At 41.0% G+C, this 114,081-nt stretch overlaps 1 protein-coding gene across 1 annotated transcript; it reads left to right on the top strand.

Annotated features, from left to right (window-relative positions):
- Positions 1–38,811: 38,811 nt before the first annotated feature.
- slc38a4 (solute carrier family 38 member 4) lies at positions 38,812–95,414 on the top strand. The gene is made up of 16 exons (XM_079552460.1): positions 38,812–38,946; positions 65,764–65,972; positions 68,881–68,980; positions 69,493–69,608; positions 72,339–72,412; positions 72,493–72,585; positions 72,819–72,900; positions 72,982–73,064; positions 74,707–74,765; positions 74,886–75,122; positions 79,412–79,491; positions 81,412–81,512; positions 81,613–81,737; positions 93,041–93,185; positions 94,137–94,234; positions 94,705–95,414. Exons 2-16 carry the CDS (start codon positions 65,851–65,853, stop codon positions 94,807–94,809), a joined length of 1,620 nt encoding a protein of 539 aa, XP_079408586.1. The 5' UTR covers positions 38,812–38,946; positions 65,764–65,850; the 3' UTR covers positions 94,810–95,414.
- Positions 95,415–114,081: the final 18,667 nt, after the last annotated feature.

Here is a 114,081-nt window from a genome sequence, read left to right as displayed (position 1 = left end):
TTTGTTTCTTAGTTAATGTGACTTTTAGGGAAAATAGCCTTTCTACTATATTTATTTGATATTTCTCACAAATATATAATAATGGATGAAAGTACAAAAAAGTACAAAACTGCATTTAAATTAAGTAGATATGTCTTCAAAGGAAATACAGTAATGAATGAACAGGCAAACAGACGTATTGCACACACATGTTACATTTAGCCTGAATAACCTGCATCTCAATATGTTGGCTTTTTCCTCTCCTCAATAACACTATTCCCCGCGTTTTAGGCATTTTCTGTTTTGGCAGAATATTTATAAGATGCTAAGCTTCCCAAGAGGTTTACATATAATCTTCAGCCTTTTTCCAGAATTACCGGAATCCGTGTGTAATGTGGGAATTTGTGACCGAACTGTTTCCCTTATGCTCTCATGTGAAATGTTTACGGTAGCAAGTGGGTCTGAAAGCGTGCCGTCTTCAAAGTCTTTCTCCTAATCACTTTGTCAAGGTCTAACTGTCTGAGCTCTGGAGGCTGTGGCTTTGGCCTGGTTTAGGCTTAAGGATATAAACAGCATGCATGCACAAAGAGGAAAAATCCAATCCATTACAAAGAAGACAAGATGTTTCCAAATAATCACTGTTGGTGCCTTTTCAATCGGTAAAGTATTGTGTCACAGTATGAGAAAATGAAGATAGTAGAGTGCCTCTCGAGAGTACTAATACACCTTAAACGTTTGCACAACCATAAACATAAAGATTTTATTTTGATTTTTTTAGTGGGCCGTGCACAAGTATTCATACAGCATTAAATTGCCTTTATAACATTCCTAATGACTGTAGAATATGACTGCCCTAACCAGAAATAGAGGCCAACAGTGCGTAACCTACTCTCAGTATAATTACAGCTGTTTTGTGAGGGCCTCAGAGCTATGGTCACTAAACAACATCATGAAGGCCAAGGAGCACAACCAGAGAGGTCAGGGATAAAGTTGTGGATAAGTTTGAAGCAGCGTTAAGTTATACAAAGATTTCCCAAGATTTAAACATCTCACGGAGCAACTGTTCAATCCATCATTTGGAAATGGAGTAAAGCACCACTGCCAACTTAACAAGGCACGGCCGTCCACCTCAAATATGTGGACGAACAAGGAGAACACTGGTGAGAAATGCAACCAAGTGCCCCATGATAACTCTGGAGGAGCTGTGAAGTCCTGCCGCTGAGCTGGGGGAATCTGTACATGGGACAACTATAAGTCGTATCTACACAAATCTGGCCTTCATGAACGAGTGGAAGAAGAAAGCCATTATTGTAAGGAGGCCATAAGAAATCCCGTTTGAAGTTTGCTAGAAGTCATATGGAGGACACAGCTCCATGTGGATGAAGGAGCTTTGGTCAGATGAGACAAAAATTGAACTTTTTGGCCCAAATGCAAAACGTCTTGAGTGCACCATCCCCAGTGTCAAATATACGGGGGGAGCATCATCCTGTGGGGCTGCTTTTCCTCAGCGGGGACTGGGGAGATTGTAAGAATAGTTGGGAAGATGGATGGAGCCAAATACGGGGACATTTTGGAGGAAAATCTGCTGGGGTCACAAGAGAACTGAGGCTGGGGCGGAGATTCACCTTCAGCAGGACAATGACCCTAAACACAAAGATAAATCTACAATGGAATGGTTTAAAAAATAACATATTAATGTGTTAGAATGGCCCAGTCAACGTCCAGACCTAAATCCTATTGAAAATCTGTGGAAAGATCTGAAAACTGCTGTTCACAAACGCTCTCCTTCTAATTTGACAGAGCTTGAGTTGTTTTGTAAAGAGGAATGGGCTAAAATGTCAGTCTCTACATGTGCAAATCGGTTTTCTGAAAAATAACAGAATCATGTATCATTTTGCTTTCACTTCACAGTTGTATGATACTTGTGTGTGAACTTTCAGTAAAAAAATCTACATAAAATCTTTATGTTTATGGTTGTAAACATGACAAAATGTGCAAAAGTTCAAGGTGTATTAGTACTTCCGAGAAACACTGTACATCACGCTCATTCCGATCATTTATGGGTGCTCAAATTGCCTCCACCAAACCAGGTCTTGCTTTGATTTCACCTACTTCACCCCTATCTCTGCGATGTTCATGGCATTTGTTGGAAATATCACTAGATTTCTCTTTCCCCACGCCATCTATGATTTGTGTCACGATAAAACTTGTCAATTTTCCCGTTTCCCCCTCGTCCAGTCTTGTTCAGTCTTGTCTGATCCACAGCTCACTCAGAGGATCAAAAAAGGCAGATAATTCATTATTTTAAAGGGGAGTCTGAATGAGGTGTGTGGCTGTAATCCTCACTTTATCCCATAACAAATACCCTGGTAGTGACAGGTTTCCCACTCGGGACGCCCCGGGGGGATCAGGCCGTTTCCATGGAGTTGCACCGGAGAACAGGCCCAGAGGGGATTGTCATCGGCGCAAACCACATCCACATTTCAGCTTTATTCATGTCACACTCATTACACAAATAGGACTACAGGTGCATCAAAACCCTCTGATACCAAAGGGATTCTCGTTTTTATAATCCCAAAAGGAAAATGGCAAAAAAAACAATTGAGCCTCTGCATTTGGCCCAGTTGTCAACCACCGTCTCTGTGGGATCTTTCAGCAGGAGATCGTGGCTCATTGACATCTCTCTTTCAAAGCTCAGGTCCAGATCTTTTGGTTGCTTATACTGAATTAGATTAGCTTCCTAAATAGTTTCTTTATTGATCCACAGACTATTGATGAAAAGGGCACCTGCCTGTGTCTGTGTAGGTTCCTCCTATTACTAAACATATATTGAATAGGTTCCCCTTTGAGGCCAGGACTTTTCTGTAAAAGAGATAAATCCCACTTCCTGGTTATTTAGGTTTTGCTTTTGTTCTTTAAAGGAACAGGCCACAGTTTTTGCACACTGGGATATGTTCTTGCCTGAGCTTAGACGAGTTGATGCGTGCCTGTCTGGTCTTTACGCGTGCGCTCAGTCACGCAAAAAGACCAAAGATGTTGTTAGCATTAGCCTCTCCTCCTCTCCTCTATGGGGGTAAACAGGCTCTTCCACGTATTGCCTATTTAAATACGGATACATGACTAGTTACACGATCCAAGTATAGCTACACAAAATTAAACATGTTGATTTTACAAGCAGATAAAAAGGGGAACTATATTGTAACGCGTAATAATACCTTAGGAGCGCTTTACTTTACTGCTTTACGTTGAGGTGCCCCTAAGGTGTTACTACGCCTTACAATATAGTTGTAAGGCAGGTAAGAGCTTGGTCGCTTCTAACTTCACCCCTGTTTGGCCCCATAGAGGAGAGGAGGAGAGGCTAAATGCTAACAACATTTTCTGCGTGACTGAGCAATGGTGTAAAGACAGTTACGCATCAACTCGTCTAAGCTCAGGTAAGAACATATCTCGAAAATACGAAATATCCGAAAATATATATAATATCCCCCAGATTATTAGAATTTTTTTTGCAATTGTTGAAAATAAAATCTTTGAAACTTGAATCTTTAAATTAGCATGAAGTTTTAACATTAGGTTTTCCTCCCCCTACATGTTCCAGTAATAATGTGTAGAATGAGCTCAGACCTGTTCACCACAACTGCCTCTAAAATCCTGCACTGTCACTCAAAAAGGTGTCAATTCAGTCCGAAGTGCCGTTATGCACAAGCTTAATATAGAAGGTGCAGTTTCACGTATGACCTGAGGTGGCAGTAGTGAGTGTATAAAATGGCCAACTTGCATCTAGTCCCTTTAAGCCTTTTTTTATTGCACATTCACACATAAATATTTCTTCAATGCCATTTGACTAAACAAACTTCAAGCTTCATTTTCTTCGACTTCCATGACTTCCATGAATCTATATGGAGTTGATATTTATTGACTAGGTTCAGGAGCAGGACCAACATCAACCAACCACTCTCGCATTCACCTAACCACGCCTCGAATTACCCATGAGCCATATACATATACTTTCAAAACAACTAATACATCTTGAACATTTGCACATTTTGTCATGTTTACAACCATAAACATAAAGATTTTTTTTTTTTTTTTTTTTTTTACTGAAAGTTCACACACAAGTAAGTGAAAAAAGGAAAATGTTTAATAATAGATACTGTATAGTTTTTTTTGTATCTGTTGCCTTGGATGGTACAGGAATAGGTGTGGAAACCATATGTCATATCTACAGGGTCTTTTATGGAAAGTGAGTGCACTTGTACAGCAGTTACTTATGGTTAAAGCTATGGCGTAACATTGTTCTGCCTCAGCATCGTGGGCTGACTCCCTGGTTTTGACAAACTGAATCTGAATGTCTCTTCCTGCTCTTCACTTCCTTCGTTTCATACTGTGCTTTTGAATAAAGCCTACAGGCATACGCATCTTTACCATAAACCATTACTTGGAACACATATACAGTATATATATATATATATGCTCCATTGCTTGTGTATTAATGCATTTGACAACACACGCATAATGTTCGAGCCTCTGCAGGAGCACGAATCCATAGAACCACATTATTCTGTGTCACTGTGGGTTTTTCAAATGTCTCCAGCTCTAAATAATACAGGATGTTTACACTGGAGGGTACTTATTTCTCTTCAACCTAAGGATACATTGCTAAAGGAATTGCATGTGTATGAGAGTCATATTCAACTGATGAAAACAAGTAAATATGTAGCTACATGCACTTTACATCCCTGTGCTTTGATTATATCCTTATTATTTTGTTTCTAACAGTTCATTAAGGCACAGTGGCTTATGACTCTACTCTCGCTGCAAGAATGTTGTGAGTTCTGGCCTTAGACATTTATAGTTTTCATATTCTCCTCATCAGACTCTTTATGAGTGGACAAACTGTATATAATGATAAATGAAACGCCCAAATAGACTTCCTGCTTCTGAATATGTGAATTAACAAACCATATTGATGATCTACTGCCGCTTGTTGTGACGGGGGGAGCGTGTCCTTTCTTTACCTTGGCTAAACATTAACGCTGAGTGCTGATAAAATAGCACAGTAACGCAGCAACAACTCACTGCTGTCATGTGACCTGTGACGTCATCAAGGCAACGGTGACGCAGCGGTTTGTGCTCCACGGTCCCAGGTTCAACCTCCAGGCCAGACCAGGCGTTGCATGTTTTTAGTGGCTGTGGAAACCGGAGGGTGGGTCAAATGCAGAGGACAAATTTAACCGAGCGCAGTTTTCCTAGTTCAGCTTTACCCAAATCTATAAGGTCACAGCCTATAGGCCAGGGTAGCGCCTCATTTGAAAGGTATGACCTACACAACTGATCTAAATGGATCTTTTTCCTTGCGTTGTCATCACTTTTTGGAAAAAAGAATTCCCATCACTTTTTTGTTGGGTTTTCATCACATCTTTTCTGTTGCTCTTTTGTTGCATTTTCATCCTTGTTGAAAATGCAACAAAGATGCATTTTGTTGCATCTTTGTTGCATTTCTTGTGAGTATTTCATGTAACAAAATAGTGACAAGAAATAGTGACATTATTTTCAAGAAGCTTCTAGATTTGGGTAAAGCCAAATTTTGCTATAGATTGTACCCAGTTTTCTCTAGTTTTTTTCGGATGTTTCTAGTTTCACTTCCTTATTGGACACCGACAGGAAGTGACATAGATGAAGGCAAACAATTTCAAATGTTAAGTCAATAGATCACCCATATATGGTAAGGTTTGAAAATAGTTAAGGGGGAAAACAATTTGGAGAAAAATCTAGACTTTCTCTAATTATTCAAAAACTACTTTAACAAGTGGTTTTCTACTAAATAAAGATACAAAGACATGGAAAGGGGCAAAGTGGTTCAACAGCCCATAAATACATTAATAACGGAGAATGCTAACATGATGCTTCAAGTTAGCCTCGTGATAATGTTAACGCTAGCAAGTCTGCTGTGAATAAATATCCAGTTAAATAAGCTTGTATTTTGCCAGAAAATTGTTAAAAAGAGTGAAAAATTGTGTTTCCCAAAGATTCTGTTCCCCCCCCCCCATGACGTGATGCCATCTTTATCTATGGGAAATGAGTCAAACTGCTATTAACTTTACCTCTACCTATGTCACTTCCTGTCAGCAAATTCAAATACAATGCACTTGTTAACCGCTAACATTGGTTATTGTTAGAGTTCTTTTCTCCAATTATGCATATCCAAATCTCAAAGCGAATTATCTGGAGAGCTTACAACCATATGCCAGTGTGATGCCTCATTTGAAAGCCAAGATCCTCTGGTTTCTAAAGATATGTCTTTGACTATAAAGCTTCTGTGTGGAAATAGTTTTGTCCTGGATCAGTTCATGTTTGGATCTAGACATATTTTAGCCTTTTTTTAGTCTAACAATACGGCTATTTCAGAGAGAAAATATTGTTTTCTTTAGTCAAACTGTATCGAAAAACATAGTGCAATTTTGAAGGTAAGTGCGATGCCATTTCACACACACAATAGGCCTACAGTGCTGTGATATAAAGCTACGGAATATATTTAAAAAACGCTTTGATCTATTTGGTAGTTTCCTAAAATAATCTACAGAATGACCCTTTTTTAAGCTCCTTCTGTTCAGTTAGACGCTTTATTCCATTGTATGATTCAAATTAATCATTCATTGCTTCAAATAATGTAAAAATATGGAGGCTCACTCAATTTTGCACAGCATTGTATACGCTAAAACGACTGTCACGCTTTCCATGACGGCGAGAGCGTCGGTGACTAAGCAACTGAAGTTATGCAATGTTTTTACCGGGTGTGTGGGTTGAAGGATTTCCTACCATTTGTTTTGCCTCAAGATAATAGCATTAACTGTGCTGCGTGAAGCCGAGTGTAGGGGCCCCTGACGCCGACGGAGTTTGCGCTTAAACTGGTGAAGTGGCGCCCTCTAGAGGACACATGAAAGAATACTAGTCTATGTCGCTGGAATTTTTTTTTTTTTTTTTCTTCTTTTTTCTTTTTGTTCATAAAGGCCACTCAGTGTATGTGCTCATGCTGTTTCATAGTATTGTTGCCTCAACTGCAGCTCAACCAGGGCTGGCTTAAAGCTTTGGGTTTGTACCTCGACCTAGTATTCACAATTCTGAAAGACTGGAGGACAGTACTGCGAGGTTGGATGTGAGAGAGGGTCCTTTTATATTGATTACGAATCTATTTTAATCTGATTTAATCTGTGGGGCTCATTCTCCTTTCTCAAGAACAAAACACTAAATGGTTGGAAATTTGAAACAACCACGAGATAGTCATCCAATCAAAATGAGAGAGTTGAATCCAATGGTGACCCCAAACTGGCAGAAGAGCCCGCCTTATTTATTTTTGCCCCTTTTGTTTCATCTCTTCATCATTTGCCTAATGTAGCCATTTCCAACTAAACTAAAATCTTATGCAACATTATTTCTCCTCCTCCCTGACAGCTCCCTTTTGACCTAATTGCCAGGACAGTTGGAAAAGTACTCATTCTCAGGTGAAAGCTGAGGACCGAAGGCCGGGTCTGGTCGGTTTACTTGAAGGTGCTGAAAGCTTTTAGGCGCCCGAGGTGTGACTTGGACTGATGACGGATGAGGGGGACGCGGCTGAGCCATGACATGTTCAGAATGTACTAAAAGAGGCACAATGACCCGTTAACCTGCCGGAGGTAACTTACACTCGCCCTGGCTTTGAAGTAACTGCAGACGCTCATATTTGGACTGTAAGTTCAGTCCTGTGTCTTTGATTGTAGGTTTAAACTAACTAAACGTTTCAAAACCATTTTATGATTTATGTTGAGGAATAAAGCAGATATATCTCTGTATTTGTACTTTTCTTATGGCTTTTTGTTAGAATAAAAAAAACATGCCTGTCTTTGTGCTTTTATGGATCAACTTTATTAATATTTTAGTAACACAAATAATAGTGAAATTGTCAATAACTGATTATCACCACCTTAAAGGGAAATTTTAGGATTTTTAAGATAGGGCCTCATTTCCTAGTTATCCAGAGTGTGGAGATATTATTTTAATGTAATTCATGCAGTCCTTATATTTGAAGAGTTTCTTGGCGCTATAGGCTAGTGCAAGGCTAGCATGTCTATGGTATCAGCTAGCCTGCATTAAAAACAGTCTGACCCGCTCCACAGAGCACCTGAGGCAAATCACTTATAACACCAGACTAACCATATAAATGTCTGTGTCGATAGAATCATTTTTGGAATATAACTGACCTTGCATCACATGAATGATTGCATTTTGAGGGACTATTTTCTAGCAGATCACTCCGCCGCTGCGTAGCTTATACAACCACAATGCTGCTCAAATATAAGTTATTTTAAATGCAAATGGTTAAAATTACTCTATCGACACAGACATTTATATGGTTAGTGGCGTTTTAAGTGATTTGCCTCAGGCTGTTTTTAATGCAGGCTGGCTGATACCATAGAAATGCGCTAGCCTTGCACTAGCCTAGCACCACTCGACTCTTCAAATATAAGAATGCATTAATTACACACAAAAAACATCTCCAGAAATCAGCAACACTCTGGATAACTAGGAAATGAGGCCCTATGTCAAAAATCCTGAAATATCCCTTTAAGTCTTAATTATTTCAACAAAGTGAGCCCCACACTTTAGCTCTTTTAAAATATTCACTGTACTATTTTTTCCTCATTACAAATTGAGTGTGGAGTCAGTTGTCCAGTAGGTGAAAGGTTAGTGTTTCCCTCAGACTATGAGCCTGACACTGTTGTATGAATGACTGAGCGTTTATCTGTGACTGAAGCTTTAGTCCCAATGTCAAAATGGTAAATGGTCTCAACTAATAAAGCGCTTTTCTACCTTTGTTTGGCCCAAAGCGCTTTAGAGCAGGAACTAGTCACCCATTCACACTTTCAGTCATACACCGATGTATCGCAGACACTGGAGGCAAAGCGGGTCAAGTGTTTTGCCCAAGGTTATTTATTTACTTGAGAGATAAAGGGGAAACAATGCAAAAAATAATGAACATTTAACAAACGTAAATACGCCAGATTATAGCCTTGGACTAATTTCCATCCGCAGACCCCTTGGCAGGTTGATGTAACTTCCAGAAAACACAAACTTTACAAAGACACTACACAGACTGGACATGCACAAAGACAGCAAGGGTAAAGGTGCATTATGCAACTTTTTGTGCGAGAAAACAACAGCTGATATTTGCGTGTTTTTGACCTTAGAGTGTGACCTGTATGGTGCCTTTACTTTCAATCACAGACTTCTCTGCGACGCTCCAGCATCCATTTTTATCAGTGGGTTTTCTGGTGAGAGGGTCCGTCTGCAGTGAAAACCTTCCAAAGGTTTTTCAATTGATCCTGGAGTGTCCTAGAGACCACTGTGATGGAAAGTAACAGCACCATGTTGACCACTCATACAGCTGCTGGGTCACTACAAGGTCAAATACGAACAAATATCAACTTTTTTCCACATAAAAAGTTAGGTTAGGTACTTTAAGGTGTACTTTAGTGTCCCCATAGGGAAATTTGTCCCCTATATTTGACCCATCGTTCGATGGGACAACGCAGATGTGGAGCAGGCTGATGGTCAGAATCATCTGGCTGGAGGATTTACATGTTTTTGTGATGGGGAAGCCGGAAATGAACTGAATCTGAATCCTGCCTGTGGTCACACTCTTCCCCACACTGAAGTTGTTCTACCAAAAAATCCAAAGCAAAGAGGTATAAAGTCCCCTGAATATGGCATGATAGGATTTCTTTTTAACATAATACAACTTCAAATGTTTCATCAATGTGCCTCTTGTCTTGTATTTGTGTAGCTGTATGTTTTGGGCGCCTGCGTGTGGCCCTTTCTGATCTGCTATTGATTCACATGGTGCTTGTTCTGACAACTGTGCGGGTTCAAAGGTCGGCCCAGGTCATGCGTCATGCTTTCATCACTGGATGGATGTAAGGCATGCCCCCTGACTGCCTGACTCATATGTACGGCCGATATTACCCACGATGCAACAGGAGAGCCGTGTATGCCATGGCAGAGGTGAGCGGGTTTAGCACACAGGTCCATGTCCTTGGATTTGAACGTTTCAGCAGTTTTAGACAAGACCTGCTTTCAGCCATCTCTGCACATGTAGACACAGTTTTTCTGTTCTACTCGATTCTATTTTATTCTATTCAGCTGAAAAGCTGCACAATAGTGTAATCCTCCGGCCTGGTGATTCTGACCATTAGCCTGGCTTGATATCTGCCCACTGCTCCTGACGATGCCCCAGCGGAGGATGGGTCAAATGCAGAGGACTAATTCCCCTACGATGACAAAACACAGTATACCTTAACCAAACCTTTACCTACTCTATTCCAAACAGTTTAAACACTGGCAAGAAGCTAGAAATGTAAGATGGATGAGGGAAGAGTGTGTGTTTATTCGAGAGACTGGTCATGTGATTGGTTGAGCAAAAGTATCAGACTGGCTCACATACAGATAACAGAAGACGTGAACTAGATAGACAATATAATGTTCCCATCCAGGATGCAGAATGTGGCTGTTAAAACCTGCTTTTGTGCACCTCAGCATTCTTAAAGGCACACTAAAAAACATTTTGGACTATACCATTGAAAATATAGAACATGCTTCTAATGATCAGCTCTACACAAACAGCTATTTCAGCCATGGGTAATCAAAGAGTTGATTTGGATGGGCCAAACTTATTTAAATGGGACATTTGTAGTTATTCAACATCTTCATGGGGGCGAGCTGGAGACGTCCCCGCTGCAGGTAAAGTTGCAATCAGGTCTCAGGAGAGGTGAGCCACACATGTTTATTTTTGTTAAAGCAGTGCTACGTAACTTGTTTACATTAATAAATGTTACATTAATCTTTTCCGTAGTCCCTCTGGGGGTAATATAAGTGTTAATGCTTCATTTCCCCCTGGTGTCTCTGGCCACAATTGAAACTTCGCTGACTCCAGGTCATAGTCACCAATACACACTAATCAAGAATCACAAAGAAGAAGCTAACTGTGCGTTAACGCCACTTAAAGGACTATAGCTATAGTTACGAGTTTAAAAGCATTAAAATTTTGTATTTTCCTCCCCTACATGTTCCCATGTCCTAATGTGCAGAACGAGCCCTGACCTGTTCACCACAACTGCCTCTAAAATCCTGCACTTTCGCTCAAAAAGGTGTGAATTCGGGTCCGAAGTGCCGTCATGCACGAGCTTAATATAGAAGGTGCAGTTACACGTATGACCTGAGGTGGCAGTAGTGAGTATAAAATGGCTAACTTGAATCTAGCCCCTTTAAACAGTATTTACAGGCAAGTTTGAGTGAAAAAAAATATTTCTATTGTGTAATTGGATGTACAAAATCCCTCTCTCCCTTTGCCTTTTCTGTCAGTGTAATATTTACTCTCACGGACAATTAATGAGTAAAAAAACGTAGCATGCTAGGACACCTGCAGTGGTGCTTATGGCCTCTAGGGGCATGGGTTACTTAGTACTGCTTTAATTCTGCAATAAAATAAAATTTTGTGGTTTAATTATTCAGTGAAATAGTATGTGTGGCTTTAAATATATGCATGTGTGGAAAGGACACTTCATCACCAAGGACTATCTTGGTTTTTGTCTCATTGTTTAGTCCTAGTGCCCTAAGTAGGCACTGGGACTAGGATTGTCTGGCTTGAATGGAAAATACTGATTTTAATTTTTTGCAAACAGCATGCTAACAAACCGATGCCGCTGTAATAAACACTGATTGAGGGCAATGCTGCACAGAATGGATGGTTTTTGCAACATCCGTGGTAGAAGAAGAAACAACCTAGTTACACAGGATTGCTCAAACCTGCGTGAATTAAGCAAAAATATTGTTTCTGATCACATATTTAAAAGAAAAGTTGATTTTGCATTGTTCATTCGTCCCCACTAAAGGGTTTAACAAACACCAGCCACTCTGGGAACCACCAGGCGCTGAATGTTTTGCCACTAATATTATTTCAACCAAATGTCCTGCTCAATGAAGCACATCTCCTGCACTTGACCTATAGGCTTAAAGGGTTAGGGGTTGAATCCAAAAATACAGCCCTGCCATGGAGACACAAGAGCCTGGGGTCCTATGGGTGGGCCACGGTCGGCGGCGGGAACTTGGCGCGAGAGGCGGCCCCCGCGAGAGAAGCGTGTCATGTGCTGTCTGCCAAACAATGGCATTCCTCCCTTTGTGCAGCTTCCTCCTGAAAACACCGGACAAAAGAAATAACGGCTATGAAACAAACAGATTTTTTTTTTTTTCATTTCAAAAAGCTGAAACTGATCAAAGATTTTTCCTTGCGTCGTCACTTTTCGTCGTCACTTTTTCGTTGTATTTCTGTCGTGTTTTTGTTGCTTTCTAGTAAACGCTTTATTGCTTTTTCATCACTTTTTTGGGCCTGTTTTGTTGTGTTTTTGCTCCTGTATTGATGCTTTTTCTTTGCTGTGTTTTCATCCTCGTTTTTATCTCATTTTGTCGCTATTTTGACGCTTTTTCAAGAAGCTTTTAGATCTGATTTTAAGATTTTGTAAGTTTTTTTTCATAAGTTTATTAACCATATGCAGTACAAATGGTGACAGGGGCTCAAAGTGCACTGTCACCACATAAAAGGACACAACACAAATACAAACAAATGCCACATAAAAAGCTTAAGGTAAAATACTATACAATAAAAGTCCATACAAAAATGAAAGTGCCATCACAGCTTGAGGAAAGAATAAATTGCGATCAGTAGAACATTGGACAAAGCGATACCTTTGCCCAGAGGGAAGCATCTCAAAAAATGTCCTTGCAGGATGGCCTGAGGCATCATTAGCAAGTTGTAAAGCTTGATTTAAAGGAATAGTTGACAGTTTTTCCATACTGTGATATATACCTGAGCTTAGACGAGTTGATACACACCTGTCTGGTCTTTGTGCTCGTGGAAGAGCGTGGTCGCTTCTAACTTCACCCCCGTTTGGAGCTATAGGAATACATTGGGAGAGGCCGAATGCGAACAACTTCTTTGGTCTTTTTGCGTGACTCAGCGCACGCACAAAGACCAGACACGTACACATCAACTCGTCTAAGCTCAGGTAAGAACATATCTCAGCATGGAAAAACGGTGAACTATTCCTTTAAGAGTCGAGCTTTATATGTGGCACCAGAAGAGGCAAAGAGCAGCCAATGGTCCTGCTGAGGAGTGAACCACTATGTTCAAAGTCTTCTTTTCTATCAGAGTGAGATCCACCAAACCACACTGTAATACAACTGGTTAGGACACTCTCAATTACACAATAGTAAAAGTTCAAAAGAATCTTAGCATTTTGAGTAGTAGAAGAGGCGCTGTCTTGTTTTCTTAGCAATATTACAAGTATTAGAGCGGCAATTGAAGTCATGAGAAAGCGACTCGCCCAAGAATTTACTATTTGTAATCTGCAAAATCAGAAGACGTTTTGTAAAGTATGCACATTTTTGGATCACAGAGTCTTCCCAGTCTCATGACGTGCATCACGCCAATACCAAACATTTCAATACCTGTGAATGTGTACGCGGAGGAAACATGGCGGAGTGCGAAGATGCTCTGGTGGTTTCTTGACCAAATCCGAAGAGCGAGTTGACAAAACGTCACCGTAAAAGGTGAGTTTGGTCTAGTATTTACTTTGACATTAAAACTAAGATGTTCTAGCCCAGGGGTGTCGAAGACGTTTGGGTCGGGGGCCGAAATTCAGCCCCCACGGCGGGTCGCGGGCCACATATAGTGTAAAGGACTGTGGCCTCATAAATAACAACATCTTACAGTTATTGTGCTTCATCAGCCTCTGTTACATGTTTCTCAAAGTGCTACATGAAGTCATTATTCATTCACTCCGCAATCGATGGCAGTAAGTTACAATTGTAGCCACAGCCGCCCTGGGGCAGAATGACCATTTACCATCCATCCATCCATCCATCCATCCATCCATCCATTTTCTTCCGCTTTATCTGGGGCCGGGTCGCAGGGGCAGCAGTCTCAGAAGAGATGCCCAAACTTCCCGATCCACACACACCTCCTCCAGCTGTTCTGGGGGGACCCCGAGGCGACACCAGGCCAGCTCGGAGACATAGTCCCACCACCGTGTCCTGGGTCTTCCACGAGGCCTTGTCCCACTAGGACATGCCTGGAACACCTCCCGCGGGAGGCGACCAGGAGGCATCCGGAACAGATGCCCGAGCCACCTCAGCTGGCTCCTTTTGACGTGAAGGAGCAGCGACTCTACTCCGAGCTCTTCCCGGGTAACTGAGCTCCTCATCCGATCTCGAAGGGTGCGCCCAGACACCCTGCGAAGGAAACTCATTTCGGCCGCTTGTATCCGTGATCTTGTCCTTTTGGTCATTACCAAAATCTCATGACCATAGGTGAGAGTTGGAACATAGATCGATCGGTAAATTGAGAGCTTTGCCCCGACTCAGCTCCCTCTTCACCACGACAGACCGATACAGCGCCCGCATCACTGCTGACGCCGCACTGATCCGTCTGTCGATCTCACGCTCCATCTGTCCCTCACTCGTGAACAAGACCCCGAGATACTTGAACTCCTCCACTTGAGGTAAGGACTCCCCACCGACTTGAAGAGGGGAAACCACCTTTTTCCTGTGGAGAACCATGGCCTCAGATTCACCACATGGTCATAATATGCTGTTTATATCCTGATCTCTTATTATGTCAGTGCCCTCTGCTGGACACGTGTGGAATTCTTTCCCTTTTTAAAAAAAATTTAAGCTGCCCCCTAGTGGCTGGTGTGAGCAAACAGGTTATTTCTTTAAAACTCCATAACTCCGCACAGGAATGGGCCAGAGACTTTTTTCAGGAATTCATGCTCCTCAAAGGGCCACATTAAATCATCTCGCGGGCCTTGACCTTGACACATGTGTTCGAGCCAATTCGTTAGTCCTCGAGCCAGGCGGAGGGTGGTTCAAATGCAGAGAACAAATTTCAACAGGGAAATACAGTACACCATATAAAGCTGACCACTGTGTAAGAAAGTCTATTTCACCTGTGTACTGCTACTGTGTTTTTTTTTTTTTTTGCACAGTAGCAGTATTAATAATAGCCTTCGTAGTTTTTAGAGTGCGTGAAAACTGCATTGAGCCTCTTGTACAGCCCCAGCCCTGCTCCCTCTGAAGTGTGCAGACAAAAGCTCTGTCTGAAAGACCCTGGTCTCCTTTGATAAGACACGGTCGTTCAGTAACTCACAGAGGCCTCTCCATTAATTCTGCTGCCAGTGGAAAAGTACAGACAGACGCAGACGCCACCCACATGCTCTCGGTCGCTCATATGAGTGCAGCGTGGCATCTCCAGCAGCTCACGGCCCAATCAACTCAATTTGATTTGTGCAAACAGGTTGTGCATGACTTTTTTTTCCCTTTTTTTTTTTTTTTAACGACTATATGGATGGAAACAAGAACTCCGGGCAGCTTGTTGTGAGGAGACAGGGCTGTTTGGGAAAAACAGGGGCAGCCGTCCAGAAGGCACTGTGTTCATGTGACTCTTAAACATTACCTCAAAATGTGTCACTGTAGAAGTAAATAAGAGCAAACACGTATGTTCCTTCATAACAAATGCAGGAAAACAGCAACTTTTAATGTTAATCTGAAGTTAGAAAAATCTTTATAAAGTTTCTCTGTTGATCCAGACCCAGGAGGCAAAGTCAACAACTGGACTAGCTTGTCTCTCTTTTCAGAAGCTTTTTCTCCTCTCACCCAGGGACGGACTGGCGCCGATCCCGTGGGTGCTGCGGGGCTGGAGCACCCACTCAAATCTTTGGGCACCCAGGCGAATTTGCCCTGATTACTTAATTATTCAATAAATAATGCCTAATCTGTAAAGCTGCTGCTCAGTTTTCTCCAAATAAGTGCGGGGCGGTTCATAAAATTGATATACATGCGTTGGCGGCCTTTAGTTCCTTTGGTTTAGCTCCATAGGTAGAGCGCCGGGGTCCCAACCACGAAACTGCTAGTTCGACCCCAACCATTCCTTTTTCTTTTTTTTTGACTGGGCACCCACTGGGGAGAACCTAAATCGACCCTATGGCCATATTCTGGAAGAGCACAGCAGGGCCACTGGCTCTAGGGCCACCTCTCAATTTTCTCCTTAACCTCTTACCCCTGTCTTAACCGAGCTTTACCTAAATCTAAAAGCTTAAAAGAAAAGTGATCAGTGAGTGATCAGCACGAACACAAATCCTCATATCTCGCTCAAAACTTCACAGATTTACAGAAGGGCTGGTTTCATACAAACGTTATTAACGTGGCTATACAAGTACAATGAATGATGATGATTTTTTTTGTTTATGGTTTGACATTTTTGTGCTTGATGTTTATTATTTTATGTACATTTTACTCAAATTAATTTGACCTGATCCTTATTGAGCAAACTCAGGGATGAAACTGTGATTATGTTTGACGTGACAGACACAAAATTGGGCTGTGGTCCAACGCGCGGCTCTTGTGTCAGTGATTGAATTACAAAGTCTGAGTTTGTCTCTACTTATTAATAGATGATACATTTTAGTTGTTGGCCTCTCATGATGATGTTTCATCAATAAAAATAGTTAGGCTGGGAAGAAAACTAAGTCGTGGAAATATACTGGTGTGTTATGATAAAATGAGAGTGTTTGAATAGAATATTGTTTGTTCATGTGGTTTTTGATATTGTTTTAAATTACAGACTACATAGTTACAAATAATGACCAAGTCCATCCCTTTTACCACATCATAACTGAAGTGTGACCTAAAGCAGTGGTTCCCAACCAGGAGTACGGGGACCCCAGGGGGCACTCGAGGACAAAGGTGGGATGGCACATTATTTTGAAAGGAAAAGCTATATTTTTGCAGTGAAATAGTATACATTAACATTCTCTTTTTACTTACAAATAGTCCTTTTAAGTGACTGCTGTCTAAATAAACTCTTAACAACTCTTAATGGTGGGGCTTTGCAAAGCACCACTGAAGGGTCCAAGTGGTCCACAAGACGAAATAGGTTGGGAACCACTGACCTAAAGTACAATGGACCGTGTTTTCTTGCAGTTTCTGAGTGGGTGTTTGATTGATTGTATGGTGGCCTGTACAGTACAAAAGCAGTGTCCCATTGAGTCGCACAGTTGCACTACATGACGCTAACGTGTTTTGAAAGACTCCGCAGCTGCAGCAAAGGGAAGAGACAAAATAAAGCTGAGACCACATTCATCACAGTGGCTCAAGTTCAACTATCACAAAATCCATAAGACCACCGGGACGAGGCTATAGCACAAGGCTAACGCTGTGTGACGCATGCTAACGGTATATTAGTGCTAAAAATGCTAACAATTTTATATGTGTCCAAACTGTTTTCATTGAGAGCTGCATATTTTTTTTTTTTTTAAAGGAATAGGCCATCGTTTTTCCATACTGCAATATGTTCTACCTGTGCTTAGACGAGTTGATACGTACCTGGCTGGTCTTTTTGAGTGCGCTCAGTCATGCATAAAGACCAAAGATGTTGTTAGCCTCTCCTCCTCTCCTCAATGAGGTCAAATGGGGTGAAGTTAGAAGTGACCAAGCTCTTCCACATTTTCCCTATTTTAATAGAGTAACGTGAGTAGTCACACGATCCAAGTGTAGTTACACAAAGTTAAACATGACGATTTTCTGAGAGGATAAAAAGGGGTAATGTATTGTAAGATACTGTGCATCCACGCAGTAATAACTTCACTCTTAAAGAATTCTGAATATAATATAATCTAAGATTAATGAAGTTGGGAACTACACGTCAAAACATCATAGCCAAACTGTTATACTCAGCGATACTTAACCGAAATCGATGAAAACTTCTTTCAGATGATGAGTTTTGAAGGATTTTTTTTTCTTTACGTACTTTCTTGTATACTACAAAACAAGGCTAAAAGACTGATATCCATCTATTCATTTTCTTCCACTTTATCCGGGCCGGGTCGCGGGGGCAGCACTCTCAGCAGAGATGCCCAAACTTCCCGATCCACGCACACCTCCTCCAGCGTGTCCTGGGTCTTCCACAAGGCCTTGTCCCACTAGGACATGCCTGAAACACCTCCCGAGGGAGGCAACCAGGAGGAATCCGAAACAGATGCCGAGCCACCTCAGCGGCTCCTTTCGATGTGAAGGAGCAGCGACTCTAGTCCGAGCTCCTCCCGGGTAACTGAGCTCCTCACCCGATCTCGAAAGCCAGCCACCCTGTGAAGGAAGCTCATTTCGGCCGCTTGTATCTGGGATCTTGTTCTTTCGGTCATTACCCAAACCTCATGCCCATAGGTGAGGAACGTAGAGTGACCAGTATATCGAAAGCTGTGAAATCCCCCTGGTTGAGAAACACTGCCATAGAGGGTATGCAGATGATGTCACAGCATGGCAACAGAAGCCAAATAAAGACATCACACCTTGCCACTGCCAGAGTGTGTGTGTGTGTGTGTGTGTGTGTGTGTGTGTGTGTGTGTGTGTGTGTGTGTGTGTGTGTGTGTGTGTGTGTGTGTGTGTGTGTCTGTGTGTGTGTGTGTGTGTGCGTGCGTGCGTGCGTGCGTGCGTGCGTGCGTGCGTGCGTGCGTGCGTGCGTGCGTGCGTGCGTGCGTGTGTGCGTGTGTGTGTTTTGTACCGACCCACAAAGTGAAGACAGTGTTCTTGTAATTACGACATTGTGAGGACCAGTTTGAGTTTTTAACCAACAGTGTGAGGACATTTTTGGAAAGTGAGGACATTCTTTGAAGGACTGTTTGAGGGTCAAGGTTTTAGGGTTAGGGTTAGGATTAAGGTTAGGTTTAGGGGCTCAGGGTTCATGGTTAGGGTCTGGGTATTACATTATGTCTATGAGTGTCCTCATTAATATAGCAGCACAAGATTGTGTGTTTGTGTGTGAGTGATAGGTGGTGGTCAATATTTCTTTCAAGCCAAATGGCAGCCTCACCTCTGTCAGGCAGCGTTTGGCAGCTGTGGCTAATTGAAGAAAGTGAATACACAATACTTAGCGCCTATAGCACAATAAAAATCGAAGCATTGTGGCCAGTATTAGTAATACATCAACATCTCACAAGCGCATTACGGTGGGGGCTCAGCGAGTCCATTTGTCACAGCAGATGCCCCACACTCTGTCGCTTTGTTCACTCCAAATAAAACCACTTATGGACTTGTCATAAACAATTAGCACCGAGCTGCGCGCTAACGGACAAAGCCGTGTTGTTGATGATGAAGTCACGTGCGCTCAGTCTTGTTTTGCTGCTGGTCTGCGGAAACATGTGCGGCTCGTCCACACGGTGGGATACGGGGGTGTCCGGAAAGGGGCCTCAGGGGACGTGTCAAAAGCAGCCACCTCCAGGCAGCTCCCTCGAACTCAATTATGAGCAAATGTCCCCAAAAAGAGATTGCATAACGCATTACATAAGGAATTAATTTAGTAGCTGAGGTGAAGAGGAGGAAGGAAGGGGGAAATTACAGTGCGGCCTCTGCTATTGTCGTGGGGCAAAAGAGAGGGATCAGAGAAGGTACGAGGAAAAAACTGAGCACTTGGCAATGAACAACATCCATCAATTTCAGTGACAAATTGCTGCAGTCTTTCAACTTCCTACTGCAGCTCTGTTTAACAACACAGAGCTAATACTAAACAGGCCCATGTATTTGATCCCGTTGTTACCAAACAAAACTTCATATGTACGGAATGACCCACATTTTATGAAAGGAACACTGTGTCGCTTTAACTTGTGTGTTTTCACTGAACTCTTCACCTAAAACAAGTTCCTTTGTTGTAGATATAGTCCGGGCATATTCTACGCCTATATCTACAACAAAGGAATGCTCTGTCATGGAACTGTATGTACTTGCTGTATACTCAGGTATGCAAACTGGAGACTGAAGATAAGTTGTGCAACCTATAGGTTATGTACACTGGCAAACCTTCTGTATGTTACTGAAAACTATGTTACTGTTACTACATGACATCACATATTTTCACTCTTCAGCTCAGTGGGTTGCATAAGTATCGACCCACTTAAAACTTTTCGATGTTTTGCCACGTTTTGGACCATAAACATAAATATATTCAATTGAAATTTGATGTGGAAGACACTGCTTCCATAAAGGCCATATTTGTGCAGTGTACGACTAATAGTTGTTCTGTGGACAGTTTCCCTCACCTGAGCTGTGTCTCTCTGCAGTTCATCCCGGGTCACCATAGGCTTCTTGGTAACATCTCTGCTCAGTGCTGTCCATGTTCGGCCAGTAAGTTGAGGAGGACGGCCGGGTCTTGGTAGGTTTGCCGTGATGCCAGACTCTTTCCATTCCTGGATGGTGTATTTAACTTTGAGAGATGTTCAAAGCTTTGGAAATATTTTTATAACCTAACCCAGCTTTATACTTCTCAGTGACTTTATCCAGGACCTGTCTGGTGTGTTCTTGGACTTCATGAGGCTGTCTGCCAAATTTTATAAAATGTGCAAAATCGACCACCTAGTTTTGCATTTTGATGTAAAGTAAGTATCAACATATTATATTGTTTTTTGTAAAGTCCCTCCTTCCTGGATCATAGCAACTAGTCTAGTATCCTCCTGCGTTGACCAATGAGACGAGCTTTTCCTGTGAACCGGCCTGTCAGGTCAAATCAGGGGGAGGAGCTTGTCTCAACTTTTGAAAATTCTGATCCTGCTTGCCTCATTTTGCAAATTAAGAAGGGCTGTCCTGTGAAAGAGGCCAAGAATTTGATTGTGTATTTTCAAATTTCTGCCTATTTCTCCTCACTTACAGACAAACTTGCAGACTATCACTTTAAAGGAATAGTTCACCGTTTTTTCCATACTGAGATATGTTCTTGCCTGAGCTTAGACGAGTTGATACGTACCTGTCTGGTCTTTGTGCGTGACCGTGGAAGAGCGTGGTAACCAACTTCACCCCCGTTTGGAGGTATAGGAAGGAGGCCAAATGCTAAAATCATCTTGGGTCTTTTTGCGAGACTGAGTCCAGACAGTAACTTTATCTCGGCCCTGATGATGCTTCTGCTCCACAATAGTCTCTAACAGACCTCTGAGACCATCACAGAGCAGCTGTATTTGAACTGACTTTAGATTACACACAGGTAGACTCTATTTAGTCATTGGGTCATTTAGACAAAACATGTGATTCATTCAGAAATCATCAGGCGACTTCTGAAGGCAATTGGTTACACTAGAAGGAAAGGGGGGGGCGGTACTTATGCACATCACACTTTTAAGTTTTTGAAATCATGTATAAATTTCACTTCACAATTGTGTTTATGGTCCATGGTGTGGCATAAACACAATTGTGAAGTTAAAGGTGGGCCCATACTTATGCAATCCACTGTAACAGATTAGACATGTGTAATGTAGGTCATACCTGTAGGTAAATGAGGCACTTTTTCTCGCTCTTTTGTTACGTTTTTGTTGTGTTTTTGCTGCTTTTTTATTGTGTTATTGTTGCTTTTCCAGCATGTTTTTTGTTGCGTTTTCATTTCTGTTTTCGTCTCTATTTCTGCGCCTTTTTCTCAAGAAGCTTTTAGATTTGGGTAATGCCAAACTGGAGAAACTGTGCCCAGTCCAGATGGAGGCGATGAGCGGTTTAAAAAAACATTTATAAATAAACTTTTTCAGACGCTTTGCAACAAACGCAGTCTCAGGACGATGCTGTGTCGAAAGTCATGTCCGAATTCATGGATCCAGAAAGTTTGCCTCGTCTTCCTCCTGTTTTGACACTTCCTAATACATTATTTTTTTCTGGTGTGAACATCTGCATGCAAATATGTGACAAACAGGCCGCATGTTTTGATCGGTCCTCAGTTGTGGTGCGAGCTGAAGCTGAGAACACAGACCCTTCACCTTCTCCTCTCTCTGTTTGTGCAGATGTACTGTACGTCTGACCACAACAGCAAAAACAGACTAACTATAGCCTCTGCCTTTGAAACAATGGCAAACTGGAGGATAATGCGGAGGAAATACTTACCAAAATCTGTTATTCTTGTACTGTAAAATGTAGATTCTAACTTTGTGGGAAAAGACCCCTGTGCACAGTTCATCTAATCATACAGTCATTTTCTTGATGATGATTGCAGGCTAGAGGGTTGTTGCTTACATTACTGTGGTGAGGCGAGCGGTATTGGACTGATATTAGTGGCGGGATTTATGGCTCTTTAATGGGAGCAGAGTTTTTGTTGTTTATCGAAAATAAACAGTTTTATTTACACAATGTTTTGCTCAAAAGTTTCCCGTTGAGAACAATTTGCTTTAAAAAACAACAACAACAACAAAAAAACGTTTCCATTATATCATTCCTCTGTTTACTGGAACTTATAAATGCAAAGACACTGCTGCCTGTAGTTGTGGTCAAAGGTTTACATACATTTCCACTCATAGTTAGTGGTTGTGTGAAGCAACTGAGTTTGCTATTTTTAAATCATAATGAAAAATGAAAGTACCAAAATGACCCTGATCAAAAGTTTACATACCCCAGTCTTTAACACTGTGTATTCCCCCTTTAACATCGAATGAAGCTTAGACGTTAATTCAACCTGGTAGACTAATTTCAGCATCCCGTACCTCCAGCCAATGGTCGCTTCCGAGAGGGCCACACCTCCACCTTGGCCCATCAGAGTAAAAGCTGCACCTCCGTAGCGGCCAATCATCGGTCACGCTTTTAAGCCCCAGCAATCATGGTCCGTTCGCTTCCCAGCTGTGCTGCGACCCGCCTCACCCAGCCCCATCTCCGCCTCTTCATCCACGGCTTCTCCCTGCTGCATCTTCACGGGTCTTCCATACCATACCAATCTTCCATACCACCACCAGTGTCCAGGCTCCGGGGAAGACATCCCTAACTCAAAGCTGTCCATCCATACTGACTTTCATACATACATCGATGTCTCGCCGGGGTCTGACCGGCAAAACTAATTTACATGTCAATAAATCTTCCTAATTGCTGCTTTTGTCTGTTTGAGTCTATCCACGTTGAATGACAGTTTAGAGTCTTTTGTGGTAGTTGTGGTTGAGGTTCTGTATTTTTCCTGATGGTAAAGCGGCCAGTTCTTCTTGACAAAAAAGCCTCCAGTTCCTGTAAATTCCCGGTCTGTCTTGCATGAACAGTGCGATCTCCCCACAGTGGTTCAATGATATTGAGAACAGGAGACTGAGATGGCACTAACGGGACCTTCCCTTTATTCTGCTGGAGCCACTGGCATCAGCGAAACACCTCCATGTGTCACAGTATGGTGCACTTTTCATCATAGGCCTTGGTGAGAACAAAAAAGTGCTAGGTATCTTTAGTGATGGAAAATTACAACTTTACATTAGTAAGTGTACTGCGACAACACCACTGGAAAAATGACCATAAATAAAGTACAACTATTAAAGGAACAGGCCACCATTTTTCCATACTGAGATATGTTCTTACCTGAGCTTAGATGAGTTGATACGTACCTGTCTGGTCTTTGGCCCGTGGAAGAGCTTGGTAGCTTCCAACTTCACCCCTGTTTGGAGCTATAGGAATACACTGGGAGAGGCCAAATGCTAACAACATCTTGGTCTTTTTGCGTGACTGAGGGCACACACAAAGACCAGACAGGTACGCACCAACTCATCTAAGCTCAGGCAAGAACATATCTCAGTATGGAAAAAACGGCGGCCTGTTCCTTTAAGGTCACACAGGTTCATTCGACACAAGTGAAAATATAATAAGTACATTTATTTCTAAAGTTAAGTGAATTAATTTACCAGCCAATGAGATTCACATTCCCAGTTTTAGTCCAAATTGAGTTAAATATTGGTAAAGCCAGGCCGCACAAGAAGCTGTCTGGAACAGTCCAGTAAACAAGGCAAGGCAACTTTATTTACACCACAGAGTTAAACAGAGTAACAGTTGGTACGCAGTGTCTCCGGGCTCCAAGCGGCACACAACAGTTCCTTTGGTCTGCTAACCCCTTTAAGCAGCCGCCTCAATCAAACCTGCTGACAATGCGTTGAAAACATGTCAGTTACATAAGATCTGTGTGTGTTTGAGGGGAGCAGCCGCGTAACAGGTATGTCCCAGCACTATGTTTATTTAACCCAAAGGAGAGAGGCCTAAGAAAGGGAACTCCTGTGGGTGGTTATGTAGGTGCGAAACGGTAATGGTGACAAAGTTCAACCTCGTTCTTGCAGGAGCCTTCAGATACATCAAATATCTATGAATTATTGCATTTGGACATTGTTGACATTACACTGCTCAGTCTTGGCATTATCTGTAGCTTATAGAAGGAATGGAGGGAAGACAAAATAACATGTATTTAACCGCTTAACCCGTGCCTTACCTGAGTGCATTTCCTCCAGTGTAGTAGTAGTAGTAGTAGTAGTAGTAGTAGTAGTAGTTTATTCGGTCAGTTCCTTCCTTTAAACGTAAAAACATTTCCAATTCTTTGTGTACAACATGACCGAAAGGGTTTAGGCTGAAGTGAAAACTTCAGCCTAAACCCAGACTTCCATGAGAGGAAAAAAACAAAACAAAAACATTAATAATGAACAATATCAAGTGTCAAACAGAAGAGAAATAAGCATCTGGAGTTAGTAACATAGATTTCAATGTTCCAACAAATATGTATACATACATTTGTTTTATGTTAATTTAGTTGGAACTAAATCATGTCATCATTATTAGTTTTTATTTCTTTCTTACTATATTCATCCTAAGCTTATATATTCTTGAATTTTAGTAGCTTTAAACAACTTTTTGAAAGCTTTGACTGTTTGGGACTGTTTTAACTGATCTTCCAGGTCGTTCCACAGATTAACTCCTCTTACAGAAATACATCGACTCTTTTTATTCTTTTTAGCTTTTGCTTTTTTGAAAATAGCAGTTCCTCGGAGGTTATGCTGACTTTTCCTGTGTTCAAAAAGCTCCTGGATGGGAGGAGGGAGAAGATTATTATGCTTTGTACACAATTACTAATGTATTTAGATCAACAAGATCATGGATTTTCAGTAGGCTTAGCTCTACAAACATAGGGTTCGTCGGTGCATAGAAATCTGCTTTAGTGATAATTCTTATTGCCTTTTTTTGGAGTAGGAAAATAGGATGAGTATTGGATTTATAATTTAAAGGAATAGTTCACCGTTTTTCCATACTGAGATATGTTCTTTCCTGAGCTTAGACGAGTTGATGCGTACCTGTCTGGTCTTTATGCGTGACCGTGGAAGAGTGTGGTAGCTTCCAACTTCACCCCCGTTTGGAGCTATAGGAATATACTGGGAGAGGCCAAAAGCTGACAACATCTTTGATCGTTTTTGTGTGACTGAGCGCACGCACAAAGACCGGACAGGTATGCATCAACTCGTCTTAGCTCAGGTAAGAACATATCTTGGTATGGAAAAAATGTGGCCTGTCCCTTTAAAACTAAAAATGTGGCAAAAAATACAACAAAAAGGAATAAAAACATGATAAAAACAAAAACAAGGAAGAAGCTTAGAACAGTTCGAGACTTTGCTGAATGTCTCTCCCTTCTCTACCGCCCTTAAAGGAATAGGCCACCGTTTTTACATACCAAAATATGTTCTTACCTCACTTTAGTCGAGTTAATATATCCCCGTCTGGTCTTTGTCCGTGCGCTCTGCCAGGCAAACGGAGCACATACGCAGCCTCTCCCACATGTCACATAGCTCCGAAAAAGCTCACGATAGAAGCTACCAAGCTCTTCCACGTGTTCCCTATTTAAATAAAGTTACGTGAAGTGTTTTCATGCGAAGTATATTTACACAGAAATGTAACATGTCGATTTTATAAGCAAATAAAAAGGGGGACTATATTGTGAGGCGTAATGATACGAGGAGCAAAACGTCCGCGCAGTAACTCCTAAAGGTTATTGACGGAAGTGAGCGGGGGAAGTCTTTAGGAGTTACTACGCGGACGCTGTGCTCCTCGTATCATTACGCCTCACAATATAGTCCCCCTTTTTATTTGCTTATAAAATCCACATGTTACATTTCTGTGTAAATATACTTCGCATGAAAACACTTCACGTAACTTTATTTAAATAGGGAACACGTGGAAGAGCTTGGTAGCTTCTATCGTGAGCTTTTTCGGAGCTATATGACATGTGGGAGAGGCTGCGTATGTGCTCCGTTTGCGTGACAGAGCGCGCGGACAAAGACCAGACGGGGATATATTAACTCGACTAAAGTGAGGTAAGAACATATTTTGGTATGTAAAAACGGTGGCCTATTCCTTTAACCCTGTGCTGTACAGTCCAATAAAGACTACAAGCCAAACAAAAAGTGTACATGCACACATGACAGAGGCTATCGGCTTTATGCTAACCACAAACCACAGTGTAAATCTTCTTTATTGAAATAGATGGCCAAAAACCTACAGCAAAAGCCTTTAATACCTTTGCGGTTTATTTAGTCCCCTCCTCGAACCGCCACCTCTACTACAGTAGTTACTTCCCTCACCTTTCTCCTACTTTCTGCTCCTGACTTCTGCTCACTTACTCAAAGACCGCATTGAAGAAAATGGGTCACTTGGCTTTGGGGGGGGCCTCTTTTACATGGTTTTCACTGGCTCGCTCCTGTACATGCAGCTGCCACTTAGAATCGCTCTGCAAAACATTGGACTTTCCCTTGCAAGTGTCATCTTACAACCGACCGAAGAGAACAGAAGAGGACGAAAAGGAAACAGCTTCTGAATCACAGTTTTATGACCTCTCTGTTTGCTGTACATTTTATTCCATCAAGGAAAGGCCACATAAGAATAATGAGGTATTGAAATAACAAACTTTGCTCAGCCCTCTGCAGGTAGAGGGGTCAGTGATGTAACGAAGGGGAATATGTCTCTACGGGAGCTTGACATCGGAGGCCGTTGAGAGGAGGTGAGGGATTCGGTCGGACGATGGAGGGGAGAGTGTGTTTATTGGGAATGCTTAATATGTTCGAGAGCTCTCTGTGGTTGACTTACTGTATGTGACAAGACGCTGGGCCAAGACGGTTATGCAATATTCTGTTCAAATGTATGTGTCAGACTGGATTGATTGAGTTGATGAAGCCCTCACAGTCTGTGGGTGCCGTATATAGTTCTTTTTAAGAGTTCAAAGGGTGTAAAGAGTCAAAGAACGAGGACGAGTGTGACTATCCCTGATGTCACTGGGCTAAGGGCAAAACTGGAGTATTTAAAGAGGGGGTATTCTGCTTTTTTCAATCACATAGCACCAGTCTACATCACACTACAATGATGACGAAACCTTCTGTTGGTCTGTAAATGCAGTAAATTAGAATAACTGCCTTGTATAAAATTGCTCTCTCAAAATGGCTGTAGTGAATGTCTTGAAATAGGCCTCTGTCTCTTTAAGAACCTCTGACCCTTTCCGACACGCCCCCTCCACACGCTGTCTGTGGCATCAGTGGGGAGTGGTTTCTGCTGAGGAGCAGTGGTTGGTTACTCGGCTGGTGACGAAAGCTCGGAGGCGTCTCCGGGAGGTGGGGGGCGTTCCTAGGAGGACTCAGGCAAACCTATCCCTAAAATGGCCGCCATCAGAGTTTTTACATATTACTCAAAAATACGTGAATGTGCCAAGGCAACACTTCAGGCATGTTTTTAATGAGGGAATGACATAATGACATGATGTAAAGCTTGAAAAAGTCGATTTGGATAATACCCCCTCTTTAAGGCAGCACAGAATCCCATCTTATTTCAACCCAAATAACATCTTGAGACACATTCAAATGACAAAACCCCGATCACAAACAGAGCAATGTAGTGTAGGGGAGACCGGAGCCATTTGTCACATTACTTTTTATAGCCACATTAGAGGGCGATGCGCTGGTAATGATATATAACATGTGTATTGGTATTCGTCTTCTCTTCCAATAATGATTTTCTCATTGGAACTGAAGACATGAGGACATGAGGACGTTTGAATTGTTTTTATGTCTTTTCCCAAACGTTATTTCTGTAATGAGAGCTTTCCTTTAGTTAGTGCCTTAAACAAAAGATCTGAAAGTAGATGTTAGCTTCAATTTGAGCCGTTTTAGAGCTAACATGCTAAAGCTTACATTGTTGGTAAAGTGGACACTCTGGGTTATTTGTCACAAAAACTGAGGGGTTATTTGTATGACATGGGGGTATGACATGGTAGGATTTTTTTTTTTTCCTTTTGTGTCTAATTAGTTTTTCTGATCACTTCATTTTAACATGAGCCCTTGTAGAGGCCGTATGTTTGGGTCGTTTTAGTGAATTTGTTCATTTTACACCTCACAGAGCATTTTGCAAAAAAAATCTACATTTACATGAGTGTCATGAACACTCCTGGCATTGTAACTGTTTTAAAATGTATTTTGTTTTTTTATCTCAAAGAGCAAGAGCGTTTATCAAATTTCAAGTTAACATTTAAAACCAATAGTGACAAGTAACCCCTTGCCCTGCGTGGCACATTGTCACAGTTGATTTTGTTGTGTTTGACAGTTAAAAACTATTTATCGCAATATAATAGAAGTAAGCGAGTGAGGTCTCCTTCAAGTCAAAGGTTCAAGCTTTCACTTAATGCAGGTCTGACTCTTGTGGGATTTTCTGTTCACGAGCAGCAAACTCTGGAAAAATAGCCCCGGTCTCCCCTATTCAATTCGATGTTAGGAAGAGTGCAGTGTAGAACTGCACTCTTCCTAACACTGCAGGTAGAAACAAAGAGAATGTCTCAGCAAAATAATTGTTGAATAGAGGTGTAAAGGAGAACCACTAAATTCACAAACCCACACTGAACTGAGGGGGCATCCTCAGATACAATCCGTCTCCTTTATATATTGAAATGCAGCGCAGTGTACATGGCCATGAAACGGTGGTACATATCGGAAGAACGTATCTTCCACTATAGCGCACATCATATTGCCTGGCACCTGGCATCACTGAACACTTCAGAGGAGGTAGATCTATGTCTCTGGGAGGCCTCAGGAGAGTGAAACTCACAATCTCATTATATTGAGGCATGAAGCTCTTCACATTTATCATGTGGTGGAATAATGATTTGTAAATCATTTGTAAGGACTTACTTTTACAAAGAAAGCACCATGACGTCCAAGGAGGTAGACACAGATAAACCCGTCTTCCTCTACTCACCGTGTGTAGAAAAGGGACAAACAAAGGTGTGCGTGTTGCACCTCATAATTTTCATATAAAAGCAGATCGAGAGAGGACATGACCACTGAGTTTCCTGGAGATTATTGCTGTGTAAACACCGCCTAAATGAGTATTAAGAGGGTAAGGCACGATTTCTCCTCAGTTCTGAGCAATGGCTATTCTAATTAGTCAAACTGAACACAGAGGTCAGTTGTAAAGGTTAACCATCCGGTATGTGGCTATTTTACAATGTCAGCAATTGGCTGATATTATACAGATAAAAGGCCAATATCTCCATAACCGAATGTCATAGAGACTTCTCACAACATCCTGGGCCTCAGGGGAGCTGACAAACATCGCAGTGCTCGGCTCGTATTTTATATATTTTATGTTGCAGCCTTTTGTTTATAATTTCGGAAGCATACGATATAGAAACTTCCCATTTGCCCATAATAAAGCAGACCCTGCTGTGGGGCTGCTCGATTATTGAAAAAACAATAATCACAATTATTTTTGTCATAATTGAAATCACAATTATTCAAACGATTATTTGTTGCCTGTAAAAAAAACGTCTTTATTTTATTTATATATTTATTAATAAAAAAAATTATGCTGAATATTTTCTGTTTTCTGAACAGTCATAAAAGTAAAAATGATTTCAAGTTTGCCTCGATTGAGGAGAGGTCTCTGTTTCACACCTGCCCCCTGCTGGCCAGCCCTCACACCTGCACAAGTAAACTGAGCAGCGCAGCCTGATGACATCATCACACAGCGCTGTTTGTTTTTATGTCAGGCAAAAGCACGAGCCATGACACGTGAAATGCGAAGGGAAAATAATCCCAGTGGCCTGAAATAATGCAAGAAAATTATAACAACAATCGTTTTTGTCGATTATGCTATTTTTGTAATCATTTAGTGTAATAATCAAAATTGTAATCGAATTTCGATTAATTGCACAGCCCTACCCTGCTGTCACATGTTGACACTGACACATTTTGCAGTTGAGACGCGGCTAAAGATATTGGCAGTGTATATCAGCATCAAAATCTTCAAAAATCGGGATCTGTCTTTGCCATATTGCACCACCACCAGGCTGAAGGTGGGGTAATGGCAGTCCAGAGTCTATTTAGACTCCGGCCACTCTGAAATTGGTCTAGATTGTGTTTTCCCAGCACATTTTGATTCTTCTGAAGCTAGAAGCGAAACATCCACAACTCAACCAACCCAGTCCAGTCAACAATATTTCATATCTTTACTTTACAGCAAGATCTCGTCTAAAATGTTAAAATAACAAGGTTCCAACCAAATTTTAGACCTTTCAAATGTCATAAATACTAACATTTAAGACCATACACATCTCAAGACACAGATTTCTGCAAGTCAAATTTTCATTTCTTAATAAAAAAAAATATACTTGGATGGATCAGTGTGCACTATGAAAATTATTTATTTTATTTATTTATTATTTATCTATTTTTACAGATAAATCAATGGTGCCCATTAAACTAGACCTATAATGGGCCTGAGCCGTGTCCTGAAATAGCCCGTTGAAAGACACATTAAAGTTAAATGGCTGTAATGGCTGTCAGCTGCAGCATGACTTCTCTCATGTGAGAAGCTTTACTCTCTTTTGGACGTGTCTGAGAACATGGGAACATTGCTGGTCTCACACGAAGCCCCCTACGAAGACTGGTGTCTTTACACGGGGTACATTCCCAGACCCCCGTCCCGGCTGCGGTCACTTCCTGCATGACCGGAGGACGAATGTGTTCTTGATGGTCAATACATTATGTCATCACTGTAATTAAGAAATAATTGAGTTGGGAGATAGTCAAGAGTGATGCTGGATGTTGGCAAATTCTGGATCTTTTGAACACACTTTTTACTCATGCGTGTAGTGTAAACGCATGAGTCTTCGCTCATGGCTATAATTTGCAAGCCGATTGATTTTGGGAACAGCTCAACTCCCGGGGGATTGAGTGCATCAGGTGACCTTTGCCTCACTTGTGTTATGTTAGTTTGTTTATAAATTTATAAATTATGAAACCATAATGTCACTTTGGAAGCCGGTGTAACGTTGAGATGCACTTCTTTGTCAAGCTGCACTGACAGTATCAACGCGCATGTGCACATGTCTTAGTCTCTCATTAAAAACGAGTTATTAACAGCTGGTAAACTTTGTCTTGCATAATATTACGTAATTAAAGAGCAGACGACTCTTTCCTCAGCAACTTTTATTACATTTAAACGGTCATGCTTTCTGATTATTGACAAAACTTGTATTTTTTTTGTTTTGAAAGCCAATATCTTCAACAGACAGATATTTAGAGGCAAATTGTTTTAGCAGCTACGTCATTTACTAATTACATGTAGAATAGATTGCCTAATTCGACAGTAAAATTTATTAAATCATGTTATTTGCTGAAAAAGCGGAACTCGATGGCTGAATGTAAAATGACTCGATAATTCTGCACTTGCGCAGGAACGAGAAGTAGTGCAACTCGACAAGCCGTCTGTTTCGATTGTACACCGGCAAGAACTCACCGACTCTTATCACTGTAAACACAGATCAGAATGTGCATAGCTCTAACGCGAAGGAGAAACTCCTCAGATGAGCTTTTTAAGATCACAACAGAGGACAGAAGCGCTCCTATGTTCAGGTGCGTCTATAATAGCACTAGTGCTACCAAACGAAAGAGTTAGTCTGGAGCCCTGGCTTTGGCAATCCTGTTCTCGTCAGACTCTTGGTTCATGTAGCTGCAGTGATTGTCTGCTGGTCTAAGGCCCTGTCCCAATACCCACACTGCGCCCTACACCCCTATACGAAGTGTGCACTTGTTTGTGCAAAAATTGCAGAATTGGGGCAATGCGGCTTATGTCATTTTTCAGACCTAAACTTAATAAAGTTGAAGGTAATTTCGCCCATCCCTGTGAAAAAAAAGTAGTAGTAGTTAATGAGTTGACTAGATATTAGTAATTTATTTGAGCTCACTGTTGAGTGGGTAACTAACTAGTTTTATGTTTTTAGACATCCTAAGTTTTGTCGAAGTGAAAAGGATTTATTTGAATGACAGCACAAAAAAAAGTATTGAAATTGTTGCATAATGTCCGTAAATACCGGTGCGCAAATCATCGTAGTGCTTCATCATATATTTATGCTTCTTTCCAAGTAACACAGCAAACCTTGATTTTTTCGGCGCACGATCGGCAGATGCAGCCATTTTTCTGTCTCTTTGGTCTGTACCGCAAAGAATTATGGGCAATATGCTTTGCCAAAGTCCGATTGGATGCGGGCTTCGGTGAAGTGTGGATCAGGGGCGCAAAGGGGGCGGGGCGAAAGACCCCTCGGGAGGATTGGGACACCCTACGCACTCGCACCCATCATCGGGAACGCGCATATGAGGGGCACGAGGGTGGAAGTGCGAGTATTGGGACAGGGCCTCGGTCTCCATTTGCCTTGTGCATCAATGGTCACTTAAAGTCAGATAAAAATTGTAATATAAAAATTGTAATATAAAAATTGTAATATATTCTATATTAGTGATTACAGCTCTAAAAATGAAATATGTTTTTATTACCGTATTTTCCAGACTGTAAGTCGTTCCAGAGTATAAGACGCACTAGCCATAAATGCCTAATGAAGAATAAAACAACAGGCTGAATACGCGTACGGTATGCTAACGTCACACACTGATGGCTAGCGACATGAAGCTAAACTAAATTAAAATGAAATGAATTTGACGTTTTTAACTAATTACACCACAACATACAAACTGTATGTACTCAGCAACTATGGCCAATGGAGGCGCAACACAGTCATTTATTAACTTTTTTATGCTCAACTATGTGTGGCAAGGCGAGGGTTAACTTTGGTATTTAGGCAATGGTCGATTTAACCTTTAGTTGTTAATAATGCCATAAAGAAAGAGGTACATTTAGGTTATTCAAATCAAATCACACAGAGCCCCCTCATGAGACCGACCAGAAGCCAAGTGAGTCCGACTGGGAGCAGACACACAAGGTTACAGTCCATGTACTTCATGGAAAATCATGGAAAATGAGCCATGAAACATTCAGAAGGTATTATAAGTTTCAACCCAGTGGCGCTCCTGCAAAATGTGAAATGTAAAATGTGCAAAAACAGATTGGTGTAAAATCGCTGCTGTAGAGAAAAGTGTATTGTAAGTTTTTCGAGCATGAAACGGCTATCCACTCTCACCAGAGATGTTATGGGACTCTTGTGTTGCTCCCTGAGTGGTTTCTTGTGATGATTATTAGGCTGGAAATAGATTTCATGAGGTCTTGCTGGGAAAAAAGAAAAAGATAAAAGCAGTCACAGCTGCTAAAATAGAAAAGTTTGTGTTTTCAATTTGTCCCAAGGTCGATGTCAGGGTATGAACTTCTCCAAACACCGAAGGTCAATCATATAAAACTAAATGGATCTGTTGAAACTGTATCTCCAGTGGCTCTGTCTGGGCTTTTTCCACTTGTTTATTTAACCATTGCCACTTTAGGAACACACTTCTCACTTCATACTTTATTATTTTTACGACTCAAATAATGAATATGGAAATGTTATCACCATATTGACCAAGAGCTGTTTCAACATTGGCCAAAAACCATTGTCTCTCCTCTCCTCTTGCCCCATTGTTAAAAGCAGGAAGTGCGGTTGCGGACAAGGCGACCCAGCATTTGTTTTTTCTGTCTGTCCTTGAAACTACCTGGTAATTTTCCTCGGCTACAGACGGACAGAGAGGAGCCAAAGAAGTCTCTCGAATTTGAGCTCAGATTCATAAAAATAGTCTACTCCGGCTGGGTGTAGCTTCCAATACTGGAAGGTGACTTGGCTGAGGTCTATGCACATACTGCCAGCTTATGCTCTGCAGCTGTCTATTTTCAAGTTCATAAAGTATTGAACACACACAGGAGAGAAACGCACGCCTGGATCTCAGACAGACTCGGTCAGACTTAAGGCACACAAAAAAGCTCCATATAACGTCGAACATTTTCGTTTACTTTTTAAATCTTTTTAAAATGTTTTGTTTTCCGAATGAAAGACATGCCTCATGCTGGGTTTTGTTTCATACGCAAATAGGATGTAGCCTTAAGTAAAATGTACAAGCTTCTGTAATTTGGACAGATATTTGTCCTGTTTTTCATATAGATTGTTTGGTAACACTACATGTTCCTGTCATGTCCTAATATGTAGAACGAGCCCAGACCTGTTCACCACAACTGCCTTTAAAATCCTGCACTGTCACTCAAAAAGGTGTTAATTCAGGTCCGAAGTGCCGTCATGCACGAGCTTAATATAGAAGCTGCAGTCACTCATTAGACCTGAGGTGGCAGTAGTGAGTATAAAATGACTAGCTTGCATCTAGCCCCTTTAAAGGAACAGGACACCGTGTTTCCATACTGAGATATGTTCTTACCTGAGCTTAGACGAGTTGTTGTGTACCTGTCTGGTCTTTGTGTGTGCCCTCCGTCACGCAAAACGACCAAAGATGTTGTTAGCATTTGGCCTCTCCCAATGTATTCCTATAGCTCCAAACTGGGGTGAACTTCGAAGCTACCACGCTCTTCCACGGTCACGCACAAAGACCAGACAGGTACGTATCAACTCGTCTAAGCTCAGGCAAGAACATATCTCAGTATGAAATAACGGTGATTTGTTCCTTTAAAGTTAGGGTTAGAGTTTGGGTCTTAAATGGCAAATGTTCTCAACTTATATAGCTTTTTTCCACCTACATTAGGCACTCAAAGCGCTTTACAGCAAGGATCCACTCACCCATTCATACTTTCGTTCATACACCGATGTACGCAGACCCTGGGGGCAATGTGGGTGAAGTCTCTTGCCCAAGGACACAACGACAGTGTGCACCTTCAGGAAGTGGGATTCAAACCCCCCCGACCTTCCGATCATGACCCGCTCATGACCAGCTGCGCCACTGTCGCCCCGTTTCATCTTATTACACAATGTACCACCAAAATACTAATACACATTATTCCGTTGTGTATGTAACCTGTAGCTCCAAGTTATCACACAATGTTACATAGAACATTACATTGTACTTAATGTGGCAGGTACAATGTATCGAGGGTAGTTTAAAACAAAGTGTTAATGATCTGTAAAAACATAAAAAATAAATGCTAAAATCAATATTAAAAGCATTAAGAAGTCCTGCAGAGGGTTGGCATCAGGTCGTGCTCATTGTTCGAGTCACTTCTGAAAAGAAATGATGCTTTGGAGTTTGGATTTATAAGATCTGGAGGAAAAAAGGACTTTTTATGGAAGGTGCAACAGGTAGACCAGATCAAGATGGCCATAGCACTTTCTGAAGGAGGACCTTGTCAACTACAGTGAGACTAACAGTCAGCCAAGCCCGGGCTGTAGACAGACTCGCTTAGCCCGGGGTAAGAAAACATAAATGTGCTTACCACGGACAGGCATGAATAGATAATGCACAAAATTCTAAAGCAACTTTGAGCATCTGGAAAAGCAAGTTCCCCTCCATTATTACTTTTATTGACACTGAAATAAACAATAAACAAGGACAATTGATGTGGACGCAGCCAGTCTCCGTCACGGGCTATGGTTGTCAACAGGAGTTTACAAGATGACAAAGTCTCCATTTTCTGTTTACATTCTTTTGTTAGATAAACCCCAAAATAGTAGGAAGAAAGCAGTTACAGTAATGTGATCATGGAGCGTCACTGTAAAGTCCCCCCTAAGCATTTCCTCTGTACCACTGTGCTTTCAAATTGACCGTGATCTTGGAGATTTCCCTTTTTCCCTTCATCGTGCTGAATCTAAGGAATGTACGCAAACAATTGAGGAAACCAAGTCAAATAAACCTCTAAATTTAGACGTGGCCAAGTCGGTGATGTCATGCTAACTCTCGGTGTATAGATATATTAAACCGGACAAAAACCCATTAAAAAAAGACAGAGAGGGAGAGAGAGTGGACGGTACACTGCAAAAAGTAATTTACTAGATTAGTTTAAATGTCTCAATTTGAGCATAATAATCCAAATTGTAGTTGTTTTGACTAGTAAAGATTTAGCTGGGCATTTGACCTAGATTATTTCAATACATTTCCCCGTTATTTCAAGTAAGTTTCTCTGCCAATGGGGTAAGAAAAATGGTCTTGTCCCGTTGGCAGTTTCACTTTCATATTTCAAGCAAGGTTTACCATAGAACCAGTCTGAACTGTCCTCAAACTAGCAAAATAATCTTGGTCAGATCATGGAAAAAGGTCTAAACGAGTGTAAACCCCTCAAAACAAGATGCATTTTCTCAGTTCAAGTCATTTAAGCCAATGCTTGATATTTACTTTTTGTAGTGTAGACTTTGTGAGTGGAAACTTGCTGTTCCCCAGACTCATGGAAACTGATTCTGAAGCCACTTGCCATCCTCCTGACAGGCGTGATGTCCTGGACTCAAACCCATGACTTTCCAGTTCCCAGACAAAAACACTTTTATCCCGGCACCGATGGGCTTTGAAAATGCTTTGAAATGATGACAATTGCCCGTTAAACACAGCATAAGAGTGCTATACGCGACATAAAGTAAAAGTGCACATGCAAGGAGTCACGTAAGCGCTTTGGAAAGTGAGGTATGGATCCTTTGCTGAGTGGCTTTTGGGGACTCGGGACACAAGGGTCACGAACTGGGGTCAGATCACACGGAGACACAGACGAAAGACGACCCGGCTTGGATCAGCTGTGGCCCGTGTCCGGACAGGGACACTGCAGAGAAGCAACAAACAGTAAATGAAGGTGGGAAGGTGAGCTCCAAAACAGTGGTTCTCAGTGGTTAGAGGGATTGACGACGACAAAGAGAGAAAGTCCTGAAAGGCAAAGTTACCAGTGATGTTGATCTGGTGTTTAAAGAAAGAAAGAAAGAAAGAAAGAAAGAAAGAAAGAAAGAAAGAAAGAAAGAAAGAAAGAAAGAAAGAAAGAAAGAAAGAAAGAAAGAAAGAAAGAAAGAAAGAAAGAAAGAAAGAAAGAAAGGTGGAGGAAGGAGGAAAGAAAGAAGAAAGAAATGAAGGAGGAAAGAAGAAAGAAGAGAGAAAGAAGAAGAAAAAAGGAATAAAGAAGAAGTTTGTCATATATGTAGTACATGTAAAAAGCCCCAAACGGCATTTTAATTAGCATAAACTCTTTATAATGAGACCCAAAAGTGAGTGGTACTTAAAGAAAGAAAGAAAGAAAGAAAGAAAGAAAGAAAGAAATGAGGAAAGAAGGAAAGAAGGAAGAAAGGAAGAAAGAAAGAAAGAAAGAAAGAAAGAAAGAAAGGAAGACAGAAAGATGGAGGAAGGAGGAAAGAAAGAAGAGAGAAAGAAGAAGAAAAAAGGAATAAAGAAGAAGTTTGTCATATATGTAGTACATGTAAAAATATAATGAGACCCAAAAGTGAGTGGTACAAAAACAAAAGAGAAACAAAAACAAAAAGAAAGAAAGAAAGAAAAACAAAAAGAAAGAAAGAAAGAAAGAAAGGTGGAGGAAGGAGGAAAGAAGAAGAAAAAAGGAATAAAGAAGTTTGTCATATATGTAGTACATGTAAAAAGCCCCAAACGGCATTTTAATTAGCATAAACTCTTTATAATGAGACCCAAAAGTGAGTGGTACTTAAATAAAGAAAGAAAGAAAGAAAGAAAGAAAGAAAGAAAGAAAGAAAGAAATGAGGAAAGAAGGAAGAAAGAAAGGATGGAATGAGGAAAGAAGGAAAGGAAGAAAGAAAGAAAGAAAGGAAGACAGAAAGATGGAGGAAAGAAGAAAGAAAGAAGAAGGAAGAAAGAAAGAAAGAAAGAAAGGAGGAACGAGGAAAGAAAGAAGAGAGAAAGAAGAAGAAAAAAGGAATAAAGAAGAAGTTTGTCATATATGTAGTACATGTAAAAAGTCCCAAACGGCATTTTAATTAGCATAAACTCTTTATAATGAGACCCAAAAGTGAGTGGTACTTAAAGAAAGAAAGAAAGAAAGAAAGAAAGAAAGAAATGAGGAAAGAAGGAAGAAAGAAAGGAAGGAATGAGGAAAGAAGGAAAGGAAGAAAGAAAGAAAGGAAGACAGAAAGATGGAGGAAAGAAGACAGAAAGAAGAAGGAAGGAAGAAAGAAAGAAAGAAAGAAAGAAAGAAAGAAAGAAAGAAAGAAAGAAAGAAAGAAAGAAAGAAAGAAAGAAAGAAATGAGGAAAAAAGGAAGAAAGAAAGGATGGAATGAGGAAAGAAGGAAAGGAAGAAAGAAAGAAAGGAAGACAGAAAGATGGAGGAAAGAAGAAAGAAAGAAGAAGGAAGGAAGGAAGAAAGAAAGAAAGGAGGAACGAGGAAAGAAAGAAGAGAGAAAGAAGAAGAAAAAAGGCATAAAGAAGATATATGTAGTACATGTAACAAGCCCCAAACGGCATTTTAATTAGCATAAACTTTTTATAATGAGACCCAAAAGTGAGTGGTACAAAAACAAAAGAGAAAGAAAGAAAGAAAGAAAGAAAGAAAGAAAGAAAGAAAGAAAGAAAGAAAGAAAGAAAGAAAGAAAGAAAGAAAGAAAGAAAGAAAGAAAGAAAATAATATAAATTTATTGTTGGCCAAACGGTGCTCCATAACCACAGACGCTCATAACGCTCACACGTCTCTGGCATCACTGGTCGCTTATGGTTCTGCGAGGCTTTTGGGGAGGACCGGGAGCCCCCCAAAGCAGCAGCGCGCACACTGGTGTAACACGACGCTCATCACATGGCAAATGGAAATTTCCACTCCGCCAAGCTTGTTAAATGGGACGGGTCTCCAAGTCTGCTTTTCACTCGTGCGCCTCCTCCTCCGCCTGCAGCAGCTGTCCGCCACACTCACTCGCGCGTCGGGTAAGCACTCTCCGTCTCCTTGTGTGCTTCTTCTGTGGAAATGTGTGCATGTTTATACTCTGGGCCACCATGTTTGATTGCCCGGAGGCGAGCGGTTTTGGTTTAATTGGTTTTGCCAATTTTTGGTATAAGGATGCAATACGGGCTCCTTCTGCGCGCGCAAGATTTCTATAGCAGCTATCACCGTTCACCTGTATGAGTCAAGCGCTTCTACTCTTTTTCCCCCCTCAAACTAATGAGGCTTGAGGATGCAAATAGCGCGTAGGATGTTTAACCACATGCAACAGGATGGCGATGTGCCGCGCGCTTCCTGCAGGGTGTTGCCTCAAGTCAACATATAGCTCTGCGTAAAGCGCCAAGCAGAAACACCCCTCACTCTCCTCTCATGGGCACAAATTCCTCTCTTTTTTATCACGTCTCTGTCATCTCCTAATGTTTTCCTGAATCCTCCCGCGAGCATGTTGGCGCGCGCCGGTTGATAGTTCGGCAATAGTGTGCGTAAAAAAAAAAAAAATAGCCCAGTCGCGTGGCTTCTTGTTTTGCTTTCCACGCGTTTTCGTGCGAGGCTATACGGACACAAAGGGGGTGTTTATTAGCAGCGCGCGAGCATCATTCAATCATCGGGTTCTGTTCGTGTAAATTAGGAGTGTAGTTGCTGGGGTGGTCTGGGCCTTTGTTGTGCCCCGCGTAGACAGTATGGATATGTAAATGTATGCAGTTGTATGTAGCAGCGAGGTGAGCGAGGGGCCCCCTTTGCAACGAGATGTGGCCATATCGCGAAATGCGCACCGGCCATAAATCAGTATAAACGCTTTTGCTGTGATGGGAGTTGGCTTGTTCCCAGTTTGCAAACGTGGAGCGCGGGCGCATCATTTATTTACAATTTAAAGGGGCGGATTCATGCTTTGCACGTGAGGGGGACTGAAACTTTGGAGAGACGCAAACAGGAACAATGTGACAAATTGTGACTCAACTGTGGTTTGCTGTCGGATATAGCCTGGTGGAGACCGGGGTTATTTGTCACACTTTTGTTTTCTAGAGTTCGCTGCTCATCAACATAAAACCCCACACGAGTCAGACCTGGATTAAATGAAAGCTTGAACCTTTGATTTGAAGTAGACCTCGCTCTTGTTTTTCTATCATATTGAGATAAATAGTTGTTAACCGTCAAACACAACAAAATCGGCTGTGACAATGTGCCCCATATGCGGGGGAAGTTGTCACAATGCTTGGGGTTGGTTGTCACTATTGTTTTTAATGGAGTTTTACATTTAGTTTGATAAACATTTGGAACTTTTTTTTTTTTTTTGCTTTTTGAGATATAAGGACAAAATACGCAATGCAAAGCCAGATGCGTTCATGACTATGTAGCAAAATGCTCTACGACAGGGGTGTCCAAAGTGCGGCCCTCAGACCAATATTTGGTGGCCCTCAGCCTCGTCACTGAATCGGTACACATCTTCAGAGATTGTCCTTTTTATTTGAAAAGTTATAATTCTACACAATTCTAACCTAACAACTAATCTTTTATTGTGAGACAGAGCGGGCATGAAGGTTTTAAGCATAAATAAAGGTGTGGGGCACAATTTAAACCTCTGCTAGTCCAAGGTTTCGTGGCATTAAGCACCGAACTCTGGCCCTTCACCCCGAGTTTGCTTCAGTATGCGGCCCCCCCATGAAAAAAGTTTGGACATCCCTGCTCGATGAGGTGTAAAATGTACAAATTCACTAAAATAACCCAAACACACGGACTCTATAAAAGCTAAAGTGATCAGAAAAACATATTAGACACAAAAGAACAAAATGTCCCATCATGTATACCTCATGTGACAAATAACCCCTGAGTTGTTGTGACAAATAACCCCCAGTGTCCACTTTACGAACAATGTAAGCCAGCTAGCAAACAGCTTTAGCATGCTAGCTCTAAAACGGCTCAAATCGAAGCTAACGTTTGTGTCTTTCAGATCAGTGTCCTTTTGTTTACGGCACTAACTAAAGGAAAGCTCTCATTGCAAAAATAACCGTGACATTTAAGCTTGGGAAAAGGCATAAAACAATTCAAGTGTGCCCCTGTCCTCATGTCTTCAGTCCAAATGAGAAAATTATTCTTGTGAGAGAAGGGGAATACCAATAAACATATTATATATCAGTAGCAGCGTACAGCACCCTCAAGTGTGGCTGTAAAAAGCAATGTGGCAAATTACCCCGATAGCCCCGATCTCCCCTAATCGGAAAGAGTATGTTGTCGATTCTATGTCATTTACTCTAAAGCACACACGAAGCCTAGACAAATTATGCTATATTCATTTAACAATGTACTTAACAAAAAAACATATATGTACGCAATAGGGGGCAGCATAGGGAGAGTTCAACTACAGCCTGGTGGGTGAAGCTGTCCTTCAGTCAGTCTGACCTGGCACAGATCGAGACTCTGTGGTTCCTCCTGACCGGATTGATGAGATTGTAAGGTGGTTAGGTTTAATATTGAAAAAAAACGTGTGAGATGTGAGTGCAATATTCCTGCTCCTACAGGTTCCCTCAGCGGTATTGGAGGACGGGTCAAATGCAGAGGACAAATTTCCCTCAATAAAGTGCATGAGGAAAGAAAAGCACTGTCTTCCCGTTATGATATGTTTTCTTTACTTAAATATAGCTATTGCCGTGTGACGAGAGCCTTTGAGGTTATTTGATAATCCGTCAGTGACTGTAATATCAATTAGGAATTATTACAAGGGCCTGGATATCTGGAGAGAATCCCCATCTTGCACTGGCTCATGACTGTCAATTGCAGAGTAAGATTAAATTACATTCTAGTCCCCCTTTGTGTTTTTAGTCCTATAAGACACTTTTGTTCATGGTTAAGGAAGTTGAGTTATTGTTTTCTCTGACCACATGGATCTGTTTTCATCACCTTTATATTTCGACCATTTGCAATTTTCCGTCACTTGAACAAACATGTCTCTACCGTCCCATGTCCAGCCCCTTAATGGGATGTTGTACTGGCAGCTTAGGATCTATCACACTTACATGTACCTTTCCCTCTTTTCTCATCTCATTATGATTTGTCCGATGTTGAGACTATATTCAGGACACTGCATTTCATTCCTATCTATTGTGCTTTGTTACAGTATTGTACAGTATGGAAATGGGCCAACACCTTAGGCTCTGGGAAGTCCCACTCTAATAGTTTCCTGAAATATTTGGTTTACTTCCTGGTGTGGACCTATTTTCGGTGTGGCCCCAAAACATTGTAGCGCTTTACAAAATGTATTATTTGTCATAGTAAAGGCAGGGACTATACTGGAGTGGTGATTTATTGTTATGTAAGTTATCTTCTCTGACAGATCCTCTGTTTATCATTGTTCTGATGCTGATTAATGGAAATGTGTATAGAAAACTGATCGTTATTCAGATGGCCTTAAAGCAGTATTAAGTAACTCTTCCCCCGAGAGGCCATAAGCGGAACTGCAGGTGTAGTAGAAAGTTACGATTTTTTAACTTATTAATTGTCTTGGAGAGGAAATACTACGCTGCGAAGGGAGAGAGGGTTATTGTACATCCAATTACACAATGGAAATCATTTTTTTCACTCAAACTTGGCTGTAAATACTGTTTAAAGTGACGTTAGCCCGCAGTTAGCTTTGCCCGTTAGCATGTTAGCTTCTTCTTCGTGATTCCATTAGTGTGTATTGGTGGCTCCGGTCCGGTGGCAGCCAAGTTGCGAACATGGTTTTCTAGCCAGAGACACCAGGGGGAGAGGAAAGACCCTTCAATCATCCCATTAACACTTGTATAACCCCACAGGGACTACGAAAAGGATTTATTAAGTTAAACACGTTACTTTGTACTGCTTTAAGTACTGAAAAAACAATATGACAAAAATACTGTTTCACTTGGTTTACACGCAATTGGAGCAGCAAGAGTATCCACAAGTTAAGTGCAATTGGAGTGATTACAAAAGAATTATTATTATTAACTATTATCATTATTATTAGCTATCTGTTTGTGGTATGTTATGCTGCATACTGTAGCCCTCTTAGACCTCTACAAATCTGCTCGGAAAATCTGGTGATTCATGTGTCATCATAATACTTCATATTTCAGTCTTCTGTCATGTTAAAGCTCTCGAATGTGTGGAAAATCTGCACAGTGTACTGAGCCTCTAGACTTTAAACCAATAATTTCAAATCGCTAAACCCGTTCAAAATATTATTCACCCTGACTGTTTTCTAGGCCTACATGTTGCCACATATTTTAACCCACACTTTCATTCTCGCTTGGTGCTTCTTATCTCACCACAAGCTGCAGATGAGGTGCATTTGACTCGAAAACAAAGGCCTGCATTGAGTTTGACAAAACATCTCTGACTGGCTCCATATGGCGCTGAGTTTCCATCGTCGCTCTCCTGACCGTAAGACCTTGAAATGCAGTCGGCCCCACAGTGCGTAAAAAAAAGTCTCTCGAGACTCTTGCTAATCTTTTGGTTTTTTTAATGGAATGGAAGCCTAGTTGTATTTGTAAGCTGCTTCACTCCCCTGTGCACGACTAGTCTTCCTCCAACTGATCAATACACTGCCTGCTGCCAAAAAAAGATTATTAGTAGGGCAGGGACAAAATATTGGATCGGACTTGGATTGCAATATTTTGTTAGGCATTTTTATCACACATTCCTTAGTTTTCCAGTAACAGCTACACAGCACTTTGTTACCTTTTGTGTTAATGCACTTCACAGAGTTTAAAAATGTTAAAAGTATTTTCCTCCCCCGACATGTTCCAGTCAGGTCCTGGTAATGAGCCCAGACCTGTTCACCACAACTGCCTCTAAAATCCTGCACTGTCACTCAAAAAGTTGCTACTTCGGGTCAGAAGTGCCGCCATGCACGAGTTTAATATAGAATCTGCAGTTATGCGTTAGACCTGAGGTGGCAGTAGTGAGCATAAAATGACCAGCTTGCATCTCTTTAACACTTCAGTAAATGTTAAATGGCATTTGGTTTACAAACTTTAGACACATGACTTTTTACACATTTTACGGTAAACACATTACTCGCTTACTGTATCGCAATATGTATCGGATCGGCCCCTGAGTATCGTGATGCGTATCGTGACAAAAGCGGATCGTCCCAGCCCTAATTATTAGTCCTGCTGACAAAGGTTCTTGGATGAGAGGAGAAACGTCCAACACTAAAAGCATCAAGTACAGATAATTGGCATAAGAACACATTTTCAAAAGTTATAAAACATAAATACTAGGGCTGGGACGAAATACCATATCATACAATACTCTCTGCAGCAATACCAAGTATCGATGCTGAATCAAGTACTACATTTTTATCCTGCTGTTCTTTGTTTCCAGTAACAGTTACACAGCACTTTGTTACATTTGGTGTTACTGCACTTTTCAATCTCAACACTTCCATAAATGTCAAATGGCAAGTTTAAAGGTAAACTTTGAATTCATCATAATTACTTACTGTATCACAATACGCATCAGACCGGCCCCTGAGAATCGTGATTAGGGCTGCAACTAGCGATTATTTGGCAATCGATTATTCTACCGATTATTTTCACAATTAATCGCTTTGATATGAATGATGTATGAACATTTTTTTTTTTTTATCACATGCTAAAGTGGCATTGCTTGAGGACGTGCTGATCGACTTATCGTTCAATAAATGACAGATGAACGATACATTTTTGGGTTCGATATTTATCGTCGGTACATCTATTAGCATTTCCCCTTATTTTTTCTTTGTAAACTTTGAATTCTAACTGAAGCAAAATGAGTTTCATTATATTTCACGTTTATTACAACTTGTGTGGTATTTTAGGAGAGTTAACAGTCTCTAATATCATTAGAGTCAATAAAATTGTTTATCGTGATACTTTCCTGCCTCAATATATCAAACTTCAAATTTGTTATCGTGACAGGCCTGTACCTGCTTAATTCTGCTTCTGATTGGATGATTAATTTTAAAACCAAAGTAGGTTTTCATAAAAAAATACACAATATTCATGCCATTTTTGCTTTTTGCTCTATTTGAGTCTGTGTTTACTAGAAAATGATCGATTGCTAAAATAGTTGCTAACTATTTCAATCAATGGATTAGTTGTTGATTAATCGTTTAGTTGTTTCAGCCCTAATCGTGATCCGTATCGGACCGGCCCCCGAGTATCGTGATACGTATCTGACTGTGACAAAAGTGAATGTCCCAGCCCTAATAAAAACCAACACTGAGGCATCAAGACTGTACAAAACATAAATGATTCATATCTCAAACCCCAGGAGTGGGATGATCTGACACCACCCGGTGACCTGAATACATGCATTACCACATTACATAAGTGCCGCTCATCAATCATTTTTGTTCATACACACAGCAGTTTCAGTCAAGCCGCAAGGTCTTGGCATTGACGTAAAACACAGACTAATGCGGGTATAAGCAATAAATTAAGGTGAAGTTTGGGAACGGCAGGATCTATAGAAGCTTGTTATGTCAGCACTGTGGTGACTTCTTGTGGAAAACCAAATGCTTCTAGAAATGATCTTTGCGTTTGGGAGATTAGATTGCTTAATGTAGGGAGAGTGGCCAAAAGGTTTATTCAGTTTACATTTAATTGTAAGGGTAATACAGTATAATGAGTGGTAATTGTTGAATGGCAATGTTGGACAGTGTTTTAGTTTTGATTAAATATTTATATTTCCAAACAGAATTAGGTAGTTCTCGACAAACTTTATAACAAGCTCAAGGAAGATTAGTGACTTCTAGGGATGTCACGGTTACTGGTATAGCGGTAAACCCCGGTAAAAATGTTGATGGTAATAATTACCGTCTTTTTTTTGGATAAAATATTTTACCGCGGTTTAGGCAAAGTGAGCCTCATGAGCCGCCGTCTCATCTGCTGAAGCTGTCGCAGGCGCCTCTGTAGCTGCAACCAAAACAAAACTTTCTCGAAGCTGGAATCATGTCCGAGACGACAGCGCGCAGGATCTATCAGCCTCAGAGACCGAGCCTGAAGTCTGGACATGTTTTGGGTATTTTAAGAAAGCCGAAGGACAGTTGATAGAGACAGTTTTCCTGTTTGCGGAACGTGAAGGAAAAAGTGTCTCTAAAGCAGCAATACTTCGAACCTCTGACTCACCTGCGTGACCGTCTCCCACAACTCTATATCAAGTAAATTAACGTTAGCGTTTTAGCTGAAATGCTGATGTGGGACTTTGGGTTGCGGGAGAAGGTAACGAGTCACCCCATAGTGCGGCTGCAGCGCCACCGCCAGCATATAAGCCGTGTCCGGATACCTCCGCACGATGGCACAATGCATTACGGGGCTCCCAGTGGCAGATTGCAATAGATTCACTCTCGCCGCAGTATTATGAATTTAACAATGATCACTGTCAGATGGCATTTTCCCAAATCTGCAAAGCGAAAGCTCACTGGAAGGACACAAACTGAGAACAATTATCATGATACAGACTGTTTATCTTGTTCAAAAATATTTGTTTCTGGCGCTATAAATTGTACATGTAAGACCCTCGAAACGATTGACAACACATCGTTATAGTTCCTTTACTTTGAAGTGAAACGTTGCACTTTTGATAAGGCTTTGTCTGTATTTTTTTTATTAAAAGCACTGTTACTGTGTAAAATAAAATACCGCGATGATACCGAAAACCGCGATCATTTTGGTCACAATAACCGTGAGGTAAAGTTTTCATACCGTGACAGCCCAAACTTCCAAACGGAAATATGAAATACAAGAATTGGTTAGAACTTTGTAGAGGTCTAAACTAGAGCTTGTGCATAATAAGGATCATTTGTTTTTTGCTGCATGACTGGACCTTTAAAGTTCAATGTGATTATTTGTGCATTCCTAATAAAAAAAGCATGTGAAACACAGTAATTAGAAATATGGACCAGAAAGCTTCTCGAGCAAATGCAACAAAGTGAAATAAATCTAAAAGTCACAAGTTCATAAAAGGTCTTTGAGCAGTACTTTTTGATATCTACACTTAAAGTAGCGAGACATGTATCCTTGTAGTTCTTTTTTAAATCCCCTAATTTGTTCTTGCGGTTTGGAACGCTTTTTCGAGGCAGCTTTGGGACAGGTACGAACACCTGCCGGAGCTCAGGGGGGGGCGGGATTTGGCGTGAGCGAGGTGATTGGCAGTTGTAGGTCAGTGGCTGATGTAACTCTCAGCTTGTATTAGCGCAGCAGCGACAGGCAGCGGCTTGTGTTGAAGAAAGCGGGCGATCACTGACACAAAGACCCAGTGAAGGAGCGCCACGAGCATCGACGAGCGCTGGCAGCCTTCCCGAGCCGGATTAACGCGTTAGAGTGAAATCTTAGGAGGGACCCCACTGTGTCAGGGCTATATTTACCAGCAGCGGTCTTGCATAATTTATTCGAAGTGCATAGGCCGGAGAGGGTAGGGGAACTAGCTGTGCAGTCATATGGCCCACAGATGGGTCATGTTTCCAAGAGAGCTTTTTCCCCCTTGGTTTGTTATGTGAGCGTGACACAGACCATTCCCGACTACTGTGTGTTATGTCAGATTAGCGCATATGCTCTTTAAGATCAGTCTGACCAAGCTTTTTATTCTCATTTGTCCCTTAAATGTCCTGGCCTCAAAGGGGAACTCACTGTACATGCTTTTAATGATAGAGGAGAACGTAGCTCTGCCTCTCTGTCTGTATTGCTAGAAAGAGCACACAGAAAAGCATTCATCTTTAAGGGGCTAGATGCAAGTTAGCCATTTTATGCTCACTACTGCCACCTCAGGTCATACATGTAACTGCATCTTCTATATTAAGCTTGCACATGACGGCAATTCGGACTCGAAGTAACACCGTTTTGAGTGACAGTGCAGGGTTTTAGAGGCAGTTGTGGTGAACAGGTCTCTCATTCTACACATTAGGACATTGTTGGAACATTTAGGGGGAAGAAAATACATAATTTTAACATTTTTAAACTCCTTATAGTCTCTTTAACATCTTATTATTTAAAGGAACAGGCCACCGCTTTTCCATGCAGAGATATGTTCTTACCTGAGCTTAGACGAATTGATGTGTACCTGTCTGGTGTTTTTGTGTGCGCTCAGTCACGCAAAAAGAGCAAAGATGTTGTTAGCATTTAGCCTCTCCTCTTCTCCTCTATGGGGCCAAACGGGGGGTGAAGTTAGAAGCGACCAAGCTCTGTTTTAAATACGGTTGCGTGAGTAGTTAAACGATCCAAGTATAGCTGCACAAAATTAAACATGTGGATAAAAAGGGGCACTATATTTTAAGGCGCAATAACACTTAGGAGCACTTCGACGTCCAGTAATATCTTCACTTTGCTGTGATATAGTACCCCTTTTTATCCGCTTAGAAAATCATACTTGGATTGTGCAACTACTCATGTAACTGTGTTTAAATAGGGAAAACGTGGAAGAGCTTGGTTGCTTCTAGCTTCACCCCCATTTGGCTCCACAGAGGAGAGGCTAAATGCTAACAACATCTTTGCTCTTTTTGCGTGACCGAGCACATTCGTAAAGACCAGACATGTACGTATCAACTCATCTAAGCTCAGGTAAGAACATATCTCAGGCCCTGTCCATACAAAGTCAAGCTGAGGACCAAACGCAAAGATGTTTTATCAATCCAGTGTATCGTCCATACGAGCCCGGCGCTTTGGGGGTCAGTAAACAAACATTTTCCAAACCAGCTCCCAGAGTGGAAAGATCTCAAAACGCCGTTTACGTGACGCCGTTGTTACGACGTCACCGCAACTTTTACTAAAACGATGACATCACAGCACCAGAGTGGTGTCTGTTATCCATAATCTACTGACCTTATCATGAGTTTTACTCATGGATCTATGATGGTTTGACTCCGCTCCTCTTTGCTCCACTGCAGTCCACAAGCCACAGGTGACAAGTAGAAAAACACGGCAGAGTCAGTCTGAGTTTTTTGACTAACAGTAAAAGGTCAGTGACAGGTTTTTCTGCTTTAGTTCCATTACTTCTGAAGAATAAACTCACCTCCTCATCTCTTCTGTAGATCCTAAATCCTTGAATCTGTTTCATTTTCACTGTTTACATTCCACAAGTTTACTGCACCTGCCCCTCTACATCTTGTTATATTAATTGTGTTAGTGTCACAGCGCCACACACAGGCCTGGAAGATGAATTGCACTGTTTTCACAGACCTGAGTCAAACCATGTGAACGCACACATTTACTAAGCTGGTTTCGTGCTGTTTTGTCTTCGTGTGGATATAGCCTTAGTATGGCAAAACAGTGGCCTGTTCCTGTTCCACAATTTCTCAAGTTCGATCTTAATCAAATCTAAAAGCTTCTTGAAAAAAGACGTATATGAGGATGAAAATGCAGCAAAAAAAGTGATGAAAACGCCACTAAAGCAGTTACAAAAAAGAAGTGACAAAATTGCAACAACAAAAAAGTGACCATTATACCATAGTCTCTTCCTAATGCCCCTAAAAAAGAGCCGCACCGTATATCTGCAATGTAGGTGAAGTGTTTTCTGGGGACAATGGTATGCACTCATGCACTCAGATGAAGTTCAAACTGTCTTCCCTCCGGGGGCTTACACATCTTTGGCGAATTGGGTCAGTCCTTTCCTTCTTTCAAGTATAAGGTTAAAGTTATAAGCTCAGATAATTAAGAACAGTGGGTCACAGTATTTATAACATCGATTGCACTGGGTTGATTGAGCTGAAGACGTTTCGCGTTTCAGCCTCTCCTCGCTCCTTGAGTTTTTGCGGATCTCTTTGAAGGGAAAGTCCCGGGGAACCTCCTCAGGCTTCAGGTCAGGGGTCACGGCAGGGGTCACTGCTCACCATTGAAGCCCACACAAACTCGGGGAAGCTCGCTGACATATACACTTTTACAATCTGTGTGAGCACATTTTAGCACGGAGCGGCTTCCTCCCCTCTTTGCTGCCACTTCAACTGAACAAGTCAATTAACTCTTTAACTATAAGGTGTCTGTGTAGGCTCTCAGTCGTACAGGAGTTGTCCATCTTCAATGAAGGTTCTCGAGTCGTCTTCAGTGATCTGTTGTTGAAGTGTCGAACGTTTCGCCTCTCATCCAAAAGGCTTCGTCAGATGTTTTTAAAGTTGTTGAATATATTTCAATCCAGTATCCAATCCACTTTTTTTTCCATAGCACATTTAAAGAGGGGGTATTATGCTTTTTTTCAATCACATAGCACCAGTCTATATCACACTATAATGATGACGAAACCTTCTGTTGGTCTGTAAATGCAGTAAATTAGAATAACTGCCTTGTATAAAATTGCTCTCTCAAAATGGCTGTAGTGAATGTCTTGAAATAGGCCTCTGTCTCTTTAAGAACCTCTGACCCTTTCCGACACGCCCCCTCCACACGCTGTCTGTGGCATCAGTGGGGAGGGGGTTCTGCTGAAGAGCAGTGGTTGGTCACTCGGCTGGTGGCGAAAGCTCGGAGGCGTCTCCAGGAGGTGGGGGCGTTCCTAGGGGGACTCAGGCAAACCTATCCCTAAAATGGCCGCCATCAGAGTTTTTACAGATTACTCAAAAATACGTGAATGTGCCAAGGCAACACTTCAGGCATGTTTTTAATGAGGGAATGACATAATAACATGATGTAAAGCTTGAAAAAGTCGATTTTGCATAATACCCCCCCTTTAAAGCAGTCCATGTAGCTCCTCCAGTCAATAAAATAAAAGTCATCACTAAAAGAATAAATGATTAAAAGTTTAAAATCAACAAAAGTAATAAGCAATGAATAATTAAAAATAAATATATATGTGCAATATTTCCCAATATTTAGTTTAGTTTATTGAAAGCGGTGTGTAGTTACATTAAAAAGATGGCTGCACCAGATTTAGCAGTATCCTACACAATTACAATGACATTACAAAATTAAAATGACATAACAAAACTACACTGAAAGAAATGATTAGTGGTGCTTATTTGAAAAACCTTGGAAACCCGACCCCTTGCTTTAGTCAAGCTAATGTTTTTAGTTTAGTTTATTTGAGCAACAGATGCACACAGGTATAGTATACATATAACATACAGAATTTTTCACAACATAAGAGGTATTAGTGCTGCTGAAAGGGAGTAGGAAGAAGTTAGTTATAACTTATAAGGCCCTACCCCTCCTTTCAGACTTACTACTGCTCACAGCACAATCATTTTTAATGTATACAGTATTTAGGCTTTAACCATGAGATCCATGCGGCAATTCCAGACTGAGGAATTAGTAGCGAATTAAATCAACAAACGGCTCCTCTTAGCAAATCCCAAACAGTAAGGTAATTAGTTCATGACATTCATGTGGCTAATAATTTACAAGTACTGGTAACTCACCAATCTCCAGTACTGAAAATAGGTGAAAATAGGATGAAAATGCAACAAAAACGTGACAAAAAACGTGACTACAACACAAGGAAGATCAGATCAGTTTTGTGAACTGGTTTGTCTTGATCTGATCTTGATCTAGGTTTACTGTCAGGGTTCTTTAACCAAATGCATTTGTTTGCAATAATCATTAAGCAAAACCTAACATGTTTTGTCTTCAAAGTTGACCCTATATTTAATTTGCAAATAATGAATGCCACAGATTATATAAAAGACAATGCTTGCATAACAGGTCACGCAGTTCTATCAATTGGTCCAAACTAAACAGCCAAATCTAGGTTCACGGGCGGCCATGTGTGACGTCTTCTGGAGAAACAGCACCAAAGTAAATGGCGGCACAGCCAGAACTGTACAGGGGCAAACTCTCGCTAGCCCACATTACCGAGGCCATGAGGCTTACGTAATGCCCTATTCCTGTGTTTGGGCCCCATAACTGTGAGCAGACATGCCTTCTCATTAGCGCCAGTATAAGTGTGTCTTTGTTGCTCGGGAGAAGGTTGTGACAGTCATCTGAACAGCAGTTATGAGTTTTAAAGCCTGCTGGTTATTGTGGGATTACACGGTCAAGCAATATATCAATCACGCTGTACTAAGGCAGTTAGTTGCTTTTCTGAAAAGGTCACTGACTGGAATGATGCCTTATCTTGGACTTTTGGAATGACTCCCCAGACATTTTATCATGTTCTTGTGCAATATTCTGTTATATCAAACGCTTGGGTGGTGTTTTTGATTAGTTTAGCGGTTTCCTTCCCACGTTTCAGTAATCTGGTGAATGCTTATTAGTGATGCACTGATCAGATACTGGGAAAATAATTCGATATCGGGTGTCGGCTACAAATATCCATATAGGCTATATGCACAGTTTCCCCACGTGACATCTTCCTGGACAGTCAGCCAGACGCTGTAATCCTGTCGCTGATCGTTTACGTTCACAATTAGCAGGTTCCCACACAAATATAGAGATAGCTCAGGATCTGGTTAAGGACAACGAGTTATGGAGTCACAGCAACGCATTACAAATATCATGTTCACTGTGAATCCAGCACCCAAAGGAAACGCCAGCTGTCGTAAGGGGCGGAGCTTTTATCTTAGAGCTAAAGGCTAGTGTTGAAAAATGATAATATAACATGTAAACGAGTAAATATTATTTAAACTACTAACAGGACGATTCTTTTTTTGCGCAGGCTCGTTCAAAACTTTGCGCTAGTTTTATTTTTAATTGTGTTAGCCGCGTTAGCCTCAAGACAAAAACATCCACCGTTATGAACACGTAGGTTTCCTCCAGTGAAGTCGTTACGTCTCATGTAATATTTTTTAACCTGCTCCAGCCACATCTTAACTTTTACTCGCTGTCCTTTACCAAATCTTAAGCTATTGCTTAATTTCTGTGGGACATTTTTAATGGGAAGAGATAACGGACAGGAAGGACAGCCTCTGGCTGACTGTCCAGGTGGAAATCACGTGGGGTCACTGTGCATATAGCCCATACTGAACCTATACCAGTTTTGGCTCTCAACGCCTTAAAAACACAACTTTTACCACCCAAATCTAAGTGAATATGGGCATGCTGTATGTCATTGTAAAGCTAAGCTAAGAAGGAGAATTCAATCGCTGAGATAGTTTTAACCTCCATTGATGTATTTTTATCGCCGCGCAAAATTCTGCGGTTAGCAATATCATGCTAAAGCTAGTGGGTGCATGCTGATACTAACGAAAAACTAATCAAGGCTGGGCCAGAAACTGTGATAGAAATATCTAAAGTAGCCTAATAAAGAAATAACTGATCTAACATATTTGTAATGATCAGATCATTTAAAGGGGCTAGATGCAAGTTAGCCATTTTATACTCACTACTGCCACCTCAGGTCATACGTGTAGCTGCAGCTTCTATATTAAGCTTGTGCATGACGGCACTTCAGACCCGAATTAACACCTTTTTGAGTGACAGTGCAGGATTTTAGAGGCAGTTGTGGTGAATAGATCTGGTTATTTATATTAATGTAACCTAAAGCCTGTCATACACCCAAGGATAATAAAAAAATAAAAGTCATCCTTGTTAAATTTTTATCCAAGAGTTTACCAATAGATATACAGTAATTGATCATTGCCCTCAGGGAGGAGACTGCGGAATCTACGGGCCAGCTCCAGTCGACTGAAGAACAGTTTCATACACAAGGCCATCGGAAAGAACTCCCTGACCTCCCTCCCACCTCTCTTCTCCCTCCCTCCGGTAACACTTTTACAAAATACTTTTATGGGGCAAAAATAATTTCACCCTACAAAAAGAAAAACATGTCAGGTATAGCTCCTTTAAGTCAACAGTCCGACCCTCATTAGTACGAGATTTCTAAAATGTTTCTTCTAACCCAGCGTTATCACAGGAGGAATAACTAGCTGTAGAAAGTTTAGGAAAATTAGAAACAAGACTTTAAAGTTGTTTTTGACGTGTCTACGCTTTCCAAAGGGAGACTAGTGGCTATATGGAGGTACTACAGCAATGGCGGGCCCTAGTGTCGTCGTCACAAAGCAGAGCAGCCGGCGGCCATTGTTCAGGAGAGCGGTCTGTTGTCAGTAACGCTGGACCCATAAGTGCAGTTGCTAGAGCAGGTCCTCCCATGATCGGAAGGTGGAGCGTTCGAATCCCGCCTCGTGAAGGTGTACACTGTTGTTGTGTCCTTGGGCAAGACTGGATCCTTACTGTAAAGAGCTTTGAATGCCTAATGTAGGTGTTCGGACATGCCTTCTCTAGAGAATAACACGTTATTACAGAAACCGAGAGGGTTGATTCCCCAACATCAGCGGGAAATGCGAACTCGATCAATACAAAGTGATAAGCGACGTGTCCAGGGTTCAGGGAGGGTGAGGACTCACTGCGCGGAGACCAAGGCCGAGTTCAGCCCCCTTTATCTGCAGCACGTGTGGAACGCCGCAGAGATTATGCATGCTATAGGCTGAACTGCGTCATAGATCCGGACACGATAAAGTTTAATGTTGCAGGTTATCTCTTTATCTTATCAATCCGTCAACAACATTTTTCATCAATATAGCCACTGGCCATTACTGATGACTCCCCGGAAAATTTCAGTGGGACTGTTATGGCAAAAGAGGGGGTATTATGCCTTTTGCAGATGTTTATTAAACATGTATTAACCCCCACCTGAACCAAGCACATTTTCTCCAGTTTGGCTTTACCCAAATCTAAAAGCTTCTTGAAAAGAGTGTCAAAACAGCGACGAAAAAAAGACGAAAACGCTTCCAAAAATTGACAAAAACACGGCAAAAGAGCGACAAAAACACTACCAAAGAGTGATGAAAAATCAACACGAAAGCCACGAAAGAGCAACAAGAAAGTGACAAAAATGTGTGATGAAAACGCAACAGAAAAGCAACAGAAAATCAATAAAAGAGTGACAGAAAAGTGACAAAAATGTGATGAAAAAGTGAGGAAAATGCCTCAAAAGACCTACAAAAAGTGACAAAAACACAACATAAAAGCAATGGTCAAGAAAGATCTGTTTGTATGAGTTTGGTAGGTCTTAGCTTTCAAATGAGGTATTACAGTAATGTGTAACATTTTTAGATTTGGGTAAAGCTGAACTGGAGAAAATACACTTGGTTAAGGCGGGAGTTAAGGAGGTCAATCACTGTCTTACACTTAGAAAATGCCACGTTGATCTAAAACCGCAAAAAAAAAAGTGCTAGTAGTTTCCCTTCCTGATCCATAAGCCCCTCCCACTTCATCATCTCGCTCCCTTTCTAGTGAAGTAGTGAAGCTATGGCGAGTGTTTTTCACTTCGCATTCAAGGATAAAGCTTAGCGAGAGCATTTTTGGGGAGCTGGAAACATGTACACCTTAAACATCCTTTGTATATATACTGATCCATTCAAATCAGGGAACATTTAATTGGTACTGGGGAACATGGCTACCAAAAAAAGAAAAATCTTAGCATCACACTGTCCGGCATTGTATTATTTAAAGAACATTTTACTGCTGCAGTAAATTGCACTTGTCATTCTGAGCTCAGAGGCATCCATGTTCTGTCATTTCTTTCTAAGAAACACAGTCAGCTCTCTGCAAATGTTCGACATGCTGCGGCTTGAGCTGAACTCTTCGGCTTCACCCACACACTGCTGTCTTTGTACAGATTCACTTTTAAAACTGCATTTGGGATAGTGTGTTACAGCACTATAATGGCATATGCACGGATTACTCATAGGCCTACTTTATCTGGTACTATCAAAATGCATTATCCCCCCTTGACCCAAGTTACCATCCAAAAAAATAACAGGCTTTCATTTACAAACATTATTTTTTGAAGTAGCCTACTTTGCGGTATAATTTTTGGCTGCTCACTGTTTTTTAATACAGCCCTGGTTGTTTAGCTAATATGATGTCATTTTTACTGCACAATCCTCACACTGTTTTTCTATGTAACTGCATTCAAAGTAAACTGCGGACTTGTTGGAGCTCATAATGACTGCTTCAAGGGGCTATTAAGTGCATTGTAAAACCTTTTCAACTTATTAACTACAGAACAGTGTTGCGCATGTTAATTGATTGAGAAAACTTGCATTCATTGAGGACGTTTTGTAGCAAATTACAAAACAGTATCTTGGATCCTCCACAATCAGATTCTTTGGTTAATTGGTTACGTTCACAATGTTCTTCCAGAATCACGGTCTTAATTATGAATGGCAGGGGCCAGTATTATGGGGGATTCACTGTTTGTTTTTGTTATTAAATCTCCAAACAGAAAATGGACATGAATGCACAGGAAAAAAGAAACATTCAGCAAGCGCCAGTGTCATGACCGGAGTCTATACCCCTTTTTTTTGGTTTCACACTGTTTGAACCTTGATCTAAGCCAGGCAGTAGTGAATAGAGGTCGACGATATTTGGGGATTTTAGAATATCGGCTGATCTAGTGCCAAAAAAAAGCCAATTTCTCCATGGCCCCTTCCGAAACGAGCAGATTGGTAAGAGATCTAACGGCAAACCGGATGTGCGTCAGCGTCCGCCATGATAAGAAGCCTCCGAATTGGTCTGTTAGTTAGGAAGCAGCTAGGAAAAGGAGCCTCAATGCTAACTATCATAGCCACTTTAGCATAAGGACCTCTAGTGCTAACTAACCGGTGATTAGGAGCTGTGTGCCATCCCATAAGCCACCGCGCCACCAATCCCCTCACCCCCCTCGCCCCAACCCTTGAGTGATTCATGTGCAGCCACTGTTGATTGACTGACTGACAGGCGCACATTTAGTTAAAAAAATATGGAATAAGATTCTGCACAAGCCAAACTTTATAAAAGTGACAATGTTAGAGTCATCACAGCACAGTCACCGTTTTAAAGAGCCGCCTCGCCTTAAATGACGGCAGTTTGTGCTTTTGGGCATTTGCTTTAATTTAGAAACTTAAGCGGCATGGCTAATTTGCAAACTGTAGCTTTATGAAGCAGCTGTTGAGATAAAAATTACACTAAAGGGAAATGCGATTCATCTGGATTGTTCTTTTTTTTTTTCTTCTTAAATGTCTTTATTTGGACACTATGTTGTTGCATATGCAATAGAGTAGGTGGCGGCATGCGCTTTTGTTGCAGTTTGCCAATAACCTTAAAGAAGAAGAACTGCAGCTGTTGGTCACTTCCCCTTCCAATGAGTAAGGACGGTCGAATTGGGAAAATGCTGCTGAAGCTCTAGTTTACTAACTGCATTGAGATCTAACAGTTGACACCATGAAAAGTTAAGGATCAGGAACTAGGGTTAGGACATAGAGGCTATAATTTGATGGTTTCGGACACAGCCCAGGACCGAAAGTGATAAAGACTTTCAGTTTTTTGCATTGGAAAGAAGTCAGGGCTTTAAAACAAGTCATCCCACAACTCCCTAGGCCTCAGGGGAACTGATTTTATGAGGTGGTACTTCGATGGTAAATTATTATATGAGGTGCTGTTTAGGCTAATGCTTCTTATTTATTTACGTACATCTTGTGTCCGCCGGTATGAGATATATTTTTCACAAGAGACCTTTGCGTGTGTGTTTTATCATAGTCTTCTTATTGAGCATGATCTTCTGATGCCCTCGCTTACATCTTCAAGTCATGTGACTCCCAGCTCAACAACAAACTGTGTGTGGCATTCAGCGCGGTTTGACCTGCGGGGCCGAGGCAGCGGCTGAATTTAGCCAGAGCGGATGCCACCAGCTCCCAGTGCTCTCATGTTTGTATGTTACATGAGTGTGCAGGGGGAGGGGGAGGTCCAGTGAAACTTTATGAACTCTGGGAGGACATGCAGACGTCAGTGTGCGGGGACTCGGAGGATGTTTTGTTCAAAAAAGCAAAGGTTAACAACCCCATGGTCCAGGATGGGGACACAACACCTCACATGGCGCTGTTGTTGTCAGGCACTTGGTGTGGAGCAGCTGTCGAACACTGAAAGTTGTTGTTTTTAATTCACATGAGAGTCCAGGGTCATGGACTATAGTTTTTTTATATTGTAAATATGATAAGAGGTGAAAGGTCTAGAAAGGTATGCCCACTCATTTTCCCCCCAATGACTAATTCTGCATGTTGTTCTAGGTCGCCTTAACCTTTGTCGCTGCCATACGAAAGCTTTAAAGAGACAGGCCACTGTTTTTCCACTCTGAGATATGTTCTTACCTGAGCTTAGACGAGTTGATGCGTACCTGTCTGGTCTTTATACGTGCGCTCAGTCACGCACAACGACCAAAGATGTTGTTAGCATTTAGCCTCCCCTCCTCTATGGGGCCAAAAGGTGGTTAGAAAGAAGTTAGAAGCGATTAAGCTCTTCAATGTTTTCCCTATTTAAATATGGTTATGTGAGCAGTTACACGATCCAAGTATAGTTACACAAAATTAAACGTGTCTAGTTTCTATGCGGATAAAAAAGAGGTACTATATTGCAAGGCGTAATAACACCTTAGGAGCACTTCGACGTCCGTGCAGTAATATCTCTATTGCTGGGTTGCAGGTTCTAGAATATTATGATGTCACCGGACCCAGCGAGGGGGCAGGAGCCAGTTTTTCCTATAAACAGCATTACACTTTCACAAGTCGTAGCTAAAAAGAAAATGTATGGATTAGAAAAAATTATCATTAATATCAGTCACTGGGTCCATGATCTCTCTGTACAGGACCAGAAATGTCCTCAAAGGCAAAATATTTTTTCCTCTATATATAATAGTATAGGCTTTTAGAATGTTGTGATGTCACCTGCAACCCAGCAATATAGCGCTCCTTTTAAAGCCGCTTAGAAAATCCATGTTTCATTTTGTGTAACTTGGATCGTGTAACTACTCACGTAAGCGTATTTAAATAAGGAAAACGTCGCTTCTAACTTCACCCCCGTTTGGCCCCATAGAGGAGAGGAGGAGAGGCTAAATGCTAACAACATTAGGTACGCATCAACTCGTCTGAGCTCAGGTAAGAACATATCTCAGTATAGAAAAATGGTGGCCTGTTCCTTTAATTCGATCTCCTTCAATATTTTATTTCCGACACTAAAATAATTGATCTGTCCTTTGTTAAACTCACAATGTAAACTCAAATAGCTCCCTCTATCATGGGACATATTATTTTGACATCATGATATAAAAGCATAGTGTGTCCAGTAGAAAACAAATCATGTAGCTGATTCATGAACAATCTTCCATTGTCTCATCCAAACTCCAACACTAGAGGCTGTTTCAAACAAAGAAGTGGCGATTATAAAGTCCCATGCGATTATTGAGATTGACCAAAACTAAGTGTGAGCTGCTCGGGCATTGGAACATTTTGCATATACCTCGGGTTCAAGCCATTTGCGTCAGGGTGTTTCGTCACTGCTGGCCGTGCAATCCCGTTCTGAACAAACAGAAGCAAAGCGATGGGGAAGTCAGTCCAGAGGCATTTATTGGTTGGTTGTAAAAATGCTGTAGTAGTGACACAAGCAAGCGCCGACAATAAACACTGGGCGTAAAGCTTTTCATTTTCTTAGTTAGGAAAGTTACTGGATGATTACGCAGTATGATGTTCTGGCTTATGAAATCATTTGCCATTGTATTGTTATAGCATTAATGCCTTTAAATATTGAATACAAAAACCACAATTGTCCTCTTTGAGCCCCATTCCTCGTTCATTTGGTTCTGGAGCCATCTGTTTCTCTTTATGACGTAACTTGCTCCAAATCACTGCGCTTCAACAGTGCCTTCTTGTCTATTCCCCACATCCTGGTCTACTGTACTGCCGGCTGTGGGAGTCCCTGTTTTTTGACCTCCGCTCCCCCACCGTAGTTTTGTGCTTGGTGTTTGGGTGGTAACAGCCTCTGGACCCGTGGAAAGACCCCCGACACTCTCTCCAAAGCAGTGTTAGGAATGCCCCTCCAGCTCGACACAGGGGGACACCATTATGGACATCAAAGGGATTTCTCAGCCTTTCTCTCGTCATTGTCCACACGCCGTCTGCTCGAACGGCCCTAACTGTCTTCTGTTGGTTTTTCCCGTCAGAGCGCGAGACGAGAGAGTTAAGGCGAGGGTGGTTTGTGTTTGAAATCGTCGGGTGTAGGGCCTGCGGATTTTCTGGAGGTTAAGTTTTAGGTGCTTGAATCTTAGCGCTGTTTAGAGCAGCTGTTGTTACTAGATTCAAACATGTGAAAAAAAAAAAAAAAACAGATATAGGACATGATCTTCCGCCTGGCGCAGGGACAGCTTTGCTCCAAATGAGATGGTCGTCTCGCCTGTGCACAGCTGTTGTGCTGTGTGCCTGCGCCACTAGAGGGCGTTACTTGTAAAAAAGAGACGTCAACTGAGGCGTGGTTTATTACTGACAGCACTTAGCGCAATGCTGTCCTATAGCAGCCTCGCATTCTTTTCTTCATATCGCGTTCCCTCGTGTTCTTCCTTTAGCATTTTATAAGCTCTCCAGTGTTGGGGGCAACGTATTTCAAAAGTAACGAGTTACACAAATAAAAACTTTATTCAGTAACTAAGGAATATAATATATTACTTACACAAAATATGGGAATATATTAGTCATTACATTTCAAGTAACTCGAGTTACAAGAGCATTTAAGTGAATGAACAAAAAATGCCAAACTCCCCCCAAATAAAATGCAACATGCCAGATCAAGCTGGTATAAAAGATCAACAGTCAGTTTAAGCAAATGTCGTCAAAACAAAGAGAGAGAATAGGGAACGAGAAGGAAAAGGAAATCTCTAACTGCACTTTTGCTCTGTGGCATTATTATTATATTCAGTTTATATTTTGCCAAAGGTAACTCAAAAGTAACTGAAAGTAGTGTAACTCAGTTACATTTTTGAAACTGCAAAATGCAATACAAACATATTACATTTTAAAACATGTAATCACTAATATAGAATATATTAACATTTTTATGTAACTTGCCCAACCCAGAAGCTCTCACAGGTTAAACTAAAAACATTATTTATCCCACTGTGAGTTAAACTGACTCGATTCGGTGTCCCAAGAGAAAGATGTATTGCCGGTGCCGCTGTGGTGTCGGTCTGTCCTCGGCCAAAACGCGAACAACAAAAGCACGTGTTCACCCCCACCACCCCTCTACTGTCTCCTCGCCCCGTCCCGGGCACAGAAAGGGTCTGGTTGGAGGAAAAATTGTGTTCTACATGACATCGCCAATGGCCACGGGTGTTTGGCGAGCCCACCTAATGCGGCAGGTCCGGAGCTGCCAGATCTAACAGTGCTCCCCTCCTGGACAAGGTTTGCTATTGTCACAAAAGCCACACCCGGGCACTGTTTTGTTTTTGTTTTGTTAAATCCCTTTGGCTTGGGCTCGGCTTGATTAATGCAAACTTCAAATCACTGTATGTGAAGTTTTCGCTGTTTCTTTTCACCACATTTTCACATTCAGAGGTGTCTGGCAATCATATAGTAAATGCGGCAGATTTTTGTCCTTAAAAAAATTGAAAAGATGTGTCAAACATGTAACAACCGGCTGAGGGACGGCGACGCCATCTTATCTACAGCCTACATTGTATCATGAAAGGAAAGTTCCAGGACTTAATGGGAGCACTGACGTCGCACCCCCTAAATGTCATCATTACACTCACAACTTGTCTACCTGCACATGCTGTCCATGTCTCGTGTGCTCCCAAAGTTTCCTCATTGCAAACTTTCTTATGTAACCGATGTGCTTTGGCATACACCGGGGCCCGCTGACTGGTCACATGCCACCTGTTTGTTCAAGAGTTTGGACAACTTTTACTCCATGACTAGATAACGGCTCATCTCCGACCGGGACGCGGCCTTGAGACTATACCCACATCTCCCGACTCCCCTCTGATTGGTCCACCCCGGGCACGTCCTCCCTCCCAAACGGTCATGACTGGGGCGATCTTTGCAAACAGCGCGTAGGTGGGGAGTTGGATGGCCTGTTTCGGGATGGGGAGGGAGGGGGGAGGGGGGTCTTAAAATCAGCTTTCCGGTGACCCCTCAATCACATTGTCGTTGGCTTTTTATGAGAATACATCCATAAATAAATCGGCGTCAGTCGGTTCGGTCAGCTGACTCGTCACGTGACTGTAAACCTATTGTCCGCAGGGTATTTAACAGGGACACCGACTCAATTAGGGTCACTATTTCGTTGTAACCTAATTTTATCTATTTATTTTTAGCTTATGTTTGTTGAACTATCTCACAGCAAGTCAACAAATGAAGATATTGTATTCTAATTTTTTGAAATTTGAGTAAATGTGCATAAATCCCACAGCTTTTGGGTGGTGGTGCTGCCGGTGCCAAGGGAGGGGCGGAGTCTTCCTCGCGATTGGACGAAAGAGGCCCTACCTTCTTCTATTAAAAGCACCGCCGTGTTACCTGGGTTGCGCATTCCAGTTCATTCAGCTCCAAGCCCTCTGCGTGTGTCCGTCTTAACTGGCTACTGTACCGCACTGAAGGGTCGTCTTTACATTCAAAAGGGAACGTTTTATCGGACAAACTTCTCAGAGTGAGTATGCGTTCATTCACCGCAATCCTATTCTTGCAAAGTGTTTTTGCTCTCAGGGGGAAGCTTTTCAAAACGACTCTCAAAGTTGTTGCAAATGCTGCAGTTTTATGCACTATTAGGCTTGCGTTTAAGCCTTTATATGTTGTTGCCAGCTTACAAGTGTGACTAGTGAGTGCAGGGAGAGGGCAGGCTGCAGGTTTGGCTGATGCAACAGACCTGTTTGGTTGGAAGATGCAGAGGTGCAGACTTAGAAGAAGCATTAAATCATTATGCATTAATGATTTAACTCGGAAGAACAATTTGGAACATCTTTACTGCCCAAGCTACTTGTCAAACAGCTAGAAAACTCAAAAAAGTAGTGCAAAGAGAAAAATCTTCAACATTTTCTTGACTGTGTACAGGTCTTGATGTGAAGTATATTCATTCTTGATGTACTGATCTTATTGATTTGTTTAACTGACTGCATCTTTTCTGGCATCTTCTACAAAATGTCTGGTGAAGAGAGATTTTGCCTTGAAAATCCAATTCGTTCATCACATCAAGCGCCGTCTTCATAATCCTTCTCTTCGCTTGTTTTTGACACACAAATCCAAACACCAATTGTCATTTGATCTGATATGATCGGACAGGTTGAGACTTTTGGCAGAGTAAAGTGTGTGTCCGGCGCGCTCAGGAGGCCAGCCCAAAAGATTAGCTGTTCTGGTGTGCGTCCACATGGGCCGTGTCCCGCAAGCAAAAAAAAAAAAGACAGGCTCAGGAGCAGCTGCAGATACAGGGATGAAACAGGTCTGTCTGGTTTGTAATGCCAATGTGCTGAGAATTACATAACTTTTTTTTTTTCTTTAAAGGGGTAGACGCAAGTTCGTCATTTCATACTCACTACTGCCACCTCAGGTCTTACGTGTAACTGCAGGTTCTATACTAAGCTCTTCAGACCCGAATTAACAATTTTCTGACAGTCCAGGATTTTAGAGGCAGTTGTGGTGAACAGGTCTGGGCTCATGGGACATGGCTGGGGAGGAACATAAATAATTTTAACATTTTGAAACTCTGTATAGTCCTTAGTTTGATGGAGTTGTTTTGTCTGTGGCAAGACTTGGTTACACTTATGATAGAAAGGCGAGAAAATGTATGGATTCTACCTTTTATGTCACTCCCTGTGTCCAAGGATCAACTTCTTCTACTTGTTTATTTTAGTCTTGACTTTAGCTCTGCCTATGCTATTGCGAAAATCTTGTCATGTGATCTGTTATTGTTCCCGTATTGTAATTTGTCCTCTGCCTTCGATGTCATCGTTGTAACCTGTCAGGGAGCACATAGGGAGCCATGTCAGGGCTGGAGGATCAGTCTGTTGTACGTGTTTTAAGTTGATCACCAACAGCTTAATGCCGCCTTCATGTGCTCTCGTAATTATGGTAAATACCCCTTTTCCGAGTAGGAAATTGCACATGAACGCCCCCTCCTGGGAAACTGGGAGATAACACAACAAAGAGAGGCGATAATACGTTTCATGTCTTTCAGCTGATTGTTTTGAAGCCTTTTTAGCTTCTCAATTGTAATATTGTCTCTTTTGCCACTTCACAATCAAAGCAGCAGTAGTTCAGCGGTTTATAGACAACTTTCTCACATTAATTTATTTGTTAATAGTGTATTGGTGGCTGCAACTGGAAAGGATCATCTCTCTCATCTCATGAAGGCAGCATTACTCGCATTCCCCCTGTAATTTTCCACTTGGTGCAAATGTGGGATGTTAGAAAAGGTGCATTACTGACACATTTGCAGATTCGATCATTTGTATCATAGCAGGATCTCCAAGGCCACACTCTGCCCGTATTCTGCAGTGACTCCATTTAGTTAAAGTATGTTCTTCTCCAAGGCCGAGGCAGATAAGTGCGAGACGACACACGTCTGCAGCTGTCGAAGGACCGGGGTTTGATTTAGGTGAACACATGGGCTGGTCCGAAGTCTAACGTAAATCTAAAAAAAACAGCCCACATCATTTTGGAATAATTTATGAAGTGTCTCTGACTTACTGCTCTCGAAGTAATCTCGTCTTGCCTTAGAAGTTTAGCTTTTTTCCCCCCTAAGTAAGCAGTGGTGCAGGTGGCAGAGCAGGTCTCGTGGTCGGGAGGTCAGGGGTTCAAATCCTGGCTCCCGCAGGTGCACATTGTCGTTGTGTCCTTGGGCTGCGTACACCGGTGCACGAATGAGAGCGGGAATGGGTGACTGGTTCCTTGTTTTTTAGAGCACGTCGAGTAGGTGGGAAAGCACTATATAAGCTGAGACCATTTACCATTGAAATAAATTATTCGTAAAGGATAGATACAGACCTCGCCGAGGGGGGGAAACAGAATCTTTTGGGAAACACAATTTTTCACTCTTTTTAGCCATTGTCTCTGGTGAAAAATAATTTATTAATTTATTTATCACCTGCAAATAAAGTCAAGTCTAACTCGGGTCCATATGGATGTTTATTCTCAGCAGATTGTTCAGTAGAAGCGAAAAAACGGCAGTCGTAGCTAGCATTAGCATTAGCATCATGTTAGCATTCTCCGTTGTTTATGTATTTATGGGCTGTTGAACCACTTTGCTCCTCTCCATGTCTTTGTATCTTTCTTTAGAGGAAAACTATATCCATAATTCAGCATTTGTCAAAGTAGTTTTTGAATAATTAGAGAAAGTTTACATTTTTCTCCAAATTGTTTTCCCCCTTAACCGTTTTCAAACATGACCATATATGGGTGAGAGGCCGTCTGTTTTCCTTCTGTCTTGGAACTCATTTTAACTCATTGTATCAACCCTTTGCTGTATATCATGTTTGCAGAGGAAAAAAGACACCACTAAGAACAGTATGTGTTGTAACATGAACTATTTTTTGGGGAAATCTTAAACCCGGAAGAAGCACTAAAGCTAAAAACATGTCTGGTGCAGGTTAGGTGTTGCTGTGAAACAAGCTTATAAACTCATTCCCACAAAGAATCAAGATGTTTGTAATCTATTAAGAAGGCGCAAGATGCAAGCTGGCCATTTTATACTCACTACTGCCACCTCAGGTCAAACGTGTAACTGCAGGTTCTATATTAAGCTCATTCTACATGGGACATAGGATATTGCTGGAACATGTAGAGGGAGGAACATACATCATTTAATTTTTCATTATAGTCCCTTTAACCTCCTAACCCCCACCTGAACAGAGAACATTTTCTCCAGTTTCCTAAATCGAAAAGCTTCATGAACAAAGCTTTTGGATTTGGGTAAACCCGAACTGGAGAATATGTGCTCGGTTAAGGCGGTGGGTAAGAGGTTAAACTAACTCAAACTTAACCTTTTTTCTGTTTGAAAACTGGAAAAACTGCGCCTAAACCAAAGCTAGTGAACGTCCCGACTGCAGGCGTGTCAAAATACTAGTCGAGTAACAGTTGTGTTTGTTTTTTTTTGCAGATAATCGAGCTGGAACCGGTTTGTGGATATACGTCGTGCTTTTCGCTCCCAGTGACTTGTTGACGTTCGTCCCCTGTGCTCGCCGTCATGCCGAGTGTCGTGGACCGTATGGAGCTGAGGAAAGTGTCCACTCAGGACGATGACAGTCAGGACAGTCTGGAGGATCATTACCCCGACCCCATCGACAATGACAAGTCCACCATCGCCAGGTAACAAATACCGCAAATACCGCTTACACTGTAGTTTAAAGGGGTATTGCGAGTTTTCTGACGATTACTGCTATTTTGATTCGATTTTTGATATGGAAGATTTTCAGAAACTTTGCTACGTGAGACAAAAGTTAAACCTCTTAACCCCCGCCTGAACCAAGTGTATTTTCTCCGGTTCAAGCTTTACCCAAATCAAAAAGGTTGCAGCCTACAGCCCAGAGTAACGGCTCTTTTGAAAGACCTACAAAACTGATCTAGGAGGATCTTTTTCCTCGCATTGTTGCCGCTTTATCGTCACTTTTTTTCACATTTTGTTTCATTGCGTTTTTGCCACGTATTTTTGTCAATTTTTCATCACTTTTTTGTCAGATTTTTGTCACTTTTTAATCATTTTTGTCACTTTTTTAAATCTTTTTTTGTCACTTTTTTATGATTTTTTGTCAGATTTTTTTAAACTTTTTTTTTTTTATCATTTTTTGTCACTTTATCAGATTTTTATCATTTTTTTTGTAATTTTTTTGTCAGACTTTTTTTAAACTTAAAAAAAAAAAAGTCACTTTTTTATCAGACTTTTATCATTTTTTTTGCCACTTTTTTAACAATTTTTTGTCACTTTTTTGTCCGATTTTTTTAAAACTTTTTTATCCTTTTTTGTCACTTTTTTGTCAGATTTGTTTTACTTTTTATAATGTTTTTGTGGCTTTTTTGTTCCATTTTTGTCCGTTTTTCATCCTCATTTTCTTCTCATTTTTTGTCGCTATTTTGTTAAAGTTTTTTCAAGAAGCTTTTAGATTTGATTTAAGTCGAACTGGAGAAAATGTGCTCAGCTCAGGTGGGAGTTAAGAGGTTAATATATTTTACGTCAATGCCGCCTCATTTTTATTTTTGACTTAACCAGACTTTAGACTTATGAGACTGCTTTGAGTGGGAATCAATAAACGCCAACATTATTTACCCCTGTATCCAGTTGGCAAACAGCGTTGTGTACTGAAACAATGATGCATCACATGGGGATTTTCCACGGTGACCTCGGACACAGACCCTGGCGGTGACCCTAAACACTGAAACTGCTCATCAGATAACAATGGAGAAGAAGCAATGGGTGACCAGACACTATTTATACTACAAACATGAGTTACCTTTGGTGTGCGTCAAGGAGGTTTCACAAAACCTCAGCAATCTTTACTCTTTCTCTTATCTCACCGACAATGTCTCGTTTCCAGAGTTTGCTTTCGATGTCAGTCTTGGAAAAAACATTATAAGCACTGTTTCTGTTACTACAGCCACCTGCCTATTGCATTTACTACCAGATTATGGCCATGTCTATACGAAGTCAAGCTGAGGACCAAACGCAAACATATTATCAATCCAGTGTATCGTCCATTCGAGCCCGGTGTTTTGTGGGTCTGTAAACGAACATTTTCCCAAGTCCCAGAGTGGAAAGATCTCAAAACGACGTTTACGTGGCACCGTTGTTACGACATCTCCGCAACTTTTACTAAAACGATGACATCACAGCGCCAGAGTGGTGTCTGTTATCCATAATCTACTGACCTTATGATGAGTTTTCCTCATGGATCTGTGATGGTTTTACTCCGCTCCTCTTTGCTCCACTGCAGTCCACAAGCCACAGGTGACAAGTAGAAAAACAGTCAAGCCGAGTCAGTCTGTGTTTTTGGACTGACAGTAAAAGTCACTCACAGGTTTTTCTGCTTTAGTCCCGTTACATCTGAAGAATAAACTCCTCGTCTCCTCTGTAGATCGTAAATCCTTGAATCTGTTTCATTTTCACTGTTTTCCACAAAAGTTTACTGCGAATGTGCCCTCCACATCTTGTTCTATTATCTGTGTTAGCGTCACAGCGCCTCACACAGGCCTGGAAGATGAATTGCGCCGTTTTCACAGACCTGAGTCAAACCATGTCAAACACATTTACTAAGTTGGCTTCATGCTTACAAAGAAAGTTTCTGAAAATATAAGCGTTTTATCTTCGTGTATATAGCCTATACTTATACTTCCTATGTTTGACCTGTCACAGTGGTTCACAAACTGTTCTTGAGTCTTGAGGATTATGCAGATGATGCAATTTGGTACATTAGTGCCTAATAACATTTTTAGACCCCCTTTGAACACTAAACCCACAACCAGGGCTGAAACAACTAATCGATTAATCGACAACTAATCGATTACTAAAATAGTTGTCAACTATTTCAGTAATCGATTAATCGTTTTCTTGTAAACACAGACTAAAATAGAGCAAAAAAGACATGACAATTATGTATTTTGGATGAAAACATACTTTTTTTTTAAAGTTAGGGTCTGCAGTGTTTTGTACATTGTAAATTTCATAAATATCTATCTTTGTCTCATCCAATCAGAAAGCAGAATTAGCACAAAGAGCCTCCTACAAATGTTTACTTTAGGTTTACTCCATCAACATGTCCTCAAGCGTCACTTTAGCTTTATGTGGTCAAAAAATTTCAAAAATACAATTTCCATGCACTTTTCACAGCCAAGCGATTAATCTATTAATTGTAAAAATAATCGGTAGATTAATCGATTACCAAAATGATCGTTAGTTGCAGCCCTACCCACAACTCCAACGTGCTACAACAAAGCAATAGTTGTGGTGGATATCAAGTGTCTGCCATTTTAACTCATTTGTATTTTTTTATGCTAGTGAGTGTTTTAAATTTAAAGAGCTTTTTTTCTGCTTCCAATAATGCTTCATTTTGGACAGAGTATGCTGTTTTAATAGAGAATTGATTTTGGAGAGTTACAATTACATTTTGTCAGGCGAGAGTCTGTCAAAATAGTTGGTCCTTCAGAATTTAAAACATAAATTGCAATTGAAAAAACACACTTTTACTTGAAGCAGAATTGACTCGTATATTCATTCCCATTGCAGCAGCCAGTATCTGGACGACAACGACGATGCTGAGAGCCAGAAGTTTCTGTCAAACGGACTCATGAAGAAGAAGAAGTACGAGGAGTACCATGAAGAATATGTGAGTTCATCTGTATTTGATTTCAGACGTGCCCCCGATCAAAGTGTAGGGACATTGCAAACACGGCGAGTTTGCTTAACCCGGACAGGACATTGTTACATAATTCGATTTTCAGGGAATTCTCTTGGTTAATCACACTTTTTTCGATTAGAGATTGTTCAGACAGCACCATTTATTAACCAAACAGGCTTTGACTGACGTAGAAAAGGTTAAATCATCTAGTTTTCAATAAATATGTGGCTATTGGGGCTGATTCCACTTGATCTGTTACTATGTAGCGTCAAATACCAGGAAGTTGGACGAAAATATGGGGAGTAGGCAGTCTTGCATTTGGTGAAAGGAAATTAATAACGGAAAAAAAAATTGGAATGCTTTAAAGATATTAGGAATGTGATTTATGAGCTTGTATAGTTTGACAGTTCTTTTTCATGTGGCTCTGGTGTGTTGATAAGGCACATACTGAAGCACTGACTCACGTGGATCTCTCTCTCCTCGTTGTTTGTGTTGAACAGCATCCAGGACACGCCTCCTTTGGCATGTCCGTCTTTAACCTCAGCAACGCCATCATGGGCAGCGGCATCCTGGGTCTGTCCTACGCCATGGCCAACACTGGGATAGTACTGTTCACGTGAGTGTCAATAACCGTAATTCATCGACCGATAATAAATCTGTGAAACTTGTTGTGGCCTGCTGTGTCCACAAACCCCTGTCTCGCAGAGGGAAGTGTGATGGTGGACCTGGTTTATATGCCAATGAGCCTTCAGGATCTAATGTTAGTCAATGAGCAGTGATAATCCACCCAAGATTAAGAAAAAACAACACAACAAAGTAGAGAGATGAGTTGGGGATCAGCTTAGGCAAATACATTCGACCCAAATGCTTTATGTGAACGACAACTCCAGTATTTGACATTTTTAGTTTAATGTTACGGAGCGTATCCATATTCCCTGAATATTTAGACAAAGCACTATGTTCGAAAAGGAGTGGGTTGAAGTGTGACCTTATTTAGTCCCACCCCCTTTTTACCCGATATTTTTACAGGTGCAAGAGAAGCTGAAATTGTTCAACCTGCATAACTGAGATACACAATATTTAAAACAAGTGTTTTACAAAATATGAATATCTTACCATAACATACACATCACGGCCATAAAAATCCAACGCCAATAATGTTACTGATTGTTTAATTTATTGTTTAAATTATAATTAATTTCAAGCTCTGTAGTTTGTGAAAACCATGTTTTTATACATAGATTTAAATTGGCAAACTGTGGTATGTTGCTTGAATGACACATTCAAGCTATTCCATAGGTTTACTCCACAAACAGCAAGGCAGAAGCTCCTCCTGGTGGTTCGGACAACAGGATTTTTGAAATTCATGTGACCCCTTAATCTGTACCCTCCCTCCTGTTGTGGAAAGAAATCCTGAATACTGGCTGGTAATAGATCATTTAGAGCTTTGAACATCATTATTGCGGTGATAATTGTTTAGATCCTTCAGTTTGAAAAATAAAAACCCAACAAATTGACGACCTGGTCGTGCATTTTGATGTAAATTAAGTAATTTTGTAAAGTCCCTCCTTCCTGAATCTTTGCCTGTCAGGTCCAATCAGGAGGGAGGGGGATGAGCTTGATTGTTCACTTTTGAAAATTCTGTTTCTGCTCTCCTCATTCTGCAAAGCTCTAAGAAGGGCTTTCTGGTTAAAGAGGAGAGGAATTTGATTGTTTATTTCAAATGTAACTCTATCTCTCCGCACTTGGTAAACTTACAGGCTATCACTTTAAAGTGCAAGGTTTAATAAAGAGTACAAAGAACTTTTTGAATTTTGAATACAAATTATTAATCTATCACTAACAATCTTTGATAAGGGAACACATTAGTGAATTTCCTGTTCTGTTTCTTTGCCCATCTAATTATTTTCTTCAATCAAATCCTAGAACGTGAGCCAAGCCTAGTATAAATCACAAGGTTCTGAACCGTCTTCACCTCTTCACCTGGGAAACAGTTATATTTATCTGAGCTGCCGTAGCCCCTGCGCCCGGCTCTGTCCTGTCAGGTCAGCGCGCCCTATCGGTGCTTGTGCCCACTCGGCTTTCATGAGCCATATCCAGCTTTCAGCCCCTCCTAAATGTCACTGTACACTGGAGAGATTACCCCCCCCAGCCCCTCTCACACTCCGCTGTCTGCTCCCGCTGCGTGACCACCGCCTGGGCTGCCACTGTTACAGAGACTAAAAATACCAGCCGTCGACATCCGGTTAGGTTAGGGTGACCAGTGGAAATATACCAAGGGGCTGTGGCGTCAAATTTACACCGAAAGAACTTTAAATGAAAGCAGAAAGCGTATATAAAGGTGCATATGATATTTGTGCTTATTTGACCTTGTAGTGACCCGGTGTCTGTATGAGTGGTCAGCATGGCGCCTTCAATGGCCTATAGGACGCTCCAGGATCACTTTTTTGAAGGTTTTCACTGCTGACGGACCCTCTCTCTCCAGAAAAGTGATCCTGGAGCGTTGTAGAGACCACTAAAGGCGCCATGCTGACCACTCATACAGCCACTGGGTCACTACAAGGTCAAATAAGCACAAATATCAACTTTTTTTCCACATAAAAAGTTGCATAATGCAGCTTCAAAGTTTAATTCGCTTACATTTCATTACAGTGTTTGCAAACGGTGGACAGTTTCTTTTTAGTTTGAGCGGCATTGCAAAAACAAATCCGTAATACACATAACTTTTACTTCAGCTCGATTTTTTTTTTTACTTTAAAATATTTGCATACACATACTGTATCTGTACTTTCAGTGTTATGACGTAAGGGCACATTTTGCACTTTCCACCTCAGGGCATCACAAATCTCACCTGAACCAATATAGAGAGACAGCTGCAGTTCTACTTTGACTTGTATTTCAAATTGCTGACAGGTAGGACTGTCACGATAATGACTATATTGACTTATCGTTCAATAAATAGCAGATAAACTATATATTTTTGGGCTTGATATTTATCGTCGGTACATTTATTAGCATTTCCCCCCTATTTTTTCTTACTATGTAATATTTCATGTTTATTGCAGCTTCTGTGGTATTCTAGGATATTATGATGCACTTTTAGAAGGTTTACGGTAATTTTTATGCCTGAGAGTTGACAGTATCTAGTATCGTCAGAGTCAATAAAATCATTTATCGCGATACTTTCCTGACTTAATATATCGACCTTCAAATTTGACAGGACAGGAAGGTCAAAACCTCTACCTTTATGCGTAATAATTTCATTGAGAGTGAAATTACCGTTCTGTGTGATATCAAACAGATCAGTCAAAGTCTTATTTTCAGTCTCATGTTTTTCTTCCTGCAGTATCCTCTTGATCGGAGTGGCCATCCTCTCGCTCTACTCGGTGCATCTCCTGCTGATGACGGCGAAAGAAGGAGGTTTGTGCCAGCGTTTATTGCCCCATTTGTTTTTCTAGCACAGTTTTCTCGCCGCTCACCTTTCGCTGGTGTCTCTCTAGGATCCCTAATCTACGAAAAGCTTGGAGAGAGAGCTTTCGGATGGCCGGGGAAAATTGCTGCCTTTGGTTCCATCACTTTGCAGAACATCGGGGGTGAGCTGAAGTTCATTTTGTTTTCGTTTTATTTTGATTGTGGACGAGGTGCGAGACAGCTTTTGTAAACTCGGGATGGGCCATGTCTTTATTGACGTCACTGTTACAGCAGCTCTAAAAAGACAGTTATAGCAAGATTACCAATGCAAAGAAAAAGTCTATATCGATATTATTATACAGTTATAGTGGAGGTGAGAGTGACAAAGTGACAATGTGCTTTTCTCCCCCTCTAGCCATGTCGAGCTACCTGTTCATTGTGAAATACGAGTTACCAGAAGTCATTCGTGCATTTTTAGGATTGGAAGAGAGCACCGGGTAAGTCCCTATACAGTGTAAGTGCTTTATTAGCATTGAAGAATGTCAAAAATTTGAAATTCCTCCTCATTGTCTTTGCAGTGAATGGTACCTAAATGGAAACTATCTGGTGGTGTTCGTCTCAGTCGGGATTATTCTGCCGCTTTCCATGTTGAAAAACCTCGGTAAGAGACCACTGCTTTGTCACTGTTTTAACTTTCTTAGCTGCAGCAATAGATACAGACGGCATCTCGTCATAGAAGGGGGCAAATAGAATCTTTAGAGAAACACAATTTTCCACTCTTTTTAGCCATTTTCTGGTGGAATATGAACTTATTTATCACACATAGGTAAAGTCAAGTGTAAATCGGGCCCATGTGGATATTTTCCCTCAGATTGTTCAGTAGAAGTGAAAAAACGGCAGATATAGCTAGTGCTAGCTAACTGTTAGCATTCGCCTGATGCTAACATGAAGCTTCCTGTTAGCATTCTCCGTTATTCATGTATTTATGGGCTGTTGAACTACTTTGCTCCTCCCCGTGTCTTTGTATCTTTATTTAGTAGAAAACTATATTCATGACTCAGCATTTGGTAAAGTAGTTTTTGAATAATTAGAGAAAGTTTAGATTTTTCTCCAAGTTGTTTTCCCCCTTAACTGTTTTCAAACATGACCATATGTGGGCGATTCCAGAAAACAGTTAAGGGGGAAAACAATTTGGAGAAAAATCTAAACTTTCTCTTATTATTCAAAAACTACTTTAACAAATGCTGAATTATGAATATAGTTTTCTACTAAATAAAAATACAAAGATATGGAGAGGAGCAAAGTGGTTCAACAGCCCATAAATACATAAATAACGGAGAATGCTAACTTGATGCTACATGTTAGCATCGGGCTAATGCTAACGCGAGCTATAACTGCCGTTTTTTCACTTCTACTGAACAATCTGCTGTGATGAAATATCCATATTGGCCCGATTTAGACTTGACTTTATTTATATCTGATAAATAAGTTCATATTCCACCAGAAAATGGCTATAAAGATTCTATTTTCCCCCTCGGCGAAGCCACGCCCCCTTCCATGACGAGATGCCGTCTGTATCTATGCTGGACACTCATACAGGGGGTCACGCCAAGGTCAAATCTGCACAAATTAAACTTTTTTTTCACATATATAGTTGTATAATGCCCCTTTAAAGCCATTACTGTGCACCCTCATTTTAACGCTTGTACAAAACATAATTAAAGAGGTCTGAAAACTCTCTAAACCCACAGTGCGCCCTTTGCTGCTGTCTATAAACCACAGTGCCCACCACAAGTTACACTTAGACGCCTTGCTCAGCGGTGGCGGCCAGTAACAGGAGCCTCCTTTTAGGCCCGGAGTCAGCATTCAAGTGAAAACGTGATTTACACAGCGCTGCTCGGGCCAGTATTATGTAATTACAACAGCTTTGGTGCGTTTACGTGACAAAAAGAGCCATTCATTTGCAATTGGGAAAACGTTTATCCAACACACCCATGCATTTTCACACTGGCACCGAAGTAAAAGTAAAACAACAAGCACCCACGTCAACGCTACAAGTGCTTGACAGGCTTTTGCATTAATCCGGTTCTCGTTAAAAAAAAGTTGCCTCAAATGACCTCATCTTATTAATAAGCAGTGCCCTTTTGAGTTACACGTCACTATTTTTGGGATATGGGTCATATAACCAAGAATGGGAGCTGTCATGCATCCCAATAGGACATGGAATAGAGCTGACAGCAGTGACAGCGCATGGACGAACAGTACAAGGACGTTGATGTGAATGGTTTGGCCATGTGTTGCAGGTTACTTGGGATACACCAGTGGATTCTCATTGGCGTGTATGGTGTTCTTTCTGGGAGTGGTAAGTGCTCGATCAAAGCTGCTTGTATTCAGCACAAAGCAAAATCACAACCCTGTCTCCAGATAGGCTGATGAACTTTAGACAATTGGCGAATCATTGCTTTTGTGATTTTGTCTGCAGCTGATTTACAAGAAGACGCAGCTGCCGTGCCCTCTGCCGTTCTTCTACCACAACTCGGCCAACTTCAGCTCGGACATGCACGGCTCCAACGGCACGGGCCTCATGGACTTCTCCAGAGCGGACGTCTCCCCGGTCCACAGCACGCCAGACGCCCACCACACCACGGGGATACAGCTCGAGCCGCACCCGGACGCCGAGGAGATGTGCACGCCCAAGTACTTTATCTTTAACTCACAGGTACACAGTGGCTTCTTTTTCTTTGCTTACCGCTATTACATTTGCATTTGGGGACAACACACACACAACCAGTCTGTTTCAAAAAGTAAACTCAGATAAAACTGTTACTGCATTTTAGCATTTTACTCTCATCACACAGTAAAGTACTTGCATAGTGACGCACATTGAGCTTCTGGAAACAGGAGTTATGTTGTATGTAACTTTCCACTTTGTGACAGTGGAAAGTCCTAGCCTGATAAACCACACCCACTTCTTTTCTGCGTGAAAGAAGGCGGGTCTGGACACACACGGTCAACAAGTGACTGATTGGCGGCTAAGGCCAAACCAATCACATCCGTCACAGAGAATTGACCAGGTTACGTCACTCACTGTGTTGTAGTTGAATCAACAGTGACACATGCAGAAGTTATCAGCCAAAACTAATCATCAAGTCGAGGATTTTGCCCCCGCGTTCTCCGCAGTTTATATTCAGTTCATATTTTGTGAATTGTGAAATGAACTACAGCTGTCTGTTCACTAATTGCTGATTGGTTTAAGCAACACTTTATAATAAGGCTACATGAAGTTATGCATGAATAACATGAAATAATGCATAAATTATGCATTATTTAATGATGTATTCATGCCTGACAATTTCATGACTCATCATGAGTTAACATGACTTCATGTTCTATCATAGATGACTTAATTAATGAATTAACTACTGTAATGAATTCATGAGGAAAATCTTGTTAATGTATCATGATCTTAGAATCATGATGAATTTATCATGATTTTTAAGCAAATTTGATTGCAGGTTTTACCTTAAGACAACATTTACTGCTGTAATCAACTCATCATTAGCTGATCTTTACTTCATTCATAAATTCATGATAATTGCATCCCCTGTACTAAAATGATGCACTTTTAAACCCATAATGCATTGTGGACAGTTATAAATTTTAAAGTCTATGATGTTTGTGTTTGTTTTGTCCAATAAACACCTTGATTATTGTCCAAAGCATAAAAGTGCATCACTTCAGTATAGGGGACACAATCATCGTGAATTTATGAATGAACTAAGGATCAGCTAATGATTGATTACAGCAAGTGGTAAAAGATTTCTTAAAAATCATGACGAATCATGATATTCATGCATAAAGAACATAATTGCTATTAGTTAATGTTTTTGGTAAAAAAAAAAAAAAAAAACTAAATGTTTTAGTGAAATCATCATGATTCTAAGATCATGATATATTAACAAGATTTTGCTCCGTTACAGATTATCGTCCCTGTGTGGAATGGACCGGGAATAGTATGGCAGAGCCAGGCTACAAAAGTAGACATAGTTCTGCACAATAATCACAATCAAATTGAAATACAATTGTTTATTTGCAAATCTCAAAGGCTGCAATTTATTCGACCTCTGCAAATTCTGAAAATCTTGTGCTTTTCTTAACAAAAAACGTGGAATTTATTACCTACAGAATCTTGGGCCATATCCCAGTTTAAAACACTCACTTTTAGGCTTGAGTGTTGGCTGAAAACAGACCAAAGATGTTCCCGTTTGTAAATAGCTCTGTGTCCGTGTTGCGTAGACTTTGTGTTGTGTGTGTGCGTGTGTGTGAAAAAACGTTTTACAGGGATTTTGTAACACAGCGTTTACGTCATATTTGTGAGTTGTGTAAAAAGACCCAAACAGGGACAGGGGTTGGAAATCAGCACTTGCTTTATATGAACCCTTCATGCATCACACTGTAACTATTAGTCCGACGGATTTTTGTGGAGAGAATCAAAACTATACATTTTTTTAAAAATCAAAAAGTCAATGAAACTCTGTTTCATGGCGTTACCATAGCGATGACCAGATCTCCCCATTTACTCTAATGGTAACATTTAAATGTTTAAATGTGTAAAGTAACTCTGTAGTAATCTCTGTATCAGCTGCACTTTATTAACTCTGAGTGATCTTCTTGAACGCCGACTGTAACAACTGAATTTCTCTTTTGTGAGATCAATAAAGGATTATCTTATCTTATCTTATCTTTATAATTGCACAATTTTACCAAATGACAAGGGCATCTGGTTTTTCTCATTGCTTATACCAGTGGTTCTCAACCTAATGTGCCGCGACCCCCATAAAAACAATTAATGGGGTTTGTGATCCCCTCCTATATGTATGTATCTTAGTTATTCTCAGGGTGGCTCACACTGTAGGAAACTGGGACATAAACCGACATAATTCTTTAACAAAAAAAAACAAAAAGAAAATGGCTAAATCAAATAAAGAACAGACACTATGGGTACAAGACGGTTTCCAAAAAGTTATAGTTTTATATAGTACAGTGGAAATCTAAACATAGTGAAGCGGACTAAATGTTCAGTGCACCCTCCCTGATATATACTTAAATACATGAGTGAGAATTGTTCGCCGCAGAACTGGATTAGCATTATGAATCATGACTTCAATCTAAACACGATCGCATCACGAGCCAAAACAACCACACTTAGATCATTTCCCAAGATTGTGCAGGTCTGTGTGTTATGGAAGGTAAAAGGTCAAAACCAGAAACTTGCAAAACACTAAATCCCCCTCACTAACCTCTGAATGGAGTATGGTATGTGTGATTGTAAACAGAGGCCATAGGAGCCACAGTTGCAACATGGGCTTAAACGCACGAATGAGAATCTCCCACACTCAGTCACAACAGGAATGTGTAGTATTTGTCTTGACTTGTTTGACCAGGGCGTGACACTTAAGGCGTGTTTTTTGCAGAAAATCTTTGCAAACTCTGACGGCTTTAAAAACCTCGCTTTTCTTTTGGAGCGTGTTTTTTATTTATTTTTTTTATTTATTTTTTTACAAAAGACAGTTATTTTAAACACTTTTAACCTCTTAACTTAAACCAAGCGCATTTTCTCCAATTCGGCTTTACCTCAATCCAAAAGCTTCTTGAAAAAACAGGGAGCGACAAAAATCTGACAAGAATGTGCTGGAAAAGCAACAACAAAATGAAAAACATGCAACAAAAACATGACAGAAAAGTGACAAAAGAGCGCCAAAAATGTGGGGACAATGAAAAAAAAAAAAAAAAACATGGGGAAAAAAGCCACAAAAGAGCAGCAAAAAAAGTAATAGTAATAATAATGCATCGGTTTTCCGGACACTCAGAGCTTTTCCGGACACTCAGAGCTTTTCCGGACACTCAGAGGCGCTATACATTGCACTATTCATTCACTTCCTTACTCGGTGGTGGTAAGCTTCTGTTGTAGCCTCACCTGCCCTGGGATAGACTGACGGTTGCGAGGCAACCAGTCTGCGCCATCGGCCCCTCCGACCACCACCAACAACTCACTCACTACATTCGCTCGGCTTCCTAGTGTTCCCAAACTGTCTCCCATCCAAGTACCGACCAGGCCGTTCCCTGCTTAGCTTCCAAGATCTGACGGTGACAAAGTGACAAAAACAACAATGAAAACACAACAAAAAGTGACAACAATGCGGCCACAACGCGAGGAAAAAGATCCGTTTTGCAGGACTTAGCTTTCAAATGAGCCACCGGCCTATTCACCTTATTCCGCCTCGCCCACTTTTGCCTCTTTTTGCCTTTTTGACACTTCCAATATTCATTTGCACCAACAAGTCAACACTGTAACGTCTCTCTGTGCGGCCTAAAAGCAGCTTTGTTTTCGTGTAGTATCTGATTTTATCTGGGCTTCTCGAGTCCCATGTTAACTGATTGGAGAATTGGGGCGGGCACAATTCATGACGGCGCTCACGCGAGCCTCCGGAATAAGGTGAATAGGCAGGTGAATGCTACAAGTGAACTGGAGTAAAGGTTATGATTAAGGTATTTTGGAAGCTATTTAAGTTCTTGAATTGTCTTTTAACCGACTTCTAGCTAAATTTAGATACAAAAATAAGTGATTTCCAAACTTAATGCCGGAAATTGGTGTCTTCTCATTATCATCTGTACCTCTCATGTGCTATTGCATTTGGAAACGCTCTGAAAATATAAACTCTGTTCTCTTTGTCATGTGGGTGTGGATAACAGTACTGTACTTTATTACTGTACTGTAATAAAGTGATAGATTCCCTTAAAAAATGACTGGATAATTGAGCACCTTATGCTAATGTTGGCATAATGAAGTTAGTGAAAAGTCTCGCTAGTCTAAAACGGTACTTGAAATTCACAAAAGCCGACACACAGGCCAAGCGAACGCAGAGTGTATGTCTATTTTGAGCTGTGTTGAGGAATTACAAACATTCGGGCTGTACTTGAAGTCTCATTGTTGTCGTCTTGTTGCAGACTGCCTACACGGTCCCCATCCTGGCCTTCGCTTTTGTGTGTCACCCGGAGGTGCTGCCCATCTACAGCGAGCTCAAAGAGTAAGAAACTGACGAGACCTCGATGTTTCCTCCACTATGGCCCTAGTTAGATTACAATTACTATCACTAAAGTACTACCCAAAGTACTATTTTAATGGACAGTGTTGGGCAAGGTACTTTAAAATTTTTAATTTATTTGGTTAATGTAGATACAGACGGCGTCTCTGGAATCGCCCATATATGGTCATGTTTGAAAACAGTTAAGGGGGAAAACAATTTGGAGAATTATTCAAAAACTACTTTAACAAATGCTGAATTATGAATATAGTTTTCTACTAAATAAAGACACAAAGACATGGGGCGGAGCAAAGTGGTTCAACAGCCCATAAATACATAAATAATGCTAACATGATGCTTCATGTTAGCATCATGCTAATGCTAGCGCTAGCTACGACTGCCGTTTTTTTGCTTCTACTGAACAATCTGCTGTGGGAAAATATTCATATGGACCCGATTTAGACTTGACTTTATTTATGTGTGATGAATAAGTTCATATTCCACTAGAAAACGGCTAAAAAGAGTGAAAAACTGTGTTTCCTAAAAGATTCTGTTTTCCCCCTCGGCGAGGCCACGCCCCCTTCTATGACACGATGCCGTCTGTATCTATGTCAGTCATTACTGGTAGAATCCACATGAAACAAAACTGTTTCATTGTCTTCTCTGTCAGCACATATGAACGAATGTCCAATTATAGATAATATTAGAGACAATATTCAAAAACATGAACGTGACGTGGGCCAATAGAATGGACTTTCATTCAGACATAAAAAAAATAACATGTCAGGTTTGTGAATCCAATCACTACCAAATAATGATGAGGAAAAACATTTGTTAATTTCAGTGTTGTAGATTTCTTACAAAAACTGCATTTCTGCCATAGAGTACCTATTGTATTGGCCCCTGCCCTCCACCTGACATTATGACATCATCACACTCTAAATCGTGAACGCCTCCTACTGGTGGGTTGCAGGTGACATCACAGCGTTCTAAAGGCCTATACTATTATATAGAGGAAAAATTATTTTGTTTTTAAGGACATTTTTGGTCTTGTACAGAGAGATCATGGACCCAGCGACTATATTAATGATACTTTTTTAAATTCATATATTTTCTTTTTAGCTACGACTTGTGAAAGTGTAATGCTGTTAATAGGAAAAACTGGCTCCTGCCCCCGTTGGGTCCATCATCACATTCTAGAACCTGCAACCCAGCAATTGCAAAAGTCGTAGCTAAAAAGAAAATATATGAATTAAAAAATATATAATTAATATCAGTCACTGGGTCCATGATCTCTCTGTACAAGACCAAATATTTCCTCAAAAACAAAAAATAATTTTTCCTCTATATAATAGTATAGGTAGCGCTGTGATGTCACCTGCAACCCGGCAATTCCTAATTTTGAGGACCTAAACTACACGCGCCTGCAGATCTTATACACAAACATCCAGCTTGATTTATTCTGTTCATGCATCAATACAAACCATTTAAATGCTCTTGTAACTTAGTCTAGTTTAATTTATTTGAGCAACTACATTTTCCTGAATTACAAATACACATGAACCAGTCACAGATGCTCAAAAGGAGTCGGCTGAAGCAACAAGCTTATGAATGCCTACCCCTCACTTGAATTGTAAAAAAGTAATATATTTTTGTAACTCTGTACTTTTGTAATACATTACCCCAAACACTGTTAATGGGTGGCATTTATCCTGCCGCCAGCATACTTTCTAGTCAGCCCAGTCCTTGTGAAACCATACAGCAGTTATTGATTGTCACTCACTCCACTCCACGTTGTATATTCACGTCACTTCAGCTTGAGCTTTGACATCCGCCCTCTCCAGAAAGCCTCCCTCCTTTTAATAAACAAACCAAAAAAATAAATAAACCCGCCGTCTGAATGTTTCTTTTCTTTTCTTGCAGTCGCGGCAGGAAAAAGATGCAGAACGTCTCCAACCTGTCCATCTTGGCGATGCTCATCATGTACATGCTGTCGGCCCTGTTTGGATACCTCACCTTTTATGGTAAAGCCAAGTCAAACCTGTCAGAGAGCTGTGACGCCTTCCAAGGTTGTTTTCTCTCGGCGTTTGAATTTTAACGAGGCCGAACGCTGTTGCTTTGCAGACAACGTGGAGGCGGAGTTGCTCCATACGTTCACGAAAGTCTACAAGTTCGACACGATGCTGCTGCTGGTGCGTCTGGCCGTGCTGACCGCGGTGACGCTGACCGTGCCGATTGTGCTATTCCCGGTAAGTCGCTCCCGAGATAACGTGGCTGAGGATTTCTTCACACAGAGGGGGGATGTGGAAGGAGGACGTCAGAGGGGCAGCTAATCTCTGAGGTTTTGGAGAATGAATTTTATGTGCCAGGAAACAGGAGGCCTTGATGAAAACCAGAAAGGAGTTCAATGGGATATAAAGAAACTAAGGGTGGGGAAAATAATGCAGAGGATAGGGTTGGATTGGCAAGATTTCTGTGCCTGTGTGTACGATCTATACCCTGGGAATACCCATGATGCCCTATTCGACATACGGAAGCTTGTAGTTTGTTTAGGGATTAAAAAAAAAAGTTTATTTACGGATCCAACATGGCAGCAGCAGATGTGACGCCATCTTTCGATCAAGCTTTAGAGACCGCGTTCTAAATAGCTTAGCTCGAAAGTTGACAGCGGGTGCGTCATATCGGATACAATACGTGACATCACAACATTCTAAAGAGCCTGTAGTTTAATGGTGCGTTCCAGGCAACATGGTAACTGGTATTTTTCCCACTTGAAAGTTACCAGTTACGTTCAGTGCGTTCCAGGTGATTGAAGTCGTATGTAAACAAAACTGCTAATGCCACAACAGTTAGCTCATACGATGCTAACGTTATATGAACGTTTCTTTAAACCAGATCTAATTGCAAACATGCGAAATAACGTTATGTTGAAAGCTGTGACCAAAAGTAACGTTCACATCACTGATGCAGTGGTTTTGTTACAGTTTTATCATTAGCAGCACTGCTCCACTGGGGGCCGCCATTACTGTCTTCATCTCATATATGAACTCGTAGCAGTCTTCAGGTTTCCGAGTTTACAAGTTGTAATTACCAGTTTGAGCACCATTCCAAGGTATTTTTCTAAGTGGGAAGTGGTAAATTTACCAGTTAACAGTTGCCTGGAACGCATCATAATATCACAGGTTTGTGAATCAAACCTGTGATTCAATCACGATCAAATACTGATGAGGAAAAACATTTGTCAATTTTCGTTTTGGAGATTTCTTACAAAAACTGTATTTCTCCCATAGAGTTGTATTGGCCCTGCCCTCCATCTGACATTATGACATCATCACATTTTAAATCGTGAACGCCACTTATTGATGCGATTGGCTGACGTATGTGCAGATACATATGATAGACATTCGTAGCGCCCAATAAACGGCTATGGACAATCATAAACCACCAAAGCTTGTCCACAAAACGATTTCATTGCAATGTACTGATAGTCCGCAAGTTCCGGAGCCACAACTCTTTTCCCCACGCTTTGAACATCACGGCTTGAACAACGATGCGGCTCATTTATGTATTTTTATGGTCAGGCTGAATATTGCATCATGTTATCAAAAACAATGCACCTACTTTTAACACGAGTGGGTCCAAAAACACTCGGCTATTTCTAAAGAAAGAACTCCGACGTGAGAAAGACGCAATAACAAATCCAAATCCAAACATAAAGTTGTGCGCGTGGACATGATGGAGAACTCACGTGGTTCCTTTCCACTCATCTGACAAACCCTATCGCTGTCTACCTCTGTCCGCAGTGTTTACTGCACACCGGGCGGGGCTGGAGATGCACCTCCTGCACCATAACGTGGCTACTGGGGATAAATAAATGCATTGTATTGTTGTACGTCACTGCTGTCAGTACACAGCTGATGTAAACAAAGAAAGGTGGGAACGAGGTGCTCTGACGTTAAATTCAGTTTAAAAAGCAAATGTAAATACTCACACTAATCCCCATTTGCTTTCAATGTTGTAAACCAATATTAGCTTTGGAATTGCAACTAAATATCTCCCTCTCACTAAACAAGACTTCATTGCACGGCCCATGTTTTGCACTTATAACCTCCATTCGGTAGCAGTACTCCCCCATTATCAATGAAAAATAAATATAGATTTTTTTTTTTCTGTTACTTATAATACAGTATGAATAACCCTATTAGTTTTACTTCTTTTATTTTGTTCCAGATTTTATAAATCTTCGCTTCCTCATTGTGGCTTTGAACAACAATATTGTCAATGTGCCAGTAAAACAGCTTTTATTGCTCAGTGTTGTTCCTCTTTTATCACAAAAAGATAACATGTTGCACTATTCCCATACTTAACTTTTATAGTGTTGATACTGTGGTATTATCCCGGTCTGCAATTTGATTAGATTTTTATTTTATTGTCTCTGTTTAGCGTTTGGCTACAGCCTTTGTCACACCTTCTGATGAGCCTCGCAGCTCCTTTAAACCTCAGGTCAATGTTGTGCTAGTCTCGTCCCACTCGTGCACATAAATTCACACTAAAGTGGAGACTGTCCCCTCGCCCCCTGTTCCTGGCCTATATATGGACATGTGCTAAATTTAGCGTGACAGAACAAAACAGGCAATGGTCCAAAGAAAGTGCCTGGAGGAATTTTACTTTACACTAATCTTTAGACGGAGATTTGATGGGGAAACGTCGCCCAGAGTGAACGAACAAGTCCAGGTGAAACTCGGGGAATTAGAATATCGTTAAAAAGTGCATTCATTTCTGTAATTCAACTTAAACGGTGAAACTAATTTGTGATACAGACTCATTACATGCAAAGTGAGATATGTGTGGCCTTTATTTGTTATAGTTTTGATGAAACAAAGGCTTGGCATATCTCACTTTGCATGTAATGAGTCGATATCACATATTAGTTTCACATTTTAAGTTGAATTACAGAAATGCATGAACTTTTGAGCGATATTCAAATTTTATGAGTTTCACCTGTATGTTGTAGTGGCTCCATAACAAAACAATGCCAAGTGTGAAATGACAAATGAACCCAAAAAGAAAAAAATGAAAGTAAAAACTAGCATGAAAGCTGCAAAAATCTTCTTTCTGAGGAAATCAATTTTTAGTGTCTGTTTAGTTGTAACCATGACAGTTTAGTTATACAGTACTCTGGCAAAATGTTGTTTTATGTAGGCAAAAGATCAAAACTTAGGGGTACATATCGCTAAGCATGATGGGATTAGCAGCAATTGTAATCTAATGGAGATTTGAAAAGTTAAAATACTGGAGTTATTGTTCACATTAAAACACTTGGACACCACAGTGTGTTTTTACCAGCAGCTAACGGAGCTCCAAAGATTTTTTTCTCCACTTTTTATACTGTTTTTAGCTAGTCTATGGAAATGTTTGCTAACAGCTGCAAAGATGGCGGATCTCCATGGTAACTGTGGAATCAGTGACATCAGCAGGAGGCAGAAAGTGATCAAGAAAAAATAAGATTAGACTAAAACAGGGGTAGGCAACGTCAGGCCCGGGGGCCAAAACCGGCCCTCCATCATCAAACTCTGGCCCTCGAGATGATTTTGAGAAATATTATGACCCAAATCAGAGATCAAATGCCTGTTAAAGTACTCTAGAAATGTGAAAAAGGCCATAATCCTAAAAGAATAATCATCTAAAGGAAGAAATGACTTGAATTAAGAGATTAAATCTAAAGTTTGAGTAGATTTGGTCTGGCCTTAGAGCAGATAAAAACCTATTCTTGCCAATGGAACAAGCACAAATCTTTTCTTAATTCTGATTATTTTGTATAATTTCAAGTGAAAAATAAATATTTTCTACAGTAAAAGTTAATTTGTCTGATTTCCAGTGAGATTTCTATTTGTTCCATTGGCATAAGCCTTTTTATGTGATTTAGATTAGTTCAAACCGACACAAATATAACATTAAAAAAAAACTTTATTCAAGCGATTTTAAGTAATTTATCTAATTTAAGACGGCCATTTTTCCAGTATATATGACAACACTGGCATATGTAGAAAGTCATGCTTTACTTCAATTGGAGGGTCCGGCCCTTGGTCTTTTGACGATGAAGAAATCTGGCCCTCCACCGAGGAAACTTGCCGACCCCTGGACTAAAACTAGCGATTATAAGTGTAAAACTACAACTACAAATGTGGTCTTGTTGTGGCTTAAGGTGCAAGAGCAAGAGGAATGACATTTAAGACGATAAAATAAGGTTTATTCCATATTTCCAACAACAGTTAGACACATGTTTATGGTTACTATGACAACAGCAGCCAAGCCCGGAATGCTTACCAACAATTAAAGGGTCTGTAGCTGCTGCAGAACCGATATTCCCCCACATTTTAACTCGTGATGCAGTTGTATCAAACCACCACCGAGGGGCGCCAGAGTCCAGACAGTGACACACAAACGCTGACAGGGGGTGATGCAGCAGCAGCGACTCGTGATACATGTCAATGACACAGCAGTTCCCACTCACGACATCACAACGCTGTCTTATCGTGTGTTCATATTTACAGTTTATACTAATCACCTACGCATTAGGGCAAGCCTTTGTTTGACCCCGTGTGGATGCTGTAGTTTGGGAAAGTTTTGTCAAGGTCGCTTTACATCCTTTGTGCAATGATGAATGATTAGTATTAGTCGTATAGTACATTTCTGCCTTTTAGACCTTGCATTTATCGATATAGTTGGTTATCTTTGTTTGAGCCTTGTGTCTATACCAGTTGTTAATATGCAGCTCATTTTTATTTTTGATTTCCCAATGAGGTAGGACTCCTGTTTGCTGTATGGCTTTTGAATACAATAAATGTGTTACGATGACCCGTTGTCCCCCGTCCGCCCTTGCCTCACGCCGTCACCTGCCTGTCCTTTTTTCGCCGGGCGCCCTCCGTTGCGAGTCAGGCGGAGAGAGCGGAGGGTCCGCTGCAGTGGAAGTTTACAGGGCTGACGCGTGACAATGGAAAAAGCCAGTCCTGGAGGTTGAGGGAGGGGTTGGAAGGGTGGAGTCGAAGCCGGGGGGCCGACCCGGGAACGCTGGCACAAGGATTTCACTGTTTGGACAAAAGATCCCGTGTCAGATAGTGCTCCAAGTCAAGCGATTCCTCAGCGTTTGCAAGGGCTCGCGCTCCGCTAACCCAGTAGTGCTCCCTGATCAAACATGTCAGTGTGTTTTGATGATGTCACGTTGTCACCAGACTCTTCTTGATCACTTCAGGGCTCGGGTTGCCTCTATTTTAAACTGTGTCACTGCACTCTATGTCAGCACAGCCAGTTTAGTGTTTAGTCAATACTAATGAATAAAAAGATAATAGCTTGTGCTGACTAGATGTAAATGTTTCGCCAGCATTGGAGAAATACAGTTGTCTGAGAGTATTGAGAGAGGGCTGTCTGATGGAAGCCGCATCACTGGCACATGACAAGGTGTAGACTAAAAATGGATTAAAGACAAATAGACATGTAAGGACATTTTAAAGTTCAGGGTGTAGGTAAATGCACATCCCAGAAAGTAAGGAGTTAAAAGCTTTTGAACAGGTTATAATAAGCTTAAAGGGATATTTCAGATTTTTGACATAGGGCCTCATTTCCTCCCCTCCTGGAACTGACATCTTAACGTGGTGGAGGGGTTTGAGCACCTGAATGATCCTGGGAGCTCTGTTGTCGGGGGGCTTCGTGCCCCTGGTAGGGTCTCCCAGGGAAAACAGGTCCTATAGGTGACGGGTCAGACAAAGAGCGGTTCAGAAGCTCCTTATGAGAGAACAACAGGCCTGGTTTGAACCATGAGGCCGTCTTGTGGACCCACCACCTGCAGGAGGAGCCATAGGGGCTGGTGCAATGTGATTTGGGCAGCTCTAGCACTACCCCCACAACCCTGCAACGGACAAGTGGAAGAAGATGGATGGAGGGCCTCATTTCCTAGTTATCCAGAGTGTTGTTGATTTCTGGAGATTTTTTTTTTTAATTTATGCAGTCCTTATATTTGAAGAGTTTAGTGGTGCTAGGCTAGTGCTAGGCTAGCACATGTCTATGGTAACTAGTAGCCTGCATTAAAAACAGTCTGACCCAAGCACACTGCGCCTGAGGCAAATCACTTATAACACCAGACAACCTATATGTCTGTGTTGACTGAATAGTTTTTGAGATATAACCATTTTGCATTTAAAATAACTTATATTTGAGCAGCATCAGGTTGTAAACTATGCAGCAGCTGAGTGATCTGCTAGGTTACCGGCTCGACAGTAGTTTGTTTACCTGCGGCCGACATTACTACATTACTACACGCTTTCTACAAATCAGATATGGCAACGTTTGGAGGATGATTTTGAAGAGGTTTTTATATATCTCCAGAAATCAACAACACTGGATAGCTAGGAAAAGAGGCCCTATGTCACAAATCCATCCTTTTTAAGGATTCCGAATCGCCGAAATGACTAATCCAGCACTGAGATTTAAATACTGATCTCTGAGTGGCTGGGAAGTATTGATTGTTCATTGTGACTTCACTTACGATAAGCAGTTAAAACGCTAACGATGAAGATGAACCGACCACTTATGTAATCTCCACGAGTGATGCAGACTGATGATTCATTGCCTTTATCCCTTATATACTGTGTGTTCTTACAGGTACAATCAATATGTACTTTGAGCGGCAAGAGTTATTGTCTCATGGTTTCCAAAGAAGATGGTCACTCACTCTGGCCCGGCCTTATTTTGTTTCTCCATTTTAGAAAACCCAATCATTAATACAATAGGACGTTTGGTATCGCCGGCATGCTTAATCTGTATTTATTTATGTTTTCTTGTGACGCAGAGTAAGATCAAGAATGTACTGCAGTGTGGCTTTAGGTGCTCATAAGTACTTTTAAAAAGCTTGACCTATACCCAGATTTCATTACAAGGCTGCAACCTTCTAGCGAAGCACAAACGCAGGTGTCTCCTTAAATCCACCCTGACATTTCCCTCGCTCTGTCCTCGAATCCCTTTGCCCTTCATTTTGTCAGAGAGAACCGCTCGACCTTCAGCTGGAGGTGAGCTTTGTCTCTGCGAGCCTGCGTCCTTGGTTGCCGTCTCTCTCTGTGTGTGTGTGTGTGTGTGTGTGTGTGTTTGTGTGTGCCAGCGTGGTTAGCGTTTCAGCGGGTGCAGTCACGTGAAGGGAGATGCGCAAAGGCCACACGGGGCTTTGGCTGGATACAGCACATAATGAAAGGCTTTAGACATGGAGACAGACATGGCCCAGTTCTCATGCTCCGAGCAGCCAGCGAGTCTATACCAAAAGCATTACTTATGATGTCCTACTTTCTAAAGATAAGTTACTGGTAAGACACTTCGTCCACTTTGCCCCAAAGAGATAGTATTCACGTCCTGGTATCAGACTTGTAACCCGTCTTTTTAAAAGTAATTTTCAAGTTGATCAAACGGAGGACTTGGCACTTGACTCGGATCTGTGAGTTTCTAAGGGGGAAGTGATTCATGACTCAACTTTAGGTTCAGGCTAGAGAAGGCTTGACCTCAAGTCCTTGACACTACCAAGGACTTGAGAGCTTGGAAGCGCCAAGTATGTTCATAAATCTTGTTTTTGAATATACTCATTCACTACGAAGAATTGAAATGATGGATGGGCTGGATTTGTGACTTCTGTTTTAGGTGAGCGAGAGTCAACTGGGACTAAGCCACAGACTGTATTTTAATTACTCTGACTTGCACATTCAGTTCTTCAAACTATTCCTAAGTGACTCGGACTCAAACATTGAGGACTTGTGCTCAGTCCAGGCATGTCCCAAAAACTCAGTGGTTACTCTCTATCACATTTTTCGTGCGTCCCATTGCATTTTTCTGTAACCAAGGACAATTTTATATTCACGACGTTCAAAGGTGGTCGAAAAACAGCCAAAAGCCTGCAGTGCCCTTGAGTGGCCAGTAGGGCTTCTGTCACTGTCTGCTCTTGTTCTCTTCTGGAGCATATTTTGAGCATCATTCTTTTGTGTGTTTGCACATGACTGTCTGTGGATATTTAAGGCTTATAGGAACTGTCCCCAATGCAGCTGCAGCCAGTTTCTTTTCACACTCTCACTTTCAATAAATGACTGAGAAACCAGTGGGCTGTGGGCTGCAAGATCATATTTCTGCTTCTGCAAGAGAATTAGCTTAGTTTCTGTTGTTTTTAATGTACATTTGAGAGAAAGTAAAGAAATACTGTGTAAAATTGGGCCTGGAAAATGCAAGACCTTGGGTTAATTCTTTCTGAAATTTGCCTTGAAAGGCCGTCAAGTATTGTAACTTCCTCTTTTTTTCTGCCTCATGTTTATGTTGCTACCTTATTGCTTTGTTGATATACACACTGAAATTCTTGGCTGAAGTTTTACAAAAGGTCTTTTTATGGCAAGAACAGGGCTTACAGTCTCTTTGTTGCCATTAGGTTTAATTTAATCAAAGTAAAGAAACTAACTTATTGTGTAGCCTTGCCATTGTTTTGGCAATAGAAAATGTAAATGATCTGGTTTTATCCCTTTATATCTGCTAAAAGCACCGCAGTATTTATCAAATTGTTGTGATAGATTATGTGTATTGGTCCCAACCTAAACCGATGGTGTCCTTGAGGTGAACTGTCCACACCGGTTCAGTCCAGGTCAGACTGGCTGGCTCTGGTCCCTGTACTGCCCATGTGTTAGCTACTGTTTGTATGTGTATGTCAAGGCCTTTTTAGGCAGCAGCCAAATATGTGCAAATATCACCAAAGCAGCCTCCGACTCCCAACAAGCGCGCCCAGTAGTTTAAACCCGCCTTGTGAAATGTCCCATCCGCGCTCGACTTTTCCATTCAGCCACTTATGCAACTTGGCACTGCAGACGAGTTGTACGAGGGGGTTTGTAAAGCGCTGTGCTCTTAGATAATGCCACGATCCTCACAAGAACCTTTTCCGAGGCCCTTTTGTTGGCAGCGGCTGACGCAGAGGTGGAGATAGTCCCAGGATAGAGAGGTCTTTGGGTTCAGCTTGACAGTGCAGAAAATCCACTCGATGTGATTTTATGTGCGCCCTGATCCCACTCGTTCTGGGACAGTTTATCTGGAGTTATTAGGGCGGGCATGTGATCTGGCACCTGAGAAGAATCCTCAGCCGTAAACTGTGTTAAAGGTGAATGTACATGCAGTGGTTTATGTCGGTCAAGCTACGCTGTGGATCATAGTTCATACCCAGTGACTGGTGTTTATTCAGCATTAGTTTCAATTGGGTTAATTAGGATCATCTGATAGTGATGATTATATATTCTTATAGTCTGCTGCCTTCCTTCCTGTTGCTGTGGCGTGTCTGGTCAGTTTTTGGATTTAAACAGTTTTTATCCCATGCACTAATAATATACACAATAGTATACTGTACATAGTGTTAGGGTTGTAACATTAATTGCTATATTTAGTAGTAGTAGTAGTAGTAGTAGTAGTAGTAGTAGTAGTAGTAGTAGTAGTAGTAGTTTAATTTCTTCGAGATCTTACAAATTATACAATAAGAAAAGCGTGTACTTTAAGTATTTAAGTGCTATATTGACTTATTGTTCAATAAATGCCTAAAAATACATTTTTAGGCTCAATATGTGTTGTCTGTACATTTCTTTTACATTTTCTACCGGAAGCAAGTTGTGTTTCATGTTTATTGCGGATTATTTTAAAGCAGCACTAAGTAACTCTTGCCCCTAGAGGCCATAAGCGCCACTGCAGGTGTCGTAGCATATTACGTTTTTTACTCATTAATTGTCCGTGAGAGTAAATACTACGCTGACAGAAAAGACAAAGGGAGAGAGGGATATTGTACATCCAATTACACAATGGAGATCTTTTTTTTCACTCAAACTTAAAAATAAATACTGTGTAAGTGGCGCTAGCCTGCTGTTAGCTCTGCCCGTTAGTGGTGACTCCTTTGGGGACTCCTACCCGGTGGCAGCGAAGTTGCAATTGTAGTTTTTTTGGCCAGAAACACCAGGGGGAGATGAAAGACCCTCCAATCATCTCAGTAGCACATGTAACACCCCCAGAGAGACCAAGAAAAGGATTTATTAAGCTAAAGTCTAAGTTACTTAGAAAGTACTTTTTGAATAGAGCTTCACTAAGCTTTAGAGTTTGTTTCTGTGACATTTAAAGTACTTCAACAACATCCCAATATTTTCTTGTATAGAATAGATAGAACTTTTTCATTATTATTGTGAGGCCTATATAGTGTATATCAGGGGTCACCAACCTTATTTCAGCTGAGGGCTACTTTAAGAGCATTAAGTTGTTCGAGGGCTACCAGTTAAAAACAAATCCTAAAGACTTAAACGTACACTGTTCACTTATAGGATATTGACCCCATATTATATTAAAATAGCTTTATTTTAAACTCATACTAAGTCACAAGAACCAAATAACTGTAATTTTAAGAATTAGATTCAAGAAAATGAAGTGTTTTACACTTTAGAAAAAGTCCCAAGGGCTATTGGACATGCCCCAAAGGGCCCCTGGTGACCCCTGGTGTATATATAGGGGGGAACTCAGAGACATACTTTTTTCTCTATACACAATAGTCCCATTTCCCTCAACCACTACTCTTTTAAATCCCACTTCAGTTGTCAGTCCAGTTCATTGTTTGTTGTGACTGGTGCACCTGCCTCTCACACATGCGTCCGGCAGCTATAAGAGGAAGTCAAAATGTCTGACGGGAAACTTCTCTCGGCCAAAACAAACCCAAGACCACACCTGTGCCATACAAATAAACGTGCATTGCCTTGCCACACCTCCCCCCCCCCCCCCCCCAACCAAACATCCGGTCCCGCCTCCGTCACTACTCCGCGGCTGATGCAACCACATGGCTCTGTTGCACTTACAGGAGTTAATCCCGTGACTCTGAATGGGTGCAGCAAGCCCCGCCCATTTGAACCTTTTCCCTCTCGCGGCCGGTCACAGTCGTCGAGCTTTCACCTGCAACCTTTCCCCCAGTAAGGGCTCAACTTCTGCAGGGCGCCTTAGCGCACACAATAAACCCAGTCACTCATGGCGTCGGAAGGAGAGACACTGAACTTCAGACTGTGGGAATGAGGCCCAGGGACTGTATTAGCTGCAGTATATCAACCAGCCACAGCGCTAATTCCTCTAACCTGTATAAGAAATCTAATTGAAAGCAAGTTGTCTAATTGGGTTACTGCGTGTGGCCCCGTTTACATGCAAAGGAAAGTGTAGGTAAAGTGCAAACATGGCTCTTGGTGAATTGCAGCTTAGAGTTGGTGTACATTGACAAAAGTTGTTCCTACTGTTTCAAAAAGGGTAAAGAAAATACCAGAGAGAACGTTTTATTTGGATTATTTTATCTTGTGTGTTGTCTACTGTAAATAGCCATAGGTGCTGTTGTGATGGAAAGCCAATTGCTGTGATACACTCTATATCTACACACTATTAAATGCATTGTGTGCTTGGAAATTCATGTCAATGTTTTCTTGCAACCAAATATATACGAAAGAACACAGTCAATGTGACCCGTTTTTTTTCCCTGCAGATCCGCTCGTCCATCACCACTCTGCTGTTCAGCGGTCGGGAGTTCAGCTGGATCAGACATTTGCTCATCGCGGCCGGGATCCTGGCCTTCAACAACCTCCTGGTGATCTTCGTGCCCACCATCAGAGACATCTTCGGCTTCATTGGTGAGCGCTGCAACCCATTTCAGCATCACCGGGTTTCAAAAATGTGAGGGGAGGACGACTGATTTAGTTGGTTAAGTAGACAAGTGTCACTCCGGTCTGCCGTTCATGGATCCATAGATTGGTAAGAGGTCTAGCGCCAAACCGGATGTGCGTCAGCGTCCGCCATGATAAGAAGCCTCCGAATAGTGCTGTCAGTTAGTCAGGAAGGAGTTAGGAAAAGGGGTTTCAGTGCTAACTATCATAGCCACTTTAGCATAGGGACCTCTGATGCTAACTAACCAGTGATTAGGAGCCATGTGCCATCCCATAAGCCACCGTCCTAAATGTGATGGCTCATCTGGATTTTTCTATTTTTTTTTCTCCTTAAATGTCTTTATTTGAACACTATGTTGTTGCACATGCAATAGAGTAGGTGGCGGCATGCGCTTTGGTTTGGCCAGCAGTCTGCCAATAACCTTAAAGAAGAAGAACAGTAGCTGTTAGAGATCTAACAGTTGACGCCATGAAAGGTTAAGGATCCGGAGCTAGGGTTCGGACATAAAGGCTATAATTTGATGATTTTGGACACGGCTGTAAATTTTAATCCACATTCTGAAAGCGACCTTGCAGTTGTTATGCAGCCTTCAAAGTGGAACATTCATTCAGTGCAAAGCAGTTCAGGAGTAAGTTTTATGAAACATTGGTTCAAACAGATTGAGAGCTTGAAGTGCGTCAGCTGCGGAGTCTCGTGAGCCTTTTGTGAGCAGTGGACCTCACGTTTTTGAGCACATGTGCCCAATTCTAGTGCAAAATACAGTATTTCACTGCTTCTCACTCATTGTCTTTCAGTGACAAGACAGTGCACTCAAAGTCCCACTACTGTGCCCCTTATAGATAAACAAACATGTCATTCAGATTCTGCTTCTGTCTCAACACTGTCCAGTGGCCAATTATTTTTTTGCGTCATTTCAGGGGCCTCTGCTGCTACGATGCTCATCTTTATTTTGCCCTCTGCTTTCTACCTGCGTTTGGTCAAGACGAAACCCATGAACTCACCGCAGAAAATCGGGGTAAGTGCATTTGGAGAAATTACATAAAGCATTGATGGTTAAGCCACATGCACACGCCTATGACATGTGTGAGTTAAGTACATTAGTAGTGGTTAACACACCTTCCTCTTAGTATTTGGTCCTAAATTCAAGAAAGTGTCATACTTGGTAAATACTTGGTGCTCTTGTTAAATAAATTGGCCATATCTCCCATAAAATACAAAGACACACAAATGCATCTTGTGCTTAGCTCCATATGTATACACAATCATCATGGAGGTTTCTGGCTATAATTAAAAATATGTACATTATGTTCCCCTTTGGTCCCCTGAAAAAAGATTCAGAAATCTTAGCCGTTAAATAAATCCTGAAAACAAACATCTACCCTTTTTGTTTTTTCCCAGTGTATAATTACCCTATGCCTCAGTAAACAGCGTAGCCTCCTGTCGTGCATCACCATCCCTGACTGTGTTTGTGTCGTCTCTCCGCAGGCCGCCATCTTCCTCGTGGTGGGAATCATCTTCATGATCGGCAGCTTGTCACTCATCGTGCTCGACTGGGTGCACAACCCTCCAGGCTCCGGTGGCAGCCACTAAAAACCCCCCTTCCCCCCCTTTACTGAAAACTCGAACCATGCAGCGAAAACCAATCACCTCTTTTTTGGGAGCCAGCCTTGTTGCTACGTCAAGCTAACCAGGCTTCTATGTACTACATTATACATGGTTACAGTATTGACTCAAATGCTGCACTGGGAAGACATCGAAACATATCACTGGAGATTAAATAGAAAAAAAAAAAGAAACATTTTGTTGCGGCAAAGGATGTGCAACAGTTATACACATCCCTAGAGAGTGGGATACATCCAACATGGCGTCTATACCACCGACAAGACGGCTATGGCGAACAAGAACCCTACTTTATCCAGCTATGAAGAGACTACGGGCACCAGTGAATATGTCCCTCCTGTGCACTTGAAGACATTTGGAAACTCTATGGAAAGTCCATCGAGACACAAACAAAGCACTTCTTTAGCGTTACACTTTGAGCACATGTGAAGCAGCCAATCACAAAGCAAGGATCAGGGCGGTGTTACTGCCACGAAGAAGCCAGTCAATGTAAATGTGTAGAGTGCAGTTCTCAAACTTTTGACACCAAGTGCAACCTCAAAGAATATTTGGCCTTCAAAGTACCAACAAACGTACGACGAAACCGAGTCAAGAGGATCTAAAATAGACCTAATTTATGCTTTAATGAATTACAAAAATATAAAGGTTTAAAGTTGACATATCATGCAAAATCAACCAAACCATGTTGTATTGTCTCGTCAAAGACATACCTGGAGTTGTGTTTCACTACATCGACCCAGTTTTGAGTAATCCTTGAGCAAAGCTGTTCTATTCAGCTGTTTTTTCTTCTACGGTGTCAGCGCTTCGCTCTGTACTTCCTGGATATGAAACTGTCCTAGCTCGCGTTTTAAAGTCCATAATCCAACATATATTGGTTCTGAACAGTTCTGCTCAGAGTGTGTGTATCACGCTGCTGAAGCTTTAAACCGCACAGTAAATCGAAACAGGAAGTGTTTTTTATTAATAGTTATCCTTACAGCAGCCAGCAGGAGGAGTCCTACTCAAAGTCTTCACCAGCTCTAGTGCTATTCCTATTTCATTCTTACAGAGTCATAATTTCAAATGATAAAACGTCAAAAAAACCAATTCTTAAGCACCCAAAGTAATGTTTTAAAGTCTATTTTTTATGCATGATATGTCCACTTTCAAACTGCAAATGACCCGGAGTACCACCACCAACTTTGAGAACCACTGCACTAAAGCAAAAACTAACATTATTGGCGGCTGTGGCTCAGTTTTTTTTCCTTCTTTTTATACAGATACTTTTAATGGACTCTTGAACAGCAGCAAAAAAAATAAAGATTATTATTTTTTTGTTATGTTATGCCAATCCGGCTCAGGAATTTTAGAAAATGATTAAATCACTGATTTTGCCGTATAGACACCAGCCAAGTACAATCAATCATTAGTGCCATAAGAAGCTCACTGATTGTCATCCTTTGAATTAATAATGTATTTAAAGAATTGAATTGTTGGTGTTGTTTTTGTATATTTTTCTAAACTGAAACAATTAGTTTTAGAAGCTAACTATTATAAGATCAGTAGTTTAACAGACTGATTTTCCCATTATCTCTGATGTCAAATTGTTGTTAAAGGTTCAACGGCAAAACACACCGGAACAAATTTTATTTATGTTAAATGGGTAAAAAAAAAAATGTACCTCATCGTGTGTGAGCAAACAAATGATCAGAACATTCGGCTGAACATTGGTCTCTAAGGTGCAATGTGCTGCATATTTTGAATCTAACTAGAAATAGAACCTTCAACATTGCAAATTGAGTGGAAAATCGATAAATAACATGGTGGACTGTCCACTATAACATACACCAGACGTATATGCTTCTAGAATGTGAAGATAATTGTCCCAACTCATTAGTTTTAAAGTCAAGATTTAAATATATAGAATTGCCCGAGTACTTGCTGCAGCCACAACTGACACAGTAGAGTTAGCATTTATTTAGAAATGATTTAGCATCGTGCCTTTTTTTTATTCCCCTCACACTCACACATATCTTCACCCTTACTGGTGCCTTCCCTTTCTGCTGCCGCTGCATGTCGCGAACACCTCCAGCCAAAGTGGACAACCTTTTATAGATCCTTTGTGGATCTATGTACATGAGTCGCATAGATATTTCAAATGAAATAGTGTATTATGTGCATGTTTTTTGAATTCAAACTTGGTCTTTTTAGACATTGTATATGCTTTGTAAATATTATTTTATGGTACACTGACTTTTTGTTTGTGTGGGTTTTTAGGGGTTGTTCAGCCTTATTCAAGTCTATGGCAATCCGTTGTTTAGTACATAGTATATTATATATAGATATATATATAATTTTATTGTGCTTTAGATTTATGCTCTTGCTGTATGACAGTGTTTTCCTTTATTTTAAGCCTATATATTTGTAGAAATATTGTCAACACTTGAATTCACAGTAATGTAATAGCATGGATTGGACAATTGGATGGAAATAACATCACGTGTTAATTAAACAGGACACAGTCATTTCCTTCATACTGATATAATTAATCCGCAGTATGAAGACTGTAGATCACCATGGTTAGTATCTTCTTGTCAATATATAAAGTGGCCATGCTATTTTCATCCTATTACCATGTTTTTATTGAGCTGCAAAATTAAGTGTGACCAAATTATCTATCCATCAGTTTACTATTTTTTTTTTATCTACGCAGTCTATTTCAAGCTGTAATCTTGTTTTTTTGGGCTCCTCTGACCAAAATTTACTTGATGTCAAAGTATTTCTCGCTAACAGTGCCATATTACTCTTCCAGTAACCGTGCAGTAACACTACAAGCTGACACCCCACAGTGTAATGTTGTGAATGTAATGTAAATATGTGTGAAGTCAGAGAGTTGTCGTCTCGCTCACTGCTGTCACACATATCGGTATCGCAGACTCAAAAGCGGTGTTTCAGTGAGGCTTGCTTGACTTGAGACATGGCGTTACTTGAAACGGCTCCTTCTCTGATCACAATGAATGTTTAAGATGATTTTCATGATTCTTACAGATATCTGAGATTGTAACTGTGTAATGTGATGCGGTTTGTGCTAATGTCAGTTGGTCAGATCATGTGCAGTATTCATCGCAACGAGCACAGATCCTAAATTCTCATCATTCATTCATGTTTTTTTTTAAGTAGGGATGCACTGAGCCGATACCTGAAAAAAAAATAAAAATAAAAACGATAATCCAATTTCTGATACTGAACCGATACCAGTTTTGTCTCTCGACGCTTTAAAAACGCAATTTTCACCAACTAAATCTAAGTGAATATGGGCATGCTGTATGTCATTTTGAAGGCCAGAACCTGGAGAATTCAATCGCTGAGTTAGTTTTAACCTCCGCGAATGTATTTTTGATCGCCGCGCAAATTACCACGGCTAGCAACAGTATGCTAAAGCTAGCGGCAACATACTAACTAATCAAGGCTGGGACGGAAACTATGATTGGGTCACCAAAAGTAGCCTAATAAATATATTTAGCATAGAAAAGTCCAGTTATTCTTGTTTATTAGTAGATAACCTACAATTGTCTTTTTTTTAAAGAAAAAATTAGCGTTCGGGACTGTGATGTCATATAGGCCTAGCTAAGCATAATGGGATTAGCAGCAATTATAAACTAGTGGAGATTTTAAAAATTAAAAGTTAAAAGTTATTGTTCACATTAAAACACTTGGACACCACAGTGAGATAGATGTATTTACCAGCAGCTAATGGAGCCTTTTCTCCTTTTTATACCGTTTTTAGCTAATGTTAGTCAAGGGAAAATGCATGCTAACAGCTGCAAGCATGCCGCATCTCCATGGTAACTGTGGATTTTCCCGAACTCTATATTGAGCTCACAATGGAGAAAAGAGGACCAACATTTTCCACTCAAGTGCTTTTAAGAAAGTCTTGGTATCGGTTAATATCGGATATCGGCAGATACTCAAACCATCAGTATCGGTATCGGAAAAGCTGGATCGGTGCATTTCTAGTTTTATGGCCCATTATTTTTGATTGGTGTGTCCAAGAAAAGTGACACGTTTGTTTTCGATGTGGGCTAACAACTCGCTGGAAGTTTTCTCTTTCCGAGCAGTAGTAGATAAATACTGAAAGTGAATTCCGTTTCATTAATTGATCATTCAGAAGATGGAGCAGTTTGTTTTAAATCGTTAACAACCCTCATTTCTTTTAACTTGAGACCCATGGATTGATTTTTTTATACGAAAAATGATATGACCTGATCGCATCTCTGTAAAATATTATAGCATATTTGTGACGTCCTCTGAAACTCATCAATTGGCCCAAATACCTCTCACCTGTCGCTTGATTGAGCCGAGCTGTACAATGCTGTCCCATGTTGTATATACTGAGTGTATATATTTGGGCTTATGGACTGGTGGTTATAGTGGTCCATGGGCTTCCGTAGACACAGTGCTTGTAGAGATAGCTGTACAGACCCACCTGCCTTATTTTTCTATGGAGCCTCAGCTGTGGAGGAGCTGCGTTTCCTGTGGATCAGGCTGAGCATTCACGTTTGTATTTTTGGACCCGATCAAAGGGGATGTTGTTGGGTTGTTGTTTTTTTTTATCAGTGACGTTGTTTCGTTATGATGAATAAAAAATAAAAAATGTGAAACATAAGTCCTAAGTCGTAGAGTTTTGCTTTTGTATGAGTTTGTATAATTCGTAAATACTCCAAAAGCAGGGGTGCCTAAAGTGCAACCCGGGGACCAAACGTGGCCCTCAGGCTTCTTGTCATCATACTGCAAGTTTCTCAATTAAAACCCTCAAAAAACATTTGTGAGACAGAGCTATAGCATAATAGTTCCAAGCCTAAATAAAGGTGTGGAGAATGGTTTAAACCTCTTAAATCCACCAAATAGATTGTGTTCACGTGACATAACATTCTAAAGAGCCCATAGATACAGACGGCATCTCTGGAATCATCCATATGTGGTCATGTTGCTAATTATTGAGAAACTGCATTAACAAATGCTGAATTATGATATAGTTTTCTACTAAATATAGATACAAAGGCATGGAGAGGGGCAAAGAGGTTCAACAGCCCATAAATACATAAATAACGGAAAATGCTAACATGATGCTTCATGTTAGCAGCGTGCTAATTCTAACTCTAGCTACAACTGCCGTTTTTTCACTTCTACTGAACAATCTGCTGTGAATAAACATCCATATGGACCCGATTTAGACTTGACTTTATCTGTATGTGATAAATAAGTATATATCTCGCTAGAAAATGGCCAAAAAGTGTGAAAAATTGTGTTTCCCAAAAGATTCGCCGTCTGTATCTATAGTTTAAAATTCCATGGCAGTAACTGTGGTAACTGGCGAACTGACGATTTTTTTGTCTTTGTTCTTGGTTAATATCTCAGTCATCAGTGGTAGAATCCACATGACACAAAAAGTATCTCCTCTGTCAGCACCAATGTCCAATTATTTTCTCTGAAAGGCGTCCAAAAGTGGAGACAATATTCAAAAACATGCGCGTGATGTTGACCAATAGGAAGGACTTTCGGACATAAAAATAATAAGTTTGTGAATCCAATCACTGTCAAATTCTGATGAGGAAAAACATTTGTCAATTTTCATCTTGGAGATTTCTTTCTAAATCGTAAACAACACCTATTGGTGGGCTGCAGGTTCTCGATTGTCATGATGTCGCTGGACCCAGTGGGCGGCAGGAGCCAGTTTTTCCTATTCGTTACTTGCACAGAACCCATAATGCTTTGCACCTTGGGGGGGGGTAGCTACGACCTGGAGGCCTTTGAGTGCGAGTGATGCTACAGCCAAACAATGATGAAAAACAACTTCTGCGTGCTCTTAATTGCTCCAACAATCAAAAACGTAATCCGGCACTACAAAGCACTGCATACGAGGTTAACTAGAGTTTTTTTTACTGATTTCAAAATCAATAGATAAAAAAGTAGAGATTTTCTTTCTCTTTTTTATGGTATTTGGAAGATTAATATTAGTCTCTTTGATAACAGCTCACAACGCCATATTGTTTACAGCAGCGAACCCTTAACAGCATCACACTTTCACAAGTTGTACCTAAAAAGAAAATGTCTGAATCACAAAAATGACCATTAATATCAGTCAATGGGTCCATGATCTCTCTGTACAAGACCAAAGATGTCCCCAAAAACCAAATAATTTTACCTCGATATAATATTATAGGCCTTTAGAACGCTGTGATGTCACCTGCAACCCAGCAAGTGAAGGTTAGGCAACACTAACCACCAATCTGTGTCTCTCCATGCCGTATGCACTTCAATATGCAGCCCTCGATGAAGTTTGGACGCCCCTGCAGTCAAAAAACGTTGTGGTAATACAGTTTATTCATATAGGACTATGGGGTGATTAACAGTACAAGGGCACAATTCATACAAAAAGAAATTCAAATTGAAAATGAAGCCAACCAAATCGAAATAAGAGGGCTGATAAAATATCTTCTATCGCTGCCCAGTGGCCTTTCAGACCATGAACAATCACATTCATAGGACGGGTCTTGCTCAAGGACCCATGTATTCCAAGCAGCAGAGCTATGGATGAAGAATCAAAACACATGTGGGGCCATCCTGCCTTGTGAACGCTAATCCTGTCAGATGTCAGGGGATAAAGGGGGTTGGGAACAGTTAGGACCTGGATGGGAGATCTTTTTGTGGAATAAGTTAACAGTAGTGGCCCAAATATTTAGTAACAGTAGCCTACTTTACTTTTTTCCTGCAACACCAAAATTCAGTTAATACGATATAAAGTTCTGCACAGGGCTCATATTACTACATCTAAACTATGTCTAATGGGTTTTACTAATTGTGATACCTGTCCAAACTGCCCAAACGACAGAGACGATTATTATCATGCACTCTGGAAATGTCCATTAGTTCAAAGCTTTTGGTTAGGGATAATAAACAGGTTGTCCAAAATGGTGGGTTTTATTACACCAATCTGTCCAATTATAGCCCTCCTTGGTGACCTGTCCTCGTTGGATATACCCCGCCATATCAAGCAATTTCTTCCAACAGCTTTCACCTTAGCCCAAAAAACTATTTTGTCAAAGTGGAAAGATAAGCAGAATTTGTCAACCAACCTATGGCTGACCTTACTCACAGACCATTCAAACATGGAAAAAAATAACAGCATCCATACATAATAAAATGCACATTTATTCTAAAATATGGCTCCCCTTTCTAAGATATTTGGAAGCTGACTCCCCTACTAGTCCTAAAATATAATATAACCCATAAATATAATCCATAATATAATCCATATAATCCATACGTACCGTTGTTATGCAACTACTCATTTAAATAACACTTTCTCGTTTATTCCCATTTAATTTTGCTTTTTTTGTTTCTTTTTTTTTTCATTTCTGGAATGCTTTGTGCTGAAGTGTATGTTTATTGCATTTGTTGTACTGTTACTTGTTTTGTTTTGTTTCATTCTGTCTTTTCTTGTCTTGATAATACTGACACTCGAAGTATTGTCACTGTTGTTAAAGTTGTCTTGGCTTTAGTCTGTTAAAAGTATTGTCATTTATGTTGTAAATGTTGTCATGGTCTAAGTCTGTCACAAGTATTGTCATTGTTGTAAATGTCATCTGTTTGTGGTGTCTCTGTCTTCATTAATTAAATAAAATAAAAAAATAAAAAAACACTAGCCTACTTGAGGAAAATTTTGCTTGAGTACTGTGTAACTGTTTGAGCGTAAAAGTTTGATTCATGTTTCAGTAGTGGCACAAATGATGAGAAACAAAACAAGAAATCATGAAGAATTAAGTAAACAAAACACATAGTACATGTCTTTCATGCGATTTCATGAAGATTTGAAGTAAGAGTCCAGATACTTCATTTTAATATTACTCAAACTATAGCAAAATCAGGTAGACACTCGACAAATAAAAATAAAGAAGGTACAAAATCCTGATGAAACTTTTTGGTCGACCAAATATGATAGATGATATTGAATGAAAGTAATTGACTGACTATTCTGTGACTGTGTTGTATTTGAAGCCACAGAAAAGTCTGTTGAGGTGAAGGTTTTTCTCAATCCAAATATAACTCAGTGACCTGACCTCATCCACCTTCACAAAACCTTATTCCCTTGATCTGAATGCGGGCAGCCTTGTGTCAAAGCGCTGCCAAACCCACGTCACTCAGACTCTTATGTAACACGCCTGCTCAAATGGGTGACTCAAGATGAACCAGACGCAGCCATACCGGGCCTAATGTCTGTGAGGAGCTGGCGTTTGCTGCCGACATGTAACACCGCACTGCAAATGTCCCCACAGTATGAACCGTGGAGCACAAAAGCTTGCCAGTTCAATCATGCTCTGGCCAGTTCACAGCCGTACTTTTATTAGAACTGAGCCGTGATGTCAGTTTGCCACGTCTTGCATATATTTATTGGTCTACAACACTCGTCAGCAGTTGGGAAATGGCTGCGGATAATACAGCGAAAGCAGGTCACCGGAACTGGAGACTTTGTCAGATCGATGAACCTGTCATGCCCTCTCAGTGCCCCCCGTACTGCAGCATGTTTATGTGGGTGTCCACTTCAAAGACATGGAGCGTCCGACCTTTGACCTCAGAGGGGACTCGTGACATCATTAGTTAAAGGCCTTGAAGTGCATGTGACACATTAGACACATTTTTTTTCTAAAACGTTAACACGATTGTATGTAAGATTGTTGTAAGATTTTGCTAAAGATTGGACCCAGCTTTCTTTAGTTTGACCATTTTTGTGATATAGTTTCACTTCCTTTTTGTACACAGACAGGAAGTGACATAGAAGAAGGTAAACAATTTTAAACTGTTGCCGTGCCAACCATGTTAAGTCAAGAGATACGGACGGCATATCGCTATAGAAGGGGGCGTGGCTTCGCCGAGGGGGAAAATATAATCTTTTGGGAAACACAATTTCTCACTCTTTTTAGCCATTTTCTGGTTGAATATGAACTTATTTATGACATACAAATTAAGTCAAGTCTAAATCGGGCCCATATGGATGTTTGTTCACCGCAGATTGTTCAGTAGAAGTAAAAAATGGCAGTTGTAGGTAGTGCTAACTAGCCGTTAGCATTAGCCCGATGCTAACATGTAGCATCAAGTTAGCATTCTCCGTTATTTATGTATTTATGGGCTGTTGAACCACTTTGCTCCTCTCTATGTCTTTGTATCTTTATTTACAAGAAAACAATATTCATAATTCAGCGTTTGTTAAAGTAGTTTTTGAATAATTAGAGAAAGTTTAGATTTTTCTCAATTGTATTCCCCCTTAACTGTTTTCAAACATAACCATATTCACCATATTCCGGAGGCTCGTGGAGGTCAAATAAAGCAACAAACAAGTGGTTCTAAACTGTGGTACGGACCATCTGCAATTTTAGACTTTATTCATATTAATTAAGTAACATTTTATTTTATTTTTTTCTCTTCCTTTATAGTTCAGACATAATTTAATCCAATTTATATCTGTTTTACACCCTCTTTAAACACGTTTAATCTGATTAGGTCTCAAAAATTTACAAAAAGCGAAAAAAATGAGGCAAAAATGTAATGACAACCCAACAAAAAACAACAACGCATTCATAAAGATCCATTTAGATCAGTTTTGTACGTCTTAGCTTTCAAATGAGGCGTTTCACTGGCCGGATTATGGATTTGGGTAACACTGAACCAGAGGAAATGCACTTGGTTAAGAGATTAAAGCAGTTTTTTTCAAATGTTGTTGACCCAGAGTCTTTATTTGATGGGCGAGCCTCGAGCCACCGGAAACAGTTCTCTCACGCTGTGACGTTTTGCACTCATTCTGTCAACACTGATCTTTCTGTGCTCGATTCACGTCTAGGATGTATAAGCACAAAGTTAAATCCATGTTTGCAACACCACGTTCTCAGACAGCTCTCGCCCTCAGCTTCCCCTTCGCAGTCAGAGTAGACGCAGGCGCAGAGACCAATAAGAATGCAGGTCAGGTTTGCTCATGGATAATTCAAGTTCATTACACAACCTCGAGGAAGCGGCATCAGCGTTCATCCAAAGGTGACACGGTGCGGCTTAAATCAGTGAAAATCCCGGATTATGATGCGCTGCAGATGTTCGGCTAATGTGGACAAATAAAGCATGTTTTTTTTTGTTTTTTTTTCATGTATGACTCAGTGAGAATGCTGCACCTACAGAAAAAGAAACCGAGGTGACACCTTATCCATCCTGCTGTTCTGTCACTGCCGGCTTATAATGAAAGCTGTCAATTCTTGCACTTCACCTCTAAAAAAGAAGAAGAATTTTAAGTATATATTTGCGCTCAGCGGAGGTTGAATCTTCATCTTTGGCAGTGGTGAATAAAGTACTTCATCAGTTTGATTGTTTGTATTTGAAAAGATTATTGCAATAAATCAAAATGAATGAAAGGCTCGGGATAAGGTTATGGGACTGGTGTTTGCAAATGTAAGGGGCGGGACTTTTTTTTTTCCGATTAATCCTGATGAATTAATTACATAAGGTTTAATCTCTTAACCCCCACCTGAACTGAGCATATTTTCTCCAGTTTGGCTTTACCCAAATCTAAAAGCTTCCTGAAAAAAGCCTTGATGTAGCGACAAGAATGAGAAGAAATTGAGGATGAAAAAAGCGACCAAAACATGCCTGAAAAACAACAATAACACAATAAACAAGCAACAAAAACATGCAACAAAAGAGTGACAAAAATGAGACAAAAATGAGACAAAAAGAGACAAAAAACGCGTCAAAAAAGTTGCAATCAGTTTTGTAAGTCTTAGCTTTCAAATGGGGCGTTACACTGGCCTATAGTCTGTAAACTCCAGTCCAGAAGCTTTTAGATTTGGGTAAATGCTCTTGGGGTGAGATGTTAATGCTGTTTTAGAATCCATCCATCCATCCATTTTCTTCCGCTTTATTCGGGGCCGGGTCGCGGTGGCAGCGTCTGAGCAGAGATACCCAGACTTCCCGATCCACACACACCTCCTCCAGCTGTTCTGGGGGGACCCCGAGGCGACACCAGGCCAGCTCTGAGACATAGTCCCACCAGCGTGTCCTGGGTCTTCCACAATGCCTTCTACCATTAAGACATGCCTGGAACACCTTGGCGGCATCCGGAACAGATGCCCTAGCCACCTCAACTGGCTCGTTTCGTGAAGTGAAGGAGCAGCGACTCTACTCCGAGCTCCTCCCAGGTAACTGAGCTCCCCACTCGTGAACAAGACCCCGAGATACTTGAACTCCTCCACTTGAGGTAAGGACTCTCCATGAACCTGAAGAGGGGAAGCCACCTTTTTCCGGTGGAGAACCATGGCCTCGGATTTGGAGGTGCTGATCCTCATCCCGGCCGCTACACACTCGGCTGCAAACCGCCCCAGAGCAGCTGACGGTCCTGATTTGATGAAGCCAACAGAACAACATCGTCTGCAAACATTAGAGATGAGATCTTGAGGTTCCAAAACCGGACATCCTCTGCCCATAAAGGTAATGAACAGAACCAGTGACAGAGGGCAGCCCTGGCAGAGAACAACACGCACAGGAAACAGGTCTGACGTACTACAGGCAATGCAGTAAGAACATATCTCAGTATGGAAAATTGGTGGCCTGTTCCTTTAAGGACTGCACTTAAAGGGGGGGTATTATGCAAAATCGACTTTTTCAAGCTTTACATCATGTTATTATGTCATTCCCTCATTAAAAACATGCCTGAAGTGAATTTTTGAGTAATCTGTAAAAACTCTGATGGCAGCCATTTTAGGGATAGGTTTGCCTGAGTCCTCCTAGGAACGCCCCCAACTCCTGGAGACGCCTCCGAGCTTTCGTCACCAGCCGATAACCGACCACTGCTCCTCAGCAGAACCCCCTCCCCACTGATGCCACAGACAGCGTGTGGAGGGGGCGTGTCGGAAAGGGTCTGAGGTTCTTAAAGGGACAGAGGCCTATTTCAAGACATTCACTACAGCCATTTTGAGAGAGCAATTTTATACAAGGCAGTTTTTCTAATTTACTGCATTTACAGACCAACAGAAGGTTTTGTCATCATTGTAGTGTGCTATAGACTGGTGCTATGTGATTGAAAAAAGCATAATACCCCCTCTTTAGATAAATCTACTTTATCGTCGACCACCTCCAATCTCTGGTGGCCCTTTTTGTTGATTGTGGACACAAACATGTGCAGAATGTTGTCCCCTTTTCAGACATTCGCCCTTCAGTTATGTTCTTTGCAGCTGCAGCATCCTCTCAGTTTATTCATGTTGAATTTAAATATTTTATACTCTCCATATTGCTGTTACACAATCCTTCTGTCTTCCCCTGCCCTGATCCCCAGCAATGGATCACTTTGATGTTTCCCCCTTTCATTTCACTGTACTACGGATTAACTCTGTACAGTCATCCATTTCCAGGAATAGGCTCAAACAAAGCCTTAATCACCTACTAAATATAATGGGACAGGTCTGGACTGTGCCACTTCAAAATGACTTTAAGCTGCTGTTTAAGACGAGGAAGAGAAATAACAATTAGAGTAAACTTTTTTTTTACAGTCTGACTGTAATTATATGCTTGAACAAAGGCAATAAGCAGGTCACGAGGGTGGAGCTGTGAAAGGTGTCTTCACTTGTGCATGAATGCATCAATAATAGCATTGTTTGCATGAGTGTGAGGAAAGCAGATATTTCGGAAATTTGAGAGCCCGTTAAAAGGAATCGTCTTCCTTCTTCCTTCCTCAGCATACTGGAGGATAGACTTTCACAAAACAGAAGCAGATCTAATTGAGCTCGTGCTACAGTTTGACAAAGAAACATTTATTTATATTTGTTACAGTGCTTTAAAGGATCTACATCATGCTATTTTAGCCATTCCAAAGCAAAGTATTGGCATTTATATGATATATTGTACCTCTGCCACTATGGAGCACTAATTTGTGTGATAAATATAAGTATTTTCTGGCGGTATTTTTCAAACCCGGAAGACACAACTCTTCGGTTCAGTTAACTCCGCCCCCTCTCTGCGCTCATACAACTTTACCATATAAAACACAGCAAAAAGTGAATCTACTTATTAACAGGAGTTGACATTTGCAACACAACTTCTTAAATGGCTAACACACCTTTGGATTGACTCACCGCTCTGGTCCATCGCTTTTTATGTTATGGGGACTCGCGTTTCTGGCCAAGGTTTACCAAACATCAGAGAAACAGAGAGACAGAAAAACACTATTTCGGTGATAGTCGCTGAATCCCAGAAAGAAATTCCAACTTCTGGTGAGTGACCTCTTCTTTAGGAAGGTTGAAAAAACTCCCGTCCTCGCAGCCAAACGCGCTTTTCTCTGACATTATCCTTAGGTAAGAAAAAAGAACAGGCGTCCAGAGTAGGTTAGAAAGAGCTCCTTCTTCTCAGCTTCCAGCACAAACATGACATCTGTTCAGACGCTCAGGGGGTTTGTTTGTTTTGTCCGAAGGGGCAGCTCTGACCTTTATTTATTTATTTCTTACAACAAGAAATAATGAAAAAGCTGTTTAACAAATTAAAATCAGGCCGTAAGCATAGAATTAAGACATTACATTACAGACGTTGAGCACTTCCGTTCCGCTCTGACGACACAACTGAGCAAGTCAGTAGTTCACCAGGATTCAGGAGGATTAATGAGAACTGCTTGAATGAAGCCAAAAAACACTCTGGGGTGTTTTTGATAATGAAATAGCATAACAACATGGTTAAAAGCTCCAAAAAGTCGATTTTGCGTGATGTAGCTCCTTTAAGAAGCTTGTCAGCGCAACACAAGCAAATCTTTGGTGGTTGGAGATGTTGGATTGTGATCGAGGAAGATTTCTGGAATCTGACTACGCTGTTCGTTTTTGACATTTACATTTGCATAGCCAGCATATCCAAACATCTGACCCCCTCAACTCTGCTCGCGTCAAGAGAAAACGATCTCGCGTGAGGCGTTTGGGGAATGCCTTCAATGGAAACAGCACCCGTGAGTCAACGGTACGGCACCCGAGAGCCTCACACCACTGATGGACAGCACAGGAGTTTAAAAATACTGAGTGATACAGCACCAAACACAGACGCGCATGATGTTTAAGGAACTAAGTGTGTTGACATGTGATGAAATGCAGTCACAGTCTGTACAGTCACATTTAGATGACACAAAATAATCTGTCATTTTAAATTCAGGTGTTGATTAATCTTCACAACCCTCCCAGTGGCTTTTTTTTTCTTGCAGCCTCCTTGGACCCTTTGGTGATATAGTGCACCTCCTTCATCAAGAGTTTTTGCCGCTTACCGTATTTTCCGGATATAAGTCGCTCCAGCCGCCCTGACCCACACCATTGACAAGCCTCTCCCGGCAGCACATTGTTCAAGCACCTGTAATGGAAATATTTTAAGTGGAATATGGCCTGTTGCTGGGTTGCAGGTGACATCACAGCATTCTAAAGGCCTATACTATTATATAGGGGGAAAAATAGGTACAGAGAGATCATGGACCCAGTGACTGATATTAATGATACTTTTTTTAATTCATATATTTTCTTTTTAGCTACGACTTGTGAAAGTGTAATGCTGTTAATAGGAAAAACTGGCTCCTGCCCCCCGTTGGGTCCGATGACAAAATCACATTCTAGAACCTGCAACCCAGCAATATGGTTAGATCTAAGTGAAAAAGTAGTACCAAAATCTGGTCCAGACGAGCCAGATCCAGCATTGTTACCCACAGCCGTTCCTCTCACCTCTGCCTATTGTTATTCAATCAACACTCATGGCTCTCACTGATCAAGCCTTGATCGAGGCCACTCCACGTGTTCTACTGAAATGTATTGTTTTGCAAAGAGATAGACATCCCGAGTGAATTTACACATGGGTGCGAGAAACTCATTATCACACTTTGTGCAGTTGTTTCATCCTGTTGCTTTGAAATGTATCATCCCTTCTGTGCTGTATGTATGTATGTATGTATAAAAGCCTCTGTTTCTGTGCCTCAAGAGGATCATTTGGTAAGAGACAGCCTATGCCACACTGAGGCCCATGTAGGCCCCAGGCTCAAACCATTTCCCTGTCCTTTCAATAAATCTGACCTTTATTTCATCAAACTCATCAGAGCTTCTATCGAGCACTACACATCCATTTGCGACCTCGTTCCTCTGGCTGTGGCCATCTAGCTTTTAGCTGGCGATTAGCTTTTTTTGTTTTGAGTAACCTCCGCTTTTCACCAGACCCTCACAAGTTTCTCGCTCACTCCAAACGTTCTATTTGTTGCTCAGTTACCATTATTTTTGTCAAGGGTACAAGAGTAGATACTGGCACAAGCAGCGGATACTGGTACAAGCCTACTCTCAGTTGTCACAGTTTGAAGTAAAAATGGAAAGGAAACGTCCCAAAATGCAGACTGCAACGGAAACAGATTTAATGTGTGCAAAAATCCAGACAAGAAACTGACAAAAAACAAAAGTAAAGCAGGAGCAACACAAGAACAGACTCGGACATGAAGACAATGAACTGACAAAGAACAATGGAAAGTAGGAGGAGGAGTAGAACAGGAGTAGAAATACATGAGTAAACGGGGCACAGGTGAGACACATCAGGGCGGGGCAGGCAAGTAATGAGGGAAGTAAAGCAAAATCACAAGGACAGAACACATGTCAAAATAAAACACGACTAGACCAAAGACAAAACATACAAAAACAGGGGAACAAAAGACAAATCATGACATCAGTGTGAGAATAACAAACATGTGAAATTATATATTTTTATATCTATAAGTCGCACCTGAGTATAAGTCGCACCCCAAGCTAAACTATGAAAAAAAAAGTGTGACTTATTCGGTATTTAGAAAGCAGTCACTTAAAAGGACTATGGGTAAAAAGACAATTGTATTTTCCTTTCAAAATATTGTTCAGTTTCACTTTCTTTTTAAATCTGAAATAGTCCTAAGTACCCCTGTTAAGTCCTCGAGTACCGAAGGGAGTCCTTATACCCCTGGTTGGGAACCATTGTTCTAGTGAACCTGCACTATTTCTGGTACAAGACTAATGAAAAACGTGTGCTACACTTTACTTTGCACAGCAAGAAAGGTGACTTGAAATGAGAAAAAGTCTGATTTACATAAAATCCCGCGTAGCTTCTTTGTCACCTCACAGTGAGATACCTTAACACTACTGGCCAACTTTCATTTATTTCTTCTATTTATCTTCTTTCTTTTATTTCTTAGAGACTTTTTGAAATACTTTTACTTAAACATATGCACATAAAACATTTTGATCTAGGTTTGTCTATCTTTAGAATGGCTCAATATAGTGCTGACTCCAGCCTATTTGTTCAAGTCCAGCCCAATATTTACAAGTTATAGTGAAAAGTGTGACTTCAAGGCATTCCCGTGTCTGGTACTGGCGAGACAGACAGCTGATCTGCACATCTGTGGACATGGAAACGACCCCTCGACCAAACTGCCCCGCCAGGTGTTCATGTGCTGCCAAACACCCCCCCTCTGTCGGCAAACGTCACTACGATTATTGTGATCACAGACTGTACCTCACTGCTCTCTTCCTCGAGCTGACTGTCCATAAATGACGGGTTTTATGGCTGTGAGTGGGGGATGCGTAAGTGTCTAGGTCAGATTACATAAGGACTGGAGGAGGTGGCGGCTGATTGGTCGATTCCTCTGGCTTCTGCCTCTTTACCGGCATCCATTCATAAGGGTCGTGTTATGGTCATGTGATCATGTGGCAGGAATGAACTGTATGAAAAGTGTTGGAGCTCCGTGTTTTGTTTTTTATTATTTTATTGATCTAAGTTATTTTGTCAAATATTCCACATAAATGTCACAATCCCTTGGGACTCCAGATTTGAGGCAAAGGAGCAGGAAAAATGGGTAAAGTAATGGAACTACAGTGCAAGGTAATCGTCCAGTGTATATTATTAATCCCTTAACCCCCACCTGAACTGAGCACATTTCTCCAGTTTGGCTCTACCCAAATCTAAAAGTTTCTTGAAAAAAAAAAACGTCAAAATAGCGTACAAAAAAGTATTAACAAGTTTTTAAAAAGTAAACAAAATGGACAAAAATGCAATAAAAAAGCAACAAAAAATTGACAAAAAAAATATGAAAAAGTGACCAAATTGGATTTGGGTAAAAGTGAACAGGAGAAAAGTGAACAGGAGAAAATGCACTCGGTCAAGGTGGTGGGTTAAAAGACATGTGTTTATCTCAACGGTCAACGCTTAAAAGAATAGGCCGTGCAGTAAAGTGAACATATTACTGTGCGGACGTCAAACTACTCCTGGTATTATTACGCCTTACAATATAGTTCCTTAGAAAATCCACATTGTTTAATTTTGTGTAATTATACTTTATCCTGTAACACTTCAGGTAACCATATTAAAATAGGGAAAACGTGGAAGAGCTTGGTAGCTTCTATCTTCAGCTAAAATGCCAAATGCTAATGCTGTCTGTGCTGTGTTTACGTGACTGAGGGCACGCGTGAAGACCAGACAGGTACAAATTAACTCGTCTAAGCTAAGGCAAGAACAAATCTCAGGATGTATAAACGGTTCCTTTAAAAGAATAGGCCGTGCAGTAAAGTGAAGATTACTGTGCAGACGTCGAAGTGCTCCTAAGGTGTTATTACGCCTTACAATATAGTACCCCTTTTTATCCGCTTAGAATATGGACATGTTTAATTTTGTGTAACTTTTGTATCGTTGGTATTTTTGCGTGACTGAGCGCACGCAAAAAGACCAGACAGTTACGCATCAACTCGTCTACGCTCAGGTAAGAACATATTTCAGTATAGAAAAGCTGTGGCTTGTTGCTTTATATTTAACATCTCCATATGACCAAACTGAGCACCATGACAGGATGGCCACCAGCTGAATTCTCATGATATTTGTGAGATCACCATTCGGAACCAAATCAAAAATGGTCTGAGCAAAATAGATAATAGTTTTCCATTTTCTTCCACTTTTCTATTCCTGGGTCCCAAATCACATTGCACCGGCCCCTTCTGGCTCCTCCTGCAGGTGGTGGGTCCACAGAAGGACGGCCTCACTATTCTTACCAGGCCTGTTGGTTTCTCATAAGGGGTTTCTGTTCTGAACCGCTCTTTGTCTGACCCATTACCCAGGACCTCTTTGGGAGAAGCCCCCGACAACTTAGCTCCCAGGATCATTCAGGTGCTCAAACCCCTCCACCACGTTAAGGTGGCGGTTGTAGGAAAGGACAAGATTGCTCCAACACCACACAAACACTTAGAACATTTTTCAAAACTAAATATTAAATGGATTTGGCTGTGCTTGATCAAATCAGCAGCAAATGCTCCAAAGGAACAGTTCAAGCCGGAGCGATCCCACATTTATATTAGTGCTAATGTCATGAGGGTCCGATTTAGTTCAATCAATCTGTCTCTCGGCTACTGTAACCCAGCTATAAGAAAGACCAACGCCAAGACCTTTGTGAAGAACACTTTCATTCCACTTTCATTCAATTTTCTATGATTAGTTTAACTGCCCTTATGTAATAGCAATTACAACGGTTTAGGGATTGCATAAGATGTTGTTTTCCAGAATGCATATTGGGTTTTGTTTGTTTTCTGCTTTTGTGCTTTACATTATTTGCTTCTTTATTGTATCTTCAAACATGAAATCAATTTTATTGTCTTAATATCATAGAGAAGAGGACTTCACACATCAAATATTCAGAGCAGGTGTGTAGGAGATACATCGAGCAGGGAAAATCTGAGGGTTTTTCCTGATCTTTGTTTAATATCATTTGATCATTTGTTTATATTTTGCTAGACCACTATATGATCAAACTGGACAAATATTTTAACAGTCAAAAGAGAAATTTCAAGAAGATGTTCAAGCAAGAAGCCACAGTCTTTCCCAAATTTGGTGCAAGGATTGGCTTAGAGTGCATGTGACACATTAAACACATTTTTTTTTTTTTGCTAAAACATAGTTAACGCGATTATATTTAAGATCCTGCTAAAGATTGTACCCAGCTTTCTTTAGTTTGGCCATTTTTGTGATGTTTATAGTTTCACTACCTTGTTGGACACTGACAGGAAGTGACAGAAAAGAAGGTAAACAATTTCAAGCTGTTGCCGTGCCGACCATGTTAAGTCAATGGGGAATTAGTCAAACTGCTACGGTATGTTACCTTCTTCGTGTCATAGAAGGAGGCGTGGCCTCGCCAAGGAGGAAAACAGAATCTTTTGGGAAACA

This window comes from Gobius niger, assembly GCF_951799975.1.
Source record: "Gobius niger genome assembly, chromosome: 2".
NCBI classification, from domain to species: Eukaryota; Metazoa; Chordata; class Actinopteri; order Gobiiformes; family Gobiidae; genus Gobius; species Gobius niger.
This window is presented reverse-complemented; position numbering and strand designations above follow the sequence as displayed.

Excerpts from the sequence above, each read along its gene's own strand:
- slc38a4 (XM_079552460.1), top strand. The coding sequence starts at position 65,851 with ATGCCGAGTGTCGTGGACCGTATGGAGCTGAGGAAAGTGTCCACTCAG. Across the intron at positions 72,586-72,818 it reads CACTTTGCAGAACATCGGGG|CCATGTCGAGCTACCTGTTC; the intron begins GTGAGCTGAAGT and ends CTCCCCCTCTAG. Across the intron at positions 93,186-94,136 it reads AGACATCTTCGGCTTCATTG|GGGCCTCTGCTGCTACGATG; the intron begins GTGAGCGCTGCA and ends GCGTCATTTCAG.